Raw genomic sequence first — 144,179 nt, 5'->3', positions numbered from 1 at the left:
TTCCATCTTCTTGGAATACCTTTTACACTAATATGATGGAATGACTGATTTCTGGGATCAGCTTCAGGGAGACACATCACCTTTATTTGAGGTGAACAAAGTTTATCTAGTTCTTGGGGGGTGGGTGAGGGGTTCCCAGGGTACTATATACTATTGGTCGGGGCTTAAGATGCCAGAATGCTTTACATTCCAGAAATTCCAGATAATTGTCTGGCAGGTTCTAATCAGGAGGAAGTTGAACTGCATTTTGGCCCTGGGCTATGTGACCTCCTTCAGGGGTGGTGGTCATGCTTAGAGACACTCTATAGATGAATTCAGACAGAGAGAAAGAGGTCCACTGTGAAGAAATGGAGTCCTCAAAAGTGCATGTAGCTTATGAGAGCAGTCCAGTCATAGCGGACTGCAGCCTCACACATCAGGGTCTTTCAGCATGGTTCTGGCTATTTGGTTCAGTGAATGCCTCTGCACATTCATAGGCTTTTCTTTCCTTCAGTTTGGGAAATTTTCTTGTACGGTTTTGTTGAAAACATTTCTTGTCTTTTACCTGACTTTCTTCTTCTCCTGTAACTATTAGTCGTAGGCTTAGTCTTTTTATAGTGTGCCATAGTTCCTGAATGTTCTGTTCTTAACTTTGTTTTTGTTTTTATTTAATCTTTTTGGCTAAGTTGTCCATTTGTTCTACTTTGTTTTTAAGATCCACTATTCTGTCTTTCAATTGATCCAATCTGTTGGTGAGGCTTTCCTCTGAGTTTTTGTTTTTTGTTTTTGTTTTTTGTTTTGTTTTCTTTTTCTTTTTTCTGTCTTAGACACTGTTCTATTGCCATGAAGAGACACCACAACCAAGCTGACTGTTACATAGAAAAGCATTTATTGGGGACTTGAATACAGCTCCAGAGCTTTAATCTATGATTATTACCGGGGTAGGGGTGGGAAGCATTGTGGTAAGGAACATGGCTATAGCAGGCGTGGTGCTGGAGAAGAAGCCAGAGCTACATCCTGACCCATAGGTTCAGAGAGGGACTGGGAGTTTTGAAGCTTGAGTTTTGAATGTTCAAACCCTACCCCCAATGACACACTTACTCCTACATGACCACACCTCCTAATCTTTCTAATCTTATCAATGAGTTCCACTCCCTGGTGACTAAGCATTCAAATGTGAATTTATAGGCTGTATTCTTACTCAAACCACCACAAATACTTCAGCGTTTTGTTGTGAATTTTATTTCAGTTTTGTTTCCTTCAGAGATTCTATCTCCTCGTTAAATTTAAGCATCATATCTTTAATTATTTTTATTTAATTGACCTGTTTGTGGTTTTGTAGTCTTCAATCAGGTATTTATTCTTATTATCTTTGAGTTCCTTGAAGATATTTATAGTTCCTATTTTGAAGTCATTGTCTTGTGAAATAATTAGTGGAGTCAATTTTTACAGGGAGCATTATAAGGAAGGTGCTAATTTTTTGAAGAGACATATTTTCTCATTCATTAAAGTCAATTGTGTTTTTGCAATGTGATCTAGGTATCCGGAGTTAGGTCTTGGAGGATGTTTCTTGAAATGGATATCTGCTCCCAGCTTTGTTGAATGGGTGCTTGAATCTTTGCTGTTACTCCAACTTGTAAGGTTGTGGACAAGTTGAATGACTCTTAGTTTTCAATCTTAGAACTGCTCTGTCTTGATGTGCAAATGAGGTGTCAGAAGTGATGTCAGTCAAGCTACAGATAAATTCAACTTCTAGGTGTAGAGTTTATTTGGTTTTCATGTGGTCCTGAAGTGGTGCAGTGGGTATTGTGATTATAAGCCAGTGGTGAGAAGTCTGCCTTTGAGGGTATCTATCTGGGTTCTGGGTTAGCCTCCATATGGTCCCAGGACAGAGGTGGAGTCCCATACCAGACTCCATACTGTCCTGGATCCGTTCTGTGGATGGCTTGGTTGATAGGTAAGCTGGTGGGGTGATTGGTCAGTTTTGCGCAAAGTGAAGCTCATGACAACACTGGTGCCAAGATTCTTATTGGAGGTGCTCATGCAAGTTCCTCTTCCTGGTGCATACTCAAGATTTGGATTCCTAGAAAGAAGCACGTACTTATCATTAGTCCTATTTGTTATTGTTTGTTTGTTTGTTTGTTTTAACACATTAGTAGAGTGGATTATTCTTCTCGGGCAATGGCAGCAACCCACCTGAATCAAAGCCAAGTCCAGCCTCACACACAGGCTCTTCTGAGCCAGGCATCCTCACTTCTGTTAATCAAACTCCTTCTTACACTGACACACAACAGGCATACTCACATTTAATTAAATGCATAGAGGCAACCACATGGCCAGAGCAGATACCAATTGTGTAAGAAGGCATATTCCTCCTGCTCGGTAATGGTTTGTAGGTTTAGACTGTAGTACCCTCCAGTACCAATTGTTACCTATCAATTCTTTAAACAAAACATAAAAATGAGAAGAAATCTGTGCCTTCTACACTTGTACACATATATTCATCACATATCTTCATAGTCTAGACTCACATTTTTACTATTTGCTTATGTGTGTGTGTGTCTGTGTATATGAGTGTGGACATGTGTGTACCATGGCAAACATACAGAAGTAAGAGACAACTTTCTGACTAGATCCAAGCAGAAATGTAGGGCATGTTCTCTGCAGGACATGGTGAAGGTGAAACTGTTTTCAAGCAAAAAGACTAAGTCCATGCTATTAAATGTGCTTATTTGTGACAGAGTGATTACTTTTATAATGTTGCATAAGCAAGGTGGAATGAAAAGTATAGCTTTAGCAAAGTTTTCAGAGGGAAACTCCCAGAACTTCCAAATGGATACACATTTATGTGGGGATGTTGTCTATGTGTGATATATCTGGGGTAGGAAAAAGGTTATTTTTATTTTTTTTATTTTTTTTGTATAATGGCTATGGATTTTGTTTAGGCTCCAGTGAATAAAAGTAAAAATGAAAGTTAAAAGAAAAAAAGAGAGAGAGAACAACTTTCCTGAGTCAGTTTCTTGAGGTGGAGTCTCTCTTGCTTCTGCTGCAGTGCTGCACACTCCAGGAAAGCTGTAGCTCACATTATCTAAATTGATCTGTGTATTTACACATAGTCATGAAGTAGAGGATATGTATTAGAGACACTAGATGCTGATTAAAAATATTATTTTCCTACTTTATATATTTTTCTTGTTGCTTGCTTTTGCAGATCAAATTGGCCTCTGATTCCTTCTTGGAGAAGGAATTTTATTTTGTTTTTGACTTTCCCTAAAGCAGTGTTGTGTTTCCTGAAATCTGCTCCAGCCTGTGATTAGACCCCCAAAGAGCTTTCACGGCCTTTGCTGTGTTTTCTTATCGCTTCACCTTCTAAGCTTTCAACTGTATTTCCAGTTCTGCCTGTGTAAGCCTCTTGTCCATGCGCACAGCGACTCGCCCCACTGCTTTCCTTGACTCTCTTAGACATTTTGGATGCTTCTTTTGACAATCTTTTCTTGGCTCTTTGACTTTTTTTTTTTTTTCATTAGCTCAAACCATATAGAGTATCGGTTTTTGTGTTTTTGATTTTGTTTGTTTGTTTTCTTTGGTTAAAGGCTAAATCAGATAAAATAGGAAAGGTAGATAATGTTTTGACACAAATATTTACTTTTGATTTTTTTAATATTTCCTAGCTATTATTGTTTTTTTTTTAATTTGTGGTTCTTTCTACTTAACAAAAAAGCCCTCAAATTTATCTAACTAAAAGTAGAAATTAGAAAATTTGAAGGATAGTTCTTTTTAACCTTTACCGTCTCCATCAAATGTTATAATTGCAATGTCTCTCCCTTCTTCTCTTTCAAATCCTCTCACATACCCCCCTTGCTCTCTTTTAAACAATGGCCTCATTTTTCATTAATTGCTACTGCATGCATATATGTATATGTATATGTTTATACATATATATTCCTAAATATAATCTGCTCAGTCTGTATGTTACTTGTATGAGTACTGAGAATGGGAGCAGTCTTCAGGGAGAAGCACACTAATTGGCTATCCAATACCAAAAGGATTGCATTTGGAATATAGGTGTAAAAGATCTCCATCTTTGAACAGAGGGTTTTCATATGCATCTATTCTTTATTGCTAGATAGAAGAATGCTTTGTTGCTATTTATAAAAGTTATCATCAAAATAATACAATATTGGTCCTCCCAGAGTGTGATTTGGAAAATTAATTACATTTAAATGGCTGCAGAATTTCAATAATCTCCCAAAAAGACAAGTCAGGATCACCATCTAAATGATTTGGTGGAGTAAGGGGTACTTTAGAACTTTTGAGATCTGCTCTACATCTACCTATTTAAAATTCTGAGTTTGTCTTAGCTCCTTTCTTCTCCTTTTTTTCTGCAATCTCTGCAGATGACCACAGCTCATGGTTCACAGAAAAATAAAAACTAAGCAGCGAGCTCTCTTCCCCTCTCCTGTCATGACCATACACTGTATATACTGCTTTTACACTTCCAAACTCCCCAATGTCTGTTTCTTCAGTCTCAGTGGATGGAGGATAATCCCCTGATCTCTCAGAAGCTGATTGGCAGGCTTCCTTCCCTATCTCTTCCTTACTACTGCTCTATCTTCTCTCTTCTCTCTCTTCTCTCTTCTCTCTTCTCCCTTCTTTCTCTCTCTCTCTCTCTCCCCTTCGTACACTTCTTGTTGCTTCCCTCTCTTCCTTTCCCTTTGTCTCTTTCAGTCTTTAGATCTATTTTCAATTTTCATTCTTTATTTTTAATTAGTTTTTTCAGTTAGAATACAAAATAATAAGCATCACGATCACATAAAGTATTGTAATGCTTTGTTTTCATTACTTCCCCTCCCCTATTACCTTTCTCAGTGCTCCCTGACACCTCTGGCTGGTCTCCTTCCTCTCCTCTGCTGTTTTTATGTTTCTCGTGTGTGTGTGTGTGTGTGTGTGTGTGTGTGTTTCTTCAGTTTAAACAATGGCAACACCACCCAGACACAGCCAGTTTCTGCTTTCCTCCCTTGTAATGAAAAGGCTGTTATATATTACACAAGCCTTTGCACCCATGGAAGAGGAGGCACCGCCTTGCAGGTGGCATCTGATTTCAACCTCAGTGCACTTTCTAGGAAAGTTCCATTATTATTCTCATTCTTCATTTCATCCAATGTTTATCGTATGTCTTTTGAATTGTGTTTCTGTTGTTTTGTAGGTAAACACTGCAGCAAGTGCTTAAAAGGCAAAAAAGATGCCTCTATATGACATTGCCAATGAGACAATCAGATAGCATGCACTGGGAACATTGATGTTCCGACACTGAGCTGAATGCTCATGTGGCTTACCCCATTTCATCCTCCTAACAGCCTCATGACACAGGACAATTATTCCCATTCAAAACACTAGATTTGGGAGCAGCAATCACTGAGTTACTTTCTTGGGCGCACACAAGAAGCAGGAGGCATTTTGATAGCTTTCTTGCTAGGATTCCAGCATTATCTATCTTTGGAAACAGTGCCATATGTATCCAGGGGGCCAGCCTTCAGATTATGAGAGTGTCTGCTTTCTGCAAAGCTCCTGAAGCTGCCGAGATACCTCATCTGCCCTGTTGTCATCTGCAGATCCTCTTGTCATAATGGGTTTTCATGTAGGCTTCTCATGAGGGTCATGCCCGGCCTCCATCCTGAGCTATGCCTCGGGGTGAGTGTGGGCATCTGTGCTTTGGATACTCACCCCTGTTATCTGATGCCAAGAGGCTTGCAGTTAACTTTTCTGCTGAGTACCCTGCTTTTGTTCTGCTGTGTTCTCCTCGAGTGGAAGAGATATCACACTCTAAATAATGAAAGAGTTGATAATTCAGCTTGTCTATAGACAATGGAACTGGGAATAGTTCTTAAGGCTCTGTTTGATTCTTTCATGAAAGTCAAGTACAAGTACTCACTCTTGACTGAAAGAATCCTTGTGGAATTGTGAGCTGATGTTAAGAGCTACATGAATTTCCCCGAATATTAGGAAAAATGAGTCATCTTTCCTAAACCTATTTTGGTCAAAAGTACACTGGAATCTTTCAAACATTTGATGAACAAATGTTGCCTTTTAGTTTCTCTAGTAATAATTGCCATTGTGTGCAATGGATTATAGTGAATGAGGAGTTTTATGGAAAAATATTGAATTTACATGGTAGTATTAACATATTACTTATGATTTTAATTCAGTTTGGTTTGTTTAGAAGTATTTGAAATCACTATGGAATATAAACTATGGCAGGGGGACAACTGGTTTTGAGTAATGTCTCTGACATCAATTTAACTCCTCTGTTCTGAGAAATAAAATGCCAAACAAGTATTGAAAGAAAGAAAATGTTGCTTTTCAAAAAGCATCTCTCATTTTGATAATGATGATGATGATGACAATGATAATAATAATAATAGTAGTAGTAGTAGTAGTAATGCATTTCCTCTGGAATATCATTTATTTTCTCTGTCCAGGTAGGAAAGCTGTCATTAGGAATCACTGAATATCAGGCTTCATACTCAGGAGAAATGTAGTGTTTCTAGGATTTATGACACTAATGAGAGTCTTCTGGTAACAACCCATTTCTCTGGTAAGCAGATGCAATGCTAACCTTTTATTAAACAATCCTTTGCTTTTTATCAAAGACTGAAAAAACAGAAACATATAATTATCATAGAAACGAGAGATGTGAAAGACGGAATGTTTAAAATCCTTTAATAATCATATATAAAAGAATTAGGTCTGATCAATCTTTAAGAAAAGATTGAGACAAACACTGGCCATTTAGAGGCTATTTAATTTTTATCAAAGGGCATCAGAATACAAATATCAATGGGATTTTTAAAGAGCTGCTTCCCTTTTGTCAGATAAAATTTCTCACCTGAAAAATAGCCCTACGTATAGATCTAGCCTTAGGCAAGATTGATTCTTACCTTTGAAAATAGGTCTGAAATACAAGTCTTTCAAAATTAAAGATTGTGAGACTCAGATAAAATTGAATTCCAATGCCAGCTTCCCTAATAAAAAGATGTGTGAACTTGGGCCAATTATCTCATCTTTCCAGACCTCCATTTCTTTGTTAGGTTAGATAACCAGAAAAGGCTTCAACTCAATCATTTTATGGCATTAGGTTTTTCAATAGTAAAAACCAATGAATTAGAATTGCAATAAAGGAGGCCATATTTCCACAAGGAAAGGAAACTCCATCACAGATGTGTGCTAACCACTGCACAATGCCATGCAAAACTCATGTGGTCTGAGCAAGGCTTCAGACCTTTCATCTCCTCATTTGTAAATGAGAAATGACACAATAATTTAGCAGCACTTGTGGCAGTTACAAAAGAAATAGAATATGTATCACTTTACTTGAGCTATCATATCTAAATACCACATATAGAATAAGGAAAATTTGGCTAGTTCTGTAGTTCTGTGTCTCAGACAAAGATCTGTCACAGCCCATTTCTGGTGAGGCCTCTCTTCCTGGCTTGCACATAGGAGCCTTCTCTCTGTGTTTTCACAATAAAACATGGAGAGAGAGCATGTCTATCTTCTTCTATTAGATTTCAATAACCTTATTGAAAATATAGCCCCTATTGTTAAACATAATAGTAATTGCATATATTACCTCTGCTAACTCGACTAACATTGACATGATAAACATAGGTGGGGACACAAGTATTATCCATAAACATGATGTATAAAAGCTAAAGATAAGATATACTGGGACTCTGTGGTTTATTGTTTTTGCTCTTTTTTATGAAGCCCACCATCCATCCTTATTAGATTAGGTTCTACACTTATGATCTCACATAACCTACATGATGTCCCCACAAAGCTTTCTGTACATAGTCACATTCGGCTTAGAGTTTCAACATATGAAGTTTTGGGAGACACAGTCCAGTCCACAATACCACATATGACAAATTTTCATTAACATCTAATTTTCTATTAGCATGTAGATAACAACAGCGAAAGCACACCAGACTATTAAGTAGATGTAGTCAATGTTAGTGGAACTACACAAAGCTATAGTGCATGTGGACTGCTTACCCATAGCCAGCAAAATGTGTTCTAATACCACTTTGAGGCAACATTTGCTCTTGAAAATTGTATACTCCTGGGATTGGAGAGTTATCTCAGTGGTTAAGACTCCTGGTTGCTCTTGCAGAGGGTAAGTATTGGATTCCCAACACACATGTGTAGCAGTAATCACCTGTAAGTTCAAATCTTGGGGTCAGATGAGTTCTTTTAGACTTCATGGGGACCTGTACTTACTCACATGTACATAGTCCTACCCCATACATATAAATAACAATATGTCTTTTAAAAGGAAAACAAAATTTGTATCACTGAAACACTTTAAACTTGTACAATTTTCAGGAGGACAACAAAAAAGTAGTTTAATGATTATATACCAAATATTTTATAGGATATAAATTTATCTACAAAATATTATATACTCAATTAAAATGTCAAGGATCTATACACACTGACAGAGAAAGGTGTTCTAGACTAGCTGAAAGACAAAGTACAAGTTACAAAATAGTTTTTATCATATGATTACACTGTTTTGCAAATACTAAGCTTTGGAGAAAATTTTCATTAACTTGTCTGTGAACCCCTTCTCTGAAAAGTGGAATATAAGAGGATTTAACTTATGTTACACCTCTATCTAATTTTAATTTTATTTAAAATGTATAGTGGTTTTAAGAAAGCAAATGATTAAGAGCCTGCAAACTATTATGAAGTGAAGATTTGCTTATTCTTGAGTTTACATTAGAAATACTTAAAAACTATTAGTAGAGGAAGACATGCATATGTTCTAAACACTTGTAAACATATAAAAAGCAGAAGGTCATGGATTATGTTGCTTCTCTCTAAGGACTCTTGGGACTTTTCCCTCCATCCTTTCATTAATTTCTAGATTTTCCTAAGTACTGGGAAACAACATGTTGTTGCTTCTTGAGTCTTTCATTTTAGGTAGTCTCCCCTCATTTCACTTGAGATGCATACAATATTCACCCCTTCTTTGCTTCCCCATTCACCACCAAATAATCTGTATTAGTTACTTTTATGTTGTGATAAGAAACCATGACTAGGTTCCCCAACTCTCTGTCCATAGGCTGACTTGGTGATTATCTCTGACTTCCATTCCAGACTCTTTCCCTTACCCATCAGGTGCAGGCCAGCCCAACATCAGTGTCTTGGCATAGTCTGGCCATACTTGCTTGCACCACAGACTACCTCTAGGTCTCTTCCAAAGCCAATGCCACATCTACTCCCACAGGTCCCTTCTGCAATGCAGCCATCCCCTCTACCCAGGAATATTTCCCACCTCCCTTCAGATTCACTGAAATCCCAATAAAAAGGCCTACTTCAACTTTCCAGAAATAGAAAAAAAATTACCCTAAAATTCATATGGAACCACAAAAGAGCCCACCAAATCAAAATAATTCTGAAAAAAAATTCGAGGACTTACCATTCCATTCCATATGTATGATGTGTTACATATATATATATGCATATATATTTCCATATCATAATATATCTTAAGATATATTAGACATTAATAAAAACATTATAGTACTGGCACAATAATTGCCTGAACTATAGAGGCAGGAATAGTAGAATATAAATGACAAAAGAATTATACTAATAAGTATTTGTCTTTAAGAAACCTATCATATGTAATACTGTATATAAATATATTTTTATGTGGTTTAAATGAAATTTTCTCTTCTGGGATGGCAATGTTCCTTCCAAGGAGCCAAAGGTCACCTAACAAAAATACTAATACCAGAGATAAGAATCCTTCTTTTGAGTCATTCTTGAGGCCTGTCCAAGATATTTCTATGACACATCATGTATTGATATTGCCCTTGATTGCCCCTCCCCCAGAAGGGAAAGTCAGGTCCCAATTGATGAAGACATCATGCATTTCAGAAATAGTGCCCAGAGGTCACTGAGATAGAAGTAACCTGAGTGTATCCTCCTTGAGGTGCAGCTGTTGTGGTACCAGAAGGCACTCTGCATGCTTCTAAGGATGGAAGCAACCAGCAGTTCTACACACCTATAATGCCTATGAACCACAGCAATGATTAATGTGGCCTGATCACCCTAAGGGTGAAGTAGTGGTTTGCAGTCCTTGGTGGTAACCAACAGTTCTATAATTGGACTTAGGATCTGCTCAACAAGAAGGGAGTCATGTCTGATTCCAGGAGTCTAGTCAAATGTGCAGGGCTAGTAAAGTCATTTATCTTGATGGAGAACCTACAACCACCAGTTTATTAAATAAGCATAATCCCTAACTCCATTCTAAATATTTGTTCTTATACTCATAGATAAGGATAGCTCTCACTCTTCATTAAAAAAAATCTTCTCTTTGCAAGAGAAGGAGACCATTAATGAAAAGTATAGTCAATGGACACATCTATAGTACTCCTGAACCTAAGGCTTAGGAAACATTGCAGAAGAGGAAGGAGAAAGGTTGTAAGAACCAGAGTCTTGGGGAGGTTTCTATGAGATTGTGTCTCCTAGAAATCTCAGAAGCTACACCCATAAAGTCTCATCAACATGACTGCCTAGACATGAGCTGACGTAAGTAACAAGGACAACAATATCAAAACGGACAAGGGAAAGCCTGTGAGGCCTCAAAAACAACAGGCAACCAAGGAATGCAGAGAATGGCAGAAATAGTCTTCTCTAGGGAGAAGCACACCAACTGGCTATCCCATTCCAAAGGTCACTTTCAAAACATACATACAAGTAACATATAGACTGAGCAGGTTATATTTAGGAACATACATGTATATACCTAAATGAATGTAACAACCAGCTATGTAAAAAGAGGGCATATATGTGAAAAGCAGCAAGAGAGGTATATAGAAGGGAGTAGTGGGATGAAAGGTAAGGGGGAAATGATGTAATTATATGATAATCTCAAAAAAGATAGACTCCATAGTGGTGGGCAAGGCATGGCAGCGGGGACAGGAATGAGAGGTCACATTTCATCTGAACACAGAAAGGAGGTAGAGACAAGGAAGCCTGCTCCCAGTGACGGACTTCTTCCAGCCATGCTCTCCCTTCCAAGACTTCATAGCCTTGCTAAACAGTGCCAATGGCTGGCGACAAGGTATTCAAATACACGCGCCTATGGGAGACATTCTCTTTCAAACCACAACAAATCACTATCTATCCCTAACTCTATAACTTCATGTATGTCAGCACTTTGATTTAATTAGCAGTTATACTTGGTGTTTCCATTGGCAATACCATGTAAACATTATTCGTAACTGAGCTGAACAGAATATTATGTGTCCTACTTCATATAATTTTAAACGTCCGTAGTTGCAAACTTTCTTATGTCCTGTTTGCTTTGTTTTCTATATACATTTATGTAGTTCTTTACTTCTCAAGCCTTTTCTTCAAGGCTATGAGATTAATTTTACTATGGCCAAACACATAAACCCATCTGGTTGATGTCATTTCTCTTGGATCAATGTTCAGAAAAATGGTAAGTAATAAAGTGAGGAAGGAACTTCTGAAACATCAACAAATTCTCTCTTGCCCATTCCTTTAATTTTTGTTTCATCTTTTTGGCTGAGCACCTAGATCCTTGTGTTCTAATTTCTTCAGGGGATAAAACACACACACACACACACACACACACACACACACACACACACACACACACACACACACATGAGAGCAGAAATCGAACGGAGAGTCAAGGAGGGAATCTTTTTTCTAATTTTGAGTTTCAGAGCTTATTCACTGAGGGAAATGAAGAGACTTATGATAAATTAAAATGCTTTAAATAAAACCCTTAGAAAAATAGATCAATGTCCTCTAATCTACCCTTCCTGCTATATTACATGTCAAGGGATAAATTAATAAAAAGACAAGTGTATGAGATGGATGGGGCTGAGGCTGTAGCAAGGTCAGCATTGACTAATGACCAATTGTCTGTTCCTGTGAGCATTTGAGACCCTCACACCTCAGGAACATGCTAGCAATAGTCTCTTCACATCTTGCTAAATATACAACCCTCAAACGCAGCTGTGCACCATCAGTAGACCACTCCAGATAAGAGATACATTGTGTCAACATGTCCCCATCTATGACACAGGATACTCGAGGACCTCAGAGCAGGTTGGAATACTAAACTATCAGCACTCACTTGCATTGGATAAACCCGTCTTGACCTCTATGACACAGTACATCACAATTCAGAAGGCTGCTCATTAATATGGGATCAATGAATTCAAGAATAAGGGTGATGAAGGATTCACCTAATGGTCCAGAAGAAGGAACAAAAAGCTTAAATTCAAGAAGTCAGTGTACTTAACTTGTCATTTGTACAACAAGGCATCAATAATTTTTTACTCTTCTATACTCCTAGTGGCTGCTTGGTCATATGATGATAATGATGATGATGATGATGATGATGATGATGTGTGCGTGTATAATTGGTGATATATATATATATATATATATATATATCACATATATGTGTATATATATATATATACACATATATATATGACACACACACACACACATATATATATACATAATCAAGAGAGTGTTAATAAGACAAGAGTATGAGATGAATGGGACTGAGGTTGTAGTAAAGTCAGCATTGACTAATGTCCAATTGCTTGTTCCTGGAAACACTTCAGAACCTCACACCTCAGGAACAAGCTAAAAATGGTCTCATGTGTGTGTGTGTGTGTGTGTGTGTGTGTGTGTGTGTGTGTTGTCACACAACAGTAAGTATCATTTTACATGAAGATTAAATATTTGACCTATTTGTTTGATTCTCAATTCAACATACATAAATATAGTATACATACTAAATCTAAACAAAAGATCAAAATCTGTATTTTTCACAAGCAAGCCTATTATTAGACTTGTTGAATGAAGGCAATTATAGCTCTACCCTCTCCTAGTAACTACTCCTGAGAAAGGTCACTGAAATGTTATATATTTATTCTAGATACTACTCTGCTATCCATTTTTCGTTTCATGTTCAGTGACAATGTGCTATCTATCACCCATAAACACTGATTAAGTCACTGTGATGCCACAGAATACTTGTCACCCACCAAGCAAGCCAAGAGATTTTGCTTTACCCTCTGAGAGCATTCAATCTGACAATGACTGAGTGTTGATGTAAGGACCAAAGATTTTCCATGAATCTAAACTTGAATAATATCTGGATGACTCATGAAAAAGTAGACGAGAAATTTTTAGGTGAACAATTCCCACTGTGACTTCTTTCCTTGACAGTAAACAAGAAAAGAAGAGAAGGGAGAAAGCTCCTAAGAATTCCAATTAGTGAATACTGATGGGACGAGGAGAATAGGAAACCATCACTGGAAATTTATAATTGTTGCAGTCAAGATCTACAAATTGGTGATAAAATTAGAGGGTAGACATTTGTGGTAAAATCTAATTGTGTAATTTCAAATAGAAAATTAGGGTGGTTGGGGATGTGCAGGTCTTTTGTGCAAATTGAAATAATTTCAAATTTAAAAAAATCTAGTTATGAAAACATTTTCAAGTTAGATTTCCTTATCTGAAATTACTTTCTTTGGTTTTTCTAGATTCTATTTTCAAATGCGTGTTCTACCCATACCAATATCCATGTTAACCATCAATAGTATCTAACTGTACACAAATACATTCATGCTTGCCCACCAGTCCTTCCCAATTGTCTTGTAGAGCTAGGAGTTGACTGTGTCATTCAAGAACTTTATTCAGATTACCTACTATATAAGCATAAGTGTTATTGCAGTCCATGGCCCATAGTCACCCCTAAGGAGGTAAGGATGCTGGGGATATAACAAGTATGTCCATGGAAGAAATAAAATAGCACTATGTAGATTCATGTGATGTCACACTTTATTGTTAGTATATTAGCTTCAAGAAACAATACGGAAAATTTAAACATAAGTAACTAAAAGTGCTTAAGTAAAATACATAGCTTGAGTGGCTAATGGTGCAGGGAGACACTACATCAAGGGAACTGCAGAGACTCAAGTATACATGAAATGCAGAGTGGAGATGAATAGGAAGAATGAACATTTGCATCAAATCATAGATAGCTGGGTTAAGGATCACAAGTTTAGTTCAAGTAGAAACATGGCACAATTTAAAGTCTTTATGAGAGTAAATTATTTTTCTGGTACCAATATAGAAACATATGAATAGTCTTGAGCCAACACTGGACCCATTTTTAACAATCTGACAATGAACTTCGAGATACCTTTTTCAAATGCAAATTAGTGTGTCATTTCATTCTTGGTCTAATCTAACCTACTCAGACCCAACCACCCAGGAGCTTTCCTTTTTCTCACAGGATAAAGGCCACAGTGCTTCACAAGGCTTATGCTCCCCAAATAGGACCAGCCTCTTCCACCGCCCTCTGCCATTCCATCAAGACTCTCTGTTTCCTCTTCTCTTGTAGAGATTTGCTATGCATTTTCCTCTGACAGAAAACATCTCTCCATAATTGTTTGCTAGTTAATTCAGTGATATCTTCTGCTCGCTATAGTGTCCTCTGAGCAGCACTTCCTGTGAAGAAGCCTTTCTCACTTTCCACATTACTTATTGAGCTAGGGTCTCTTCCTGATTCCAGAACTCATCAGTTCTGCTTATTTAAGCACCTTAGCTTGCCCTGGGGATTCCCTGGCTCTGCCTTCCCAGTGCCAAGATTACCATCTGGACTCAGGCTTGCAGTGAAAGTCAGCTCCTTAGCGCTGCTCACCTCAGAATGGATTTACTCATTGCCCAAACTAGTAAAACTTTCCATATTTGCTTATTTATAAGGGAAGCTGTTTGAGTTAATTATGCAGGTATAGGATTATGCCTGATTACACTGTAGATTTCTAAGAACAGCGACTATATTTGAATTTCCCACCATATATTCCATCTCTAGCATGAACCTGTATAGTTTTTTTTACACTATGGAATACTACTCAGCTATAAAAAACAAGGAAATCCCGAAATTTGTGGACAAATGGATGGAACTAGAAATGATCATACTAAGTGAGTTAATCCAGACACAGAAAGACTCACATGGTATATACTCACTTATAATTGCACCTGTAAAATTAGTTAAGCAAATAAATAATAAAAGAAATACCAAAACCACAATAATTTTCTTTCATTTCCTAAACTATCCAATCTCAGTAACATAAACTTTGGATTAGGAGAAAAATGCCCTTTGTTTGCATGGCCCTGATACATAACTTTTACATGTTGGCTCTAACTTTATTATTTAGTTTTTAAAATAAAAACATTTACTATTTTACAGATGAATCAATACATTTCATCCTTCTGAATTTTGTTACAAGCCAGCATGGTGCCTAGACCATAATTGATGGACTCTAATTAGGATGTGAGGTGATAAGACTGGGCGGGCTCTGAGCCAGGCATGGTGGCACACTCCTTTAACCACAGCATTCAGGGAAACAGAGACAGGTGGAGAGTTTGAGGCCAGGCTGGTCTATAAAGTGAGTCCAGGACATCCAAGGCTACACAGAGGAACCCTGTTTAGAAAAACCAAAAGGAAATAAAAACAAACAAAAGGCAAAACAAAGGAAAAAAGGGTGTGCTGCATTCTGAAAAATAAGAAAGTGATTGCAATTAACAGAATTAGCAGAGTTTAAATGGAACATGCTGATTAACATATTAATATGCATATACAGGGCACTGTTGTTTTTTTCATTGACTTGTACTCTACTTGAGTATCTAAATGTACCCATGTTTGTTATATGGTAGAAAGGTGTGTTCTAAGTGAACTGAAGAGGAGAGATGCATTTGTAACTAAAGGAATCTGGCAAGGCTATGGAGAAAGTAACATTTGAGCCAAGAAAGAAAGGTGTACTTTTGACTGCTGGGTTTAGGCAAGACAAAATTTCCAGGAAGACAAAAATAAGTAAAATTACAAAGTACAAAAAGGAAAGAGAGCACTGTAGTAGAGAAGAAATAGTCCCCAGCCAACTAGAGCAAAGCATGGGTCAGTTGCGAGTTCGTGTATTAGGGCATAATTTAGGAAAGCTGGGTTGCACTAATAACATGCTTTCCTGTTTGTATTTATCTGGCAAATATGCAGTAGTTACAAAATACACAGACAAGGCAGCACTCAAATCAAGGCTGTGGGTTCTAGTGGAATATGAGGAGAGACTGGGAGAGCAATCAGAAAACTCTACAAGACCCCAAGAAATCAAGGAAGACGTAGCTGGGTTATTGACAGTGAAGCAAGGAGCGGAGGGATGAGGAAAGCATCTAGAAAGCAGAAAACACACAGTTTAACAAATGTTTTTGGGGTTTTTTTTATGGCAACTGAAGAAGAAAATCCTGAGAAGTCTTGATACTGTAATAATGGCAGAGTAATTAGCCATTGACTGATAATATCTGACTAAGAAATTAATGTTTTGTTTTTTGTTTTTTGTTTTAGAAACTAATGTTTAAACTGGCACTGTATACACAAATTCAGGCGCAGTGAGTCACTCATGACATAGCATATGGAAAAGTTCCTCAGCAGGGAAAAAGTTGGCTGTTTTTTAAGGATTAAAATAACAACAGCAGCAGCAGCAGCAGCAGCAGCAGCAACAACAACAACAACAACAAAACTTTGAATTAGCGATAGATGGGAGAGGATTTAGATGAGATTAGAAAATGCATGGGAACCAGATCACAGACTTTCGAAGCATAGCATAATTTGGATGTCAACTTTAGGAGAAACGACATGATTGTATAAGCAGGAATAGTGATATACTGTTTACATTTAAGAAGTACAGATCTGTTTCTGACATGAAACATAAATTTAAAAGTGAAAAATACTTTGTGAGTTACTAAATCTGGGTTTAAATTAAAGTCTTTGTGACTATAAAGTCAACGCTTTTAGTATGTAGCCCCATGACATTGTCCCTCATTCTGTGGCTCTGCAGCCAGGAGCCATTTGTTGTCTTACCAGACATCAGTGGTCCATATCCTTTCTTGTCCTTCTCTCTGTGACTCCCACTTCTCCTTTTGTTAGACTATATCATTGTCACAGAGTCCAAAATTTTCAGAAAATGTTATGGGCATTAATGTCATTTTATTTCTTTCCTCTTCCTTCTCTTCTTTCTTGTACATAACTTTCCATCCCTGCTACATTGGCTCATAGTACATAAGTGGTTAGTTTTCACTGTACATGAGGTTTCTAGTAAAAGGATATTTGTGCATAAGGCAAGTACAATACAGATCCCCACCCCCAGAGATTTTTTTTATTTCATTTTATCTGAGTAAGGATGTGAACGAGCACACAAGTTGTTCCTGAAGCAGGCGATACAATGAGTACACTTTAATATATCTATTCTGTTAAGATTTTCAGCATTTGAAACCATCTATTGTAGCAACCCTACAGTTTAATAGCCTGTATATTTTTGGGAGACTTTTCTTCTCAATGCAATATAACATGACACACAGATAATCAATTTGGTGTCTTTCTTCAGGAAAGAGACAAAAAAATTTATATAAACAATTTCCTTAGTAGTCAGTTCCAATGTGAGGTAAACATTTCATCCAGATTAATAGCAGAAGTATTTTTCCAACTAGGTAGAATATAATATTGCCTTTCCAATATTAATACAGGGTTACATATAAGACTCAAATAATTATTACCCAATAACTCTCTGGGAGATGGTTTTATAATACAGAAAACACTTACAAAGAAGTAAATAATAAATGAAAGTTAATCAAACTTCCTTGCTACTAAACTTATACAGAATAATTACTAGTCTATGCAAGTGGTTATTCAAAGGGCAGTTTCAATAGTCAGTAGGATAAGTTGTGTTTATAAATCATTATAAAAATAAACACCCTAATTATATTTTGGGATCATATCCTAAAGAACATTTTTCAGTGTAGAAGCTATCATCCACCTAGCTTCTTGTAGCTGTGTCTTCTGTAAAGGTGATTAATGTCACGAATGCCTTTCTTGCTGTACAAATGCACTTTTAAGACTGATATCACGCATAGTCAGGCCATTTAAAACATATTGGATTTTTATTTTTTACACTTGTCTTAATTAGTTTGCATTTTTTGTCCTACAAAATTAAAGCTTCTTACATCCACTGAATGAACTATATAAAGAATTAAGACATATATTTCTATGTTCAGAACCAACTCTGAAATTGAGTCAGCTCTAGGTGGCCACTTGAGAGATGGAGTTTTATCCTCAACTATTGAAAATCTCAGCTACAGTAAGTGCGTAATGACCTAAAGATACCCCAGGAATGCCTTCTAGAGGCAGAGTTTTATTAATCAACTTGGTTGAGTGGTTTAGGAATTATTCTTTTATTTCATGAAGAAAACATCTAGTAAGTGTGACAGTACAAGAAAAAATTTAAGGGGAGAAAAAATCTGAACTTAGATCTTAGCATGTAAGGAGTGAGGCATAAAATGTACAGAAACCCAAATACATCAGATAAATAAATTCAATGTAGAGAAATTGAGATGCGTAAGGCAATGGGGGTGATAAAGATCTCAGAGATGGCATCTCCAAAGACAACAGCATGCACAAATACATGTGCATGAAGATATGATTCTGGATAATAAGAGAAGTGCTAAGTATTAAAATGCCAAAAGTAATTTTGTTTTCTATTGAAAGGTGGGGCATAACCTCCCATCCCTTCATTCTAATATGGCTGCGGTGTCTTCTTTCTCTAGTACATGCAGAAGTGATATTCTTGAATAAGAACAGGTCAGAGAAAGCCATGTAGCTTCTGCCCAGATTCCTTGAAACCTGCTAGTTGCCATGTAAGAAACATGTCTTCTCCAGAACCATGTTACTATGGAATTCAAGAAAACACTTAAGAGGGCTCTATGTGTTGAGAAATACACTGCTTATGAAGAGCCATCTCTTCCATTCCTTCTATTCTAGCTGACAAACCTATGTGAGGAAGACATCTTAAATAATACTTCCATATCAGATGTCACTGGAGGAAGAAAAACAGCAAATCAGGCCCTGGTAGAGTTGGTCCAGCCACATCTGGCCATTCACATGATCTAACATGAGTGAGAGAGTCACTGGGAGCATTGATGACTTCTCTTCACATGCTCTTGAGCCACAAAGTCATAAGCATAATCTATTTGCTACTGAGTTATTTGTTATTTGCAAGTGGACCATTGAAAAAAGGAATATATCTGCCTGATATATATCCTAAACAGTCTATTTTAGCTGCTAGGTCTCATCTGGACTTCTGAGGGAACTAAGGTGTAGCCAGGAAAATCCAACTAATAGTCTAAGCAAGGGGTTACAGTAACTGGATTAAAACAGTGACACATGAATAAGGAAGAAATAGAATTTGAGATATGTTTTAAAGAGAAGTTGACAATATTTGCTCAAAATAATAGATAATACCTTTAGTTCAATTTTAATTGTGAAAATATGTTATATCATACACTACAGTTATCCAGGATCCTGTAAACAACTTACATAAATGAAAGCATATTGCATCAGTATTTGATCTTGAATCTTAATTTCTGCTTGGTAAGTTGTTATGAAGTTAGAAAAGAATTACATAATTTTTACTGACTCATGTAGCTTGCTTAGAAATTTTAATGTACCCTATATCTTTTTACAAACTTATTTGTTGATATTTAACTTTTCAACAAATATTTATGAAGAATCATTTGTGCATATATTGCTTTATTATACAACTTTGAGAAAAAGCGGATGTAGTCTCTTTTGGTGGAAAGTAGACTTTTATGTTTTGATAGTAGACAGGTCAAGAGAATTACACAAGTAACTATAACAAATATAATCATAACCACCTTTGACTCAGTAAAGTTGAAAGAGATCATTCTTAAGAAACTGAAGAATGAGTGGAGGACTGAGACAAGCTAGTGACTATTGTGAATCAAAATGCACACACTAGATAGATGTTTTAAGTTGATAATGATAAAATGTGATGGAGAATGGTTTACATTCAGAATTTTAGACACACCAAGATAGGAAAAATGTTTTCATCAAGGCTGTCAAATACAAATGCTCAAACAGTAAGAATGTAACACTTATTTTTTTTTAAGGCAAAGAGAAGTTTATTTTGTATCCCTGTTCATAAAATGATTGATGTTGCAATATTCTATTTTCAGTATTAAGTTAAGGCCATTCTCTTTCCCCTTCATCATATATTATGGACAAAATTATTTGGTAGATTTTCCTTTTCTTTTGGAGAAATGAAGCATTTTAAAATAACTCCTGACTTTTACCAACACCCCAGGCATTCCTAGTAAGTATCAGTGGCAATTAATTCCTGGTTGTATCATGGTTCTTCTTGCTATAGCTAGTTTATTGTATATGTGTGTAATAATATAAGTGTATATGTAAAAAATAAAAAAATAATAAAAAACAACAAAATGCACATGTACACTATGCAGATAGAAAATCAAGTATAAATTCTCTGTAGAGTCATGAGCAAGACATACTAGCGCAACTCAAGGTTGACATCTCCCATCAGGCAATCTGTATTCTTTCCAAAGAGAAGCAAGAATAATCTTCTTGAGGTCTAAATTATTCTTGAGGTCTAAATTATATATCTGTCTCCTGTTTCTAAAATATCACAGGGTGGCCACTCCTTTGAAAGCATAACACAGATGGTGATTCCATCACTGTTTTTAGATAGATTAGAGTAGGCTTAGTTTTGAGAAGTAGAAAAGAAAAACCCAGAATTTTAACTAATTTCAGTTCACTGCACTTTTAAGATATATATATATATCAAGAAATTAGTTGCATACATTGGGAACCACCTCTCCTTAGAAATAAATAGGTGATTTGTCTTTAGTAGATATATCAAAGTTGTGGCATGTACGACAGTACCCAAAGAGAGATTATTTATTAAAGATGAATAAGAGGGCATGGAAATTCATTTATAGGAGAAACTGAGAAGGATTATCCAGAGAAGTAAAAGAAAATCCTGGAAAATATTCTGTCACAGATACCAAAAGAAGTGAGGCAAGTAAAATGGTCCAAGAGGAATTATGAACCATTATGTGTCAACTGGCAACAGCATTGCTTCTGATAACTGCTCTTGGGTGAGTTCTGGAATTTACTGTGATAAATACTGATTCTTTAAAAAAGAAAGATCTCAAATTGATATTAAGATCTCAAGAGAATAAGATCTCAAGAGAAAAAAGAAAAAAATCACATCAGGTTATTATACTCATATATTGCTGTCTTGTCCAATCATCATCAGAGAGGCTTCTTCCAGCTACAGATGGGAGCAAGTGCAGAGACCCACAGCCAGACATTATGTGGAGAGAGTCTAAATTGGAGGTCTTCATCTCATCCAATCTCTTGAATATCAGAGAACCCCATGGAAGAGGGGGAGGAAAGTTGTAAGAGTGAGAGGGAATAAAGAATTCCAGGAGAACATGGTCCACTGAATCAGCTAAACAAAACGTATATGGGCCCACCGAGACTGAAGTGGCAAGCATGGGACATTCATGGGTCTGCACCAGGTCCCCTACATATATGTTATGGCTGTCAGTTTCATGTTTTTGTGGGACTCCTAACAGTGGGAGCGGGTGTTTCTCTGACTCCTTTTCCCTGTTCTTGTGACTCTTTTCCTTCTATTGGGTTGCCTTGTCCAGCCTTGATTTGAGTGTTTCTCCTTGTCTTATTGTATCATGTTTTGTTGTGTTTGGTTGTTGTCTCTTGAAGGCCTTCTTCTTTCTGAAGGGAAACAGAGGGGGAGAGAATTAGGGGAGAGGGGAGGCAGATGTGGCAGGTTGAGAGGAGTGAAAACTGGTCAGAATGGATTATATGAAGGAAGAATCTATTAAAAGACAAACAAGCAAACAAACCAAACAGTAGGAAGGATGTATTAAAATTTCTAGAAGTCCTCCTTAACTCCAAGGCATTTCATTCAATATGAAGAAAAATAGACTGGTTAACTCCTGGCAGTACTCAGCCTACCTCAAAGAGGATGATGAGCATAAAAGAACCTCCTTAGGGAGATGGCTTCAAATGGGGCAAATAAGCCACTGGGCAAAAATTTCCTCATTTCTAACACAGACAGAATTCTGCCTAAAAAAGGGCAAGCTTGGGCGCATGCAGAGTTGACGGCCAAACTCTGCCAAGACAGGGTAAGCAAGTCCTCAATAATTCCTGCTTCACAAATATGTCTGTCAGATATACTGGGCCAGAAGGCTGAAGATGATGCTCCAACACTATAGAGAGTTTTGAGTGACTATTCAGGTAGAAAACTTTCTCTGTCATCTCTCATTTGGAAAGCCACTAACCCACACTTCCGTTATACTCAGGTAATCAATTTTATTCTTTCTCAAGTCTTAGATGGAATTGAAGACCAGGTAGCTTAGTTTTACAAGTAATCTTACTTGTTTAGAGGTTAAGAATTTTTAGGTCTAGATAAATGTTTTAAGTTCATAATGATGAGATATGATAGATATAAATTTTAATTCCAAATTTTAGATGAACCAAGATAGGAAAGATGTTTTCTTCAAGGTGAGAGAGAGAATTTTTAATTAGCTCTCTAACTCATAAGCCCAAATAGTTGAGTTGCAGGTCAGCAGGTTTGCTAGCCCAAGGCCCCAGATGGTAAGTCACAAAGAATGCAGAGCTAGGAAAGAAAGACCTATTGAGTGTTCCAGGGACCTGCTGGCCATAAAAGATAGGGAGGATACACAAGGACAAATTCCTGAGAGAAACAGGTACCGGACACGATCGAGTGAGTAATGAGCCAAGACCCCTCATCCAATCTTATGGTGTTTGCTTAATCCCCCTTGAGGCCCGCACACAATGTTCTAGGTTTGAGTTTAACCAGATATGTTGTTAGTTCAGATAAACATCTACCCTCGGGTTCTGAGGAAAACAGGAACCAAGGACTGTTCCCATGTGATTAAGTTTGACCTTACCCCAGATCTGCCTACGCAATTTGCTGATGTTCTAATGTTTTCTACTCAGTGCTGAGACCCCACCTGGCTTGAACCTGTTCAGGCCCTGTGCATGATATCACAGTTTCTGTGAATTCATATATGCATCAATTTTGTTGTGTCTGAAGACAATGTTTCCTTGGAGTTTTCCATTACCTCTGGCTTTTTATAACCTTTCACTCCCTCTTCCAAATAGATCCCTGAGTTTTCAGGGGAGGGCTTTGATGAATAAATTCCATTTAAGACTTGTAGGAGAATGTTAATTCAGAACATGGATGTTCTGGCAAGAGATCACATCCAAAGATATTCTAGGTCTGTGTGATCTGGCTGGAATACAAACATGCTTCTAATCCAGGAGACAGAGGCAAACAGATCTGAGTTCAATGCCAGGCTGGTATAGATCAAGTATCAGGTAAAGAAAAGCTTAGATCCAGGCTGGGTAATGCATATCTTTAATGTCAAACAAAGGTAAAGTTGGTTTATAGAAGGAAACACCCATGTTTGAAAGTGATGTCTAATTGAGTGGCAAAAAAATGTGATGAATTAGAAAATATTTGACAGAATTGGATACACCTAACTCTCACAAGAGGAGAGTGGAAAAGGAAGCTACTTAAGAGGCAGTTTTTCAGAGAGAGGAGGCAGTTTTACCAGGACAATGATAGAGAGATGTGTTGCAGAGAAAGAACTCAGGTAAAGATGGAACAGGCCAGAAAGCGAGAAGAAGCCAGAAGATTAGAGCAGATTGCTGAGTTAGAGACCAAGCAGAATGATTCTGGACCAAAAGAAGCCAGATTAAATAAGTCAGCTGAGAGAAGAAGCTGAGCCAGAACAGCTGAGTTGAATCAGCCAGCCCAGAGCTCAGAAAGAACAAGAAAGGGTGAGCTTATTAAGCACTAAGTCTCAGAAGCTGAAAACATTCTAGGCCTCGGTTATGGAGGGTAGAAGCTTCCAGGACTAGGCCCAGGTTAGCAGGAAGAGGCAGTAAGCTCCCAGGAGAATAAAAGTTACTTTTACAAGGACTCAGTGCTCTATAGTCTTTTCAAAAATATGAGAACTGATAATGTTTAGCTAGCTTCACAAAGAGAGAAGACAGAAAGGAATTTGGAAAGGGGTACGACATCCAATACAAGATGAAAATGTTGGTTTTTTTTTTCCTATGTTTCTGGCCTATCTAGATCTAAGTTCTTGGCCACCTGACCGGTGTTGGATATGGGTTCCATTTCATGGGGTGGGCCTTAAATCAAACCAGATACTGGTTGGTTACTCTCACAAACTTTGTGCCACTATCATACTAGTTCACCTTGCATGCAGGTCACCATTGTAGATCAGAAGGTTTATAGCTGTTTCCCTTTCTCTTCTGGTAGCATGCAACATGCGTTCTGGTACCAAATACTACTGGTCTGCTAAACATGAGTGGTTCTCAGCCTGTGGGTGGTGACCTCATAGGGGTCACATATGAAACATCCTGCATATCAGATATTTATATGATTCATAACAGTAGCTAAATTACAGTTATGAAGTAGTAACAAAAATTTTCTTATGGTGTGTGGTCACCACAACATAAAGAACTATGTTAAAGGGTTGCAGCATTAGGACGGTTTAGAACCACTGTCCTAAAGGAAAGTAGCAACAAAATGACTCTTAACAACATTCTGCTATACTCAAAGATCAGAGTCTTGCTCAACCATCATCAGAGAAGACCTATGAATCCTCATCACTAAATGGGATCTTTCCTTTTCTCACAGCTGAGGGAACCTGTGGAAGAGGAAACATAGAGACTGCAAGAGCCAGAGGTTACATACCCTAAGGAAACAAGGCCTTCTGAACACAATAGGGCTGATGAACAATGAACTCAGAGACTGTAATAGCATACACAGGCCAGCAGAGGCCTAGGCATGATGGGGTCTTAGTGTTGACGTAGGAAGCGGGCACAAGCGCCCATCTCTAACCCAGAAACCATCTCCATTTAATAACCACTCACAAATGAAAAATTATTTTTTTCTAATGGAATCTCATTGAATATACAAACCACTCACAAGGCCAGCTCTATGCCTAGCAGTAGATGGCCAACACAAAGTGAACTCAATAGTAATTTGGAGAAATTTTTTGGTCTCATAATGTTTGGGCATTTTTTGTTTGTTTGTTTGCTTGCTTGTTTTTCATTCTACAATGTTTGCTTATATAGTATGCTTTCTGATTTTGTGTTCTGGAGATTTCTGTGTGTGCCAATGTATTTGTCTCTACAATATGTGTTTCTTGTTCTTTTTCTTTTGCTCTTTGTTTTTCTGTTCTTTTTTTTTTTTTTATTCTGTTTAGGTTTCTTTGTTTTATTTTTATTTGTTTTATTTTATTATTATTTTTTAGATGATGTTATTTACCCAGAAGGTTGAGATCAGATGTGGTTAATAGTCTGGTGGTTTTCTTGATATCAGTGTGTACTACACGACATTGAATCTTTTCCAAGACTCCTCTTTCGAGTTTGTTTTTCTCAATCAATCTATAAAGTCCATCTTTATGGAGGGTGTCATATGTACTTTACAAAGCACATATGGTCTTTATTTACTTACTCTGTTCCTCAAGGAGATTTATGTGTGCTTTATTGTGCACACAGCATTGAATAAATTATCACCAGGAAAGCTTTTACCCAAGTGTGCTGTTTTCTAAGGAGAGTGAGAGCAAGAAAGAGTGTGGATTTGGGTAGGTGGGTAAGTGAGAAGGATTTGGGAGGAGTTGGGGGAGGGGAAACATAATCACAATATGTTGTATGAAAAACTATTTTCAATTAAAAAGACTATGAAAAATACAAATATTTAAAAGAGGTGAAAAACACCAATGAATTGGATAAGATTTGGATATATTCCTAGACATACGCAACCTAGTAAGAATGTTTCTGGAAGGAAGAGGGAATCTTAACAGATAGTAAGTAATATGTGAAAAGATTTGGTGAGTAATCAAAATTCCTTATTTTCACTTTATTTTGGTGCTGTAACAAAATATGAGCCAAGTCATTTATCAACAATAAGTATTTACATCTCATAGTTCTTGAGGCTGAAAATTTAAGATCAGGTCATTGAAAGTTTTGAAATCTGGTGAGCACTAATATTTGCATAGATGTCAATCTTTCCCCTTTGTGTTTGCATTGTACAAAGAATTATCTAGCTCTCTGTGGTCTCTTTTATGAGGAGATAATTTTCTTTGAGAATTCTCTGACCTTATAAATTAATAATTTTAGATGTGAATAACCTATTCCCATTATCTTAGGGATTATGATTTTAATGTATTAATTTTGGGGTCAGTGAAGGTACACACATATTCAGACCATAGTATTTACTATTTAAATTTTGTATATGTAAATTGACTCATGGGTAAATTCTACCAATTTAAAAAATTTTTGATGCCAATATTTCTTGAACTCATTTTTATAAAATATAGAAAAAATTCAAATGTATTTTACAATGCCATCAATGTACTCATACAAAAACCCAACAAGATGCTACTAAAGAAGAAATTATCACACTACTATTCCTGAGAAACAATATATGTAGTAACTTTTATAAAAATACTCGCAAACTGATTCAAGAATACATGAAAATGTCCCTCACCATCACCAAGATTTATTCTCTGGGATATAGTTATAGTTCAATGCAGGAAAATCAGTTAATATGACTTAACCACCTTAAAAGAATAAAGGATAAATTTACGATCATTTCAGCTGAAGCAGAAAAAGAATTTTACAATGTTCAATATTTTTTCATACCTAAAATTAGATATAGGAGGAAAAAATCTCTTATTATTAGGGCAATTGTGTATAGTTATCACCCTCAATTGTGAGGAGAGGAAAGTTTTTCATTATAATGAGGGATGTGGAAAGGATACTCACTCTTAATGCAGAAAGAGTAGTCTTGCCTTAGTACAGACATATCTAACCACAAGAATTATAAAAGAGAAGAATTTAAAAGGCACTCAACCTCGACAGAAAGTGCTTGACTCTGCTGGCACAGAACAGGCTCTCATATGGAGAAAATGCCAAAGGCGCCACCAAAAATCGTAGAACTGACTAATAAATTCAATAATGTTGTAGGATAATAGTCAACATGCAGAAATGGTTGAGGAGAGAAACAGATGTTTGAGACAGGAATGCCAGTAAGGAATGTGGTTGTGGTGCAAAGCAGAACATGCTTTACCATCATGACTTTGTACCTATGACCAGGAGACTACCTGGTATACAGTAGACAATAAATATTTGATAAACACAAGCCTTAACTGATGAATGATTAAACAATCATATACTGAGATTCACAAAGGTATATTTGGTTCCAGTGCTGAGGTAGAATGACCTGCACTGAAGGCAAGAGACATGAAGGCTGTAAACAGGAACAGCCAAGCTTGTCATGTATTGGAAAAGATTCTTCTTACGTGATTCTATTCTTGCAATATTTTTGTCCTTTTATGTTCTTTTCTGTCATTTGTATCCTTACAGTGTTAAATAGCGGATCCTTTAGAAAGAGGTTAGACAGGAAGATGGGATCCCCAGGAGGCAGAGGGAATTTGTCTCTATGGGTATCCAAGGACACAGCTAAAAGTTGCCTTGTCTGAGGAAGAGGGTCTTCCTCAAACATCTATTCTGCCCAGGGCCTTCTTATTGAACTTCTCAGCCTCTGGCAGCATCATCCTGGCAACGACATGTTCTTCTTCCTGTCTGCTCGACACACATTCTGTCTGGAACATCCAGATTTGTAGTGTTTTACCTCCTGTGCTTTATCTTCAAAGTCTCTCATCTGTTGCTCAGAAATTCACCATTTTCTCAGAGCAGACGCAAAAGTCCTGAAGCCCATAGTATGCGGCTTAAGTTTCTAAATTGTTTGACACTTTTTTGGATATATATGGAAGATTTGTCAACCTTATTGTCATAATTTCTTACCTTTCCGAAACTTAACTTCTACGCAAGCTACCACTTGTGATTTCTTCTCCACAAATCCTCTGCCTAACTACACTTGTAGGTTTAGTGATTGAGTTAATTACTTTAACTAACGATGTGGGATAATTATCCTAGCAGTTGAGGGAGCCTGGTTAAATAAGCCTAACCGACTTCTTGACAGGCTTTACCTTCTCACTGAGCTGGCCTAGGCCTAAGTTTCTGTTTCTCAGAAATAGAGACTTAAGTTACAGTAAAAAACAAAACAAAACAAATCAAAAAACAAAAAAACAAAACAAAACAAACAAACAAACAAAAAAACCCACAGCAAATGGGCAACCAATCAGAACTGGCCAAGACATCTGGCGAGGAGAGATAAGGTTATTCAAATGCTGGGATAAGAGGTCATGGGGTAAGTCATGGGGTAAGTCATGACTAACTCATGACTTGGCCCAAACCGTCTCCAATGCACTCATGCCTTATAGTGCTTCTAGTTTACCCCAACGGAAATAAAGATGACCTAACTGTATCTAGAATTCCCCTAACTGGCACTTAAAAGAGCCTTGGCGCTCACCTCACAGACACCATTCTGGCTGTGTGGTGATCCCTTCATGCCGGACCTCTGCAGAAATAAACTCTCTGTACTGCATGCATACTTTCTGAGTCTGGGGTCTTTCCTTCAGCAAGTTTTGGACCCTGACACAGTGAGACAGCACAGGCTCCCTCAGAGAAGGTGTTGGAAAAGATTTACAGAATTGAAGTAGATGATTCATTTCATCTAAGAGGAGGGCCCTTCATCCAAGCTAGGTCTGTAGGCTGGTGTTACAACAGCCATTGGTTTCTATAAAGTATCTGGAATGGGAAACTCCAGGAACAAAAGCATCTTCTTCCATAAGAAAACTTTGAAGAAATGGAGACAGGGAAGCTATAGGCACCAGCAGGCGAGGACAGGGGGGGCGCTGACTTATGTTGTAGCTTAAACATGTCTGTGTTCAGACATGCTTATGTTTGTGCTCTCTTCTCCCCTTGATGTCAATGCCTGGGGTGGTTTGAATGAAAATGGCTGCAAGAGGCTCATAGAGTTGGTATTTGAAAGGATTAGTAGGCGTGGCCTTGTTGGGTGGGTGTGGCCTTGTTGGAGTAGGCGTGGCCTTGTTGCGTGGGTGTGGCCTTGTTGGAGTAGGCGTGGCCTTGTTGAGGGAAGTATGTCACTGGGGATGGGCTCTGAGGTCTCAAAAACAAAACAAAAACAAAAACAAAACCTATTCCAAACCTACCTGCCTTTTTCTTCCTGCTTTCTGAAGTTCCAGATGTAGAACTCTCAGCTACTTCTTCAGCACTGTGCCTTCCTACCTGTCACCACGCTTCCCCACCCATGATGACAATGGGACAATGGGCTAACTCTCTGAAACTGTAAACAATCCTAATTAAATGCTTTCCTTTTATAAGAATTGTCCTAGTCATGGTGTCTCCTCACAGCCATAGAACACTGACTAAGACAATTTCCCCAAGGCATTGTTCAAAAGCAGCAAGATCTCACTGTGAAATGCCAAGGCAGCTAGCAACAAAATCAACCTTTAACTGACCCCACCAGGCTTCCTTATGTGTATCAGAAGTTTCTATTTTCTATACCGAACATCAATTTGTACATTCATTGTACTCTAATTCTTTCTCAGAAATACTTTAGTAATTGTTATTGCTTCCTGGTATCATGGCATTTAGTTAAACTTAATTTTCATGTTATTGAACTCTGTTATGCCAGTCTACTTAAAAAAGGCACTAAGCACTTTTAGGGTAGGTATAAGTATATAAGGTTTTTGATCTAGATGTTAGTGCTTAACATCTTCTTGATTCACTTTATGTACAACAGGCTCAATCTTAATATTTTAAATGAATGAACAAGATAAAGAATGGATAATATGAGTAGAGATAAAAGCTCATTTCAGTTTTCCTTTCTAGAAAATTGAAGAGAATAAAAATCAATTCTTCTTTAAACCAAATAAAATATTGTTTTCCTTTCATATGCCAACTCAAAGGATTGAGCTGTAAGTAAAGTTGATGGAGTTGATGTAAATATTTGAGAGACGAAAAGGCTTGTTGGAGTATCTAAGACACTAGTAATTCAAGCTTCCAGCCAGATGTGGTGTCCTAGTCAATAAAAAATTGAAGTTGTTTTCCTTTCAAGTTTTATGGCTTTTTTACTTCCCAAATGAAACTTATTCATCATTTACATATTATTGTTGAGTACACAACTAAGTCTTCAAACTTCTCTCTTCTCAATTGATAAAATATTTACTATTTATTACATTTTGCAAATTTAAATTTTATTAACTCATAGATGAATAAATTCAACATTTCATTTTGATCCACACCAACCTATTTGTATTCCTAACAAACACTGAGCACTGAAAGAAATAAATGCCAGAAGCTGAGCATTTAGAACAGGGAAAATATGTCAACATTTTAGAGAATCAAGGCTTGAGAATACCTACAAAAATTAAAAGTATAAAGGGCAATATCAATAGGCATGCTTTTATCTATCAATGAATCTATAACTATTCTATCTATTGATTCATCTACCAGTTTGCCTATCTACTTACACACACACACACACACACACACACACACACACACACACACACACTTCCTTTATCATTTATGTGTGAAGAGATTGTGAGTGATGGCAAGACTGAAATCCCAAGACTGAGCTGTATATCCTTTGAACTGATGTTCATGGCTGTGCAATCTTGCATCCAGTTGCTAAAAACTCAAATAGTCTGAAAACAAGATTAATTTTTCTTTAGGAAGCACTTGTATTTGCTTTTAAAGTCTCTAAGTGATTAGATGACAGATACTCAAAGTACAGAATATAATATTTTTCACTTAAAAATGACATTACAGCTGAGAATCATATCTGGTAAACATCTTTAGTATGACATCTAGACTGTTTGACCAAGAAGATTATCATAGTCTAGCTAAACTGATGCAAAAATGGACCACTGTAATGTACTGTCAACTATATATTCATTACTCAATCTTCCATTGAGACTTTTCCAACATTAGCATCCTATAAAACTTAATTACATACATCAACATTTGGGTGATATATTAGAGCTCACACTATCATACTGTTGTGTAGATAAGAACAAACCTTTGGGCTTTGAATGATTGACTTGAAATTACTAGAAATTATAATTCAGCTTGTTAACAATGAACACAACCTAAAGATAAAGAAGAAACCAATTTTTCCTTCACAATCCAGGGTATTAAGGTGAGCCATTTCCATGAAATCTTGGTATGCATGGCTATTTATTATCTGTTGGGAAAGCTCACTTTATTCACTCACAGAACATAAACACAGGTCATCCATAGGGCTTTTATAATAAACACGGATTATGACAGGTTCTTTTCACATTAATGTCTTCTTCATTTTGCATTGTGTAAGTGTAAGGCCCCATCTCCAGTCCATTTATTCTTGCTTCATTTTTTTGCTTTAATATATATATATAATAAACTACATACAGCCAGAAAAACACAAAACAATCAGGAATTATTAAATGTTGCACTCACAGTGTATTTGGCTACCTAGGAGAAAACATCTTTCCTATCTTGGTGAGTCTACAACTCTGAATGTCAATCAATATCTATCATATCTCATCTCTATCAACCTAAAAACTTCTATCTAGACCTAAAAACATCTTATTCCCTAAACAACTAAGCATAGTTGTGAAACTAAACTATCTAATTTCCAATCCAATCAGAGACTTGAGAAGGAATAAAATTAATTATCTTAGTAAACAGGAAATGCAAGTTAGCAGCTTCAAACTTAGAAAAATAACAGTTTGCTGCCTGAGCACTCACCCAAAATGTTCTGCAATGTTGGAGCATCATCTTCAGTCTTCTATCCCAGTATATCTGACAGACATATTTGTGAATCAGGAACTATTGAGGGCTTGCTTACTCTGTCTTGGCAAAATTTGGCTGTTGACTCTGCATGCATCCAAGCTTGCCCATTTTTAGGCAGGATTGCATTTCTCTTTTTTCCTTTGTCTTTCTTTCTTAGGTATGAAGATAGGGGGTTGAGAAGAAAGAAGGTGGACTATAAAAATACATAGGAGTTACAGGACAAAAAGTAGATTATTGAACCTACTCCTCAATTTAAGGCCTTAACTGTTACAAGCAATATTATTTTTAACTCATTAGTATAGAATTTGTATATTGATGCAAAATAAGTTCAATTTTGATACACTGGTATGGAATTCAAATTCAAGATTATTCTTCATACACATTAAATCTATTTCTACTCTTATAGGAGGTAGTGTTCCCATACAAATCAATTATAATACAAGGTTTACTTCCAATACTTTGAGAGTGCTATTGCACGCTCTTTAGGATAATTAATACAAGTTAATTGCTGGTTGATCAACTCATGGTCCTTGGTTCTTATCTGCAGTTTTGCTGCCTTTAACTTACTACCCTTACAAATCCAGTTATTAAAAAGAACCACAGAGAAAGAAACAGCACTGTAAAAACAGTGGCTTTAATTCTCAGCTTATACCTTCATGTGTTCAACACTATTTTTAAGATCCACACCTGATGTCTAATGCTATCATTAGATCCCCTCCCTCAGTTTTGAATGTGTCATTCATTAATGCTTTCTCTGAGCTTGAATTTTGTATTGGCTACTTAATAGCTCAGTGACTTTCTGAGATTCAAGTTTTATCTTGTGTTAAACTATAGGCAAAATGATTTGTATGTGTTATGCTCTATAAACATCTCCGTATCTGTTCGGGCCCTGCTTGGTGTTTAATACATTCTAACTACTGCTACCCACTTTGTTTGCTCTGAATCTCCTTGTGTGACTCTTAATCTGCCCACATCCTCTCTTTCCTGATCAAATTGAAAACCTCCATTCTCTACAACCATTAAGATCAAGGTAATAGAGGGTAAAAGGAAGGTGTCAGAACATCTTTTCACTCTATTGTGAAAACCTCCAAGCTAACCCTGAATGATAATGACAGCTTTTGAATGGAGCCTTCATCAACTTCTGTCACTGGAGGTGCACCAGCAGGCTGCTCTAGGGAGGTAGAGAGGGTTGGCCTGAAATGAAAAAGAAATAATGAGGAATGTGAAAATGAACTCTGAGTCAGAAAATGAAACTGAGTCAGAGTGGAATCAAGCTTGCTTGTGGGTAATTGATTGTCCTTTTAAAACTGCTAGAGATGTCTTCAGGTTAATATTTAGTACAATGTTCTTATAGGTAAAACTTAAAATGAGGATTAGTCTATTTTTTTTCTCCACCAGCTTTTCAGGATTTTTTTTTGAAGTACCACCTTGTTTAGAGTACAAGACATTTGCCATCATGAAGCTGGAGTACTGGTGTTCCAGTCATCTCATTTGCTAGGAGCTGTCAAAGCCACAGCACCAACAAGTGGCATTAGTTATTCAAAAGCCATGTGAGTGCTTATTGCAAACTACAGCAACAAACTGGCTGGTGTACTTAAATATGCCTACAAGCCTTCATATTGTAAGTTTAGAAATGCTCCTTATAGTATAACATTTCAGATGATATTTATTTTGAAACAGAATGAACTGGGAATGGTGGTGCGGGTCTATGTTGATACAAACATAGCTTCTGCTCAATGGAATAATGGTTTATTTCCAAACCTAGTATGAGTGATTATGTCCTAAGAAACAGTCACAGGTGGACCAGAGTAACATTTTGCACAGTAGAGGAGGTTATATGAACTTTTGCAATCACAAGTCAATGCATTTACTAAATATATTGGTAGGGACCTCAGGTTTATAACAGAAGATTATAGCGAAGTGGATAAATTTCTGCTAAGAGCTTTAAATGCTATCTGATGACATTCTTTGTTTTTTGGATGGTGAACATCAATGTTTCTAAAATGTAACCTAATAATCACAAAAAACGTGAAGTCAGACACAGAGGTTGGTGACAAATGGTTATTAAGGTGATTAAAGACAGCCCAGAATAATCTTCACTCTCAGTCTGTTGCCTTCCATCTCTCCAATGCCATGAAGTTTTCCTTACTTAGTCAGTCTGCAGAATCTTCAGTATAATTGTAAATTTTTCAGTAAACTTCATAATAGAGACCTATTAGTGACAACTCCTGTCACAAGTGAATAAATACGTTCCTACTCCCACATTCTGTCAGTGTTATTCCCCCTTCCCAACTGTTCTTTGCTGTTCTTCCTGTTGATCAGGCATTACATTTTGGGTACACAAAAACCAAATGTTTTATGTCACATGGTGCCTAGAATTCTCATCCTTAGGATCTATTTAAGGTAAGACTGAGAAAGCAGGAAAGACATTTTCAGGAGAAAGAAATAGTTATCAAAGCCGTTAATGGAAAAACTCCTGGATCATACTAATGCCTGTAGATGCCACAATCAGAGTCTGAATTGTTCTACTTTTCTGCCCTCTGCATCTGAAAAGCATTTACAGGTGAAATATATGAGACTTTATACTTACAGTCAGAATAATCAAGAACAGTAGCATTTAGAATTCCTTCTCAGAACTACTGTCTTTTCTTATTTACTAAATATTATTAACAACCTGGGGTGAGACAAGAATGCTAGACTTCTAAGAAAGTAGAGTCATATAGACTTGGGGAATATATTCTAGTACAGTTCTTCACAACTGGGAAGGCAAATGAGGCCTCAACAGTGATTATTTCCCAATGTAGCCCATGTGCTTTCCACCAGCAACATGTGAATATTGGTTAGCATGTTTCCAATACCAAATGTCTATATTATGATATATGCTTAATACTCAGTTAACTGGGGAACATGGACACAGTCTCTTGGGTTATAAGTTTCTTTTATTTTTATGACCAAGATTTTATATCTTTTTTTTTTACTGACAATTAACCCCTCAACCTTTTTACTAAGAAGGGTTAGCCATTTTCCCTCACCTACTTCAGATATGATATATAGTAACACTGATGATGATCCTTTCTGTATGCAGTCTCATTCTTTCTTTTGAATTTTTGAATAACCATGTCTAGTTTACTATTATTTTGTCAATTCTTGTACTACACAGGTTCCTTTTGAAAGAGTTCCCCACCTGTTTTCCTCTCTCTGAATGAACATTCCATTTATGCCACCATTTTTTTTAATAATGTGAACCGTCTCCCCAGGAATGTCTTTCTTCATAAAGCTCAAGTTTTAAAATTCCTAGCCAGTATCAATATCTCCAATAAGGTCTCTGTTGCACTAGCCTTTTGTCAATTTTCATGAACTTAAATTCAATAATATTGCCACTAAAATTAATTGTCTTCATACAGTCTGGATAAAAGGAACCAACCTCAAATTACTGGGTATCCTACATGAACGTCAATAGGATAGAAGTGGTTTCTTAGGAAACAGACACTGATTATACTATAGAATTCCCAAAGCCTTCCAGGCCTAGTGTTATCATTAACATCATCTGGATTTGACTCTATTAAGTCCCTCCTATAAAGTGGAGCTCATGTGAATGATAGGGATGGTTATATCCCATACTTCAGGATATCTATCCACATTTACAGGTCAAAAGGTCATTAGTTTAGGTTAGTCTGTGGCTGGAAACCAGCAGTACATTAGTTTGACCATTACATCTAGGAATTTGTTTTCTCTTCTTGTTTCTAGTACCAATAGCCACATAGTAGGCCAAATGGTTGAACCAACTGGGCCTTCTTCTCATACCTTTATTAGGACGTTGTTGTTTTAATGTAAGTGTTTTGGGTCATAGACGTACTGCAGAAAGTATTTCCTTTTGGGCCGAGCTAAATGAGACTTCTCCAAAGTTGAGCTAGTGCTTACATAGAGCCTTCACCCTTATGTTCTAACATCTTAGTACAGGAAGGCACTCTGTGCACTTCAAAAGGAGAAACATAAACACCAACCAGCCACAAAACTTTTGGTATAGGATATGTTAGTGGTACAAAGTTTTTTGGGAGTAACCAACCAATATTAGATTTTACCAAGTGTCATGTCTATAAGATGGAACCCATATCAAATACTGCTTGGGTTACCAAGAACCAGATAGTTCAGGGACCTAGGGTGAATCAAATACTATTGGTATAAGACAGAGAGAGAGAGAGAGAGAGAGAGAGAGAGAGAGAGAGAGAGAGAGAGAGGGAGAGAGGGAGAGAGAGAGAGAGAAATCACTTCTAATGACATTCTGCTATATTCATAGGTCACTGCCTTGCTCAGCCATCATCACAGAAGCTTCCTTCTGCAGCAGGTGGAAACAAATAGAGACCCACAGCCATATATTAAGAAAATAGCGAGAGACCTTGGAACACTCAGACCTAAATTGGACGTCTCCATCAAATCTTTCCTCTGAGGGCTCAGGAAAAACCTGTGGGAAGAGGTGGTGGAAAGAGTGTAAGAGCCAGAGGGAGTGAGGGGCATCAAGAAAAGAAGACCCTCTGAATCAGCATGAGCACAGCTGCTATCAATTCACAGAGACTGACCAGCATGCACAGGGCCTGTATGATTCTGCACCAGGTCCTTGGAGTATATATTATGGCTTCTGGTTAAGTGTTTTTATGGAACTCCTAAGTGTATGAACAAGGGGGCTTCTGATTCTTGTGCCTTCTCTTGAGCTCTTTCCCTTCTGTTGATATGTCTTGTCCAACTCTGATGTGATAGTGTTTGTTTTATCTTATTATATTTTATTTCATCATACTCTCTGAGAAATCTGTTCTTTTCTAATGAAAGAGAGAAAGGAATCTGGATAGGAGGGGAAGTAGGGAGGGACTTTGAGGGACAGAGGGAGGGGAAATTGTAATCAGGATATATTTTTGTAAAAAGAGAACCCACTTTCAATGAAAGGGGGAAAGTCAAATTACTCTAAATTATCAAATAATTTTTTGAAAAGCACAGTGAATTTTTTAAAAAATTCTTTAAAACCTGAACTCCTAAAAGGCATAGATGCACACACAGTGATAGTGAAAACACGACTGATGAGAAGACAGTGTCAGCATCCTCAGTTATCATTTCACAAAAACCATCCAGATCAAAATTATTCCTTTTTACAATAAACATACATCTCTATCAAAGTGACATAAAATGAGTTTGTTTTTTGACACAGTCATACATGTATATAATACATTCTTGATACATTAATTCTTCTGCCTTCTCTCAGTCTCTTCTTACCAATCTCCTACCCCTTTCTTCCAATATGTCCCACCTTAATTTTACATCTTTTTTATTTATTTTGTTATTACAAATAAAATAACTAACAGCAGATGCTGGTGAAGATGTGAGAAGAAGGTATCCATGTTTACCACTAGTGGAAATGTTAATGTAGACATCCTAGAAATTAGTATGGTGATTTCTGGAAAAACAAAATAAAACTACCAAATGATGAAGCTGTACTACTCTTGGAAATAAAACTCACAATCCAGATTTGCATAGGACAGAGACATCTGATAATCTGCTTCTTGTGCTACAATTCATGATAACCAAATTATGAAATCAGCCAGGTGTGGTAGTCTCATGGGCACATCTATCTGGACACTTGATACTCAGATGATAGCACTGTTTGGGAAAGTTTTGAAGCCTTTAGGAGTTGTGAGCCTTGCTGGGTATGGGAGTTAGTTAAGGTTTTATAGCCTAGCTTCTCTTCCTGTTTTCTCTTTGTTTCTTGAATGGAAATTGAATATGAGTATCCAGGCTGCTGCCCTTTCCTCCACGTTTTCGCTGTCATCATCCCTGCCGTGATGGGCTGGAGTCCCCCGTGACTATAATTCAAAATCAACCCCTTCTCCTTCCCTTAAGTTGCTTCCATCAGAGTGTTTTATTGCATCAGTTAAAGAGTAACTGTGATGCCTGATATCTGTCAACAGATGAATGAATAAAGGCAATGTAATGAATATCTATATCACACACACACACACACACACACACACACACACACACACACACACACTGAAGAAGTTTCAATCAGCAACGAAGAAGGAAATTGCATCATTTACACGAAAATAAGTAAAATTGAACATAACCCTATTAAACAAAAGAAGCCAGACACAGAAAGGCAAGCAGACATGTTTTCTCTTAAAAGTGGAACCTAAAATGTATATAATATACATGTGCACAGATATATGTGTTAGTACATATACACATACACATACACATTACAAAATCAGAAGAATAAGGCAACTACTAAGGTCAAAGTATGTGATATAATTGGAAAAAATACCATTATGAAGTCTACTACTTTGGACAATGAATATACACTTATTAAAATTAAAGTAAAGAATATATATGCAAATCCAAATTTCTTAGATTTTTAAAAAAAAATATGTGAATCTAAAAGCATTTAAGAAATGCTATAAAAGAGTTAGACATGGCAGATGGATTGAGTTCAGTTACTTGGGTTCTCAGTTGTCAGTCTAGTCAAAGATGTGCTTCACCCAGGTTTTGGTTGATTTTTGGCCTGTAAATGTGTCTCCATAATGAGTTAGTATACATTTGGAGTGAAAAATATGAATCCAGGGGTTAACTTCCTGACATTTAATGGAGGAGGTAACCCGAAGTGTCTGGTGGGATCCTTTGTTTCCTTTGGGGCTGAATGAATTCTTTGATGTGATGTCTTTTCTAAAAGGAAGTCACTGACTTTCAGCTCACTCATTGTGGATAGACATGTCAGAAATTCAGAAATTGTATCATTTCCAAAAGTTCTTTTAACAGAGATGGCTCGTGTAGCCCTTCATTCAGTCTTGCGAGACACTCAGTTGTAATATGAGGAGATATTCATGATTTTCAGAAGGAATATACCTTAGATTTAGAAGAAATAATGGAATTGCCATTGGCTAAGGGAGGCTAGAAACTTCCGTACATCTTGATATTGATTTTTTGATAGCACTATTTATTTGTTCAACTGATCTGGAGAACCGAGGACCATAGACACAGCAAGAACATTGTATAGCAGACCAACCTTTACCAATAGATTTAAACACTTGTCCAGTAAAATTACTTCCTGGATCACTACACAATTCAGCAGGAAAGCTCTAAGTAGGAATAATTTGTTCCAGCAGATTTTTTTTTTGTACTACTAATACAGAGGTTTTTCAAATAACTAAGGCTTCAACCCAAAGGGAAAACATAAAAACTCACACTAAGACACATTTATATCTCTGAGTCAGAGGCATTCATGTAAAATAGAAGTGCAAGGTATTAAAAGCTTCATTCAGTAGAGGAAAATAATATATGGTCAGGATTACAAGTGAAACTGAAGGAATCATATATGGCCTGGATATTTAACCTCTCCATGACAGAGTTGCATTTTTAGATGTGTTATGACCATTTTTGGCTTGCTATGAGAATGGTGTCTCTGTGGCATCATCATATAAAGGAGAACATAAGAGTGGGACATCTGCCTATTTACTTGGAGATTCATGGAGGGAATTTTTAAGAGTGTAGGTTGGGTTTTAGGATTTGAGAAAATATGTGGGACTTTTAGTATATCCCTGTGGCATCACAGTGCAAGCATACTGCTGCTGCTCACATGAAAACCAAATAAATATCGACTCTCTGATTCTACTGGGATGCTAAGAGAGGTACTTCAGAATCTTTTATTGAAGAACAGACTGTATTAAGGGGATAGTAAATTATATAGAAATGTATGGAATTCGGCACTGCTGGGTAGCAAGGAATGCGCTATCTTATGGCTCAGAGGCCATGCTCATATCCTCATCTTTGTCCATTTGACTTGCTTATGCCATATTAGGCATTGCATGAGCTAGTGAAAAGGGCTACAGAAGTCATTTTCTAGGTATTTTGTATGACGGATTTGATTTCTTTTTTAATTTGTTTATTTTATGTGTTTGAGACCACACACAGAGAGGTCAAAAGACGATTTGTGGGAGTCAGTTCTTTATTTGTACTGTGAGGCTTTCAGGGATTAAACTCTGGTTGCCAGGACTGGCAGCAGGCACCATTTTTTTTCTCATCAAACCATCTCACTAAGCTGAGCAGTTTGAGTTGTATCAGGTGTCTTGCATCAAAGGCTTGTTCTCTTGCCTTCCATCACAAGTAGAGGGGCTCGTTTCATTTGTCTTTCATTCATTTAGAATTTACCTATATTTCTACTCCTTGTAAGCATAGTTAGGATGGTAATAATCTCTCCTTTGTTTTTAAATTTTTTTAATTTATTATAATTTATTCAGATTACATCCTGATTGTTATAACCTCGCTGGTATCTTCCTGTTCCCATTCTTCCTCCCTCTTCCACTCTCTTCCCCTCCCCTAGACCTCTGACAGAAGGGGACCTCCTCCCCCACCATATGATCACAGCTTATCGGGTCTCATCCAGATAGCCTGCTTATCCATCCTGTGAGTACCCGCCAGGTCCCTCACCAAGGGGAAGTGATTAAATCAGGGGCATTAGAGTTCATTTCAGGGGCAGTCCCAGAAAGATATGCATGGTATATACTCACTTATAAGTGGATATTAGCCCAACGTAGATGTGCTCGAAGAGACTCCGCCCAGCAGGACAGTTGCTGGGACTCACTGCTGGACTCCGGGTGGAGCACTGAGAGTGGTATGGAAGAATGGGGGAATGGAAGGACCCAGAGGGCTCAGGAGCCCCACAAGGAAGCCATGAGGGCCAGTGGATCTGGACTCAGGGGGCCCTACACAAACTGTTGCACAACCAAGGACAATGCATACAATAAACCTAGGCCCCCTGTTCAGACCTAGCCAGTGGACAGCTCACTTTCTCCTATGTTTCTGATAATCTTTCTTTAAGTGCTAAAGAGATGACATTCTGCTCCACAATGTTACAACCCCCCAAAATGAGCAGGGCTATTGGGGACCATTAGAAAGGTAAAATTTCATGAAGCTTTTTTTTTTATTAGAATTTAATGGTGTTTGTATTAACAAGTTATACATAGATTAGAAATTTCTGACATTTGAATTTTATCTTTATTTTAAAAGTATTTAAATGTGGTATGATTGAAAATAGAGCATATAGTTCATGTATCTATTAAGTCCTTAGTTTCCTCTTGGTTATCAATTATCTGTATTTCTCTTTAAATATTTGTAAGTAGATAAAGCAGAACTTTGAGGATTTCTTCAGGACAGAATTTTCTGAAAAGCCTTTTATCTCTTTTGTGTGCTTATTCTAATCACCTGAAAATAGCTAAAATTTTTCTACAATAGTGACAAATGACCTCATTTCCTGGAAGGTAGAAGACTTTGTTGAGCATTTAGATCTTTTATTGTTACGAACTTTTTAAACTCATAATTTGGGTAGCAATATCATTTTTTTTAGATTTATTTACTTTATGTATGAGTGTTGTGTCTGCATGTACACCTATATGTCAGAGAAGAACATCAGATCATATTATAGATGGTTGTGAGCTACCATGTAGTTGCTAGGCATTGAACTCAGGACCTCTGCAAGAGCAGCCAGTGCTCCTCTTAACATCTGAGCCATCTCTCAAGCCCCATAATATCTTTTTCTTAATGATTCTTAAAAATTGGTCCTCCAAGGTTATGGGGACCCATTGCAAATGAAGCCCACATTGTTTTACTTCATTTTACCAAAAACCAGTCAGTTTCCCTTCTGAAACATATATGAATGTGGAATTTAATGAGACATCTCTTCTGTAATCTACAATGTTCTCACAGGGAACTCTTCAGTATTGCTTAAATATTTCTTTTTCAAATCTGATGTAGATGTTGGGGTTAGCTTCTTTTGGTCTTCTATTGTACTTCTGTATTTTAGCCCAGTGACAGAGATGTTCTTGGAATCACAGAAGAGGCAGTTTACTGATTCTCATCAGGCAGTCTTGGCACTGGCATCTATTTTGTTAAAGTCCTCAAAAGATGTTTTATCAGCCTGCCAAATGGAACAATCTCTTTGCCTTTTTCCCTGAAGCCAATAATTAATTAATTGACATAAGCTAGAAGAAAATGTAGTTTGTAAGTCACTATGGTGATGGGAAACTCCTTAACAAGTTCCAGAGGATCGCAATGTGGATTGGGAAGCTCCAAAACTTTTTAGCCCAGTTTCCAGGGAGTGCATAGACAGTGTCAGAGTGCCTGATCCTTCAGCCTATTTTAAGAGTTGCTATGACAATCTTTTCTTTTAATGTAGACTTTCACTCCTTCTGGATATCCTTACCAAAGAATTATAAAGACAGGTAGCAAAGGAGGAAGCTCACCTTGGTCCTCCAGGAGGGTAGAGACTCACAGCTGAGAGCAAGGAGTCGAACAGAGTTAGATTCCTTAGAACTCATCCTTGGTTCTGATGCTGCCTGTAAAAATTTATTATTAATTTCTTGTCCTCTAGAATAATTTTCTATAATTCTGATACAGTTTTCAAAATTCTCTTACTAAACCTATAAATTGACAATTTTTAAGTATCTCTTTTTACGTGATCTAAGTTGCAGTTCAGGTAAACTCCATATTCATCTTTTGTTTTATTGCCTAGTATTTTATTTTAGGATATATCAAACTTTCCTTATGTATCTAAATATTTATAGGTTGAATTAGCATAATTATCAAACATAAAACCAAGTGGGGTGCCAAATGTTTCATTTTTCCCTTCGAAACAGATTTTTTTCTCTTTAAATTCTGTTTCCAATGCTAATGGAGGTAGTTTTTTTTTTCCTAAAAACTGGAACCTTTTATGTTAACTGGTAAATTTGTATTGGGATCAGAATTATGGTTTGCTTGTGGGAACAACTTCCTGAAGTCTCACTCTGAAGTTGGTTCCTTCCACTACTGATTTTTAACCTGCACATTTTTAGGATTGCAAGAGAGTTTAAGGAACTGGGTGATCACCCCTCTGTGTGGGTTCAGCTAAACCAATAATCTTTTTCCAGGCCCAAGAATTGCATATGCTGTTTGGGCACTTCACTTTAAGGTCACTGCATACCCTGGGAGCTTCCCCAGTCATTTTCACGCTGTTGAGTTGAGGGGAGCAGGTGCTTCTTATCTTTGATAATATTTTCATTGATTATTAATTTCTAAACCAAATGGGGTGAGATTTTAATGTACAGAAGAAGGAGACAGAAAAACAAAAAAATCAGATTATATACCAGAGGGGTGACAAAAGAGAGTGGCTAAATGTGAGCAAAGCGAGGGTGGTGGCACATGCTCTCCTAATGCTCATCTACAGTAGAGGAGAGCCATCCAACAGCTACCTCGGACTCAACCTCTAGTGGGCTTTCAACCAAACAAGGGGCAGTCAGCTCTAGAAAGGATTCACCAGGATCCAGGTAAGGAGGCACACAGATGGTGACTGCATGTATTGGTGTCTGATGCCAATAATAATGTGGATCCAGTAAAAGTGGATCACCCACTGGGTCTCACATTCAGTCACCAATACTGCCCCTTTAATAAATACACAGCTCTTGCTCCAAAAGAACACAGATTCAAAATGGAAGAGATCTCATGAACTTTCATTCTTACAGAACTACAGCAAAAGGCATGAGTCAGTGCATTTACCAAATATAAGATCAATTCCATGGTGACACATATGAGGGAATCTCTGCTATATGTCCCAGGTGCTATCTGATGATACTTTTAGCTTTTGGGTTGGTGAAGACTTCTGTCCTGCCTGTTAATACATTCCAAAAGTTCTACCTAGTTGTATCAAAGACATTGAGTCAAATTCCAAGGTTGGTGACAAATGCTGTTGAAGGGACTGAAGTTAGTGCTGGCCCTCAGTCTTCAGTACATAATCTTCCAATCGCTGCGTTCCAATCAGTTCATCATTCTGTAGGGCCTTCAATGTAAATGTACATTGCCAGAGATCTTCAGTTCACAAGTGAAGAAATATCATGTATTTGAGGCCTGCCTAGTCTACATATTGTATCTTTAAAAACAAAACAAAAACCTAAGTATAGACCTGAGTGGAAATAATAAAAATCCATACCTGTGATAGCCAGGTATCTATAACACATTCTATCTTTCTTATAGCACATTCTTTATTCATAAGAAATTAATTTCTTTTCTGCTTATTTCACTATACTATAATCCCTCTGATGGTAGACTCTATTCATTCATGTTATTTTGATGCCTGGAATACGGTGAACACCCATTGTACGTTTGATGGATTGAACTTTTAAAAAATACTAAAAAACGAAACAAAACAAAAACCACTCTACTGTCTGACTTTAGCACTTTCTCTGTCCAAGGCACTATTACGACATCTGTTTTCCTAAGGTTTTTGAAATAGACTCTCTCCCAGTGTTTCTTGGAGGAGTCAGTTTGGAGAATCTGAGTGCTTTCATTTTCTAGTGGTTTGGCTGTTTTCCACTGGGCACAATTCTGAAGGTGGACTCATTGATTTTTGAGTAGAGTAAAGTTTACTCTATCCAAATCACAAAGCCAGCTATAGTATCCAGATTGTGTCCAAAACACATATCAGCTGGAGGAGAGTCTCATGATAATTTGGTTTCTAGGCAAACTTTTATAGACCAAATGTCCACTCTACAAAAGAATAAAGCCAACCAATTTGATATTCCAGGGAGGAAGCAAGGAAGATATCAATAAATTATGCACCAGTTTTATACTTCGATTTTGCAAGAAGTGATTGATATATAAAGTTCAGAGCTATACTGTGCCCTAATATATGAAATCACATTTCTCAAATGTTAATAGAGTAAAATATACTACAGAGAACTCCAAAATAATTTTGGCCATCTTTGCTCTTCTTTAAAAAAAAAAAGTAACAAGCAAGTCAGTTAAATGACAGATTGCTAGGATTTTAAAAGGACATATGCTTTAGTTTTATATGGCTTTTGAAATCTCAGGCATCAAAAATGATTTCCAAATACCATGAACTATAAAAAAGTAATTGAGTTTTCTGAATTACTAGTGTCAAGCTGCAAGTAAAGTTAACATGTGCATGAAATGTGGTCACTGTACAGCAAATATTCATCTTCAGCAACATTTTCAGTTGTGCCATTCAAAGGTCATCTTTTGTGTTCTCAAGACAAAGACATGAGAATAATTATAAGGATCTCCCAGAAGTAGTTTTTTATCATACAGATTTTAATAATATCATATATATGTATATAAGAAGAGACATATATAAAAGTTTAGACAGTATATTTACCTCTTAATGATGCATCCTCATTTTTGAGTTGTAAACTCACAACAGGTGCAACAAAATGGTTAACACAAACCACAAGCTACTGGTATATCAGTTCTCAGGAAAAAACAAAACAAAACACAAAGCATTTTAAGGTATTTTTCTTGGAATTTGAGGGTAAAAAATGAAAATGAGTACAGCTAATGAAGCACAGTGGTCAGGCTAAGAGTGAATAAGGAAACGGGCCTACAGACGTGGCTCATCTTAGGCCCTTGGTGTTGAAACCTGTGGTTGTTTAAACAAATCTCGAGGAGCACGCTTACCTGATTTTCCTCCCTCCAAGTCTAGTCTATCAGCTCTTGAAGGGCAGTTGTTTAAACATGAGGTTGTCCTCTGACCTCTGTACATGTGCACACAAATGTCCATGCACTGCACACAAAAGAACATGCATGCAACATACACATAACAACAAAACTATCAAACTCCTAGAAGTGTCATCCTGACACTGAGTTCACAACACTTTCTTCCTCATACCCTCCAAAATATAAGCAATAAAATGAATATTTAATTGGATTTAATAAATTTAAAAATTGTTTATTAGAAGTCATACTTAGCAGTGAGAGAAAATATTTTCAAATCATGTATCTGAAGAGGATTTAATATTTATAATATTTGAAAAAATACAACAGAGCAACAATGCAGCAGCACAATTAATAATGATGTCAGTTCAAATGCTTCCATAGGAAACACACAGAATACCACACCACTAAGCATCTGTAAAGACGTTCAACTTCTCGGGCCGGGCGTGGTGGCGCACGCCTTTAATCCCAGCACTTGGGAGGCAGAGGCAGGCAGATCGCTGTGAGTTCGAGGCCAGCCTGGTCTACAAAGTGAGTCCAGGACAGCCAAGGCTACACAGAGAGACTCTGTCTCGAAAAACCAAAAAAAAAAAAAAAAAAAAAAAAAAAAATGTTCAACTTCTCTAACCAGTAAGAAAATGCAAATTAAAACTATATGAGATATTATGTTCTACTCATTAGGACGGAAGTTATTAAAACATACTCACCGAAAATATAGCAAATAGTGGTGGCAATCTGAGGAAACTGGAATTCTGGCGCAGTTTGCCACAGCTTTCCTGAACTGTGTAAAGGAAGTTCCTTTAAACATTTACAAGCTCTGGTATCCCACTTGTGTCTCTCACATACCCAAATAACCAAAGCAATAATTTGACCAGATGTTTGTATCCTCATGTTAATAATAATAATAATAATAGTATTATTATTATTATTTACATTATCTAATACATATAAATAATTTAATATTAGGAAACTCATAGGTAACAGAGATGTTGTAGATGCATAACAATGAAACAGTTTTCAACCCCCTCCCCCCAAAGGAATGCAGTTCTCACAGATGCTATCCAAAGCCAGAAAGAGGATCAGAAATTTTGGTTCAGTTTACATGAAGTAGGTAGAGTAGTCAAATCATGGAGTAGAATGTAAAATGGCGAGACTGATAAAAAGCTATTTCTCCGTGAGATGGGAATGTCAGTTTGGGAAGATGGGAAATAAAGCTGCGAACAGGTGGCATGACGATTGTGTGGAAGGCGGACGTACTTAGTGACAAGTAAGTACGCAATTAAAATGGTTAAAAGGATGATTAAAAAAAAATGTTTTGTAGATTGTACCTCAACAAACAACCAAACGCTTAATAAAGGAAATACGGATGCTGAATAAAATGTTTCCACAATAGGCGATCAAGAGGGAAATCATTTTTATCCCCCACTTTTACCACAGGAGAAATTATGGCAATAATGACTGATGATTTCACAGGCTTGGTTAGAGATACCAGAATGGTCGATATGCACACAAGGTCTGCGTTCTGTGTATACTCACGCGGGAGCGGGGTGTGCGTATGATGTTTCTCTGTTCTAACTCCATGTAATTTTACTCCAGGGAAGGCTTTCGAAGCTAAGGCTGCTTATCTTCAGTCTTCTAGCACATTCAAGAAAACAAGCAAAGCCAAGCCAAGCCTGCACTTCGTGAGGAAGAAGAAAGGACAGATTTCTTATTCTAGAAAATTTGTTTTGAGGGAAGAAGTCTGGTTCCTATTTAAGGTTAAAGTGTGTATACAAGTCAGAACGCAGCTGGCGATCTCAGCACCGCCAAGTGCCTGCCGCTGTCTGGTAGGTTTCCATAGCCAGGTTTACTAACCCGTGAACTCTGGGCGACTCTCTTAAGCAGAATGGAGTGTTTGAGTAGTGTGTGCTGCCATATTATGTCTTAATAAAGCTTTCTGATGGTTCTACTTCTGCAAAGGTGTAAATGCAGCTATAGAAAGGTCAGGCTATTAGCACAAATAGCTTCCCTTAGCTGCTCAGCGTTGAACTAGAAGGCAAAACCGGCTTTGCCTGAAAAGCAGGCAGAGACAGCTGTTTGCCAGGGTTTGGCCTCCTTTTCCTGAGACTTCAGTTCTTAAGGGCAGTCCTAAAATCAGGGCCCCTTCGCAAAGGCACTGTTCCTAATCTGGGGGAGAATCGATCATTGCAAAGGCAGGCAATCTTTTTCCCCTAGCACTGGTTTTTATTTTAATTAAACGTAAAATTTTATGTGTGTGTGCATGTGTTTTGCTCATTATGCCAAGATTCCTTAATTAAATTATATGACGAGTAGGAAAGAGACCAAAACATCTCTCCCTTCAAAGTGTGTGTGTTTATTCTTTGCGTTGATCATGGGATATTATGGGAGAGGGTAGAATAATATAGATCCTTTAGTAGTTTTATTGGTTTGCTAGTTTTGAGGAGGAACTTCTTTTGTGAGTATGCCCTAAAAACAAAATTTGAGGGACACAAAGCTACTATTTTAAGACCATTCTTTTCTTTAAAAGGAAGAAAAGGAAAAAGAAACCCAGAACAGAAATCCTTGATTTTTAATAGTGCCTCTCAATTTTCCCAATCATGACAGAATCACCTAGGAAACTTGAAGAATACATGTGTTTGCCCATCCCCCCTTAAATTTAACCAGCCCTTAGCATACAGTTGCAATAATCTCACTAGTGAGGCTGACCTCCTCTACAAGGTTAGATGATCTTTTTTATTTAACCCTTTAATAAGCACATCACCACTTCTCTACTCTGAAGTTGTGTGGAATTATCAGACGCCCATTTGTTTGCACATTCTGTCACCTGTTTTAATGAAGATAACAACCAGTATAACTTTTAAACTAACTAAGGAGTCAAGAGCACAATGAAGAGCACTGGCTGCTCTTTCTGAGGACCAGACCTTCATTCCCAGCACCCACGTTGGACCTCAAAACTTCCCACAACTCCAGTTCCAGAGGACCTGACTGACACCCTCTTCCGGGCTCCAAGGTTAGGTTGCATGTATGGGATGCACAGACACAGATGCAAGTAAAACTCACACAGTCAAATAATTTTAGAAATTTTAAATGAAACTTTCTTTTTTAAAAAGATATTTTATTAATTTATTCATATTACATCTCAATTGTTATCCCATCCCTTGTATCCTCCCGTTCCTCCCTCCCTCCCATTTTCCCCTTACTCCTCTCCCCTATGAATGTGACTGAGGGAGACTTCCTTCCCCTGTATATGCTCATAGGGTATCAAGTCTCTTCTTAGTAGCCTGCTATCTTTCCTCTGAGTGCCACCAGGCCTCCCCATCCAGGGGATGTGGTCAAATATGGGGTACCAGAGTTCGTGTGAAAGTCAGTCCCCACTCTCCACTCAACTGTGGAGAATGTCCTGTCCATTGGCTGGATCAGAGTAGGGGTTTGAAGCTTACTGCACATATTGTCCTTGGCTGGTACCATAGTTTGAGAAGGACCCCTGGGCCCAGATCTGCCCATCGTAATGCTCTACTTGTAGGTTTCTAGGACACTCTGGATCCTTCTATTTCCCCATTCTCCCTTGCTTCTCTCACCTAGAGTCCCAATAGGAAGTCTTCCCCTCTGTCCCACTTTCTTGGTAAGTGAAGACTTTCATGGGACATGCCCCTTGGGCTAGTGTCCTTCATTGCTGGTGGGGATGCAAACAAGTACAACCACTTTGGAAATCTATCTGGAGCTATCTCAGAAAACTGGGAATAAGGCTTCCTCAAGACCCAGCTATTCCACTCCTTGGAATATACCCAGAAGATGCTCCAGCACACAACAAGAACATTTGCTCAACCATGTTCATAGCAGCCTTATTCATAATAGCCAGAACCTGGAAACAGTCTAAGTGTCCCTCAGTAGAAAAATTGATAAACTGTGGTACATTTACACTATGGAATACTATTCAGCTATTAAAAACAAGGAATTCCCGAAATTTATGGACAAATGGATTGAACTAGAAATGATCATAATGAGTGAGTTAACCCAGAAGCAGAAAGAGTCAAATGGTATATACTAAATAAAACTTCCTAAAGACATGGCAAAGCCATCTTGAACTTTGAGCCAGATCCTGACCTTCTTCATAGTGAGAGGAAGAAACATCTGCCTATTTTCCTGGTGTGATAGGAGAGTGTTCAGTGTGCTTCTTGATAAATGAAACCCTCTTCATGTGGCTTCCTAATGGAGACAGATGCTAAGTGCCTCCAAGAGAAGCAAAGGGCAGGGTGGGGCATCGTATTTATTAGTATGTCCCTGACATGTTGAAAACTTCTAGAAACCTTTAACTACCAATTTTCTTGAGACAAAATAGGACATTTTTGTTTACTGAGAAGCAGACAAGATTGCGTAGAAGGTTGATATCTGCCCAGCTCTAGTGCTTGAAGGGTTATTATAAATATAACAAGTTTCTATGTCTTTTCTTTGGAAAATAGCTGGTTTATGAATAACTGCTGCCATAATAATAATCTCTTGTGTTAATTAATATATTCAGAATAATTACTTTCTTTGCCCTCTACCCTTAAGAAAAGTGGAAAAACAAATTTATTTCCCATTTTCCATACAAAGCCCAGGGCTGATTCCTAGGGTACACGTGCACACACACACACACACACACACACACACACACACACACACACACACACAAGAAAGTCAGAAAAATATTTGTTTTAGCTCTCTGACTATTAAGAACTCATTAGATCAAACCGATTACATTCCATAGTGTATGCTTCTCTGGTCATGGAATATTTGCAAAACACTAAATTTGAGTTCTTTTGTAGAGATTTTTTTTTAAAGTACGTGGGTGTCTCAGTCATTGTTCTATTGCTGTGAAGACACACCATGACCAGGGAACTCTTATAAAAGAACACATTCCACTGGAAGCTTGCTTACAGTCTCAGAGGTTTAGCCCCTTATCATTACGGCGGGCAGCATGGCAGCACACGGGCAGGCTCTGTAGCAGTAGCTGAGAACTATATCCTGATCCATAGGCAGAGAGAGATACACTGGGATTGGCATGGGCCTTTGAATCTTCTAAGCCCACCTTGTGACACACTTCATCCAACAAGGCCACACCTCCAATCCTTTTAATCCTTTCAAATAGTGCCATTCCCTGGTGACTAAGCTTTCCCACATATGAGCCCATAGGGACCATTTTTTCTGTTTTGTTTTGTTGGTTTTATTTTTAGGAAAACGTCTCTCTGTGTAGCCTGGGCTGTCCTGGGCTCACTTTGTAGATCAGGCTGGCCTGGAACTCACAGTGATCAGCCTTCCTCTGTGCTGGGATTAAAGGCGTGCGCCACCACACCCAGCTTGGGGACCATTCTTATCAAACCACCACAAAGGACTAACTTCAGCAGTCACAGCTATCTTGAGACAGCAACCTTTCACCATTGCAGCAAATTATCTGGAGCCTCTGGAAACTGCCTCCTTGTTAATCCTTCCTTTCTTGTTTTAGCTAGCCTTTGGATTCTGTCTTTAGCTAATCCAAGTCTGACTGCAGCAGCATCTCATGCCTTGATAACCCCACACAACTGAGCTGATTAGAACTGTCCACCTTGGGAATACACTGCTTGTGAACATCCTTTGGCTCAACAGTGGCTTTGTTGCCATTACAGATGAGCACACATTCTGATTCTGTTATGCTGGGAGATACGACATGTGTCACTCTGGTTTACCACTTTTATTAAAGCCTTCTTTTTCATATTTGAATTAGTCTTCAGTTTAGGAAAAAAATTCACAAGTTTGATCAAGAAGATGGAAAGCATGCCTCCTGCCATCACACGTTTATATATTGTAAATCAAGCAAGCCAGGAAGTGGAAGCAGGTGATCCAGGCCGCTGCTGATATGGCCAGCCTATCAGATTAAACCTATGTTGTGTTAACGTGGGATTTAACTGCTTTTCTACCAGACACTAAGCATCTAAATTCATAATGTTATAAAAACTCAGCATCTCACTGTTATACATATATGAAGGATAGCCTCCTCGTTGGTCTGTTTCCTTAATGATTTTGTTCCTATATTCATTTATTCATTACTTATTTCCTGCCTCTGTTTTGAAGACTTCACCAGTGTGTGTATGTGTACATTTGACTCTGATTTCCTAGATTATTGACTGGCGGTTGTTTATTCCAATTGAAATTTACTACGAGGGTAAATGTTTTATATAGCATTAGAAATTCTCAAAGAATACAATACAAATAATTTTAATTTTTATCTATCATTAATCTCAAGCCCACATATGTAGAGTTATTTCACTGTGTCTATGGTAGGCACATGACTATTCATTGATTAGACTAGGAATAAAAAGCTTAAGGAAAGCCTCATAGATGACAGTGATGTTTCCAAATTGAAAAAGAAGAAGAAGAAGAAGAAGAAGAAGAAGAAGAAGAAGAAGAAGAAGAAGAAGAAGAAGCAGCTAAGTAGCATTTGGAAATAAAGACTAAGCGATCCATACCAAGCCAGGCGTGGTGGCACATGCCTGTAATCTCAGCACTCGGGAAGCAGAGGAAGGCAAATCACTGTGAGTTTGAGACCAACCTGGTCTACAAAATGAGTTCAGTTCAGCCAATGCTACATAGAGAAACCCTGTTTCAAAAAAAAAAAAACAAACAAACAACAACAACAAAAACAACAAAATAATACTAACATTAGAACACCAGCTGATAACTCACAAGTTCATACATGTATATACTGACTTCTACCCATTTTCACTCTGTTATGTTCTTCCATTTTCCCTCTCTCTGAAATCCTTCTTCCTAAAAATTTCTCTCCTCTCCATCCTATTACTTTGATTTCTCTCCTATGCCTGCCTCCCAGGCCTGTTTCTCCATTGACCCTCAGTGAAGGATAGGGCCTCAGGAGACTCATGCAGGATGGCATAGCGACATGACCAATCTTATGCAGGTCTTGTGCAAGTAACCACAGGCCCCCTGATTTCAAGAGTGCAAAGACAATGTCCTGTTGCAAAATCTTGTCCAACCTGTCGCTCTTAAGTTATTTCTGCCACCACTTTCTGGTGTCCTCCTGGTCTTCATTATTTTTTATTAGCTTACAAAAGACATATGTCTTATTATGTAATTTTTCAGAAATAAATGTTTTTAGTTATTTCTGCTCCTTATCTTCCCTCCCTGATCCCCTCTATCATCCTATAACGCAGCTTGCTTTCTTTGTTAATACCTCTCGTTTCCCTGTCATTGCTTCTTTTCTAGCTTCACCATCTATACCCATCCTAGTAAGTCTTTATTTAAATACAGATAGACATTAAAAGTTAGACGTGTGTGAAAATATGTGATTTTTGTCTCTCTGAGACTGGGTTGTTTCACTTAATGTAATACTTTCTGGCTTCACTAATTTTTTTATAAACTGCATATTGTCCTTTCTCTTATTAGTTGAGTAAAACTCCATTGTGTGTGTATGTCATGACAGATTTAGAAACTTGGCAAGTGTGTCTTGAGGCAGCTCAGCAGAGCCGAACCATGGTAAGGCTCAGGTCTTCCCTGTCTGGACCAGGGTTTTAAAATCACGCTCTGTGCCTTGGGTCATGTAGCAGGACATGTACATTGGAGGAACAAAGCTGTAATTAAGAAGTTTTCATCCTTGGTGTAAGCTTATTAGGAAATATTATACATTTTCCTCAATGTGACTTGGTGAAACAAAAATGGCAATATCAGAATAAAGGGTGGAATAAACTTGTGCTCTGAGAAGCAAACTCCGCAGCTCTCCTGCTCCTGTGTTCCTGGGGCAGAGCTGCCCCTTCCTCCTCTGGAGTTTACCTTCACTGCCTAAATTTGGGGTGGCTTTAGAAAGAGAACTTGGAAACACTGCCACCCAAAGTTGGATTGTTGTTTCTTGGACGTCTTCCTTGAATACATAAATGGCTCACTGAAAATCAACTGAATCGTCATCCTTTGTCTGTACAGAAAAAAAATAAGCCCTGGTTCTTAGGTTGTGCTCAATAAATTAGGATTTGAACAAACAAGACTAAAAAAAAATCTTACATGAGCTGATTTTATAAAGAGAGGAGAAAGAATGAGAAAACTAAACAATCTGAATTCTATTAATGGAGGAATTATACCTCTCCAACCATAGAAAAGTATTCAGATACTGAAATATATAGACTAGATCCATATAGATTAAACTCTGATAAATGCCACTAACTTGCTTCTTGGTTCAAAATCAAATAGTAAGGGGATAGAGAGACAGATTAGTTGTTAAGAATACTTGCTATTCTTTCAGAGGACTGGGGTTCAGTTCCTGGCACCAGCAGAGTGGCTTAAAACTTCCTGTGTTTCCAGTTCCAAGAGATAGTCTTCTGGCCTTCTCACTAGGCGTGCACATGATATGCACACAGACTTACAGGCAATTACTCATACACATAAAATGGAAATATATTTTAAATAAAATAAATTCATATAAATTAGTTCCACTAGTTACTGCTCATACTTCTGTTCTATGGATCCCATCACTTCCCTTGTTCTATATTTCCATTGGTCCTATAATCTCTAGTCGAGTATTTATTTTACTTAGTTTAAAAAAACATGATACATAACACCTTATGAAGTGCACACTCATGAGGTTCACAAATGTGAATATTTGTTTATAGTTATATACGTAATGAACAAAACAAGCTATCTGTCTCAGAATGTGAGCTCCAGGAAGGTGGCGTTTCACCTTTGCTTACTGTCAAGTCTGGAAGAAGACCTGGTAAAGGGTGTCTATTCTAAAATAACTTGTTAGGTTAGTACAGGACCTACTCATGCTGTTGATCTTAGAAGTGGCTGGCGATGGAGACTAGCCCTGAGTACAGTGTACTTCATATATTTAGTTCTGTTTGTATTGTGTGAGATGTGCCTTTACTTTTCATCTATCTATCTATCTATCATCTATCTATCTATCTATTTTGTTTTTCAAGACAGACTTTCTTTGTGTAGCCTTGGCTGTCCTGGACTTACTTTGTAGACCAGGCTGGCCTCGAACTCACAGCGATCTGCCTGCCTCTTCCTCCTAAGTGCTGGGATTAAAAACATGTGCCACCACACCCGGCATCTCTCCATTTACTCTTTAAATACAAGGAACAATATAGAAACTTATTTATGAGGCAATGAAGCTGGTATACTCTTTGATTCTATCTGATGCTCAATAAATGATTGCAACTTTTCTAAAATCCTCCTTGCCTCCCAATTTTGCAATAGATATGCCCTGTAGTATTACTCAAAAAAACATTTTATTGTAGCTTTTAAAAATTTAGTAATAATTTATAATGTGCTTTCAACTTTCTGAAGGGTGTTTGTGCTTAGCTGTTTGACACATTTACTTCCTCTTTTAAAGAGTGTAGAAAACAAGGACAAAACAGGTTTCTGGAGAAAGCTGAAAAGAAATTTGTTTTGCAGGGTAGCAAAATGATGCAAAAGGAAAATTAAGAAATGAGGGTGGGGAGGGAGAGGAAGATAAAGGAAATAGAAGTAAAGGTGGCACAGGCCATGAAGAAAAATCAGAATCATGGAAAGAAGTCAGATATGGACAGGCCCAAGTGGACGGGAGAGGCTAGAGCCTAAACCAGTGGGAAAGACAGGGTCAGAAACTCAAGATGGCTTATTACCAGGATGAGGGAAGTTGAAGATAATAAAGTAGGGCAAAATTTAAGCTCCTGATATCTTCTTGAGACTATTGCTTGTCCCAGAATGGTGCTCTGCTCTCAGCATACAAACAAAGAAATTGAGGCCTCCAATTTTCAACCTTCTAGATCTTACATACACATTTCAATATTTCATAAATAAGCACTCAGAGATACACATTTTAACTACCAGATAGTGTCTTAATTTTCTTTATGTTGCTATGATCACACACTCTGACCAAAAGCAACTTGGATAGGAAAAAGTTTATTTTAGCTTGTATTTTATTATTGAGGGAAATTAGGGCAGAACTCAAGAAGAAACACTGCCTAAGAGCTTGCCCTCTGTGTTGAGCCCTGTTAGTTTTCTTATACAGATCAGGGCACTTGCCTAGGGATAGTGCTGCCCACAGTGGGCCAGACCCTCCTAAATCAATCATCAGTTGACACAGGTCCTTACAGACAGGGCCACATGACAGTCTTAAGGAGGCAATTCTTCCATTGTGCTTCTCTCTTCCAAGGTGACTGTAGGTTGGGTCAAGTTGGCAGTAAAATTAGCTTAACTAGCATGAGTACATTTAGGGAAGTATAACTGTTACCTTTTTTTCCAAAGAACCAAAGACAGCAAGTATATCAGGTAAGACACAGTTCAAGAAGTGCATGGGCTGCTGAAGAACTAGAAATTCCATGGGGAGAGTATTTGAATAATTCTGAGTCTTTCATTGCAAGGCTGCTGCTATGTGAATTAATGTTTTGTTTTGTTTTGTTTTCTAATAAAACAACTAAACATGGTTTCAGAGCTATAAGGTGCTATTAGTCTGAATTAAATGATCCCATAGAATTTTCATAAAGTAAATCAGAAGCAAAGATTTTTATACTTGAATCTTGTGTCAACCAGTGTGGAGCCAGTCTTATCACGGCACAGAAAGAGGTCCACAGGTCTCCATCCCTGTTCACATTTGAGAGAATTGGCAACTGCATCCCACCAGCACCTTGTCATTTCTTACCAACACGAAGGGTTGGAGCTTGTGTGTTTTATTTCAACCTTATTGTGCTTCTTTGTAAACCACACAAATGTCAAACTGGAGAGATCAGGTAGCTTAGCAATTAAGTTCTTTAAAGCTTTACCACCAGGCTGCGCAGGAAATGAATGTCAAGATCTGCTGTCTGGGTAATAAATTTGATTAGGAGAAAATGTTCATGGGTGAGAATATTGGGAGAGGAAGTGGCAATCTACTGTGGCCAGTGAAGCAAAGCTGAACGTGTGTGCTTAATTACAAAGCAGGAGGCCCTTATCCGCTGGCAGTGATCCCAACCCCCACGTGCCTTTGTTTGTTTTATAATGAATTATTACAGCAGACAGAGGGAGGGTGTGCTCAGAAAAAAAAACAGGGTGCGCTTGGAGACTGTCTCCTGCTGAGGTTCTGGGGTGCAATAGCTTCACCTTCATCTTTGCAGGCTGACCTGCTTGAAGGAGTTTCTATTCAGTAGTTGGCATCTTCAGGCTTCTGTCTGCATTTGAGAGCAGCTTCTGAAACCACCACAGAGACAACAAGCAGACGGTGCCATTTGGTGGGTTGATCATGGTTCAGAGACCTCCTGATCCCCCTGTGGAACAGTCTGTAGACTTCTCAGCCCTCTGGGATGCTTTCTCCTTCACCTAGGCCATATCTGACTGGTGATGTGATGGCACTTCCATCAATCATTTGGTTTTTTTTTTTTCCTTTTATTCAAGAATCTCTCCCAATAAGATTGTTGCACCTTTACAAATTGGGATCAACTTCTTAGAGAACCTAAGGCAACATATCCTATTTTCCTCATTTACAAAATAGAAAATATCCCTTCATGCCTTCATTGCAGATGTGTCATAAAAGATTACGTGAGGAGATGTAGGAGAAAGGTTGACAGTGATGCCTGGCAAATGGCAAGTAATTCTATCAACAGCAGCTGTTGGCCAGGTTTGCTTTATTGTACCCCATGCAGGCTGAACTACAGCCTTGATATTAACAGGACCTGCTGTTTCAAGCAGACATAAGAGTTGACATGTGAGTTGAAGGCTCACTCAGTTGCCTAGGGCATGGGCTGTGGATTACCCAAAGCGCAATATAAATCCAAACATCTGAGAAGCTCAAGAGTTTTTCAGGATGATACAGAAATAGTCAAGAATGGTTAAAATCAGAGGTTTCTTTTCTTTTTCTTTCTTTCTTTCTTTCTTTTATGAAGCATGGAAGAGAATTAATTCTCTGACCTTTTGAACTTTTAGATTCTAGTAATCACATCTACTCTCCCAGTAATCCTTTCATTGAGTACTGTGTTCACCTTTAAAAGAATCTGAGCAATTGGAGACCTTGGAGGAGGGGCTTCCCTGTGCATAGGCAGAGCCCATAGCTGAGTGGCCCACCTCTGAAGTGTTTGTTCTAACAAGAAATGAGGAACTTACTCACACACAGCCTAACACAAATGGTAATAATCTTTTTTTTGTTTTGTTTTTAAATTTTTATTAGATTTGTTCCAGACATTTGGGAGCCATATAAATTCCTATTTAATTAAGGAAATATGATATAACACAAAGGTCTAAGCTAGCTGTAAAGAATAATTATGCAATGGACACATATCAAAGATTATATGTTTACAGACAAACAAGCATTTTCATAAGGTTAACTGGCAAGAACTGAAATCAGATGACGGTGAGCTGATGATGATGTTGGGTGTAGCAGGAACATGTCAGTCATCTCTCTCGGCAACTCTGAAGGAAGGGTTCATAAGCAAAATTCCAGCTAAGTTCTGAATAGTTACACTTAGAAGATTCAGCATAGACGATATAGTCTGTACCCCAGACTATCTCTGTCTCTATCTCTGAGTGAAGGTGAAAAATCACACCTTAAATCTTTCAGATTATGTTTGCTCATCTTGTACCAGGTGGTTCTGTTTGTTGCTTAGTGGTTTCTCTTTCTGCATTTAAGTCCTTACATTTTAGAATCTTATGTTAGTCTTCAAGTATGCTTAGGCCTGTCAGCCTAAAGTAAAAGGTTTCTTCATTGAAATCAAACTCCACATGTCTTCTTCCTCAAACCACTTAGCTTTTCTTTACAGCAAATCTGCTTTGTACAAGCAGTTTTCAGCAGAAACAAGTTTTATTCTGTTGTTCCATTGAGCTTTTCAAATCTTCTTGCCTTTTGACCTTGGACCAGTCATACTCTCTTTTTCTGCATGTGTCAGCTCAGCAAGACTTTAATATAAATGCTTTGGCTCCTGGGTGGAGATCAGCCTTTTGCATAACTCTCCTAGAACCATCTGGTAGGGTGACTTAGCACTCAGTCTGAACGTGTCAAATTGCTAAACCCTGTTGTGCATCTTTTAAGAAAAGACTCACAGATGCTAGTGCTTAATATTCATTTTTATTGTAATTTGGTAGTCCCAAATAGAAGAGAAATACATTTTCTCTTGAAGGCAAGAGCTCAGGGCTATTGGCATACGATGCAGAGGACTTAAAGGAGTCCTGGAGGAGAATTTGGTCTAGGCTCATCTCTTTGCAAAGAAAGCAGCTAAAATACAGGAAAGACAGCCATGTTGGTACTCAGAGCTGGTTGATACCTCGGTGTGCATGCAACTTCAAGGTACACTTTCCTTTCAGAAAGTATGTGTAATGCAGTTTGTTCTTTCACAACATATAATCAGAGACTTTTAGAACTGCCAGGAAGCTGAAGTCTTTTGACCAACCCATTTTTGATGTTAGTGATTTCCCTAGGATCTGATATGTACATGTAAAAGTGTTCTTGAAATATACCATAAGCTCATAAATGTGAAGCAAAGACTAAATTCTAGGGCTTAACGATTCTTGGTCAGCGATGTCTTTAATACTGAGTTTGGTAATACTATTTTATCAATTTATATTCAATCAATACCTAAGTTTTAATTTTATGCATAACATTTAATTTTGTGTGCCAAGAATACTTGTATTATTTTCTTCTCTGTCTTTCTCATAACAAAAACATAGCAAGCTTGCAAGCTAGAAAGGAGCCAAATCCTATCATGAGGATGACGGCAGTATTGCAAATGGTCACTGGGAAAATGGTGTCCCTTGTCACATTTCATCATAAGAATCTTTTTGTCTTCTTTTGAGTGATAATGTTCTTTGCTGTACAGAAATCTTTAGTTTTATGAGACCTCATTCACTGTTAGTCTTAATGCCTGTACTATGGGGTGGTCCTATTCAGAAAGTCTTTTCCTGGGCCATTAAGTTCAAGCGTATTATATATTTTCTCTTCTATCAGACTCAGGGTATCAAGTCTTATGTTTTGGTCTTTGATCCATTTAGAGTTGAGTTTTGTGTTGGGTGAGAGATAAGGATCAATTTTCATTCTTTTACCTGTAGCAATACAGTTTGACCAGTACCATTTACTGAAGATGAGGTCTTTTTTACAGTGTGTATTTTTGGCTTCTTTGTTAAAAATCAACTGGCTGTAGGAGCGTGGGTTTATAAATGGTTCCTCAATTCCATTACATTGATCAATGAGTCTATTTTATTGTAAATATCATGTTGTTTATACTATGATGGCTCTGTACCATAACTTGAAATCTGAAATGGTGATGCCCCAGATTTTTGTTATTGATTACTGTTTTGGCTATTCTAGGTCTTTTGTATTTCCAGATCAAATTTAAAATTTTTTTCAATTTCTATGAAAAGCTGCCTTAGCATTTTAATGAGGATTCCATTGAACTTGTAGATTATTTTTGGTAGGATGTTTATTTTCATAATATTAGTCTTACCAATTTATGAGCACAGGAGTTACTCTCATATTCTGATCATATTCAAATTTTTCTTCAATATTTTGAAGTTTTGGTTATAGAAGTCTTCCAAAATTTTGAAGCAGTTTTGAATGATATTGCGTCCTTGATTTTTTTCTTAGTATGTTTGTCATTTGTATATAAAAAGTTACTAATTTTGTGTTTTATTTTCGATTCTTGGCACTTTGCTGAATGTATTTTTCAGCTGCAGAAATTTTCTAATGGAGTCTATAGTGTCTTTTACGTATAGAATCATATAATTTGCAAATAAGGATACTTAGGGTTTTTTCTTTTTGTGCCTCTTATTTATTTTACTTGTCTTCACTGCTCTAGCTAGGACTTGAAGTTCCATGTTGAACAGACTAGAAAAAGTGGACATCCTTGTCTTGTTCTCAAATAATGGAGTGCTTTAGAATGTTTAGAATTATGGTGGCTGTATTATTTTTTTCTTTTCTTTTTGTTTATTTATTTATTTTTATTTTATTAATTTATTCAAATTACAACTCAATTGTTATCCCCTCACTTGTGTCCTCCTGTTCCTCCCTCCCTCTCACTTTCATGCTATTCCCCTCCCCTAGGTCTATGACCAAGGGGGACCTCCTCCCCCACCTGTAAGATTCTTGTATATCATTTTTTTTATATTGAGATATGTATCTTGTATCCCTGTTCTTTTCAGGACATTTTATCATAAATGGATGTTGGCTTTTGTCACAGGCCCTTTCTTAATCTAATGAGATGGTCATGTGTTCTCTGTCCCTGGACTTATTGATGTTTATTGATTTACTATGCTGGGTCACTCCTGGTGCAAGGGAGAAGAGTGGGGATGTGCAGAGAGGGTGGGGAAGGAGAATTCAGAGAACATCCTGAACCATCCTTCCTGTTCCCACACAGAGGCGTTCCTTAATGAATTAGTTTGGTTTTATGTGGCTTGGAAAAATTATTACGTATGTGTTGTATTCTACAGTGTAGGACAACAGGCCTTTGAAACCACCATCCTTAAAAGATAACAGGGGAGTTAAACATTTGTAGTCAATGCATTAGAGTTCAAACAGTTGCCTTGAGAGCAAAGCCAACCCCAAATTTGTGATATCATCTTCAGGTCTCTCACCATTCTTTGCAGTCCTGTGAGTCAAAGGTCATGTGGAAATTTACAACTGTGAGTGATTTTCTTTCTTATATATTGTATCCTGGAAAACAAATGAAAAAGTGACTTAAATTTTGAACTCTGCTTTTAAAGTCAAATATAAAAAAGAAAACAATATTGCTAATATTTTGAACATTCTTTCAATGAATATCTAGTATTTCATAAAGCTCTGAGAGAAATATCGGCTTTTGTAATCATGTGTTCTGTCATTCAAGTGATTAAGATTAACACTTAAAAAATCAGTTTTGGCTTTGAAATTTCCCCTATACTACTTGATGTGATGGGCTGGATTTGCAGAATTAGCATAACTTTACTATTTGTATTGTGATTTATTTGACCATGGTTTTGAAAGTAGAAAATGTAGCAAATTATTTTTGTTATTTTACAAAGATTTAATGATAAATGTATGTGTTAATATGTTCAGTGTTTTAGCTAACCTTTTTTCACTCCCCTATGTAGAGGTACTGAGTTAGTTACACTGTCTATTTTACGTTGGGAAATAGATGTTACTTTATAGGTAAAGAATATGAGGTTATTAAGAGGTAAATAATAGAGCAGAGTTTTAAATTCACATCATAATCAACCTGAATGCTGTATTCTTCTCTTTGTAAGAGAGATGTAACTTGCCTTACATTCAGACATGGGATTCTCAAGAAAATTCCTAAGTTCACAGTCATAGGGGAGAGGAGTAAGGGGAAAATGGGAAGGAGGGAAGAATGGGAGGATACAAGGGATGGGATAACCATTGAGAATGTAACAAGAATAAATTAATAAAATAAAAATAAATAAAAATAAAAATAAAAAAATATATAATCCCTGTCCCCAAATGAGCACCCATACTCCATTGCTATTTTGGCTTGACCATAGCAAATGTAAAAGGGAAAGATGGCAATTTAGTTCTTGCCAAGATCCAGTTGTTTCGCTTTTTTATTTCTCAGAATCAGAGGAAATCTATTTTGAAAGAATTAATGTACCAAAATGTCTTAGGGTTTTGATTGCTGCGACAAAATACCAGACCAAGAAGCAAATTGGGAAGGAGAGTTTATTCGGCTTACACTTCCATATTACTGTTTCTCACCAAAGGAAGCCATGACAGGAACTTAAGCAGAACAGAAACCTGGAGGCAGGAGATGACCCAAAGGTCATAGAGGGGTGCTGCTTACTGACTGGCTTTCCCCGACTTGTTCAGCCTGCTTTCTTATAGAACTCAGGATCACCAGGCCAAGGATAGCACCACCAAGAATAGGTTGGCCCCTTCCTTTTGGAACACTATTTGAGAAAATTCCTTATAGCTGGATCTCATGGAGGCCTTTTCTCAGCTGAGGCTCCTTCCTCATGATGACTCCAGCTGTGTCAATTTGACAGAAAACAGCCAGTACACAACTATTTAAACATCCAACACACATCGTTCTCAACCTTTCTTTTAAAAGATGCTGAAGCATAAATACTTCTCATTTTATTTTACAAGACAACCATTACCTTCATATCCAAAGTATATGAAATTAAGAGAGGGAAAATAGTCTTGAAAAATTCAACATTTCCTCATGATTTAAAAATGCTTTCATGTGAGAGTCAGTCCCCGCTCTCCAGACAACTGTGGAGAATGCGCTGTCCGTTGGCTAGATCTAAATAGGGGGTCTAGGTTTACTGCGTGCATTGTCCTATGTCAACTTGACACAAGCTAGAGTCATTGGGGAAAAGGAATCCTCAATTAAAATATTTCCCCGCTCCAACCTGGCCTGTGGGTGGTGCCATCCATGGGCTGGGGGTCCTCAGTGCTATTAGATGGAAGGCTAAGAAATACACAAGGAGCAAGCCAGAAAACTGCACTCCCCATGGCTGTTGCATCAGCTCCTGTCTCCAGGGTATTTGCTTGAGTTCTGACCTTGATTTTTCTTCATCAGGGAGTGTGCTCAGGACCTAGAGGCTGAGGTAAACATTTCCCATCCCAATCCACTTTTAGTCATGGTATTCTATCACAGCAACAAAGACAACTAAGAAAGCCTAGTTAATTGTGTGTGTGTGTGTGTGTGTGTGTGTGTGTGTGTGTGTGTGTGTGTGTGTGTTTGTGATGAATAATATATAGAGTAACCTTTGAGGCACAATATAGGACAGGGACATGGACATGTAATCCTTTGTCATCTAGTATTAAGTGAGTGATATTAAAATTGCTTCAGAAGAGTCTGTTTTACACATTTTGTATATTTTCACATAGGATTAAGTTTAAATTTTATATTTATGGTCCAGTTGTCTTTTTTAATCATACTAAATGACTTAATGTAAATAAAATGACATAAAATGTCTATTACTCTCACTAAGATGTTTGTGAAATGAGATCCTATGTTACTGTGTGATGCCAGGATGCCTCCTCATGTAACTTCTATGAACATCCAACTGCGGCTGCTTACAGCTGAACAGGAGCCAGGCAGTGTGAGCCACGCCATGTCACAGCCAAGAGACACTAGACTTTGTTTAACCTGCTTCTCACTTTATAGATGAAGAAGTTTTGATCTCACCTACAAAGGTCAAGTAATATCCTCAAAATCACAAGCTTAATTGCTCATCAGTTCAGTACTAACATGTATTTGATTACATAAAGAAACAAACAATGTGTTATTTTATGTCTTTCTTTTAATCAAGTTTATGATCATAAAACAATAATAATAATAAGCAATAAAACTATGCAACCTAAGTTATTTCCTTTTGGAATAATTGAATGTAATATATTTTCTTCATTCTCGGGGAGTGTTGGTAGGACATTTTCTTTCTTTTTTTCTTAAATATTGTTTTAGTTTTTACATATACATTTATATCATTGCACACAATGAACTACCTACAGCAAGAAGAACCATGAAACAATCAGGATTATATAAATGTTACATTTTTACTGTTTTGGCTGTTTGTATTTGGCAGCTTTGAAGAGAACATCTTTCTTATCTTGGTGAGTCTAAAATTCTGAATGTAAATTAATATCTATCATATCTCATCATTATCAACTTAAAACATCTATCTAGACCTAAAAACATCTTAACCCCCAAACAACTAAGCTTAATTGTAAAACTAAATTATCTGGTCTTCAATTCCATCAGAGACTTGAGAAGAAATAAAATTAATTAATTGGGTATACAGGGGGTGCAGGTTAGCAGCTTCCCAGGTGAGAAAATGACAGGGACAGTTTGCTACCTATTCACCCAAAATTTTCTATAACATGGGAGCATCATCTTCAGTCTTCTGGCCCAGTATATCTGACAGACATATTTGTGAGGCAGGCACTATTGAGGACTTGCTTGCCCTGTCTTGGTAGAGTTTGACTATTGACTCTGCCTGGATCCAAGCTTGCCCTTTTTAAGGCAGAATTCAAATGTTAATTTCTTGGGAATATGTAAACAAATAAAATAATTATGTGTGACTTTCAGATTTTTTTTACTTATTTGTTTAGAGCGCAAGATACTGTGAAGGCAAGTGGTGCACTTACCAGCATCTCTATGGGTCTGATACTAGGTCAAACTCATTTAATATTACATTAATTTTGAGGAGAGAAGTGGTTTGTAGCTCACAGTTTATGATGGAAGGTTAAATTTTGTGTCCCAAATGCCAGGATAGGAAAACAAGCTAAAACTCTCTCATAATAATCACTCCCCAACATTACTTCTTCAGAGAGCTTAAATTGTTCCCTTGTCACACTCAATTTCCTTCCATAATGATCACTTTTATTTCCATCTTTACTCTCCATTTTTAAAATTAAAATGTTAAGTTCCAATGCAGGTTTGTTTTTTAAAACACCATATTAAGTACTAGGAGCTATCTGCTAACCAATTTGTGAAATGGTCTTAAATGGAAATTGTTTTAATGTTCATAGCCACGTTTAATTTTAAGAGGCAGAAAACTGTAGTTACTGTGAGAGCCTTTGTTTAGTTTTGGTTAGTTCTAAAGCTGGATAGAATAGGAAATGAAAAGTCAAATCCTAAAGCTATAAACTGTACTTATTTTGTACTGAAATAGAAAAACACAATAGCTTAGCTTCTAATAACCTGGAATAAACAAGTTTAAAACCATACCCACAACACTATGACAACCTTGTTAAAAAATAAAATGATGTCAATGCCTGAAATCTACTATTATGCAGGCTTTATTTGTGTTTGTCTTCCCCCATTGGCTGCGTGTCTGTTCTGGGGCTCTTGGACCACTTCTGAGAGCTGCAGAGGAAAGCTTTAGGAACAGACCTTTTTCCTAGATTCCAGGTGTTAGAGTTTACCAAGTGTGCGAAGTTGTATTCTGAGTTAAATTTTTTGTTCTGTTATCAAGGAGAATATCCCTGATGACCAAGGGAGTCACAGTCTTTAGTGAAACTATTCTTTACAGCTGAGTCTGAAAGACCCCCGAAGGGAGACCCTCACTCAAGCCTCAGGCTGGCGCGCACCCAAAGACACACAAACGACCGTCTTCCTGTAAACACATGAGGCAGTTTATTGGCGGAGCTCCGCGTTGACACGTATCTCATGCAGGAGACAGAGGTGTCGACCCAGAAGCCCAGGGGTTAGGGGTTTATATGGGCAAGGGTCAGGGGAGTGGGAAGTTTTGGCGCGGCCACACACGATTGGTTGTTTCAAACATTTGAACATCAGCAAATTGTGTAGGCAGATCTGGGGTAAGCTCAGACTTAATCACATGGGAACAGTCCTTGGTTCCTGTTTTTCTTGGAACCCGAGGGTAGATGTTTATCTGAGCTAAGGACACATCTGGTTAAACTCAAACCTGGAACATTGTGTGTGGGCCTCAAGGGGGGATTAAGCAGACACCATAAGATTGGATGAGGGGTCTTGGCTCATTACTCACTCGACCATGTCCGGTACCTGCTTCTCTCAGGAATTTGTCCTTGTGTATCCTCCCTATCTTTTATGGCCAACCGGTCCCTGGAACACTCAATAGGCCTTTGTCTCCTATCTCCGCATTCTTTGTGACTTATCATCTGGGACCTTGGGCTAGCATACCTGTCGACCTGCACTTATGAGTTAGAGAGCTCTGCTGTTCTGGTTGCTTTAATGCTGATTAAAAATTTTCCCTTTCAAGTCTATGTTTTGGATTCCATGAACTGAAGATCCAAAGCCAGGACTGTGAAAGCACAGAAGTGCCCCAAATACCCATTGTTAGGAGGAAGGAGGAAACTTCTCTTCAGTTATATGCTGCTTTGAAGACTATAAATGACTGGCTTAATGAAAGTCTAAAGGTATATTTTGCCATGATTTAACATAAAATAGATGTCCCATTTTGTGATAGAATAGGTCATAAAAACTAATTTATATATATATATGTCTTATACATTGAGAATATGAGAGTCATGTATTTTTTAAATCCATTAGACTCTGTTACTTTTATCAGTTTTTTTTTTTAAACATCAGAATACAAAATGGTCTTAATGTATCTAGGATATGGTTTTCTAAATTTATACTACACTAATAAATTCAAGTTTAAAGCACATAATGTTCTCTAGTGATGGAACAATGTACAATATCTCCATTCCTTAGATTAGTACTAAAGATTTCAAAATATTAGAATGAGATAAAGAAAGACTAAAATAGAAAATCAGAAACTTGAGTTAAGCCTTTCGCAGTGACGAACATCCATGAACAAACATTCATGCTAGGCCACCATAACAACGTCTCCATTATATCTGGACTTTAAATAATATGATAAAACTAGAATTGCCAACAGATACTATTTCAAAGCTTCAACTTGAAAGTACTTACCATACTATATTAAAAATCATGATGCATAGATATATTATTTAATTTTAGGTAATTATATATGGCTGAGTACCTGTGTAGTTCATGAAATATTTTATGCAAGTGCATACTTTATAATCCAGTATCATTTTTTAATTATAAAGTTTCTTAACCAGGTGTAGTGACACATACCTATGACTGGTGTTCAAAGGCACAAGGATATAGATAAACAAATTGTCTCAAACAAATACACTATAAAGATTCTATTTTTGGTCTATCTTCATATTGAATTGTTATTTTCTGATTTTTACTGATTTTGACCCTCAGAAGATATTGAGTAGTATCAGGTTATAGAAATGAATTAAAAATAAAGACCACTGGGAAAAGCAGAGACAATATGGTAAAGACCAAGTAGAAAGGCCTTAACTCTCCACAAGGACCTACAAGTAACTAAGACATACTGAGAGGAGTAGAAATAGTCTTCCTCTGGGAAGAACATAACCATTAGCTGTCTAATACAAAACAGTCAGCCCTGAAGACATGTATACAAGTAATATTATACAGACTGGGCTGGTTGTACATATATATTTAGGAATACGCAACATTTAACAAAAATAAAGGGCATAAATTTGAAAGACAACAAAAAGAATTATTTGGAGGGAGAAAAGGGAAGGGGGAAATACTGTAGTTATAATAGATAAAAGAAAAAGAAAGAAAGAAAGAAAGAAAGAAAGAAAGAAAGAAAGAAAGAAAGAAAATCAGATTTTAAAAAGTCTTTCAAGAGGCAGACATGGTGGTAACCCCAGCAATTTGGGGGACAGAGGCAGGCGGATCTCTGTGAGTTGGAGGTCAACCTGGTCTATAGAGTGAGCTTAGGACAGCCAAGGCTACACCGAGAAATGATGTCTTGAAAAAACAAAAACAAAAATTCTTTCAAGAAATACAAGATGAATAGATAGTTGAATATTCAACAGAAGAGTGGTACACAGTTTTTTAAATAAGATTTCACAAATATCCCTATAGTATATTGTATGTATGTAGAATTTGGACTAAAAACAGAAAGAGGACCAATATTAACAATGAAAGAGACTTAGGGGAAGAAAAGTAAAACTGTTTCCCTTAAATTTGTGAGAGAACCAGAATTTCAGGATCGGAACTCTGTGGGGGCCTCGGTGCTGGGTGTGTAGGTCATCTCTTTCATTGCTGTGACCAAAGACCTCACAGAAACTACCCAAGGAGGAGACACGGATTTTTGGCTCTTGGTTTGAGGCAACTTTAGTCTATTATTATGGGAAAGGCAAGGCTGCAAGAAGAGTTGTTTACATCTTAGCTGGCCAGGAAGCAGAGAGCAAGACAGGAAGCCCATGCTCCCAGTGGCTTACTTCTGCCCCCTGGATTCCACCACCTAAATATTCCAGAGCCTCCCCCAAACAGTGGCATCAACCTAGTGCATGCCCATGAGCTTGTCGGGACGCCTTTCCCATCCTACCCAAACACTAGGTAATCTATGCTTTGCAGATGTAAGAGCCACTTGTTAGTATTGTACTGCAATTATTATATCCCATAAATTTGCATAGCTAATTAATGATGTAGGGGTTTTTTTAAACAAGTGTCTCTGAGTCTAAATTCAGTGTACTACAAACGTGTGTTTGTGTGCATTTCATATCCTACGCATATCATTTAATATTTTAATTAAATTAAAAAACTGTAAAGATGTCAATATTAGCAATAAATAAATTACTATGAAAACTCATTGCTAAAAAGAGCAATAGTATTATCTAGTGTAAAATTTAAAAATTAGTATGACTTTGACATAATGAAAATCATGTCAAGCGCTAATATTATCCCAAGTTGTTCAGCTATTTACATGATGTATCTAGTTAATGCTAAGTAAAACATGTCTGAATGTCTAATACAAAATAAATAATACTGGTGAAGAAATAAAAATGAAACAGCTTTTACTAGGTGTGAATTTCTTAATGCTAAATATATTCAGAGAAATTTACATTCTGGTTCTAGGAAGTAGCTGAGAATACCTTTGAACCATCAATTTATTAGCGTTATAACATTATTAAGTTATGTCCTTTGCCAGGCAGTTTTTTTCTTATGTTAATATCGTTATTTTTATCATGAATGCAATTATTTGAAGCTAGTTTTTGCTTATGACTAATTTCTTGCTCTGCTGACTCATATGTCTCACCACTAAAAAAGGAAACCTGTAACATTATATCTTCAAAGATAGCTAATGTAGAGATTTAAATTGCTAACTCAGAGTTGTATTCTTGTTTATTGGGATCTGTGAAATTAGATATTGTAGCCACAGTGTATTGGCTTCTTGGTCATTGTTTAAAAGGGAAAACAGCATCTCCAGATGGTGCCAAGAGCCACTGTATTCTGTTTCAGTTTTACTGACTTGAAGCTGTGTTTCTCTTGTTAAATTATCAACATCATGACTTTGAGTTACAGATTGACCTTAAAATCAGTCCTACGCTTTGTAACTCTATCATAACTGGGCCTCATAGGCTGGTTCTTTCTTGCCCAAAGAAGTGCAAATAAAAAAGATACTGTCATGGAAACCCACTCACTTGTGGGAGTTTCTCATAAATCTGTTACAATGCAAGGTATCAATTTCTCATAACTTCATAAAAGCCAATTTTATTTGCTTTTAACCCAAACATAAGAGGGGAGATGAAGAAAGATCATTAAGAGAGGGAGGGAGGAACAGGAGGATTCATGGGATGGGATAGAAAATGAGATGTAATATGAATTATTTTATTTTTCAATAAAAATGTGTTATTAAAAAAAAGAAATAACAACAACAACAAAAAAGAAAGATCATTAAGGTATCTCTACTATCAATGGTATCCTGTCATCTAGTGGCAATTTCAAAATCCAGGGAGAGGGCATGTGGACCTCTCTGGAGTCCACAAAATCAGACTTAATGTCACCAAGGGCAGCAAAGTTCTGTCAGATATGTTGCACCAATAGGGAAACCAGGACTTTAATAGAAAAGCCATAAAACGTAAGAAATGAAGGTAGGGTAAGCAAGTCCTTAGTAGTTCCTGTCTCACAAATATGTCTGTCAGAAATATTGGAACAGAAGGCTGAAGATGATGCTTCAACATTATAGAAAGTTTTGGGTGACTATTTAGGCAACAAACTGTCTCTCATTTTTTTTTTCAGTTTGGAAAGCTGCTAACCTGAACTTCTTTTTTACTCAGGTAATTAATTTTATTCCTTCTCAAGTCTCTGATGAGACTTGATAGTTTGATAGTGAGACTTGATGAAGACCAGATAGTTCGGTTTTACAATTATGCTCAGTTGTTTAGAGGTTAAGATATTTGTAGGTCTAGATATATGTTTTAAATTTATAATGATGAGATATGATAGAGATTGATTTACATTCATAATTTTAGATGCACCAAGATAGGAAAGATGTTTTCTTCAAGGATGCCAAATACAAATAGCCAAAACACTAAGAATATAACATTTATATAACTCCTGATGGTTTCATGGTTCTTCTTGCTGTAGGTAGTTTATTGCATATATGTGTAATAATATAAATGTATATGTAAAAAATAAAAAAACATTTAAGAAATAACAGAAAAAAAGAAATGACTAGAATATCTTACCTATGTTGAAAACACATATGCACCATAAAATGATGTTTTTATTAGTGATGGGCTACACGTATTATGGTAACCTGTAAGATTATTATAGTAGAACTGAATTCCTATCACCTAGAGACAGTACAGCTACCCCGTATACAAATATCTACCATTAGTTATAATAACTTTTGTCAGTCAATGCGATGACATGCTGTGTAGTTTTCGGTCTCAGATCTATGTGTTCCACTATAAAGCCTGGGTCTATAGTAGGCTATGTTCTTTAAGTTGTTGTAAGAATACTCTGTGATGTCTGAACAGTGATTGTGTCAGTTAGCCAAAGTCTGTAGCATGTTCAAAATTCTATTGAATAGAATCAATCTTGGTAAAATCTTATTTCTACCACTAGCCTGATGTTTGTCCTATAAGTGACACAACTGTTCTTCTGACCTGATTGACTTGTTTCACCAGATTCTGGCATAAACGTCACAAAAAAGCAAGTGTTCAATAAATGTTGCCTTGTATTTTAGCACGGAGGCTGGATTTCTTCCGAAAAGCAAGCCACTTTTATGCTTTATTTTGCTTTAAAATTCATAAGGAATTTGTGATTAGGACAGGGGATGAGATTATAATAAAGAATGTTGAGGGTGTCTCCAATGGCTGTGAGTCATTTGATGACATCAGAGCATTCATACTGGGAAGTAGTTTTAGTAAAGTGTTTGGGGCAACTAGAAAGGCAGGCTGGAAGATTGAGGCTCACCCTGAGTTTACAAGGCCATCAGTTCAGTGAATCTCTGCTACAGACGTCACACTATGTCTTATTTAAGGTCCACACTAAAGGACTCCAGGCTATCAGCCCTTTACCTGTTTTTAAAGTTATTCAATAAACTAAATGGCTAAAAAGTCATAGCCCTCAAATGTCTAACCTCTTCAAAGAAGAGGAAATGCTACTGTAGAATATTTGTACCGGTGATTTTCAACTCCTATACCACTTTCACTTTCTTTGCCCTCACCCCTGCATTGTTCAGGAATTCCCTCTCTGCTGCCACGGCTCACTACCCATCCCTCTTGTTGTACGCACTCCCTCTTCACCCAGCTCTCTTCCAATTTCGGCTTCCCTTCCATCTACTCCTTGTTCTCCAGGTCTGAGTCAATGTCCCCCCCCCTTTTCTCACCTTATTATTTGTGTGTCGATATGTTAAATACTGATTGGAAACAACATTGAGGTAGGCAAGGAGATACTGGAAAGACAGAAGGGGAAACCTCTCCAATACATCATCTTCTTTGAAAAATACCCAACAAGGATCACAGGAGTGAGTCTTCAATTCTGTATGATTGTCAGATCCCCTTCCATCTCCTCTGTCCTCCTCCAGGACATGGTCCACCTCCACTCCACATGGACCTTCTTTCTCAGATCTCACTGTGGTTCGCCTCCCATTGATGCGGCTCATCTCAACATGAAAGGAAGGACCCACTTGTTTCGAATGTATTGCTCTGTGAAACAGGCTAGTTCTGCTGAGAGGACCAGAACAAACATGGCATGAGAAATGAAGAGAATCCATCTCTCCCCAGGATATATTCACCCAAATACCTGCAATGAGAAAATTTAAATGATTACTTTCATGTAGATATATAGAGCATTTTTTACATCATCTTGAAAAGTAATAGTATCTTAAATGTGTAAAGGCATCGCTGTCTTTGCGTATTTTCTGCAGAGCTTAAATCTTGACTGAACCTAGTAGCATCTGATGTATGTTGCAGCAAAAAAAGTGTACCTGTAGACTGACGTCATGTGAAACATGATCTACTTGGAAAATCCATCTTGAGCTTCAATCAGTCAGCTTTCAATTTTGCTAAATGTTAAAAAGTCAACTACCTCTTCTGGTCTCCTTGGTCACCAGACATGCATGCATATGGTGGACATACATACATGTAACCAAACACTCGTGCACATTAAATTAAATAAATAAATAATTTTAAACATAAAAATTATTTGATTTTTCCAGAAATCATATATAACCTAGTTTTTAAAATCTTGATTTAAAAATGTTTATCATAATAAGAGTAATTTATTTCAGACCAATTTGTAAGAAATCCTATATTTTAATTCTATAAAAGTATTTCATATTTATTGCACAAGAATATGACATGCCTTTACTGTATATTGCTTTTATTCAAAAGTCTTTTCATTCATAAGTAGGGCTCTAGAGTTCAATTAAAAATTAATTTCAGTTAAATTTGTTTTAAAAAACTATTTTCCGATATAACTGGAAATGCTTTATGTTACTGCAAACTCAAGGTTAGACGTGAGCAGCTTATGCAAATAAAAAAGGAGAAACAGGCTTTTTTTCCCCCCTAAATTAACCTAAGTGACATTGGATCAACTTTCAGTTTTTGTGTCCTCAAATAGTGTACAAGGTCTATGGAACATGTTTTTGTTGTTCTTTGCTGTTGTTTGTTTGTTTTGTTCCAAATGTACGAGGCGATTTGGGGAAACCAAGGGGAGGTGGTGAAACATGGCACAAAATATTTTTACCTTCTCTTCCTGCCTATGAAAAATGCCTGAAGGTATTTTAGATGCCAATAACTAGCACATGAATTCTCAGCCATGACTTTATAAGTCATAAAAATGTGCAGTCATATACAGTCAGAAGCTGATGGAAGAAGTTATTACGTCTTAAGGCTTTAGCTCTAGTTTACCATCGATAATTGTCCGAGTGGAGCAATAAAGACTCGTCTATAATCCACATGTCCGGTTGCTAAAGAAGGAGGGTTGTAAGTTCAAGGGCTCAGCCTGGATATAGGAGAAACCTGTCTCAGGAAACATCGTTCGATGCACAGACTTGAGTTAATAATTGTTTTGAGTCCAGTTTCTCTCTGATCATAGTAGAGACAGCTTGATGATGCAAAAGAAGTGTGTCTGCATTCTGACTGGAGTGCTAATGGGGACCCATATCTAATAAACTGCACATGAATGATTACAACTGCTTGTCAGAGAGTAGACAATTGTTTTCTGTAGTTTCAAGTTTCCTTGCATGTATAGCCTGAAATTCGACTAGCCTCTTCTTTATATGGTTCTGTGGTCCGTGATGACTAATAAGCACACTTAAAGCACATTTATGTCATTAAAACATGGCCTTTAATGGTTTTCTCAAAATAGGTCACCATATAAAATATTTAAAACTTACTTGGAATGTTATTCCGTGTGTGTGTGTACATGTACCCACAATAGTAATATATGGCACATTTGTGTGTTCAGACCTCAAACAAAATGAGGATCCTGAAAGCTCTCTGAGTTTTCTAAGAAAACGGAGACAAATTATTGTGCTAAAATTGTCTAATAAAAGTATGTATAAAATAGAAGAACTCTTGAGAGAGTGGTCGGTGACCGACACCTTAGGGAAGCCTCACAGAAGAGAAATGTAAGTGATGGTGAAACATTGCTAAGTCAAAGTTAAGCCCAGGGGGAATACAGCACGAGGTATTGTACCCAGATGAAGGCAGTGTCTGTCCTCTGTGGGTCAGGTTAGGTGAATGCACAAGATAGGAATCTTACCAAGTTGTTACAGTATATAAGCACCAGAATTATCTTTTGAAAATGTGTTTTTAGTTAGCATATGGAGTAACGGGTCTCATTATGGCATTTTTATACATACTTTGTTTTTGCTGACTACCCTCCCATAATCCCCTGTCAGGAATACCATTCTCTGTTAGAAGTCACTTGGCATTGGTTCCCCTAGTTCTCATCAATTGTCAGGATTACAGAATTCTTAGTAAAATGTAATGTATGTAGTGTGCACAGTTGTGATGTACACAGTTTCCTGTGCTCAGAAAATTTCCACTCAGATAGGGAATGATGTTTAATATGCTACTTAATCAACCTGGGCAGAGGGATGAACAGGATGAGGGTCTCAGGCAGGAAGCTAACAATGAAGGTCTACCTGTCAGGAGCAATGCAGCATAGAAAAATACAGCCGAACATAGCTTGTGACCCTATGGATCTCACTGCTCAATATGCTGTACACGGTGCCATTTTGCATTCACCAGGCTTCTCTGAGTCATCCAGAAATATTACATCATAGAATTTTATAATCAAACTAGAACTCAGAGGTTGTTCTGTCCCTAAATCACAACCTCAAACTAAGGTCCACTTCTTCTTTTCTGCTGAAAGTGAATTGAAACAGTACTTGTGAGGCGGCTCTCGTTTTATATAGCTCCAAAGGTGTAAAAAATCTCCATATGTTGCAGAAAAGTCTGCCTGGAGGAGTTTCTGAGGAGATGGGATAAAAAAAAAATATTCTCTTCTTTTCATGTTGTGGGATTCTATCTGACATGAGGAAGGGGTAGAAAAATGTATCTACAGACAGTTTTAGCCTTGAAAATCTCAGCTATATAAAGAGAGTTCCCAGCAGATACCATACCATTAGTTTTATTCCAGATTTTAGGGTTGCCTGTGGTCATGCCAGCATCCATAGTGATGGCATTCTGATACATTTGCAGATGCACTCAAATGATGATATCGTCTCTCCTTGAAGATACAAAGCAAGTGTCCTTAAATGACACACAGACAGTTTTAAGTAGGTCCTAAGGTTCATCTTTTATAATTTGATATATAAACAAAAAATATGGCCAAACTTTTCTAAGGATAAGTAAGAAAGCCATCCACATGCATTTTCCTTCTGTGACAGGGGAAAGAATAAAGTGTCTCTTAAGTTCCATTGATAATGAAAGAACTGGTATAAATTGAACCACTTCCTACATTTTTCTAAGTCTACCTAACTTGAAGAACCTCTTATTTTCATACATGCACATCATAGAGCCTCCAAGTTTAGGAAGTGTTGGCACTCCACTCTTGAAAAATTGGCTCTGTCTTTCTTACAATTCTTTTCCCTTCCTCTCCTCTCCACTCTTCTCTCTTTCCTATCCACTCCTGGTCTCTCTTCTCTTGTCCCCTTCAGTCCCCTTTATCTTGTTTTGTCCCTTAGGCTCCCCTCAAACTTGTGCTTCTCCTGCCTCATCCTCCTGAGTAGCTAGAATTAATAAAATATGCCCAGCTCTTGTAGATCTCTCCTTTATGCTAATCAGAAGTGCACCTGCTTCTCCTGCTCAAACAATCAGCTACTTTCAGGACCAGGACAGTTCCTCCTTGAACTAATATGTAAGTTTACATAGTATGTCACACATACGTTACAAGAGTAAACAAGAAAGCAATAAAGTTGAAATCTTTGCCCTCATATTACTGGTCAAACAGTGTAGACTTATACATAAGTAGTTTTGAGAGAGTGTGGTCTGTGTTGGGGCACGATGCATGATGCTATAAGGATCTATCCAAAGAAGACTTGATCTGGAAGGCTGGGACTGAGGGTGGGCAGGAATCACCTGCATACAGGGTTGCATGCAGACAGAATAGCGCACACAGCATGCTTTAGAAGAGACAAAAATGAGAGAGCAAGCTGTGTTCAAAGACTGAAAGACATTGCTCATGGTTGGAATGTGAAGTGGGGGTGTCAAGAAGTGGGGGTGTCGAGAAATGGGAGTTGAAGCAGCATAGATAAGCAGGAAAAAGTCAGAGCCCTTAGAGTCACATTAAAGAGTCTGGGCTTTGAGCTAACAGCAGTGTGGTCTTATTAAAAGGCTTTATGCAGGTGATGGCATGGGATATGATATAACACTGAAGTCTATGAGATAATATTTTAAGTATCAGACTGGTAGCTGAAAAACTAGTAAAGAGTGCTGGGTTGGTCCTGAGAGAGACAGTGATCGTGGTAGGGAGAGAGAGACATGGGTGTGTTGGAAACAGATTTAAGCAATAGTCAGAGAACACTATGCTTGGCTTAAAGCTGAAGATAGGACAGAAAAGGGAATTGAAAGTAACCAGCAGGCTTCTGACTTGAGAATCTGAATGGATGGAGGAAGTGATGTGGGAAAGATAAAAGAAAGGACAGTTGAGATTAGCTCAGTTTACAGCTATGTAAATGTGAAACAACTTGGATGTCCAAGAAAATACACAGCCAGAAGCTTGGCATGTAGCTGCTTAAGTTTATGGAAAGCTAAGATTTTAAGTTTTGTGGTAAAGATCTCATAGCTTTAGTTGTAACTGACATGGGGGGGATTACTTCAGACCACTAGAGATACTGTGCAGCGAAGAGATCTGGGTGTGACACAGGTACAGTTAAACGGTAGCAAGGGGGCTCTGTGTAAGAGCTGGAGCTATGTTAGCATAGATGGAAGGAAAAAATAACAAAGAAGTGATGTCACAGAGGACAAATACTTCAAAAAAGAATTTTCTACAAAGTCTGTACTTGCAAGAGGAGACAAATCCAGAAATATAAAAGCAGAAATGAAGCTATTATAAATATAATAAAACTAAAAATGAGGTTTCATGAACCGGAGAGGTTAAATCCAGATTAAAAGGGAGAGAAATCTAATGCCAGGGAGGGAGTTGAAAGGAGAGAGAATGTCGAAGGATAGTGTTGGGTGTTTTATGTTGCTTTAGAAGAGAATTTCAGACCAAACAATTTATAATGCAATTTACTTGTGACAGCTCTGGAGACCAAGAAATTCAAAGGCCCATGGTCTGCTCTGGCCTCACTTTCACTTCCAAAAGGGCAGATTGGATGGCATGTGCCCTGGAGAATAGAAACATTATTTTTTAAATTGTATCAACTCAGAAGAACAGAAAAAAATCATTAAAAAACTGTTAAAAGGACCTCATCACCTCTGAAAGTAAACTCCTCATGGACAAATGGCTGAAGATCTGAAGTTCTCAATGCCTTAATGTTTTTATAATTACAAAAATTCAATGTGAGGTTTGAAGAGCACAAACATACAAACCACATCAGACGGGATTTTAAATTTTACATGAAATATGTTTTGGAGTATTTAAATTTCTTACTGCTGAATATTCATTGCACATAGAGTAAGTGTTCGAATGGAAGGCATCTTTCAAGTATAACATGTACTTTGAATCCACTCACTCTGCTGCTGTTTCTCCACTTAGAACCACTGCCTGGCCATTCTTGTAGTCTCCTCCTTTTCCCTGGTCTCACTTCTTCTTTCACCATTATGTATATAATGTATCTACAAGGAATTCCAGGGCCCGAAAATGAGAGCAAACATATGATATTTGTCTTTATGCATTTTATCTATTTCCCTTAATTAATGATCACTACAACATCCATTTTGTAGAAAACATTTTTTGAGTATTCTTATATGCTGCAGGACACAACCAGGAAAGGAAGACACCACAGATACAGTGGAGGAAATCCACACACTACAAATAGCCATGACAAGAAAAAAAGGGACAGAGCAGAAAACTTGGTGGTGGGCTGGAAACTGGATAGTTTCATCCATGCTAAACATTAAAACCAATCTGTTGGCTAATACTTCAAGGCACTGATCTTTCATGCCTTGTGAGTACTACAAAAACAACCATTCCTATTACACCTTATTATGCAGAAAATTGACCATATAGATAGTTATCTAAGACAAACTACTGACTGTGATACATTGTAGATCCATATGATGAGCATTTCTGGCTCTACCTTCTTCATTTGCAGAATAGCATTAGCATCTTCAGCTAGCAACAAATAAGATATTTAACAATGCAGGGTTTAATTAAACAGAAATAATTCTCATCAAGTCAATATACACTTTTAAGTGAGCATTAATTTTAAAAGACAAAATAGCCACCTCCAAATAACTCTAGGCTTTAAGAAAGTACAGCAAGCATAAAACCATAGTTCTTGAAATAAAGACAAAAAGACTGATCATTAAAGCCTAATGCTTTAATGACTGAAGCTGCTGCACATGTCTGAAACACACACATATATAAACACACACACACATACACACATTCACACACACACACTAGTTATAGAGATATAATACTAGTGGATATTTATTTCATCTTTGTGCCAAATTTTAACTACTAAAGACATGTTAATTAATTTAATCCTTGAAATAACCTGGAAGGAAGTAGGGAATAATGATTTTGTTAATTTGTATATATTATGTTCATATGACAAAAGAAAAATAACAAATAAATGATGGATGGAGGCTGAATCCATATTGTAGCTGAAATGACCAACCATGAACTCACCCTATCACACTGTGCAGATGCCACTCTGTGCAGAGATTGTAAATGGTCCCCAAATAATAAAGTCTTTACAATGTTTCCATGGGCTTTGAGCAAGATACATGACTATCTGCCTAGAGACTATGTCTTTTAAGCTCCCTTTCAGCTAAGTGTCTGTATATAATGTTTCTGGTATCCCTAGGGTCAGGGATACCATGCTTGATGTGTTAGGTAAAAGCCATAGTAGTCTCAAGTAGTCAGTAAATTACTAGCCCGTGCCTTAACTGTCACAGGTAGTTAGTAGTCACATTTTAATCACTTATTGGTTGCCATTTTTTTTTCCAAGAGAGAAAGAATTAACAGACTAAGAGTTGTTATCCTTTTAACAGCTATTTAATAATCATTAATTAACTAATGAATGATTATTTAATGGTAAGTTTATTCACCATAAATTAATCTTACAAATATAATTGTTCCAAGTTCAGATAATTATGCAGTTGGTGTCAGTCAGTCTCTGGACACTTGGTAACTCAAGAGGCAGATGTGATGCAATGAAGTGAGAAATTTAGTTTTCCATTCTGCAAGCCTGAGAGCTAGACTGGAACACAGTGAAGGAAACAAAAAATAAAAGATGAAAACATCATTTGATCTTTTCAGAGACAAGCATCTTACCTTTCTTTGACAGGCCAGCCCAACTTCCTCAAAGAGTGCATGCCAACAAACAGTCAGCCATAATGGGAACTGCTACAGTTTATTTCATTTTTCACATACAAAAGAAACAGAAATAAATACTGATACATTTTCTTGTGTTTTTTTAAGAAACTCCCTATAATGCTGCACACATGTAATTCCAGGCTGAGTTGAGAGGATCACTTGAGTACACGAGTTCAAAACAAGCCTCAGCAACATAGTGAGATACCATCACAAACACAAAGGAAACAAATGTTAGTGGGAATAAAGCCCCATTTCAATTTTACTTAACAATAAATTATTAATTATTTTATATTACTTAGCTCAATTCTGTGACCTGTCGTATTGACTTGTTCCTCCTTAGAAATTTGTTAGGCTGCACTGGAAAGGAAGAAGTTATTTGTGTCAATTATTTTGTTATAATAAGATAATGTGCTTTATTTGCCAATAAAATCTGAACAGCAGCTGGCAGTGTAAATTCATTTTGAAATAGTCTTGGCAAACAATCGAGTCTAACCTCCAAAACAACTTGAGCAGACTTCAGATGGCTGCACTGGGGCCACTGAAAAATTAGATGTTCCAAAATTCCCTTTTCAGGATTTGTATGTTGTGAGGACTTCGCCTTGTTTTACAGTGAAATAATATAGAAAAGTCCTTTTGGATTATGATGGCATTAACTATGAAAGGGAACAACCATGGCAATCTAAAGTCACTTCTTACTTAACAACAAGACTTTGGCTGAAATTTGGTACTAGAGAGCTCATTGATCTCTGTTCAGATGTTTAAGTATTAGAACAGGAAGCACTGTCCTGTGCCCTAAGTCATTTCACCATCTGGCTCAATGAATCGCATTTGGGTTTTTCTGTTTGTTTGTTTTGTTTTGTTTTGCTATTATTATTTTTTAGATGCCATAGAGTCTTCTATGACATGGCACTCCCCACAGAGGATTCTATCTGCCTCTCAACTAAACTGTATTTGGTCATTTTCATCACCCTGGAAAAGGATCTGGCAAAGGACGCTGCATTGCTAATTTTCCCAAAACAAAGGAGCAGTTTATAATACGTAGCAATGCTCCTAGCAGTTCGGTTAGTAAGGCTGAGCTCTGCTCATTTGAGAAAAGCAACAGTTCATTCAGACAAAGCAAACCTCAGTCACTCTACAGAGAATCGCCCTGCTGTTCTGCTCAAAGAGTCCTGGAAGCCGAACACAGCTGCTAGGGAAGCATGCAGTTCTAAATCCAGCAGAACAGACGTCCGCAGCCTAGACTTGACACGCACTGCTTATATTACAGCAGAAGACAATGATTTCCATAAGACACATCAGTATTCTGCACTAATGTTAAACAACGGCTGACATACTGAACCCAAAGGAGAGTAAGCTAATTACTAAAACTGCTTTTATAATTTTACTTTCAAAACAGTTGTGACAGAACTAGAGGCTCATAACTGCGATCCCAGCACTCGGCCGAGACAGAGGAATACCAAGGTCACCCTGGGCAACACTATGAAGCCACGATGAAGTGAGCCTCGGAGGAGCCTAGATTCATAGAAAGACCTCGTTTCACACACCCACCCTCCAAATCATTAGCATTGGTCTCAAGCACATATTTTTCTGTAAAATTAAGACCCCTCCCAAGAAGTTTCAGAGGATCCACTGTGATTTTACAATATCATTTCTTTACAAGGAAGCTACTGAAATTTGTTAAAATAAAGACATACCCTAAAAGGCTTCTGGGAATAACAGCTTTTCCAGATTACTGGGAGAGTGCAAGTCACTTATGTGAGCCAGGCAAAAGATCAGACTACAAGGAATTGATATATTTCCCAACAACAACATCAAAAAAAGAATGCCTATTATAGCAGTGAACCAAAATCACTCCAGCCAGCAAGTCCAGACAGTCAGTACACCATGGGGTATGCTAAAAGCATGATTTTTTTTAAAAAGAAAAACATACAGAAAAAAAAACTCAACAGACATGACATCTGTATTTAAGTAAATTATTCAAACTCATCCCATGAGTTGTACCAATGATTTTTGAAGCTAAAGCTCCACTGGATGGAGAGGTGGAAGAGAATTTCAGATGAATAGAAACTTATAATGTCCCTCAGAGTTAAGAAAATGAGGACAGTTACATGAAAAAGAAAGGTGAAGTGTGACTGCCCATCAAAATTCAGACCGTTTTAGAAGAGCAGCCTTCTGCCAAAAAACCAGAAGGTTCACAGACTTCAACAGAAGCAAGACTGAACGTCATGCCCATAACATTCCAGGCAGTGTGCTGTATAAACACTTTTATAATTGTTACATTTAATCCTCAGAACTATCCTATGAGGCAGAAATTATTATTGGCCCTTTCCCTGAATATGCCACAAAGTGAAAGTCGGTACATATTGGCTAGACATAAAAATGGCTTCATATATTTTGTCTTAAAAAGTTAATACAGCAGAACTCAGTTACCCGTTTTAACAAGCTCGAAGCAAAACACAACTAATCATTGAATTTGCAACTCCACTCACTGAGTTTAGTTTGGTCTCTAGTTTCATCTGGCTTCTACTTGATTTTTTTACCCACAAACCAGGCCACAGGGCACCAGCTCAAGCTCAAATGCACCCCTTATGGTTTACATGTACTCATCTACTAAACCAGTGAATTATTGTCTTCCATGGCATCATGAGCCCATAAAGTTACTGTCTAGGTTGTCCTAGTACAATCACAAGGGTCCTTATAAGAGCTGAAAGAAAAAAAGAAAAAAGAAGAGAAGAGAAATTTAATTTCCCCCACTACCCATTAATGGAACATACCTAACTCATTAGCCTCTGATGTTCTGACCTGCATAACTGTAAATTTTACATTTGTGTGATTTAAGCACAATTTGCTATGAAACCCTTGGTGAAGAATTCAGTAGGCACTTGTACCACAGCACCTTTCCTAATCTAGGCTCTGATTCTGTTCTGTGCTCTACATCATAAACCAGTCTTTCCTTGAGTCTGTCTTCTGTGCCATCTCAAGTCCCAGTCTTTCCAGAAGCTTATTTTGTTTGTTTTGTTTTGATTTAATTCCTTTTGAGACAAAGTCTTACTGTGTCTCAAACCTATGTAAACCAGGTTGGTCTTGAACTTACAGAGATCTGCCTGCCTCTCTCCATCCTGAGTGCTGGGATTAAAGTTGTGTGCCACCAAGTACTGCTGGCCACTTATCTTGTGGAGATTAGTTAATAAGTAGGAACAATTATACAGAACAGACTCGATGGCATCTTGGAGCTTCTTTATCTCATATTCTTTTTGTCAGACATTATTTTTTCTATTAATCTTTCAGGTCCTTTACATATATACTATGGCTTCCAGTTTTATCCTTTTCTAGGATTCCTGTGTGTGCAAACATGCATGTCTATATGTGTTTCTTGGGCTTTTTCTTCTGTATGTTTTGTCCTATTTCAATTGGCTTGTTTTATCATATCTATTTTATTATATTATTATTCTTTGGATGCCTGTCTGTTTCCAAATGAGAGACAGAGAGTATATGGAATCGAATGAACGGGGAGGTGCAGAGGACCTTGGAGGAGTTGTGGGGAGGGGAACCATAATCAGAATATATTATATTAAAAAACTATTTTCAGGGGCTGGAGAGATGGCTCAGAGGTTGAGAGCACTGGCTGCTCTTCCAAAGGTCCTGAGTTCAATTCCCAGCAATCACATGGTGGCTCACAACCATCTATAGTGAGATCTGATGCCCTCTTCTGGTCTGCAGATGTACATGCAGGCAGAACACTATACATAATAAATAAATCTTTTAAAAAAACTATTTTCAATAAAAGAAAAGAGAAAAATAAGTACAATCTGAAGGGCATGCTTAGCATGCAAACGCAACTTCCAGTGAACACGTCAAAGAGTGAAAGTCAACCACTATCATTGTTGAAAACAGCCTTGCCATCTGGAAGAAAATGAGGTTTGATTCCTAAAACCTATAAGGTTTTGGCTTATTACTACTAATTAAACAAAGGCTGGAGTGTGAATAACCACACGTGTGAAATTAGTGCTATAAACTCAGGTCTGTTTAGCATCCCTAGCCCTTTAGAACAGCACATTTTACAAGCATCTTTCCACTGACAAAGGTCTGGACTCGTTTTTTCCCCCAGAAACCTTTTCTATATCAGTTACTTGACTATAAATTACTTATGTTTACCTATGGTGTTTTGCATTTTGAGCCCATTTCTTTAACAAATGTCAGGTATTTTACCAGATGGCATGAGCTTAGCTTAGCTATACCTTCCTGCTTAGAAACAATCTGTATTCCTCTGTTTACTACTTCACACCTCTTTCAACCTTGCATTAATGTTCTCTTGTCCTGGAGAACAGCAAGCACACACTTTCCTTTACTGGTCTAAGTTACAGTCTTGTTTGGTGTTTAAATGAAGAGAGACTGTATGGAACTCTCTATATTTTTTCTAGAGCATGATTGATGTCTTCCTTGTATAGTTTTTGAGATAGAATAAATATTTGCCTTGATGACTGATTTGTCTGTAGTCAAGTATATTATAATTTTGGCTTTTGACCTAGCTACATGTACAGTGTCAGATGCCCTCAGAGGTCTATTTCACTGTAGGGAAAAAAAGATTCTAAGCCCAAAAGTGTATCATAAATTAGCTATTCTGTAAATATTAATTAATACTGGAGCCAGGCATAGTGGCACACATCTTTAATCACAGCACTTGGGAGGCAGGGGTGAGTGGATCTCTGTGAGTTCAAGGCCAGCCTGGTCTATAAAGCGAGTGCAGGACACCCAAGGTTACACAGAGAAACCTTGTCTCAAACAAACAAACAAACAAAACAAAACAAAACAAAACAAAACAAAATACTGGAAATTCATATGGCAGCAGTTTCCTTTAAGCAGCTAGTTACCCAATGATTAATACAGAGAGAGACTATGATTTATTATTAAGCTGTAGGCACTATGCTGGGCAGTTTCTAAACTATTCTAATCCTACTGTGCACATAAAGGCCAATGTGATGACTCCCAGGCAGCTTCTGCTCCATCAGTCTGCCCTTATAGCATACTTCCCTTGACCTTGTGCCCCTCGTCCATCCCATCCAACTGACAAGTTCTGTCCTCCTTCTCTTTCATTCTCTGTCCTCTTTCCTCCTACATATTCTGCTCCCTCTTTCCTCAAGGTCTTCTAACCCCAAGGCCAGGAATCTAAACTATGCCTACCTCTCTTCTGCCTTCACAGACTTCAGCATCTTTATTAACCAATCGGGGATAATTGGGGAGCAATCTTATATCACATGGGTACAGAAGATGGTCTAATATACAACACAATATCTGTGACAGGGCAGTAGTCAGATCTCAGGACACTGAAATTAGCATCTGAAAACATAGTGCACAAGACCCTTCTCCTACACAAAAGGAAATGGAATTTGTATGCTTACTTACCTGTAACATCCTGGGACTTTAATTTTGATGGAATCCCAGTGCACTGATAGTCTACTTTCTCCTTGCTTCTAGTTCCTTCTACAGTGTGCTAGCCTTAGCATCTGTCCTGCAGTTGAGCATCCTTTGGACACTATGGTTCCTGACAGTCTGTGATTCATAAGTCATCCTACTTCTAATGTCCCATTTCTGTTCATTGCAGTCTAAGGAGCATCTCTCTATTATGTCAAAGAATCCTGACTGATTCTACTGGTCTACATGCTCTTCTTCTACCAGTTTCTGGTCCTATGACAATGGCTACCCTGGTTATGGGGCCTTTATGAGAAATGTCCAACCTCTGGCTAAGATGGATTTGCAAAGTACTAAAACCAGTATGTGTGGCAATGGGTTTAGGATGAAGACATGTCCTAGAGCCCCAAACAGTACTTGACTAATAGCCATATGCAATAAATATCTGAAGAACTAAATTAAATTGAATTCAGCAACATTTTCACCTTTGATATATATGAAAATCATTTAATGTAATGCAATAACCAAATTATTCATTTGGAAGAAACTGACATCTTGGCTCCACTTCAGTTTTCTCATTTATAGACTGGACTAACAGTAATATCTGTTCCTTCTGGTGTTTTCTCTCGAGACATTGATCTCAGTAGACATTTAACATAGTTTGTGCTACATAGTAAGCACTCAAAGTCATGGAAGCCACTATTTTGTCTCCTTTTGTACATGTAGATATAAATAGAAAGGTATCTCTATGTATACTCACAGAAACTTTTATCTCTATGTGTATAATAAAATTGTATGTAGATACACAGGCATATTTCTGTGAGAAAATATATTTTTATTTGTAACCATTCAGAAGTCATATTTACTTTGTACTGTCAAAACATCTGCACTCTAATAGATAATGGTACATAATTCTGAATGTACATTTGTGCTCTCTCTCTCTCTCTCTCTCTCTCTCTCTCTCTCTCTCTCTCTCTCTCTCTGTCTCTCTCTCTGTCTCTCTCTCTCTCTGTCTCTCTCTCTGTCTCTCTCTCTCTCTCTCTCTCTCTCTCTCTCTCTCTCTCTCTCTCTCTCTCTCTCTCTCTCTCTCTCCTCTCTACCTAATTAACTTGTAAGTTATTCTCAGGAAACATTTGTCAGATAGTTAAAAGCCATGATAAAAAACTTCAAGAAAACTAGATTTTTGGAAAAAAAAAACTCTAAAAATGGTCCTAACCTTTCAATGTTATCTTAAGTTTAACATCCTTTTATTTCTGTGACTATTCAGCAACTTGAATTCAGTGAACTTATTTGCATGACAAAGAACATCAATCTATGGAAAAACTCCAAAATTGATGAAATGAGCTATTTGTATGGCTTTTCTAATACTGTCTTGAAAGAACATCAAACCTCCTGTAACTAATCTAGATAGATACCTAATAGAGCCTTTGTTCGCCTACCCTTAGAGATTATCTCTTTTTACCTGAATGTCCTGTTTACCTACGTTCTAAGGCTATAGAAGGCTAGACCTTATAAATTAGAGTAAAACTAATATTCTTCCTATTGGCAGAAATGTATTAACTATGGATGGAATATGATTTATTAAGTAGGACATCCATAAGTTCTCAATCCACAATAAGAAATTGCATTCCCATTACCCTGTCTTGATGCCCCTGACCAAGGAAGAAATACAAATATCATAGGTTCTTTCTTATATGAAGAATATAGATTTACCTATGTGTAAGTCCATGCACATGTGACATAAAACAAAAATGGGACATCAGAATTTGAGGGAAAGTAGACAAGATAGTAGATAAAAGGAGGAGAGAGAGTGTTGTAAGAGAATACGGATATAATATAGTATAAAAATATCAGAAGGAAGTATAATATTTTATATGCTAATCAAACTTTATTGTAAAAAGTAGAAGGAATACACTAGAAAATATTTAAAATGCCTTAAACATAGAAGATAGTATTGATTATAAAGCATGATACATCGCATCGTGTGAACTTTTATACAACCAGCACTATGTTTGCTTATGCCATCCTCAGCACAACATGAGGACTGTGTGTGTGCTGTGATGGTTTAAGCAGTGGTATGTTTTCAGCTCAGTTATAATGTTATGAGGCCAGAGTCATATGTCCACTGACAAACTGTCATTATGCTGCACATGAATAAATATATGTATATATTACAGTTTATATGTTAAACAGTTAAAGTCATTTTACACACACACACACACACACACACACACACACACACACACACACGTATATTCTTGTTCCCTTTTAACTAAATTACTGAAAGCTACAACTCTGATGTAAAAAAATTCTGTTATTTTATTTATTAAGTATTTGAAAATTGTTTCCATAGCAATAAAATCTAATGTCCTAGATTGATACCTTCATTTCTCTTGGGGAAAAAGTTGCAGCTATTTTCTATGTTTTTAATTTTTTTTATTTTTTAAATTTGTTCACTTTACATCTCAATGGTAGCCCTGTCTCACCTCCGGATCCCACCCTCCCTACCTCATACCTTCTCCCTCCCCCCTCTAGTCCTAAGAAAGGAGAGCACCCCTCCCCTAACATCTGACCACAGTCTATCAAGTCTCATCTCTACTATCTGTATTCTTTTCCTCTGTGGCCTGGCAAGGCGGCCCTGCCAGGGGGAGGTGATCAACACAGGAGGGGGTGTGTGCAGAGTCCATATCAGAAGCAGTCCCTACTCCCCATATCATGGAACCCACAAGGAGACTGTGCTGCCTATTTACTACATCTGAGCAGAGGGTCTAAGTCCACATCATATATGGTCCTTGGTTGGTGCATCAGTCTCTGTATTGTAATGTGGTTATCCTGTATTATGTGGCTAATATCTGCTTATGCATGAGTATAAACCATGTGTGTCTTTCTGGATCTGGGTTTCTCATTCAGGATGATCTTTTCTAGTTCCATCCATTTGCCTGCAAATTTCAATATCTCCTTGTTTTTAATAGCTGAGTAGAATTCCAATTGTGTAAATGTACCCAAGACTCTTTATCCATTCTTTGGTTGAGGGACATCTAGGTTGTTTACAGATTCTAGCTATTATGAATAAAGCTGCTGTGAACATAGTTGAGCGAATGTCCTTGTTGTGTGGTGGAGCATCGCTCAGGAGTGGTATGTCTAGGTCTTGAGGTAGAATTATTCCCAGTTTCCTGAGGAAGTGTCAGATTTATTTCTAAAGTGGTTGTACAAGTTTGCACTCCTACCAGCAATGGAGATGTGTTCCCCTTTCTCCACATCCTTGCCAGCATGTGCTGTCACTTTAATTTTTGATCTTAGCCATTCAGATAGGTGTAAGATGGTATCTCAGAAATATTCTGAGTTGCATTTCCCTGATAACTAGTAATGTTGATCATTTCTTTAAGTGTTTCTCAGCCATTCGATATTCCCCTGTTGAGAATTCTTTGTTCCTGACACAAAACAGCCAAGTTAGATGTTTCGTACATTTGAGATTCTTTTGTACTGTAATGCATTGCTTACATTGATCCCCTTCATATTATTCTATGTTATAAGATGGAATCTGAGTCGTTTTGATTTGCATTCTCCTGATACTAGGGACATTGAATGTTTCTTTAAATGTTTCTTGGCCATTCAATATTCCTCTTAGCTTTACTCCCACTCCTTTCTCAATGAGAAAGTTTAATGAAATATGTTGGGCTTTTAAATTTTATTCTTCATATCTATAAGTCTATCATCTTGACATTTCTTTTAGTAAGTCTGTGTGGGTTATTTTGTTAATGTGTCACTCATTCTTAATTTCATTTCTTGAATTCTTAAAGTGTTTTTGTTTCTGCTTTTATGAGAGGTTCAATGTAGAACAAGAAGAGACTGTTTTTGATTTATTCATATATATCATTATTTCCTTTGTTCTCTATAGAAAATAACACTATTAGTTTTGACTGTACCCCTAATAAACACATAAGCATGAGCAATGGATACACACACACACACACACACACACACACACACACACACACACACACAGAGAGAGAGAGAGAGAGAGAGAGAGAGAGAGAGAGAGAGATGCACACAGCAAGCATATACACATATAATCTGATAAATGTTTTCTACTCTGAAAGTCATCATTATCAGAAACTTATTTATGTTTTCTTAAGCTGGGCTGACTCCTCTCTCCTTCGTATGTCTTTCTCCTTTCTATCCCTTCTAGCTTGTACAGTACATTGCTTCAGTCTTTATGAGCTCAATAATGAGTAAGATTTATAGCATTTCATATATATAGAGAGATTATAAGAAATTACTTCTGATAATAGAAGGCAGTGTATTCACAGTGAGAAACTCAACAGTAAAATTTTATTTATAGCACTTTACATTGATGTGACTGTTTAAAATAGTATCTAATTCGGTGGCCAAAATAAATTATAGACGCTTTATGAAACCGACCTCTACTTCAGGTGCATCATGGGAGATACTCCTAGGACATGCCTCTATTATGTTTATCAAGATAAAGCCCAGCTAGGCTGACTCAAATGAGAAAGAGAGAGAAGTGAAATGTAAAAGAAACAGCAATGGAAGGTGTCTGGTCACTACCTTCCACTGACCTGGTATTTCCTTCCCCTTTTTTAAACCTTACATATATTTTCTGATTAATTTATATATGTTGTTGCAAATTCACCTCTCTTCTGTTGACTAGTATCATTGTTTTGGTGCTTACCTAATAATTAGGGCAAAGGTCATATTACTATGAATGCTTTTATAGGGCACTTCCAGAAGACATTTTGATTCACATATATAAGGACAGGACATCACAGAAACAGGATTTCAGAAACATTTTCTGTCTTCAGATTGCTCAAATATATTCTAATAAACTATTCTCATGCTAAATGTAGCATTTCCTTGTTAATAGTAATGAATTGTCTGTCAGCCTCTCTTCCTTTGGTATGAAACAAACTAAATCAAACCAAACTCAGGCTGAAATCTGTTGAAGTGAAAAGCATCTGTGTGTGAGTGCGTGAGTGTGCACGGGCATGTGTGTGTATATGCATGTGCATGCATGTGTGCATGCTGAGCAGCCAGGATATTTTTAAATAAACTATTGTCACTCTAGTTTAGAAATGTTGACCTAGAAGTGGTCCTAGATCTCTCTGAGACTACTTATTCCATGCACATAGAAAGAAGTCCATTATAACTTAAAATAAAGGCAAATGTAATATCACCTGAGGAAGAATACATGCCTTCATTGTTTTGAGCCCCAGGTTTTATTGTTCAAATTCTCATGAACACAGAGAACAGAAGGATGGCTGCTTCCCGACAACAGGTTGAAGGTACATAGTTGGAGACATGGGCTTGAGTAAAGAAGCGTTCACTGGCCATCCATCTGTCTACATGAAACACTTGTCTATCTTTCTAATCAGACCTTAGTAACCTTAAATGTTACTTGAAAAATTACCTGATCTCTTAGGCACCAACGATCTGGTTCAGTAAGTCTAACTAGATGAGAAGATGAAATTTGTCTTTTCATAGCTAGCCACACAAACTAAGGTACTGATATAATTCCAGATTAGTATTGATCAAGGTGCAGCATACCAACTCCTTATCTCAAAGCCAATAAAGGACTTAAGTGGTAAATATTTTCATTATAAGATTGAATGTTACCAACCTTCTTCTTTAATAATTCATTTAATATTAAATTTCCTGAAGTAAAACCACATTTTGCAGTGCTGATAATAAAAAGCACAGACTCAATTACCTGGTACATTAAAAAAGAAACCAAAAAGCAGTGGGTAAGATTTGCAATAAATGTATGAATTCTATTCATTTCCTCTGAATATTTGCCCATCAGCTTCTTGGATATTTGATATTCTTTCTTTGGGGTTCCTTTTTATTTTCACCAACTACTATATTTTTCTTTTATGGCTTAGTTTAATGAAATCTCAGAAACAGTAGTTAACTTTCTAATGCAGCCCAGAGGAAACTGGCAGCATAACTATTACCACCTCAAATTCTTTCTGGCTTTAACTTTCCTTATCTTTTTAATTTGGTACTTTCAAATGAAATTTTAATTATGAATAAAACTAATGAAAGGCAAGTTATATTACCATTGTGTGTCAACTAGTTATCTATTGATAAATAGAAGACTGACTCCTTGGTGGAATTTTATTTTTTATAACAAGAAAAATAATTAACTGGCTGTATCATCATTATCAAGAAGAATTACTGAAGTATTATCTCCAAGCCTGAAATCCTTTGAACCAACTATTTGAAAATGAAAAGTAGAAAATGTTTACGGAAAATGTCTGTAAACAGTTAACTGCACATAGGTGTACAATTTTAAATATCACTCTCAAATTATTGTACAAGAAGAGAAACACACACACACAATTGCTGCCTGCCAGAAAGCTATGTCAGCATACTAGCATGTCTTTACATATGTAAAAGGGCGACACTTATTTGGCTAAATCGGGTAAGAGGAAAAAATTCCAAGTTTCTAGACTGTGTTCCCAGCAATATAATTTTGTGGGCTGTAATATCACCATAACTATAGAAGAACCAGGGTTTATATTTTATTCCACTCCAAAAGGTAATTTTTAAATTTCTTATTATGATTTTTCTATCTCAAGAGAATACTTGAAAAATCCAATTTCATTTTTAAAACAGTTTTCCATATGTGTAAGCATATGGACTGTCTATTCTATTTTGGAAAAAGATAGTTTGAGAAAACCAATAGGAAATCAGAATTTCACTAGTGGTTTTATATGTTGGTGTTTAGTTCAGAGTGTCATTTCACTCACTCACTCACTCACTCACTCACTCATTCACTCACTCATTCACTCATTCATTCATTCACTCACTCACTCACTCATTCACTCATTCACTCACTCACTCACTCACTCATTCATTCACTCATTCACTCACTCACTCACTCACTCACTCACTCACTCATTCATTCACTCACTCATTCACTCACTCACTCATTCACTCACTCATTCACTCACTCACTCATTCACTCACTCACTCACTCATTCACTCACTCATTCACTCACTCACTCATTCACTCACTCATTCACTCACTCACTCACTCATTCACTCACTCACTCACTCATTCACTAACTCATTCATTCACTCACTCACTCATTCACTCACTCACTCACTCATTCATTCACTCACTCACTCACTCATTCACTCATTCACTCACTCACTCACTCATTCATTCATTCACTCACTCATTCACTCACTCACTCACTCATTCACTCATTCACTCACTCACTCACTCATTCACTCATTCACTCACTCACTCATTCACTCACTTACTCACTCACTCACTCATTCATTCACTCACTCACTCATTCACTCACTTACTCACTCATTCACTCACTCATTCACTCATTCACTCATTCATTCACTCATTCACTCACTCATTCACTCACTCACTCACTCATTCACTCATTCACTCACTCACTCACTTACTCACTCACTCACTCATTCATTCACTCACTCACTCATTTACTCACTTACTCACTCATTCACTCACTCATTCACTCATTCACTCATTCATTCACTCATTCACTCACTCATTCACTCACTCACTCACTCACTCACTCATTCATTCACTCACTCACTCACTCACTCATTCACTCACTCACTCACTCAGTCACTCATTCATTCACTCATTCACTCACTTACTCATTCACTCACTCATTCACTCACTCACTCATTCACTCACTCATTTACTCACTCATTCACTCATTCACTCATTCACTCACTCATTCACTCATTTATTCAGTCACTTACTCATTCACTTACCCACTCACTCAGTCATTTCATTTATTCATTCACTCACTCATTCACTCACTCACTCACTCAGTCATTTCATTTATTCATTCACTCATTCATTCACTCACTCACTCATTCACTCACTCACTCATTCACTCACTCACTCATTCACTCACTCACTCACTCACTCACTCATTCACTCATTCACTCACTCACTCATTCACTCACTCACTCATTCATTCACTCACTCACTCACTCACTCACTCATTCACTCACTCACTCACTCACTCACTCATTCACTCATTCACTCATTCATTCACTCATTCACTCACTCATTCACTCACTCACTCACTCACTCACTCATTCATTCACTCACTCATTCACTCACTCACTCACTCATTTCGTCACTCACTCATGTATTAAGTGTATTGATGACTTCATAATTAACTGCTGTACCTAGAAAACATAGATTTTTAAGGCATTATTTGACTTGAGTGAACCTGGTATCTCAGAATTTGTACTTGAGTGTGAACAGAGCATAAAACAACCATAGGCATCTGTGACAGCTTCAAACTTGAAAACACAGCTGACATTTATTTTTCAGCTGGAGAGAGTGGCATAGAGTTCAGAAGACTGCCTTATTATGGTTTTGGGTTGTGTTAAAGAGGGGACAGCTCAAGGAAAATCTACCCACCACATTTCTAGAAGGGCAAAGATAGATATATTCAAGGAAAAAAAAAAGAAATATTTTCTAACTGATGAGAAAGAACATGCTGGACTCTGGCATCCTAAGTCGGCTGTTCTGGCTGCCTCTGCAGGCGTCCTTCACTGTGTGTGCTCGCATTCCCTGGCTGGATTTTTCTGGATCATTTGGCAAGAAGAATCTCTAGGCTTTGGAGTGGTCTGTTCCCCACTGCTGAGGACGTAGACTGAAAACTGCCAGGTGTAATCTGGTATTCCCTGGGCCGTCTCCAGTGTACTCACAGTGGCCTGCTCCATTTCCACACACAGTGGAGACAGTGGAGACAGTGTGTGGAGTCAGGCCACTCCTCCTCAGACGGTTTTTAGCTTTTTTTTACTTTTATGAAAATACCTGTAGGTTAGGAAGAAAATGCGTTACCCTTCTTGCATAGTTTCACAGTAATTTCCAAATCTCTCTATTCCTGGCAAAAGAACATAAGGTACACACAGCGTTGTAACTGAGTAACAGCTTGATTTAATTTGTTTTCCTATTTTTTGATTTGTTTCATTTTTCTGGCAAAGCTAAAAAAGATTAACCAATTCCGTTTCCCTGAGACAATGTCATGTAGCAGGGGAAGTTGGGTTTAGATATCTGCAATTAGTTTCTGCAGATCATACAGTGACAGGTGATCAAGAAATTCAGAGAAATGAGTAGGAAAACACACATACACACACACACACATACACACACACACTGCACACCACATACACATACATACACTGCAACGCAACACACACACACACACACACACACACACACACACACACACACACACACACCAGGGTTGGCTAGGCACAGTAAAACAATCAAAAGAGCAACTCAAAGTAAGAAGTCCAAGGGCAGAGAAACCATAGACATTGTGGTCCAGTTCAGCTTTGTCCTTGTAGGCTGGCATGAAGTGGAATAAAGATTTTAGAAGAGGATGAAACTGAGACACTTGGACATAGGAACCTTTCAGTTTGCAAGTTTACACTATCATTTTACGTCTAACTAATCTAAAATATTTTCTTGAACGTTTTCTATGCATGTAATATATTCACATTTCCATCCTTCCCCCACTCCCTTCTAATTTCTCCTGTGCTCTCCCACTTTCTCTCAAATTCATGACTTCTTTAATTGTTATTATTGTTACATATAAACATATGTATGTATACACACACGCACAGACAGACACAAACACATAACCTACTGAGTCTATTTTGTGTTGCATATATAAACATGTATATATAAATGTTTGCGTATATGGCTGACCACTTAGGGTGTCGCTAATAGTTTATCACGTAGCTCATCCTTGGAAAGATGCATTCTCCCTCCTTTAGCAAGCATTAATTATCTATAAGTTTTAGTCTGCAGGTAGAGACCTGGGAAATTTCCTCCTTCTGCCCTGGCATGCCAACTGGCCACATTGTTATGCAGGTCTTTTTTAGGTGACCATATTTTTGAAGTTTAGTGGGTGCATCTTCCTTCTCATATAAATAAAAGACATTATTTTATCAGACAACCAAAAACATATAGTCGCAAAAGTAAGGAAAATGAGCATTAACTATGAAAAACAAAATGTATAAACTACATACCGTGTGTTGAGATATTAGCTAGCCAATTTCTCTGCCTACATTTTTTTGTGTGTGTGAACCCTCAACCCATGTGTTAAAAGTACTCAGAAATCCCAGCCTACAAAGTTTGGAGTCTGGTGCTTTGTCTGAGTGTTCTTTTGCTCTGGTTGATTTGTGATTTCATTATCTCACATATTTTACATTTACTGATTGAAGGTGACCAAAGTGCCAGCTATTTTTAGCTTGTTACACAAAGGACTTGTTAATGAAGAGTCACAGCAGGCTTAAATTTGCTTAATGTGTATTCTTACTGGCCCTCCCATGGTATTTCTCTTTATTCTTTTATCATATCTTAAAATAACACAAAATTGTGTTTCTCTGACTTAGAAACATACTTCCAATGAACTGAAAGTTTTATTATATAGGATAAAAAGAAGATGAAGGAATCATGCATGAAGACAGAAAGGAACGTTTGTTTCGTGAGTCGGAAACAAATTGAGATAAACAACATGGAGGAAAACGTCAGCATTTTTCACCGTGTATAAGATCTGCACATATTTCTGTCACTTTGAAAAATGGCTTTTAAATTTTGCTAATAGTGTTTCCAAATTGTTAAATTGATTATAACTTAGTAGGTGAATAATAATGTTTTTCTCATTTGCAATGTTGACTTGAAGCAAGAAAAGGAAGAAAAGCTTGCAGACAAGGTTCTACAACATAAATGAATGACCAAGTAAAAACAATGTGTCTACTTTTAACCACACTGCCCAGGAACGAACTGGGTTATAATTCCTTTGAATGAAAATTAAAAGCATGTATCTACTTATTCATACAAAATACTAAATGAATTTTTATGTGTAGCTACGACATACATAATTTGTAGAGAAGAGAATATACTCTGTGGCTGAATAAAATAAGAACAGAATCCTACCACATTTCATTAGCTCTAACTTATAAATTGTCTGCATTGTATATGACTGAAGTCAATTTAATGCCAAGTCTGTCTGAAAAAAACCTGATTTGATATGGAATTACTTTCATAGCTGGAATACTAAGAAACTAGGACATGAAGCTCGTTATCTCAGTCAAGATAGCTAGCTCTTCCCTTCAAAATATATCACTACAACTGATCAGGGGAAGAAAGGCAATGCAAGTTTTATTTTCTGTGTGTGTATTTTCCCAGTGAAAGTGCTGGTGATCTCAACACTCCCTGCTGTGGAACTGTTTGCCCTGTTCTCTTGCCTGCCCCAGGATCCTCATAGACAAGACACCACCTTCAAGACCCACGTTGGTTGCTTACATAAGCACTCATTGGTGGCCATTCAAAACATGGGCAACTGGCTACCTTCAACCTTTGCCCCCATTTGTCAACACTTTCGGTGACTATAAGGATGAACTTCACTACAAGTTTGTCAATGACTTTGGCTCTACTTACCCCAAACCATTTGACAGACATTATTCTTTAATTTTCCTTTTGCCTTTGAAGTCTTAAGTACTTGTATTCTTCTGTCTGTAACCCAGTATCTTTATGTTTCTTTCATGTTCTTATGAATGCAACACCAATTCTCTCTACTCATTGGCACTCCGTGTCTTTTCAAAACTTTCTTTATAACAGTTCATTGTTTTTTCAGCACATTCATTTCTTTTTCAAAACTTATTGGGGCTGGAGAGATGGCTCAGTGGTTAAGAGCGCCGCCTGCTCTTCCAGACGTCCTGAGTTCAATTCCCAGCCACCACATGGTGGCTCACAGCCATCTATAATGTGATCTGATGTCCTCTTCTGGCCTGCAGGTGTACATGTAGGTAGAGCACTGTATACATAATAATGAATAAATAAATCTTTTTAAGAAAACTTATTGTTATTTTTTATGTGCTAGGCATTATTGTCGGCACGGATGCCTAGTTAAGGTGCAGGATTCCTTGGAACTGGAGTTACTTATGGCCATGCGGGTGCTGGGAATTAAACATGGGTCTTCTGGAAGAAGAGCCAGTGCTCTTAAATTCTGAGCCATCTCTCAAGCCTCACACTTTCACCTCTTCATGTAAAATAAAGTCAAGATTTCACTATGCGTGACTTCAGTATTTGACATGATAGCACATTCAAATCTAACATTTTCTGGCATCTCATCCAGTTATATTACAACTTTATAACTAAGGTTGTATTATATATTAAATGTTATAATGTTATAGCTTATATTATATATGTGGTTATATATTATATAATATATACTATAATTACTAATATAGTATAATTATATAATATAACCTCATATATAATATTCAGCCTTCTACCTTTATACCTTAACAGAACAGCCCTATAAAAAAAGTTGTCTGAGGAGGTGGCTTATAAGAAAAATTTATGGTAATGAGTTTCTGGCTGGTGCATAGTCTATTAAACTATGCTTTGTGCCTGATTAAGCTTAGGAGAGTTGTGCTAAACTTTTTGCTTTCTCCTCACAGTTTTATGCTAAATCTTCTTTTAATTTGGTTAAGTGGGGATTTAATACTATCTATTATTTGCAAAATCACATACAAAATATTATTCACCAGGAATCCACTAACAAATATAGTTATTCTCTCATTTCTCTGGGTTCAATACCAGGGATATAAAGAGTCAACCATACTCAGGCCTGTAATGGTCCATCAATACTAATCATATGCAGACATTTCTTTTTGCTGTCATTCCCTGAACAATAACAGTTTAAATGCTATTGCACATTTGCATTATATTAGTAATATGAGTAACATGATGACTTTAAGTATACAAGAAGATATGTGGAAATATTAAGCCGCTATGTACAGAGGCCTTGAGCATCTGTATATTTTTGGCATCAAAAGGGATTTCTGGAACTGGTAACCCATGGATACCAAGGGCCAACTGCATAAGGCTACCTTCTGCGTTATAGGTGTAGACATTGATCTAACTGGTACATGGCTCTTCTGTAGTTTTCCTTATTAAAAAAATAAAACATACACTCTACTTTTCTAATTGACCATTTTACTATCTTCTTGTATTAAAGTTTCCCTTGCTGTGACTGCGACAAGTCATCATGGCCATAAACAACTTAGGAAAGATAGGTCTCAGCTTACAACTCTAGGATCATATTCTACTGCTGAGAGAGGCCAGGGCAGCAACTCAAGCAGGCAGGAACCTGGAGGCAGGAGCTGATGCAGTGGCCATGGAGGGGTGCTGTATACTGGCTTGCTCCTCATGACTATTCAGCCTGATTTCTTTTTTTTTATTAATTTATTCATATTACATCTCAACTGTTAGCCCATCCCTTGTATCCTCCCATTCCTCCCTTCCTCCCACTTCCCCCCTACTCCCCTCCCCTATGTCTATGTCTGAGGGGGACCTCCTCCCCCTGTATATGCTCATAGGGTATCAAGTCTCTCCTTGGTGACCTATTATCCTTCCTCTGAGTGTCACCAGGTGTCTCCGTCCCTCAGTAGAAGAATGGAAAGCCTGATTTCTTATAATACTCAGGACCAGCAGCCTACAGTGGCATCACCCACAATGGGCTGGGCTCTCCCACATAAATCGCTAATTAAGAAAATGCTCTGCAGGCTTGCCTACACCCAGATCTTATGGAGACATTTTCTCAATTGAGACTCTCTCCTCTAAGAGGACTCTAGCATGTGTCAAGTTGATATAAAACTGGCCAGCAAACTTCTCTAAATAGTTGAGTTGTTAATTAATAGACTGGGTTAAGAAAGTCTTGCCTCTTAGCTTTTGCCTTGAAGCACAAGAGACCCTAATCTTATCCAGTCTCTCAGTTCTTTCTGTCATTAATGTCAATGCTCCTGAATTTACAGTGACTCCAACTCAGCCTCAAATTCGATCACATATTGTCCTGTGCTATTTTCAGTAATGTTTTTATTGGCAGTGAAATGAAATGGTAGCCATTCAGAGTCAACACACAGTAAGTTTATAGACACTGTAGTTATACTTTCACTAGAGCCTTGGATTAATATATTACTCACTTATACTAAACATTTAACATGTGCCACATGCAGCAGATGTCCTCCTCACTGAACGTGAGAACTATTCCTTGCATTTGTTTTCTTACTGATACTACTGAATAATTTGATAATGAAATATTTTTGAGGGTACGGTACCAGAAGAATGTAACCTGCAGAGAAGCACGTAAGCAGAAAATAGTTTCAATTTGCCTGAGTTGAGACAGACACAGGAAGGACATTTAAAAAGTTTAATTTTACTTTTCATTGAAGTTGGGGTACAACCTATTCTATATTCCATGGAATTTGCCAATATTCCTTGTTTCTTTTAATTGTGACAGCATTGTCTTATTTCGTATATTGCTTCAAAATATTCTGTTATTCACAAGGATCCATTTGTGATTTTCTTGTTGCACTGATTTTTTTTTCATTTTTTTCTTTTGGTATTGCTTTTATCCTTAACAATTACTCTTAGCCCTTTTGCCTACACTGACTCATTCCCTAAAGCATGAAAGGAACTTTTCCAAGAATTAAGACTGAAAAATGGGACTTAGAGATAAGGTCAGAGGCAAAGAATTTGTCAGTAGCATCTTGCCTGCCTGGAGCAAGTGGCATTCCTAACTCTCAATGTTAATAGCACATTGTTCTTTATCTGAATGACATAGACTTTCATAGATTTTCAACTGCATAATATTTACTTCATAAACTTTTTCCTTAGCTACATTCTCCTTCAGTATTACTCATTTGGAGTAAACCAAGGTATTAATGAAGTCAAATTTTAAAGCCATCAATTGTAATTCATTATAAGATCATAATTATTGTCATTAAATTATCAGTATGGCCTAATAATGTTTATTGTTAGCCCTATAATTATTATTATGGTGGTATTTTCTAATCCACTAGCAATCAATGAAACACAGTCACCTGTTGTATTTTAAAATAGCCATAGCTAACCTGGGGCAAAGCATATATTAATCCCCTAAACTACCTCCCATATTGGGGCAGGTATACCATATTGTTCTCCAATCCCATGCCATCTGCTTCTAATAATTTCTGTCTAGCTACCTTCTATCCATAATCCCAAATATTTGCTAATTATCATCATCTGTGCCAACTCTCCATCCACGCTGGCTATGTGCATCTTCCTGCACCTAACCCATGTCACCAGCCTCCCTCCTTCCTGCTTTTCTCTTCCAGTCTCTTTCCCCAAAGCCTCTGAACATTAGACACACCTATCCCATTTGCCCTGCCCAGGTGTGTTGGCTTTTTATTGGCCAAATAGGAATAAGGTTCTAGGCTAGGTTACACAGCAATCTTGGGACACAGAGACAGCAAGCAGTAACTAGCAACAAAATACACTGGACCAACCTCTAACACATAATTCTCCAAATAAAATGATTTATTACCTTATTGGTAATACAGTCTTACTGATTTATTCTAAATGATTGTACATGAGTAGTAGCCATGTGTTTATCATAATAACTTCTAAATTGTATTGAAATAAAGGCTTGTTCAGTTACATTTATAATTATATCTAATATAGGGCCTATTCTAAATTCTGAACTCATAATTTGGCTCTTAGGTAATTGGCTAAGGGCCAATTTCTTTTATGCTGTAGGCAGAAATTGGTCCATGACTTCCAGTTGCACGAAAAGGCCTAAGCAAGTAAATAAGATGAAGAGCACAACACAGCCATGGCAAATTAAGTGCCAGATCAAAGAGGTGGTTATAATAGGACTAGAATTTCAAAATTCCTGTATACAAGGATGAGCAGACTGTGTAAACCTCCTCTACATACACACAGCTGCAAGAAGGACCAGCCCAACAGTTCACAATTTCTTTGTAAAACACGTCTGTGCTTCCCCAAGACCGAGTCATGTTCATTCACTGGCCTATGTATCTACATTTCCTCTAGATCAGTGGTTCTCAGCCTTCCTAGTGCTGTGACCCTTTCATACAATTCCTCATGTTGCTGTAACCCCTCAACCATAAAATTATTTTTGTTGCTACTCTATAACTGTAATTTTGCTACTGTTACAAATCACAATGTAAACACCTGTGTGTTCTGATGGTCTTAGGTGACTCCTGTGAAAGGGTCATTTGATAGAACCCTAAGGAGTCATAACCCACAGCATGAAAACCACTGCTCTGAATCATAAGTTCTCTCTAAGTAATTACTAAGTTTTCACATGTACATATCTTATGGACTAAGTCCTAAAATCTGTCCCCCATCCCTTTTTACTTGTATGACCTTTGGTTGGGTAAATTTTTGGTATGCTTAAGCATTTATATGGCAGCTGGCATTGTTCTTATTGCCATGATTATGAGAGTGTGAACTTGTGCGTGAATGAGCGTATACAATCAACTGAAAATCGCTAGTAAACTTCCCAAGTGCAGACTTTTCTCTAACACCATTATGACCTACCGGCCACCGATTCTATTCGTTGTACTTCCTCTTCTTATAATCTTTGTCCTCATATCCATTGTTGGCCATAACCACACTATCAGACTCCCCTAATACCATTTGCCATCTCTTAGTTTCACTTTCTTGACTAAACCACAAACTTGGTTAAGTTCATCTCATCACCTTCTCCATTTCTCTAACTGTGTTCAAAACAGAGCATATAATTGGACAAATCAATTTACTTTTAGATTTATATTCATCTTATTCAACGAGACCCTTCACATCATCAGGTACCTAAACTCTTCTAGCTCCTGGCACTTATCTTTTCTATTTGGTTAGAAAGGAATTGCTGAGATAATTATTTCACTATTTCCCCACTCTCTTAAAATTCTTAAAAGTACGCCTGATCCTTATTGTCATCTGAAGGCCACATTAACAGCCAGAGGAAATTGAAGCATTTAGGAACGAATTTCTACAATCTCCCACTCGTGCAACATCTGTAACCATTTATCCCTCCTCTTATTACTATGGATGAGCTGCTCATTCTCCTTGATACAGCCTGAATTTTGTGCATTCTTATAGCATTTATTCAAGAAAGATGTTTTGCTAATCTTCCATTCTCTTCTTTGGCAAGGATCATTTTTATCAGCATGAGAATAAACTTACTTTTTTCTTTCATTTTAAAAAGAACCTTTCTCATATCTCTGCTCCATTTCATAAAAGAAATAAAGGAAGGAAAGAAGGAAGAACGGAAGGAAGGAAAGAAGGAAAAATAGATGATAAATAGATCCTTGGAGTATTAATGCAAACCTGATGCCTACCGTTAACTCTTTTCTACTGGTTCAAAGCACACCAATCATGTTTTTTTGTGTCTAACACCTCACTGAAAATGAATTTGTCAAGATCACAGTTGATCTCCACAATGGTGAATCAAAACTGAGTTCTCCACTGCCCAGTTTAAAAACCTGTCAGGAGCATTTGCTTGAAACAAAGTGTCCATGTGGCTTCCAAGGCCTCACTCTTTCTTGGGTTTCTCCTCTGATTTTATCTCTAGCTCTTCCTTTTATGTCTCTTTCCAGGTTCCTCTTTATCCCTAATTGTGAACATTACTTATACTCTTGGTGATTGCATTCTATTCCATGGCTTTAAATACCATTTGTATGCAGTTGATACCTGGATTTCATCTCTAACTTCTGCCTCTGCTCCAAACACCATGCTTTTTATGCCAATGAACATTTTAGTTTGCCTGATAAACATCGCAAAAATAATACATCAAAATATAAATTTTGATCGTCCCTCCAACTATGCTAAAACCACAGTCTTTGTCGTCTCACTCATTAAAGACACATTTTCATTGCACAGGCACAAAAACATCAAATTTATCCAATGCTACTAACTTGTCAGCAAACCATGCCCACTATATCTTCAGAACCCATTTCAAATGTGTCCACTTAATGCTTCCTCCTTTCCCATCAGTCTTATTCCTAGGATGGACCCCACAGATTACTAAAGCAGCCTCCCACCTGGTCTTTCTTCTCTGACTCTTTTTTTTCAAGCAATTTTCAATACCTCAAATAACATCATCCTTTTAGTATGACAAACTATTGTCTCTTTAAAGGCTCCCAATGGCTTTCTATACCTCAGAGCACAAGCTGAAACCTTTACACTGCCTTACAAGGCTCTGCACAGAGGCCCCAGTTCTGACCCACCACTACACTCTGTTCTACCTGCTACCTTTCTCATGCCTACGTTCTGCCAATGACCACTTTGCTTTGCCTGCATATAGCAGACCTGAGTCTCATAAACTTTACTTGCCACCAGTATTCACCTCTATATAGCTCTGTATGGCTTTTTCCTTCATTTCCCCCAGCTAATTTCATTAATGTCCAGTGTGATTCTTCATATGAATTGCGCTTTCCATACTTCCTCTAGGTCTTGCTTATATACTTCTTCTCTTATGAAAGACTCACCTTTTTTGGTCTATTTTCTCCTAGAGTGTGGGTGCACAATAAATTGTACCAAGAAAACAATTGAAAAGTATGATAAACAATACCAATAATATTGAGGAATATCTATTTAAACATTCAAAACAAAGAGAAATAAAGGTAAAGGAAAATCCTGTGGCAGAGAGTTGACCAGAGTTGGAAGATGCTCCTTTTGTTTGAGAAATACCCATTTCATACCCTGTTTTGTCCCTCCATGGACAAGCATCTGCAAGAGGAGTTAATTAAAAGACTAGTTCCGGTGCCAGGAAGATATCATCACCTCTTCTCCACTCTTCATAACTAACTTGATGAGTGCACTGTGGGTCATATGTGGCCAATTTTTAATTTAAAAAATTAACAAATAAAATATAAACACCAAGATACAGTAGATGACTTCTTCCCTATAATGTGCCTTCCTTTAATTTATATTCAAAGTTCAATGTGTATAAAGGTAAGATAAAGGAATACCCTGGGGATCAGCAGGACCCATCCCAACAGCCACCACCTATAGGTCTCTACTGTGCTGCACCCAACCTCTACTTAGGGAGAGGCAATGTTCATCCTCCTTAAGCTCTTTCTCCTTATGTTACTTAAGCTATTTCTTTGCATCTTTTTTAAAAAATATTTTTAACTCTTTGATGGCATTTATGATTTTTTTCTGTGCTTGGGGGTTCACATGACTTCATTTCACCCAATTCATTTCCAACCTCAAGGCCTAACTCATTGGCCCATCTTCTCTTCTACCTCAACCTTCTCCGTCCATATCAGATTTAGAGCTAATATGAGAAGTCAACATGCACAAATCTCATAGCAAAAATGCCAACAGTATGAAAGATAAAGCTAGTGTCTTCTTTCCAAAGCCTGTAGAAATGTTTACCAATGAAATTACTTTGATGAACCCTTGAACACAGAGTTTAAGAAAAAATAAAACGTGAATGGTGCCCCTCATGCAAAAGACAGAAGCATAAGGCTGACAGAAGTGACAAAGTCAATCTAGGACTTGAGAAAATAATTTAGCAAGGAGGTAGAAACACTGAAGAACACTCAAGTTAAAAGTGAAGATGGAACTGAGAAACCCACGTCCCCATCGAGAAACTCAATGGAAAGCTTGAGTAGAATGAGTGAAGCAGGAGGTAAAATATCAAGAATTAAAGATAAAATGGAGGATGTAGACCAAATTGACAAGTGATATGAAAAATTAAACAAATACCTACAGAACCAAACACAAACACAGAGATGTGAAGGGTGTGCACAGGAAATATGGGTATCATAAAAATACCTTTGAATTATAAGCACAGATGGTGGGGAAGAATCTCAAGTCAGTGGCATAGACCAGAACTTTAATAAGTTCATCCAAGTAAACTTCCCCCAACTAAAGAAAGAGATCATAAAGTTACATGAAGCACTCAGAACACCAAATTCGTAAGACTGCGAAAGAAAATACCACAACAAGTAACCCAAATTTCTAAAGTGGTAACTATACATTACAAGAGTATATTTAAAATTACAAGAGAAAAAGAAACATGGTTCATATATTTTTAAAAATCAGGATAAGAGCTTATTTCTCCATGGAAACACTGAAAGCCAGAAGAGCCTGGAACAATGAATCTAAGTCCAAAGCCTATGAAAGAAAGCCTAGACTAATATACTCAGCAAAACTATCTGTCATAATTGAAGGAGAAAGAAAACTTTTTCAAGGCATAAAAAGCATAAAAACTTTATTTCAAATGCAATAAGCCTAAATAAATTACAGGAAACAATAATCCAGGATGAAAAGTAAAGAGGAGTATGAGAGAAATGATGTGATCATATTATAAGATCAAGAAATAATATAAAAGAAATAATATAAAAGAAATATATAATAAAAGAAATAATTTTTTAAAAAATGATCTATTGATGGGAATATTCTAACTTTAACAATCTTGCAGCTTCTGCATTAAAAACAACATATAAAACATGTTGGGGATTTGGGCCAATGAGCAGTATGAACTTAAATGTATGTTTACATTTTATCTACAATATTGATGATATATAAATTTAAACTAAGAACTCTTGAGGCTTCCCCAAGGCATGAGAGCAAAAAACCTGGCCCTGACCCTATCTGGATACAGCACCTAGCACACTAGAGCTGCCCCAGTGTGTTGGGAGAATCGATCTCTCCCCCCTCCAGCTGCAGCTCCTGAACCAGACCAATGACTCACTGCAGTGAACATTTGCAAAGAAAGCTGTTTAGGCACAAGAGTATACTGTGTGACACACTGTACACACCACAGCTTCCACAATCAGATGTTTTTCCTTATTTTTATTTTATTGTTATTATTTCTTCTAGTTGTTTTTTTCCTTGTGGGGGTGGTTGCAAGGGTGGAGACCAGATATTGAGGTACAGGCAAATGGGCGGTATTTGAGTGCATGATGTGAAATTCACAAAGAATCAGTTTAAAAAATTTAAAAATTCAAAATTCAAAAAGAACGCAGGATAATGGGTTTTAATTTTAATTAAATCCTACATTATACCTTTTCTCCAATTGTCAATGTGTTTTAGCATCAATATAATTCACTCCAATTTAGCAAGGAAGAACAGAGTAGTCTTAGCAACAAAAAAATCAGTCCCACCAAAAAACTGCACTTCAATGTTATATAACTCATTTATTTATAGCCACTGAATAACAATTATATGCTAAATACTACCAGAATGCAGAGTATAGCATCCAATGTTTTGAAATGTACAGTCTCTCTTTATTCATGCCTACACGCATGAAAGAACATGAGAATTTCGCTCAGATCCTGATGGCAGAAATTCACTCCAGCCCTAAAGAAACTATAAAACTGGAATTAAAACACGAGACAACTGTTTTCAGGCATTGAATACAGACAGCTTGTGAATGTAATTATTGAGAAAACAGCACAGGATGCCTTCCATCGTTGGATAGCTTCCTGTTTGGAGACATTTACCGGACCACAGCTCAGTGGACCAGAGCCAGAGTAGAGTTCAGTGGTTTCACTTAGCAAAGAAGAAAGATGGCAAAATGTGAAACTACGAGAACAGCTAGAATTCCTGGGATGGGAGATGAAGGAGGCTGGGTAGAAAGTGGAAATCCTTGACTACAGCAGAAACCCTGTTAAATCTAACTGGGGTGGGTGCTGTGTGTCTCAGAGGTGTGGTATAACACAAGTACCGAAGCTCCGAGTGCACTGGAACATGCTTGAATATTGTTTTAATCCCCCTGTGCAGCTTCATCATTTGGTAGGACTCCAGATACACTGGTTATAAAGAACAAGAATTAATTACGGGATGTGCTGTAGGAATAAGGAAAGGAATAGATGATCACTAACAATGAAACAAGGCCTGCAAGAAAGTAAAGGACTTGCCAATAATTTAACTAGTGTCCAACCAAAACTTAAATTCCAAAGAAAGTAGAAAAATAAACTTAAATAAGCCTCCCAACATTCAGCATAAAATAAAGGAGTTATATCTGAAATAGCAAATAATAAACAAGATTAAAAATCAAGGAAAATGAAACCAATAAAAATATAAACTAGGGATTGGATTTTTCAGGTAAGAACCTTAAAGAGTTGTAATAATACTCAAAGGCACAAGAGATAGATATAAAAATAAATAGATGGGGTATATCAGTAGCAAAATGGAAATTAATGAATTCAAAAATTTTTAAATTTATAATCATATGTTAAATAAAAATACATAATTGACTTAATCACATATTGGAGATTATCAATACTATCAGCACAGTATGCTTGAAGACAAAGCAATGGAAATCATGCAGTCTGAAAAATATAGAGAAAATTAGTTCAAAGAATGGGGACAGAGTTTGGAGACTTGTAGGAATAGCAACAAGACATTTGAAAGATGTGTAACTGGCATTCTGAGAGGAAAAGAAGAAGTTTGTAGAGAAGAGGAAAAGGTGATAAATGACTGTAAGTTCCAAAATGTGATGTAAATATTTATTTACAGGTCCAAAAGACTTAGGAACCTAGGTCAAAACAAAGGTGAGGCTGACATCATACAGCATATTCACAAAGAAATTGATAACAAAGCATAGAAAACAGATATGTGAAATAGGCATAGAAGAGTCACAGGTTATACACAAATAAATAACTGCCACCAAATATAGCAAGAAAGCATATATATATATATATATATATATATATATATATATATATATATATATATATATATATATATATATATGTCTCAGTATAAAAAGTTCTAACTGGGAAAATAAAAAGAATGAATGAAAAAGAAAACAGTGAAGACAAAAGACACTTACAGGGAAATGTACTGACAGCAAACTTCAGCACGCTGGGGAATGCTAAGCTGAACGAAAGTCACCCGTGTGGAAGGACAAGCTTAGACGCAATGGAGACTTGGCAAGAAGGAAAGAAGATACCCCAGACTGGCCATAGTGAGGGGAAGTGATTATCTGCCTTCCTTTAAAAAAAATGTTTAAATGTGTACTAGATGCTGAAATAAAAGTAAAACTTAGCTTTATAATGTATAAATAGTAAGGAATAGGGTCAAAATTGCTTTAGAGACTTGGAGTGAGGGAAGTTGTTAACTGGTAGGATTCTCACATATTTTGAAGGGGGACAGTAGCATGAGATGTTAATAAATTAAGAATATGTGGTCTCGGGGCTGGAGATATGGCTCAGAGGTTAAGAGCACTTGCTGTTCTTCCAAAGGTCCTGAGTTCAACTCCCAGAAACTACATGGTGGCTCACAGCCATCTATAACGAGTCTGGTGTCCTCTTCTGGACTGTAGTTGTTACATGCAGGAGAACACTGTATATGTTTTTAAAAAAACAAAAACAATAACAACAACAAGACTATGTAGTCTGTAGTGAGTGACTGAAAAGCAATAGTACAAAGAGATTCACTAAGAGTCACATCCTGAAAGTCACCTCCAGATGAACAAGGTAGATGGCCTCAGTGAAGTGTCAAATGCTTTAAGGGGCTTAAAACGGGTGCTTTTGGGCAGAATTTTTTTATAATCTGGTCACTGGATTCTTATCATAAAATTTGTAAGGCATGCAATCACATACATACATACATACATACGTACATACACACATATACATACACGTATACATACATCCATGTTTTATTTATTTTATGTTGTATGGATGTTTTGCCTGCTTGTGTATCTGTGCATCATGCCTGTGCAGTACCCATCCCGGCCAGAAGAGGGCAACAGATTCCGTTGGCCCAGGAGTTACAGATGATTGTGGTGTGGCCATTTCAACGCCTAGAATCTATGCCTGGTTCTCCAGAAGAGCAGTAGAGCTCTTAACGCTACTGAGCAGAGCCATCTTTCCAGAAAAAAATTCATTTCAGCCAAGAAATCACTTTCTTAATGATTTCTACAAACTTCTCATCTTAATTCCTGAGAATTAAAAAAAAGAGAGAGAGAATAAAATAAGCGTACCATGGACTTTTTCTTTGGATGAAAAGTATATAGACTCTAGTCTTCATATTATGTTCTGAGGGCAGATAGTTGCTAATAGACTGCAGTAGACTAAATTATGCACTATAGGTTACTAAAGTTTCTAGATAATTATCATCATTTCTTTTTTGATGGTATTTTCTCAATTCTTTAGTTACCCAACATTATTTATATTCCTGAATAGATTTTATAATGTTCACTTTATAAAATGCTGCATTTATTGACATAATTCAATTCAAGCCTGGGAACTTGTAACACATTAAAGGAAGTTCTGATCCATCAATTTCATCTAATCATCTAGCCACATTTCTTTGCATTTTCATTTCTCGCTCTTTAATTTTTCCGTGGAGAATAAGAAAGATGTGTTGTAGGGACAAGCCTGATTGCTACTCAAATAAGTAGACAGCATCTATTTTTGAGAACTGTATGGTCTTTTGTGTTGAGGTAAATAAGATACCTGTTGAGCCATGAAATCTCATTTTCTCTGAGCCACTTCACTTGTTTTTCTCTTCCCCTCTGCACATGAAGTACAAACTGGCTCAGTCAACAATCCATCCCTTGGAAGAACTTCTGGATCCCAATAGATCCTTTAATATGTTTGTCACTGAGTTGAATAGCAGAAATTCCTCCAAGTAGTATTTTTCCAGGGGCTTTCCAACAGACAAATTGAAAACTTTGGTTCATTGTAAGAGCAAATGAAGTTGAGAATACAACCATTCCCCTCAAAAAGAATACAGAAAAGCACATCTGCCAGACCAAGGGATTTGAGACTGCTACAATTTGCAGATCTTCAACAAATGCAGAGGAATTCAAATACTCTTGTTAATCTAACATGTATACACTGCATGGTGCATATACTCTCACCTTGTACATGGATTCTCACATTGCATGTAATCTCACCACCAATAAAGAAAAAGCATGCACACAGGAACAGATACTTTCAACCCAATATGAAAAGTCAATTGTCATATAAATCCCCATGTATTGAAGAATTTGACTTAATCTAAGGGAAGAGAAATTTCCCTGGCTCTGGGCTTCTGTCTAACTTCCAAACTCCTATTAAGACAGCTAAGAGTCTTTGGCAAGTGAAATTGCACTCAGAGGAAGGACAGCAGGTTACCGAGAAGAGACTTGATATCCTATGAGCATATACAGGGGGAGGTAATCCCCCTCAGGAACAGTCATAGGGGAAGGGAATAAAGGGAATACAGGAGGGAGGGAAGAATGGGAGGGTACAAGGGATGGGATAACCATTGAGATGTAACAAGAATAAATTTTAAAAAAAAAGACAGCTAAGAGTATCAATTTGCCCCCTGGCCTTGCCTAAGCCAGATAAATAAGAACGTGGTTTAGAGAGGTGGCTTTGGGCCCCACAGCATGTACTTCCTTCCCAGGAATTTCTGCAGATCCGATGTGTATAGTCCTGGAAGCCTACATGATGGCGCCTCAGCAGGAAGTCTGGACACCAGGGCTCTGGTAAGATCCCTGCTCAAAACAGAATGCCCAGCATCAGGTATCCATGCTGGAAAGGAAAACTGTCTCTGACCCAGGGACAAATAAAGCTTCAAGGCTGTTCTTTTCCTGGATGTTACCTTAAGTTCTTCTTCCTTGCATGCTTTTAATCTCCATTATCTTTACCCCATCGCAAATCATAACCACCACAGTAATGTATCCCTGCAACTGCTTTTAGTGAATTATTAAAACTGAAACTCCCTGAGTTTCCCCATTGATCTTAGATGTGAGGATGGTTTGGGGGATGTGCTCCCTCTAAACACTGCATCCTCTGAATATCACCAGTGCTTTCTCAGAGTTTCACCTGGCGCATACTTAGCCCCGCCATTCTCTTAGGAGTGTTTCTTTCTTGAGTGCCCCTGTCAAATGAAGGAGATCTTTCTTTCACATTCCTAAGGCCTCTGGACTGTAAGTAAGATAATTGTTTTTGCTCACTGTCGTTCTGGATCATTCTCCTAGCAGCTCTGAGTGCCTCTTCAGGGTCTGAGAGATGGCTCAGGAGGTAATAGCTAACACCCGTCTGCCAGGGCACCTGAGTTTGATTTCCAGTGCCTATGTTGTTGTGAAGTTTGCAGCCATATATAATTCCAGCTACGGGGGATCTAACACTCTTCTGGGCTCCTCAGGCACCTGAATGTCCCCAACACACACACACACACACACACACACACACACACACACACACACACACACACACATAATTTAAGAACACATTTTTTAAAAAGGATGATATTCAATATTACCTGACTTACATTTTCGCACTGCTAGAGTAGAATCCCGGGCCCCATGTCACTTTCCGCTACCCAGTGTCATTGATCATTGGAATCACCTATCTGCCTAAGCATCTGAGCACCTTCCCACTCAAAGTTACTATCTGGCCTGACAACCAGTTTCGTTACCAGCCTAGTGAATGTTATTAGAAATAACATCTGAACAAAGTCTAGGACTCAGTCTGTACCTGCAATCTACTCTCCCATCAACCCCAGGCTTGCCTCACCCTGGATCACTTTCCATGGGTCTGAGGACGATTTGATCTACTGTGAGGTTCTTTGGCTCTTTTCAAGTCATTTGATGCCACAATTCACTAACCTTTTGTGTTTATATGATCTTACTAGGTTTTTTTTTTCACTTCTTGGTTCTTATTAGACTTATCAAGGATCAAATGTCTGCTTTGGGAAAACTTCTGATTTCATTTTTGGAAGGTAATATATTTCAAACAGTAATTAAGCCCTTGTTCTGTACCCAGGAATATACTTTTTGCTTATAATTCAAACTAAATGTCACCGTCTCTATCTTCTATAAGATCAGTCTCCATCAGGGAATGGGGCAAAACTTAAACATCCAGTGAGCCTTCTGAATCTGCAGGTTCCACATCTGAGGACTCAAGCAACTGTGGCTTGAACATACTTGATAAAATACCCTATAATAAACATGTTCAGACTGTTTTCCATAAGCAATACAGTAGAACAGTCATATAAATAGTATTTTGATCATGCTAGATATTTATATGTTACCTAGAGATGGTTTTAAGCCATTGCTATCTATGCTATCTATGGAGATGCCAAATTCTCAGTAGGAGAATTCCTGTGGGAAGGCTATATAATACCAGAGTAGCAGACATGCTAGACTAAAACTCTGAGGCATGAGAAAGAAGCACTGCTACAGCATTTGGCAGTAGGGCCAACAAAACCTTGCATGGAATCACTAAAGGGAATCAAAGAAGGGTGCTGGTAAGACCTTCTGCTTAAAGACGAAGCTGGTCCGCCGGTTGGAACATAGCATACCCATATCTGAAAGATATGGGTAATGAAATGCAATCATGTCAGCAAAGAAAGTGAAACCAAAAAACTGGAGAATGGAATTATTCTGCTATTCAGGAAGATATATTTGATTCTTAGTAGCTCCAGACATCAAAATTCAAAAACCTATCAAACCACCAGAGTTTCAATCATCAGAGCAAAGTTTCGATTTAAAATTGAATATCCTGAAATCACATTGGCTATTTCCAGAGGTAATAAGTCTTTCATCACCTGAGAGGCAAGAAGACGGTTTAAGCACATCATTCTGAGGGTGGTACAGCGAGCATCAAGTGATGACTTGGAGTTGGACATTGCAGTTTACAAATTCCGTCCTCTTTCTCTGCTTATACACTTTTAAAAAATGTTTCCTGACATTTTTATACATGCATAGATGCAATCTGATTTTTATACATGTGATCAATGCAATCCCACAACCTTCCCTTGTTTGTTTTGCTCCCACCACTATTAACCTCCTTTCTTCCTTAAGAGTCACTTTTTCTATACTCACGTGTTTTTTTTTTGTTTTTTTGTTTGTTTGTTTGTTTGTTTAAAGATTCAAAGAGATCAACCAGAGCCATCTGTGTGACCAGAAACTACTCAGCTGATGACAGTAACTGCCCTCCTCCCTAATTTCCAGAATCTACCAGTAGTCATCAGTGCAACAGGGAGGGGGCTCTTGAACTCCTTTCATCCTCTGTAGTTGGCTGTTCACAGGGCCATTCCTGCGCAGGCTCAGTGTAGGCAAGCGTAATTGCATTGAATCCATGATTGGAGTGGCCGTCCCACATTCAGAAGATTGTACTGTTCTCTCTATCTTTTGGTCCTTACATTCTTTCTGCCCCCTTCTCCCACAATGTTCTCTGAGCCTATAATACCCCCTCAATTGTATCTTCCCACTCTCACTCTCCCTCCCTCTTCCACCCTATTCCCCTATAAGATCCATATAAGATAAAATCACATTTTGGGATTCTGGGTGGACATAAATTTGGGGGATATTTTATCCAATCCAATCCCCTTGTCAAACTGAAACATGGTTCCATGGTTTTGTCCAGAGGTCAGCAAATCTCTTTGTCAAACACATCTGATGGTTTCAGGGTTCCTGGTGCCACACAACAGCCTTAAATGTTCCTCTGAGATGAGTATCTATTATGTTACTGTTATCTTATCCTCTCTCCTTGCTCATCTATTCAAACCCAAAGAGTTCCAAAGTAGATTCAAAATACCAAAGGCAAAATTTATCATCAGTTCTTCATGTGCCTGTTGTGGTTTGAACTGCACCATGGGAGTGTTTCTGTATGTTCTCAAACTAAAATAAAGCAACAGCTATTAGCCTCTGAAGAGCGGAGATGTAGGGGTTGATGGAGAACAGCTGTCCCTAGACATCTCCAGCAGTTCTCCCCAGGTTTCCATGTTCACAATCCACTGCTCTGTTTTAGATGCCGACTAAATAACTTCTCTGTAGTCCTCTAGCTTCCCTTTTCAGGCCTCGATTTTCCCAGCTTCTGTTATAATTGCATAGGCTATTTATTATTCCTTTAGTATGTCGCTTAGGACATTATACTTACTAGGGTTCTGTTTATCAATTAAACCTTGACTGATACATATAGAAAGACAACAGTTCCCACTAGAACATAAATTGTATAAAGAATATTATATAATATTAATAATAATGTAATATCTTTTAACATACTACTATGATCCTAGGATAGTTGTCAGGGACATACAGCATATGCTAGGTGACAAATACATATAACTTAAGTAAATAAGTAATATAAAGCTGATTTGAGATGTGATGCAGTTTTGTCACAGAGATTATCAAATTTCAGCATGAGTTTGAGAGAGAGAGAGAGCAATGCATGTATAAGCAAAAGCTGTGTGGTGTACACACCAAAGAGAGAGAGAGAGACAGACAGACAGACAGACAGACAGAGACAGAGACACAGAGATAGTCAGAAACAGAGAGGGAGAAAGACAGACAGAGAGAGAGAGAGAGAGAGAGAGAGAGAGAGAGAGAGAGAGAGAGAGAGAGAGATGGACAGACAGACAGACAGACAGAGACCTAGAGACAGAGAGTCAGAGACAGACAGGGAGAGACTACAGACAAGTTTCTGGAATACAAAAGTCAAAGTGAGGAAGCATCTGCTTCATGAATGACTTTATTTTTTGTAAAATTAGATAAAAGATTTTAACTACTAAAATAATGTCTGAATCAAGTAGCATACTTTAAGAGTGGCATGATCCGAGATTTGAACTAGCAGTTGAAGGGAAGAGCCATGGGAACCCATTTAGAATGGAGAATGTGAGTGGCAAATTGGTCAGTGGGTGGGATTTTCTGGCTAATTGTAGAAAATAGACAGAACGTAATCTGGCTAAGTGCACACAAAGAAGTATAGCTGAAATCTAGAATCTGAGTGTAGTAAGAAGAGAGCACTGAATTTAAAGTGCCCATTTCTGCATCAGCTTCCCATGGAGCATGTATGGTAGGAGAGCAAAGGAGTCATTTGAAAAACCAATGCTTATGTGCAAAGACATCAACTTCTTTTCTAATTAGTAAGAAATTTCTTGTGCCATTCCCTATGCTCCCTTTTCTCCCAGGTGACACCAAGCTCCTGAGGGGTTTCCTACCCAAAGGCAATCCATCTGGAGGCTCTTCTGGATGCGGCCGTTTGTCTACAGTGTGGGTGCTAGAACATATTCATACCTGCTTTAACAACCCACCTTCCTGCTGCTTCCGACAACCTTTTCCAGGTACAGAGCTCATCGGTGAAACTGCGTACCCATAGTAAAGACAAGTCCAACTGTTTATGAGTTTTCTTTCGCTTCTGTGTTCTCAGAATTCTAGAAGAAAGCATTGCACATACTAGTGCTAGCCTTGGGACCCATACCTTCTTCTCCTTTGTCCCAGCTTTGTCATGTTCCAAAGACATGTTTTCATACCTGCTTAACTATTTCTTTTCAAACTATCTTGTCTCTGTGAACTGAAGTCCTGGGGATGGGGGGAACCAGGACGTTAGTTTCACATCTCCCAAAAGCATGGAGTCAATCTGCTGTATTCATGGGTCATGAAAGACAAAGAAAGGGAAGGAAGCAGCTTTCTCACATGGCATCTTAGGGCATGCTTAGTTTGTATGCTATACTGCACCAGAGCAGAGATATATGGGATGCAAGAGAACAAACGCTTTGAATTAGTAGAAAAAAACAGCATCATTTGTATTGAAACAACAACGACGCCGATGACGACAACAACAACAACAAAATCACGTCTCCCTGTGGCAGGTAGGGAAGCAGCTGCCAGTACCAGTGCCTTTTTATCTAGCTTCTGCATTCTAAGGTGGGAAATGCATGAAACTGCAGCTGCTTTGTTCTGTATTGGGAAAATGTCCACATGGCAACAGATGCTAACTGAATCTTTTAAATGATCTTGGACTTCAAATCTTTTTTTCTTCAATTTTGTAGAGATTATCTATTTATAAAATTTTACTAGCATTTGATACTTACAGGTAATTGCACCACAGTGGTGTTGCTTATCCAAAGATTTCTTCAACAATGTCATTTCTTCACGAATAAATCCATTTCTATAAAATATTCCTCATGTGTATTTTCTCTCCTGTTGTCACCCTTACAAGGTATTCCCAGTGATATTCGAAGTCTTAAACCTTCCCAAAGAAAAAGAGCAAACGTTTATGCATTGCTCAAATCCAGAAAGGGTTGGCATTATATGTAGTGGGAATGACCTCCAATTACTGTTTCCTCTGATCCATTCCCTAGGGACACAAGCTCTCAGCTCACCTACAACCAAATGCCCCTTCTCCCTGAAACACACTGCCACCACCTGCACTCTCTAACAAGACCCAGTAATACGCTGTCAGTTCCCTAGCCACTCAGTCCAGAGCCTTGAGTAGCCTATCAAGACATAAAATCTAGACTTAGTTCAAGAACTTGTCCCCTGAAGTACAGCTGAATAGTCTTTCCTATTCAGTCTCACTGTGGAAATCTCCCCCTGGTGGATTTTAAGAGTATGGGTTTTCACAAGTAGAGTTAGGCCTCTCCAAGAAAGTAAAAGCTGAAGTATAACAGATGTGAAAATTGATTCTATTTGACTCTAAGACATTGTAGTTATTTTAAAACTGGCCTTTAAAAAAATAATTGTAGAAAGAAAATAAGGCAATTTGACTTTACATTATTTTTATAATCAAGTGAGAATACAGAATTTCTAATAGTTTCTACTTAAGTTACTATTCTTTAGTGTATTTGAGCATTTTAATGAACTAAACATGCCAATTTCTCAATTAGTGGTCAGAGCGTAATGTTTTAATCAGGGAAAAGCATATTACTTCTCCAATGACTCTGCCATCTGTCTGTCATCATCATGGCCATAGCTATCAGTCACACCAATGAAAGTTCAAAGGCATTGCCCTTAGGCCACCTACGATGTGCATATGCTTGCTCTAGGGCAGAGGCTCTCAGTATTTCACAGGGGTCACTAAGACCATCAGAAAACACAGAAATTTATGTTATTATTTATAACTGTGTCAAAATCACAGCTATAAAATATCCGAAAGTAATTTTATGATTGGGAGCCAACATAACATGACGAAGTGAATTAAAGGGCGGCAGCGTTAGGAAGGTTGAAAACTACTGCTCTAGGAGAATTCATTGTGTTGGCTGATTCTGTTTCAGGAGTGATACTTTATTATTATTATTATTATTATTATTATTATTATTATTATTATTATTATTATTACTATTACTATTACTATTATTATTATATTACTACTACTACTACTACTACTACTACTACTGGGAATACATCTTGGCTATGATTTGGTGGAGTGCAGATAAGACATTTCAATTCAGTTCTTGGTATTTTAGCTTCTCTCTGGTGTCTCAGCTAACTCATAACAAAATACACATTTGCTGGAGAAAGGGCAAAGATAAGACAAGAAATGAGAGCAAGAATTGGCTTTTTAAAAAAAAGCTATACGAGGTTCTCTTTCAAGAGCAAACAGGCAGCAAAGTCAGATACCTGAACCTAGGTGGTATGACGCTTTCTCTAGCAGTGAGCACCACAAATGCAGACATGAGAAATAGGTCAGTAGATAACGAATTTGCTTTGGAAGATACATTCTAATAGTCCATCAGTCTTACAATTCTTTAAAAAAGTCTGATAAGATTAATTTTTAGATTTATTCAATCTTCTAATTACAGGATTGTCTGTTACTGTTTGTGATTAGGGCAAACAAAGACAACTGTTGGAGTCTTTTGGAAATGCAGGAAACATGAGAGCTACTGAATTGTGCTGCTTATGTGATTTTTTGGCATAAGAAGACCTATCCTTTGATGGTGAGTTTCCTGAGAGATCAGACTTCAGCCGTGTGGCATTGTCATTCTTATTAGATGCTCTGCAGTAGACAGCTAAAGTCAAATCCAGGCTCTATGACCTTTCACCACATAACTTTGACCAGTTACTTAGCCTTTCTGGGTTGCCATCTACAAATTGGAGGCAGCCCATCAAAACATACACACAGTCTAGTAATAAGGGTTAGACTTTCCATTGCTGTGATAAAACACCATGACCAAAATAACTCGAGGGAGGAAAGGAAAGGGTCAATTTCTTTCTTTCTTTTTTTAAACATTTTTATTTTTTACATATATATTTATATTATTACACATATATACAATAAACTACCTATAGCAAGAAGAACATGACACAATCAGGAATTATATAAATGTTACCTTCTTAGTGTTTTGGCTATTTGTATTTGACATCCTTGAAGAAAAAAAGGTCTTTCCTATCTTGGTGCATCTAAAATACTGAATGCAAATCAATCTCCATCATATCTTGTCATTATCAACTTAAACCATCTATCTAGATCTAAAAACATCTTAATCTCTTAACAACTAAGCTTCATTGTAAAACTAAACTACCTGGTCTTCAACCCCATCAGAGACTTGAGAAGGAATAAAATTGATTACCTCAGTATGCCAGGAGTGCTAGTTAGTAGCTTTCCAAATGAGAAGATGACACAGACAGTTTGCTAATTGAACAATCACTCTATAGTGTTGAAGCATCATCTTCAGCCTTCTGGCCCAATATAACTGACAGACATATTTGTAAGGCAGGAACTATTGAGGACTTGCTTACTCTGTCTTGGCAGAGTTGGCTTTCATCTTATAACACTCAAGTCACAATCTTTCGCCAGAGGAACCCAGGGAAAGAACTAAACACAGGAATCTGGAGGTAAGAACTGAAGTAGAAGCCATTGAGGTACTTACTGACTTGCTCTCCGAGGGTTCTCAGCCTGATTTCTTTCTTTTCTTTTCTTTCTTTCTTTCTTTCTTTCTTTCTTTCTTTCTTTCTTCTTTCTTTCTTCTTAAAAATTTTCCTTTTTATTAGTTTTTTGTTAGATTTCATTATTCAGATTACATCCTGATTCTTAACTTCTCCCTTGTATCTTCCTGTTTCCCCCTCCCTCCCTCCCTCTTTTACCCTATTTCCCTCCCCTAGACCTGTGATAGAAGAGGACCTCCTCTCCCACCATATAATCATAGGCTGAGAAGCTTCTGTAAGACAGAAGACACTGTCAACAGGACAAAGCAACAGCCTACAGACTGGGAAAAGATCTTCACCAACCCTATATCTGACAAAGGTCTAATATCAAAAATATATAAAGAGCTCAAGAAATTAAACTCCACCAAACCATATAACCCAATTAAGAAATGGGACTCAGAATTAAACAGAGAATTCTCAACAGAGGAACATCGAATGGCTGAGAAACACCTAAAGAAATGCTCAACATCCTTAGTCATTAGAGAAATGCAAATCAAAACAACTCTGAGATTCCATTTTACACCCATCAAAATGGCTACGTTCAAAAACTCAAATGACAGTACATGCTGGCAAGGATGTGGAGAAAGGGGAACACTCCTTCATTGCTGGTGGGAATGCAAACTAGTATAGCCACTTTGGAAATCTATCTGGCACTTTCTTAGAAAACTGGGATTAGGGCTACCTCAAGATCCAGTTGTTTCACTCCTTGGAATATACCCAGAAGATGCTCCACCACACAACAAGGACATATGCTCAACCATGTTCATAGTGGCCTTATTCATAATAGCCAGAACCTGGAAGCAACCTAAATGTCCCTCAGTCGAAGGATGGATAAAAAAAAAAAAAACTGTAGTACATTTACACTATGGAATACTACTCAGCTATTAAAAACAAGGAAATCCTGAAATTTACAGACAAATGGGTAGAACTAGAAATGATCATCCTGAGTGAGTTAACCCAGACCTAATAAAACTCACATGGTATATACTCACTTATAATTAGACACTAGACCAAAAGGGATGTCCCCATGAAAGTCTTCACTTACCAGGAGATTGTGATAGATGCAGGGACTTCCTATTGGGAATCTAGATGAGGGAAATATGAGAGAATGGGGAAATAGAAGTATCCAGAGGGTCCTAAAAACCCACAAGAAGATCATCATGACAGGCAGATCTGGACCTGGGGGGTCTGCTCAACCTACTGCACCAACCAAGGACAGTACATGCAGTAAACATTGAACCCATATTCAGATCTAGCCAATGGTCAGGAAATCTTGAAATTTTCAGGCAAATGCACGGAACTAGAAATGATCATCCTGAGTGAGTTAACCCAGACCCAGAAAGATACATGTAGTATATACTCACTTATAATTCAATACTAGCCCAACATGGATGTCCTTTGAGAGTTTTCACTCAGCCAGGGATTGAAACAAATGCTAGGACTTGCTATTGGGACTCTAGCCTGCTTTCTTATACCATCTAGGACCTAGGGGATAGCACTGCATGCAGTGGGCTAGGCTCTCTCACATCAGTCACTAATCAAGGAGGCTTTCGCTGACATGGACTCTGTTACCTGCTTTTTGATCACTATCCCCTGTCAGGGCTGCCTCCCCAGGCAACAGGGGAAGAGGATGCACTTAGTCCTGATGTGACTTGATGTGCTGGGGTGGTCTGGTAGGAGGGGGCTCCCCTTTTCTGAGGAGTAGGGGAGAGGGCTAGGGGAAAAATGGAGGAAGGGTCAGACTGGGAGGAGAGAGGGGGCTATGATTGTGATGTAAAGTGAATTAGTTAATTAATTTTAAAAAAAGAAAATGCCCTATAGACTTACCTACAGACAATCGAGTGGAGGCATTATTTCATTTGTGGCACCTCTTCCCAAATAACTCTAACTTGTGTCAAGTTGGCAAACAACTAGCAGGGATAGATGCTGAAACTGTTCACAAAAGCCAAAGTTTGTTGGTGTTCACTTTCCTATGCTGACAGTATCAGTTTCAGACATTATTTTAAAATTCCTTACTAAATTGAACTGATTTCTCATTCAACTGAAACTCTTTGTCTCTGTCCAGTAGGAAAGAAGGCAGAGGTTAATTCTTCATTTCTTTGTCCTGTTTTTTTCCCTTTAATTGCATCTTCTCTATGTTAACTGTCTTCAGCTCTTGCAGAGGAATGAAAAGAACGTTGGTGGATGGCACAATTCTTCTCTGAGCCAAGGAGCTATTATCCTGTCTGTGCTGGCATCCTCTGGCTTTGATATACTCTCCTCTATTCCTCTGTGAGTCAGGAAACAGTCTCCTCTCCATCCCTTTTCCAATGTCCCCTTCTGCCTGCCTATATACCTATTCAACTCATGTGGTGATACACAAACTCCCCACCTTTTCAGGTCATGCTAGGAGCTGCCACTTGTCTTCCTGGAATGCTGGAGTTTCATCTAAGGTGAGGGAGGGGACCATGGCCTCTGTCTGCTCTCTCTGGGATCATCACCATTCTACCAATGAGTCTCTGGCTCGCTTTGTCTAGGTGAGAGCAAAACATCACGTTCTGGGTCTTCTCCCACCTTAGGAGGCACTGTCATGCTCTGGGGCTGATTTTTGGAAAGCCCCCTCACAACTCAATGGGAATAAAAGCAATGACTTCCATCTTCCTTCCTAGGAGAAAACCACAGTGCTTTCAAACTCTCTGTGACAAATAAATAGTTTGTCTTTCAGTCTTCCTTCCTGCTTTTATAGGTGGCATAGAGATGGAGAATGGGTGGGGAGATGTGGAATAACACCTGTGGAAGGCAAATGTTTTTCCAGCTATACAGATCAACCTAAAGGCATCACTGAAAATTAAGGCAGTGTTAGCCTGCCTGCTCTCAGGGACATAGCAGCTGCTTATGTCATGTCTCACTGCCACCAGGTAAACCAGGTGTGTGCTGCTTATGAAAGGAGCACCTGCCACCCCAGATGTCTGCCTTCTCTTTCTGCACAGGCCACCCCCTTTTTGCCCCCTCTCTCTGCCATCATGGCTCTGCTCCTCATCTGTCTGACTGTCTACATGTCCACTTGTCCAACTCTCTTCTCCAGGGCCTCACTCCCCCTTGCTCCCCGAATAAATCTCTTTTACACCACATCTGTTGGGTGGCATAATTTCTCAGAAGCACACCTTGACTCCAGCTTGCCAAGGATACTCCCCAGCTGCATTTTATCTCATGATAGTCAGGCTGTGTGTTTGTAACATTGACACAATTAGGTTGAATTGGTGAGCCTAGTGGTTAAGATGCTTTTAGAACAAGATAGATGTTTTAAGTTAGAAGAGATGAGATATGATAGCTATTGATCTTCATTCAGCAATTTTGACCCAACAAGACAGGAAAGCTGTTCACTTCAAGTTTGCCAAATACAAATGGCCATATCACTATGAATGTAACATTTATAATAATTCCTAATTGTCTTGTGGTTCTTCCTGCTGTATGTAGTTTTTATTCATGTGTAACAATATAAATGTATACATTAAAAAAGAAACATAATAAAAATATTTTTGATCCAGAGAAAAACTTGATTTTCTAAATTACTTTGGGTAGCTCAATAATTATGTTCCTGCTGTCTATACTTTATAGACATTAGTTTGTAATAGTTACATACTTTTATGATGCCTGGTACATGTCAATGTTCTAAACATATGTTATGTTTATTCTTTTCAAGTTCTCTAGCAAGAAGTTGCACAACTATCTTCAAGTTATGAGTGAAGACAGAGGGACCAACTGCACCTGATAAACAGATGGGAGCATGTAGCCTGACATTGCACCACAATACTTAAACACTTCCAGGTAATTTGCATTTCCTGTAGCTCTCTTGTGAGGTGGATGCTACAGACTCAAGGGGCCAGTTGGCTAGAGAGCTGAGTGAGCCCTTTAGTCTTCACTTCTGTTCCATCTACCACTTTCTGAATTTTGTTATTCAATTTGCATCATGATATGTTAATTTCTAGAATAAATTTGTTAGAGTTATTTTTACTGACAGTCAAAATAATTAAAGAGGAAATAAATCAGCAAATGCTTTGTTAAACAGGGCAGGCACTTATGTCCTCCAGTTTGGTTTGGTTTTTTTTTTTTAACATTTCTTTTTAAATCTTTCATCATGCTTACCTTATTTAAAAAGCAATGCATAATCATATCTGAGCAAATAGAAAAGCTCTATGAAAGGGAAGCTAAAGCACTCATGATCCAACTACCTAATGAAAAGCATTAATGGTATCTTTGTAACTGTCTTTCTGGGCCTGTACATATCTGGGAGGGGTGGGGCTGCTCGCATCTGTTGTTATGTGTCTGTTGCTTCCTATCTGAAGGAAGAGCAATAGCAGGGTTTAGAATGAGCCCTGCCAAGCTGATTGTCAGGAAAAGGCAGGCTGGTGTGGCTTCATTTCTCCAGCTCCTCACTGGCCTGTGTAGGTGCTGATGATTAAAGTTCTTCTGTTTATTTTGCCTGTTTCATTACCCTTCAGGTTATAAAATCAAGTGTACAAACTGTTAAATAAAACATACATGCCATTCTATATTCATTATGACCTAGGAGGACAAAGTCTAAAGTAGCCTCTTTAAGGGACTTGGTACACCTGCACCCATGTGATGTCAGTTTCCACCCTGGGCTCTGCCCTCTCCAGTAGGCACCCCCAAGTACCTTAGGGTAGACTTCCTAGCCTCCTGGTCACACTGAAGCCTCATCTGCATCAACATTTCCTGAGTTTCCACCACTTTATCTTGATTTGGACATAGTAGTTCTGGACCTACCATGGAGTCAGCTCACTCTGACCTTGGAAAAGAATATGAACTCTACAGGCGAGGGACCCTTGGATCAATATGAGTGCCATCTTAAATATAGTTTAGATGGGGAGGCTTCCAGGTTCAGATTGGAAGACTGCAGTCTTTCTGTAGTGCCTGGGAACTTCTTCTGCCTTTATGAGCAGATAAGTTATGAATCTTCTGTAGGAGATAGTAATTGAAACGAACCAACCATTACTATTTGTACCCAGAAGTATTTTTTAAATATGTATTATTATTTTATTGTATGAGTGTTTCCTTCACGTATGTCTGTGCACCATGTTGCTGGTGCCCGTGGAAGCCAGAAGAGGGCAGAGCCCCTGGGGTTACAGATGACTATAAGCACAAGGTGGGTGCTGAAAATTAAGCCCTAGTCCTTTACAAGAGCAACAAGTACTCTTAACTGCTAAAGCATCTCTCCAACTTGCCAGAGGTGTCTTTTAACTTATGACTACAGTGAAACAAATAAAGACAGGTGCAAGAGTGGAGACAGGGCCTCACTTCAATGTCAGCTACCTTTCTCATTCATCCCAGGGCCACCTGCCTAGAGATGCAATGGTTCAGTGCGAAGTGGGCCTTTCCAAATCAATTAGCAATCAAGAAAATACCGCCCCCCCCCAGACATGCCCACAGGTCAATATGATGGTGGCAAGTCCTCAGCTGAGGGTCATTCTTTCCAGGTGTGCCAAGTTAGCAAAAACTGGGTACTACTACGCTATGCCCGCAAGTGTCTGCACAGTAACCATGCAAAGGCAATACTGGCTAGAGCTGCCTCTCTCCCCTCTAGCATGTGTGGTCCTTTACTTTCAAATATTTTGGGCGCAGTAAAGCGTCACCTTCCTTCTTTTCTTTTTGGCCTAACCCTGTCAAATACGCCCACATTTACATCGTTCTACAGCACTCATATCTTTTTCCGTAGACATATTGTTAAATGCAACTACAATACTGTGTATCTACTTGTTTGCTTTTCCTTCTTCATAACCTTTTTGTCACTGTATTTCTAGTAACTCACATAGTGCCTGACACCTAGTGGGCATTCGATGACTTTTTTTTAAATATCAATGAATCAATTATTAAGTTATATTTACAAATATATTATTCATACTTAATGGAATTTAGGAATTAATTTTTAGTTACTTCTAACATAGAAATGGGGACAAAAATATGAACGCAACCAGTGAAACTATGAAATTAAGTCTGTTCTGCACTAGTCTGAATTTTGTGTCCATAAAAACATCAAAATATAAAAAATAATTTAGTACAAGAAGCCAGGTCCTAGACCAAGGGGCACAAGCTATCAAAACTTGGCTGACCTAGGCAGTAAACAAAAAGCTGTTTTTCTCATTTAGCCAGGTGACTGCCCTGGGCTTTCCTGTCTTCTGGCCTAGCTCTGGATGAGGAGGGAGTAAGATTGTCCTGGGAGCTGCTTAGTCTTATCATGCTATGCTGTGTGGGAAAGCAGAGCACAGGCGGGGCCTTGACATGGCTGACAGAAGCTGGCCCACACTCCTGTTGTAACATATTGAAGACAGGAACCAGAAGAGTGCTTCCAATGCAAGTTTCCTTCCGCAAAACTGGGTTTTCCTCCAAACCCAGCCCTTCGCCAAGCATTGTGCTCTTTCATGTAACTGGGGAATATGATTGACACATGTGGCCTGCTCCAAGCAAACCGCCATTTCTTAAAGAACAGGTGAGTGGCTGTAAGTATTTAAGTGCTCTGAGAAAGAATCAAACAGCATTCGCAGTATCAAAAGAAATAAGAATGTGGCTTTGTTACTTTGAAAGCATTTTTCTTTTGTGATTGCCACCAAGGGAGAAAAATGACAAATAATAAAAAAGGAAAGGTTTGAATAAAATTGTTTGAAACTAATGCTGCCCATTGTAAAATCCTTAAATAACAAAAGCTTTATTACATGAAAAAAAATGTATTGCTTGTAAGGGCTATTCAAAGTAATGCAGGTGGCATGTGGCTATTTCTATTCCATTATTTATCCATTAATAATAATGAATACTTCCCTGTATGTGCTGAGGTGTGTTCTTAGAAACATTATTTGGCAACACAGAGTCCACAGGGAAGAATGTGAACTGTTACACCTTCTGTGTCTTTTCTGAAAGCACAAAAGAGACTCTCTCTCTCTCTGCCATCCTGATTCACAGAAGAGGCAATAGAAAACTCAGCAGGCTGAGTGAGTTTGCTAAGACTGGTGGTGAACTGCACCTCAGGCTGCCCTGGCTTCTGGGAAGTGACTGTGCATCCCTGGGAGATGAAGTCTGGGGATGCTACTTACCAGATAGCCAGCTTGTACCCTAGTAGCTTTCTTATTAGACTGGCATCTCATTAACTGCTTCATGGCAGATGGTCCCCTGAATGCTACATACTCTGCTTTAGGCCATATTGCTGAGTGGTGCTCACCCCTTACACTCAGCTTGCTCCCATCTGCCCAGACAGGTGTTTGCAAACATGACTGAGTATTTGAGTATGAACTGTGCTTCAGGAAGTACCTTTGCCCCTGGAATGGTGTAGAACCATGATTTCAACTGAAAATACCACATTAGCTATTTTTCTTTGGACAGATGCAGAGTTTGAGCTTCTGATAATTACTATTTCACCAAACCAACTGAGACTCAGGACTGCAATTAAAAAGAAATGATCTTCCATGTATAATGGCTTTCACACTGCATGATACTATTAAATAACCATCATTAACCACTAAAGCATGTACTGCTCCTTTCCCAGATCCTTTTCTCTGCCAAAAAATTTAAGACCAAGAATGATCAACGAATGAATCATCAGCATTATAATTGTTGATGTAAGACATGCAAATCGAAGATTTTCAGAATGATTTAGATGTATGAGGAATTGTTAATGGTGGTGATATTACCCAGACATTGACATCCTTCTTCTAAAGACCCACACTAACTTATCTCTAATTGATGAGCCAGTACAGAAAAAGGAAGTATCTTAAAGATAAAGAACAAGGAGGTTTGGGGTAATTTCCTGAGTATTGTGCTAGGTTCTGGGAACAGAAAGTTTAATAAAACACCTTCTTTTCTCAAAAAGCTTCTATAACAAGGCACAGACAAATAGACACCCCCCCACAGTATGATGTGATAGATTTAATAATTAAATGTGTACCAGTTACAAGACCCCACATGGGAGCTTAGCTTGCAGGGGAAAGTTATAATAACAGAAGAAAAAGAGTCTACTTGAGAACCTACAACTTCCTGCTTGGGCCTCTTCATTTTTATCTTCCTAAAAAAAAAAATCATCCTTTTCTTCCCATTGTTGATGTTTGTAACATGAAAGAGGCACAGGAAAAAATGGTCACCAAAGACAGCAGAGCTTGAGGATGAGCCACTGTTCGAGGATTTAGGCATATCAGTTACAATATGAGACAAAAAGGCTCTAAGGTCCTGACTTCACATCACATTGCTCAGTCCAGAAGTATGACTTGTTGTATCTGCTTGTGGGATAGAGGGAGTCACAGATACATAAGACACACATGACCAAGGGGATTTGATAAAATAGCATGACTTACATCCAGCTCAAACACTCTTTCTATTGAAGTACAATTCATATAGAATTCTCAATGTTGACATTTAAGTGTGTCACACAAGGGGGTGTGATATAGTCACACTGTTGTAAAGCTACCACTATTGTTAAATTCTAAAACACTTTTCTTGTCCCAAAAGAAACTTTATGCCCACCAAGTAGTCCACTTCCCATTTTTTTTTCCTCCTCCAGCCACTGACAGCCATTAATCTACTTTCTGTCTCTATATGTTTGCCTCTTCTAGACTAGTCATATAAAATGGACCAACTAATCATTGCCTTTTGAGCCTGGCTTCTTTTATTTTTTAAAATGTCTTCAAAGTTCATCAGTATCGTAGCATATTGTCAGCACTTTATTCCTTTTAAAGAACCAGTAATAGGGGCTGGAGAGATAGCTCAGCTGTTAAAGGCTAGGCTCACAACCAAAAATATAGGAACCAGTAATAGTCTTCTGATTAATGTACCATATTTTTGTCTACACATTCATCAATTCGTAGATATTTGGGTTCTTTCTCTTTTTATATTTACCCTCACCCCCACACATACTTGGTTTCAATTTCAAGTTGTAAATAACAGAGCTAGAAATATGGGTCATAATGTTTTTTAATTTCATCAAACTTGTAAGATACATGTCATGATTTTATTTCTAAGAGTATGTATGAAGGACCAAATTTTCCACCTCCTTGTTCACATTAATTTTTTTCTTTAAAAATTATTATTGTCTATCCTATTGTCAAACTCTTTTATTAATAAATAGCACATCATCAAAACTTCCTCAAAATCAGAGATATACTTGTCTGCTTTTCTTCATTTGTGAGGTCATGACTGAATGCAGTTTTTCTTCCAAGATAACTTGCAAAGTGAATATAATGAAATTCTGACAACAAAGCTGCCTTTTATAAACTCCTACCCCTGCCCTAGCCACCATGATCAAAGCCAATGCCTCTAAATGATGACCTTTGAAAAACCATCCCAGAAATACTGCCAGGTGCCTTCCTTAGTCAGTGGTTGGCAAAGACACTGAAGCTACAGCCAGGGTTGGCAAGGAAAACACTCCTCTTAGACAAATCTTAGCTTTGTTTTTAAAACCCAATGACCATTCCCTACCCCCTCCTATATGTGCTGTTTGTTTGTTTGTTTATTTATAGAAACATAGCTACACTTCCCTTCTCATTCCACTTCAGGTAAGGCGGTTTGTTTAGGTAAAGCAATGTATCAAACAGCCCCAGTCCTATCAAATTTAGAATTCCACTCTAACATTTTTTTTTCTCATGAATAATTCAGCATCTGTTGCACACTCCTGGGGAGTCTGTAGCCATTGATTTTAATCTGACTGCCGACAGGGACACTACACTGAGTCTCTCCCTTCTCACAGCACTTAGTTTTGGAAACCGAAGCACCCATGTGTAAGCAATTGCTGAGAACCAGCAGCAAGCCGCTAAGTATCCATGCTTTACTTTTAATGTGCTGTCCAGTTTTGCATTCTAGACTGTCTGGTAGAACAGGCTCTGTGAGTTTAGTTCTAAATTTGCTCTCTCTTGGTGGACATGTGAGAGGGAGCTTAGAAAGATAAGCAAGGCTCCAGAGTGAACACTGGACTACAGTGGGCCAGTCTTCCTGGGACTTGGCATGCTTCAGGCAAAGACTTGGCAAAGATTTCCTGGAAATAAGGAGCATCCATGAAAAGTAATAAAGGGCTTGAATCTTTGGACTCAGACCGACTACAAGGCCAAATAGACCCTAGGTTCCGAATCCTGGGAAATCCCAGGGTCACTTAAAAATCTACATCCATTTTTTTTTTCAAGTAGAAGCCTGCAGTTTCGACATGAAGTTGGTGAGCTTTGGGCATGCCTTCCAGCTTTCGTACTCATGCCTTAATGATTTTAGGGCTTGGACCAGAAAGGGCTCACACCTCAAGTCCCTAGTATCCCTTAGTATTCCACAGGGCAAAGCCTGAATGCCTTGCCACTGATCCCAGGCTTGATGACAGTCTCATCATTTGCGCAGCCAGCACACGTGGATTTAGAACTGGCATGCTTCCTGTCCAGACCTTGGCGCTCTCCAACTCCATCCTCCGCCCCGCCAACTCTCCAGGGTACAAAGTACAGCAGGACGCGCGCGGGAGCAGCTGTTCCTAGCCCTGCAGCCTAATCTTTCCCTAGTGAACACCTACATGGATTTCCAATACCGCGCCTGGCAGGTTTTGCAGGGAGTGCCAGCCTCCTCCTGAGCTCCCTGCCCTGCGCCCTGGTTTCTGCAGTCGATATTCCTGAGGGAGGTGGAGGGAGCTCCGGCCACTTACAAGCTTTGCTAGAGAGTTGTAATGGTTCACTCAGTTTCCCTGAACACTCCCTGACGCAGAGGGGAGGGCGACGGACGGATGTTGTAACTCAGCGTCACTCACCTAATACACCACTGTGGTCCTCGGTGCTAATACTGCCGTTGTCTTAAGTCTGGTTTCCACCACTCAGTGTTTGCATGGGCACTTGTGCAGCGCCCAGCCCCAAAGGGAGTTGGATCTCGCAAAAACAAACGTCAGAGCGCCGCCAGACCTCACAAGCACTTTGCAAGGGCCATCTGGAAACCTCCACTTTGGGATCAGAAGGCCTGAAATCTCTCGCTGCAGGTTTGAAGGAAAAAGGAGGTGGGTGTTTAGGGTCCTGGGGAGCGGCTGGGGATAGGTGGGGCTGCCACCATCACCAGAACAGAGTAGCCAGAGAAGGAAATGAAGGTGAACTACAGACACACATGTCTGGGCTTTGCTTATTATGCCTACTTAGAGTAAGAGTGGGTTGGAATAAGACAAAATCTGCGTTCTTGGCTGGCACCTACCTTTTAGGAAGGTAGAGAAACTTCTAAGGTCCGTCCTAGGAATGCCTGAAGATGTGAAAGAAATCCGAAGCAGTCATTGAGTTGAGTCTAGAGGGGACTGGAAATGGGGGGGGGGGAGAGAAACGGTGTGGGGGGGACGATAAACCACCTATGTGCCTCCCGCCCCCCTTTTTTTCGTAGCTGCTGACGCGATGGTGCTGCTTATTAATCATTCACCAGTCCAGAGCTGCTCCACTTAATGGCTGTGCCGCGCTGGGCTCTAGACTCTAGGATACTCCTCCCCACGTTCCAGTGTGCCCAAGACCCCCAGAGCAGCAAGAGGCAGCGCTCAAGCAGCCGCTGAGTGATGCGCCGAGCAGCCTCCGTAGGTGCCTGCCGCGCTCGCCGCAGCTGCTGCGCTCAGCCAGGAGGCGCCAGGCGGCGGTGAGCAGTGAGCTTGGAGCCTTGAGCTTAGGGAGGGCGCAGACAACAAGGGCGCAAGGTGAGCGCCCCAGCCAGCATCCTCACAGGCACCCTTCAGCTGGGATGTTCCCCAATGGCACCGCCTCCTCCCCCTCCTCTTCTCCTAGCCCCAGCCCAGGCAGCTGCGGGGAAGGTGCCTGCAGCAGGGGTCCGGGGGCTGGAGCTACGGACGGCATGGAGGAGCCCGGACGAAACGCTTCCCAGAACGGGACCCTAAGCGAGGGCCAGGGTAGCGCCATTCTCATCTCTTTCATCTACTCTGTGGTATGCTTGGTGGGACTGTGTGGGAACTCCATGGTCATCTATGTGATCCTGCGCTACGCCAAGATGAAGACCGCAACTAACATCTATATTCTAAATCTGGCCATTGCTGACGAGCTGCTCATGCTCAGCGTGCCCTTTCTGGTCACTTCCACGTTGTTGCACCACTGGCCCTTCGGTGCGCTACTTTGCCGCCTGGTACTCAGTGTGGACGCGGTCAACATGTTCACTAGCATCTACTGTCTGACTGTGCTTAGTGTGGACCGTTATGTGGCTGTGGTGCACCCGATCAAGGCAGCGCGCTACCGTCGGCCCACTGTGGCCAAGGTAGTGAACCTGGGCGTGTGGGTGCTGTCGCTACTGGTTATCTTGCCCATAGTGGTCTTCTCACGCACCGCAGCCAACAGCGACGGCACAGTGGCCTGCAACATGCTCATGCCTGAGCCCGCCCAGCGCTGGTTGGTGGGCTTCGTCTTATATACATTTCTCATGGGCTTCCTGCTGCCTGTTGGGGCCATCTGCCTGTGTTACGTGCTCATCATTGCTAAGATGCGCATGGTGGCCCTCAAGGCCGGCTGGCAGCAGCGCAAGCGCTCAGAGCGCAAGATCACTCTAATGGTGATGATGGTGGTGATGGTGTTTGTCATCTGCTGGATGCCTTTCTATGTCGTACAGCTGGTCAACGTGTTCGCTGAGCAAGACGACGCCACCGTGAGCCAGTTGTCTGTCATCCTCGGCTATGCCAACAGCTGTGCCAACCCCATCCTCTACGGCTTCCTATCAGACAACTTCAAGCGCTCTTTCCAGCGCATCCTGTGCCTCAGTTGGATGGACAACGCTGCGGAGGAGCCAGTCGACTACTACGCCACTGCCCTGAAGAGTAGAGCCTACAGCGTGGAGGACTTACAGCCTGAGAATCTGGAGTCTGGAGGCGTTTTCCGTAATGGCACCTGCGCTTCCAGGATCAGCACGCTCTGAGGCCCAGCATTGCCCGGAGAGAAAAGGAGTGGTCAGAAACCGGGAGGGAGGAAGCAGGTGTGAGCGAATGGTAGTGGGGCACCAGGTGCGCTGGTAGTAGTTCGTGGCAGCGATGCAGCGCGCCTGGTTGACTGGACCCAGGAACGCTCTGTGATTAAGGTAAAAGGGAGAGATTTGCCCGTCAACTGAGGAGGCTTTGGGGCCATCTCCTCAGCCTTTCCTTTTTCCCCCACACAACGCTTGCTATTCTGAACAACTCTGTTCTCTTAATCCCGCAACTTCGATCTCCCTCCCAGTTCTGCTAGTACAAACTACAACTTAAACGTTGCCAACTCAGTCTGACCCTTCCCTTCTCAAGCCGGTATTTCTGTTTCTTTAAGCTGAGCCACGGTTACCGCCACGTGTTTCATTGGGCTGAGTCCCCACCTTGTGCTCAACCCTGGCCAGACTCTTCTCAAGAGTGGCTGTCAGATTGTCCCCAATCACCACTCTCCTTTTACACAGCCTTACTTTCAAGAAAGCCTAGCTTGAGGAGGACCAGGCAACTGGTCTTTTCTACTCTCAAGGAAGGCACATCTTTCCCTGGGGCCTTCCTCCGCTCCACCCTATCCAGAGCAGAGCTAGGTGCTTAAGAAAAGGTCCTGCGCCCACCCACCCCGACCCCTCGCACCCTCGACTTGGTATAGCCCCGCCCACATCCTCCTTTGGAGCAAAAAAAAAAAAAAAAGGAGCTGAGAGCTAACAGAAGGACAAGTTTGTAAGATTCCTGGGTTGCGGATGTGGGTGCCATAGAAGCCACTTTCCCATAGAGCTCAGGACTTGAGCACTGGGTTCCGAGAGTCGCAGCGAGAGGCGCTCCTGGCTGGTGAATGAGTTAGGCACCCTGGCGGGTGGACCCGAATTGCAGCTGCAGTTCTTCTTGGTTTCCTCCTTATAATAACAAAAGATTCCATTTCCTCCTGCGCTAGTGTGAATTGCAGGTCCAGCTCAGGCTGCTGGGACAAACTGCCAAGCCTTTGCCAAAGGCTTTGCCCCTTGCTGCAGCCTGTCTGGTCCCTGAAGTTTTCTGCCTTTCAAGCGGTGCCTAATAAGTTATTTCTTGTTTAACATATTTATTTATTTATTTGTGGTGTTGAAAAAAAAAAGGTGAGTTTCTGCTCTCTTCTTCTCTAGTTGTCTAACAGGGCTCTTGCGAGTCCTGGGGGTTTGGGGGTGTGGAACGGACCTGAATGGAGAAAAGTTCCCTCCTCACCCTGAGGCCCCCTCAAAATTTCCCTCTCTAGGATTCTATAAGCCTTTCTTCAACCCTTTTTGTTTTTGCTCGTGTCCAGTGAAGTTTGGAGATTTTTTAAAATAAAATTTTATTGTAGTGTTTTGTCTTATTAAAATAAATGACAATTTGGGTTAACTTTTGTCAGTGCAGAAGGAAAGTCCTGAATTCCTGGCATCCTAGGAAACACAGGGGGAAATCACACTGTCTATGGTGTGTGTGTGGGTGTGTGTTGCTATGCACAAATCACACACATACACATATATATGTATATACACACATGTATATATGTGTGTGTATATGTGTATGTGTGTATATATATATACACACATACATACAGAGAGGCAGAGAGAGAGAGAGAGAGAGAGAGAGAGAGAGAGAGAGAGAGAGAGAGAGATTTGTTAATTTTGACCAACTGTCACAAGTCCATGAAACAATTACAAAGGCAGCCACAAAATGACTGGTGTGACTCGAGCTGGGACATTTTCAGTTTCAGGTACAAGTAGCATTCAAACATGGATCTGAGAAATGTCATTCAGAGACGTGAATATTGCTGAGGTGATCTTACATATACCCAGCAAACATAGTCACTTCTGTTGAGGAATGGAAGTGAAATAATTGTGTCTGCATTTACTAACTACAGTGGAAATCATTTCATTCGTTTATGTTTCCTGTATTGTTTGGTATGCTGGCTTGTTCACATGAGAGGCACTGAAAGGATATCTTGGTGGGTTGTGTAAGTAAGCCAGTGACTATGGGTGGTCCTGGAGTCATGACAGACAATGGTTCGATGCACTATTGAAAAAGATGCTTTGTGCACGTTTGCTTCAAGAACATTATGCTTTTCTAAAAGCAGGAACCAAGAGGAGTTAAATTGTCTCGTATGTTTTGTTTGAACAAATGAACAAATATGCTTTCAATCATAAGCCAGAAAGTTTAGATCTTTTGCTAAGAATAGTAAATAAATATAATTACTCTTCTGTTAAATAGATTTTTTCCAATCATTAAAATCAGTGAACTTTACAAATAGAAGTCTCCATCAATATCATCTCAACAGGATACAAATGTAGTGCTCTTAATCTGTAATAGTAATTTGAATAAACAGATGTATTATGCTGTTGCAACTTGTCTGGCCTCTATTTGAATCTTACCATCTCAAGGGGTTATTTGAACACACAGATATGATTGACACACTTAGCTTTTATGAAAAGCTCAAATTAACTTTGAAAAATTTAAAGATTGTATTTATCCTTTTAATTATTTTCTTTAAAATGGGAGTCCATGTATGTGTGTGTTTGCGTGCGCACGCGCAAGTGCTCACCTGCACTAGACAGGGAGGAAAGGAGTATATGGAGGAGGCTGGGGAGGAGAAGGAACAAAAGACAGAAGCAATAACAACTGTTGACTGAGTTTTAACAGGAAGCAATGGCCTGGGTTACACTCTGTTGTGACCACACTAACCAGACAATGCCTCTGTTTTTCACAGATTAGATTACTGCCTGACCTCACTTATGACCTCAGATTTTGTTGTGGAGCTAAGTAACTGCTAATTCACATCAAACAGATGATAACCAGAGGGAGGAATATCCCTTAAAGTGTTGAAAGGGTAGTGTGGAAAAGAAATAGAAACAGCAGGTTTTGAGGGAAGGAGGGCACATTTTCTGCCTTGCTCAGTTTGGGCATTTTCATTCTGGAGGCTGTTACAAGGTTGGTGGGGATACTTTTTTTTTTTTTAAGCAGGCTGCATGTTTTTATAGCAACTGTATTTTCACAGAAAAATGAATGAAAGTGATATCCCTCGGGCAATTTGAAATCAGTATTTCTACTAGGATAGTGATTGAAGACTTCAAATGTTCTATAACCCCAGCTTCTTACAGTTATAGACATTATCTCCAAATAACTAAGGATAACAGTACTTTTATATTTTCACTGTTTCTCAAAGTCATAGCAAGGTAGCAAATGTGAAGTTAAGTTTACGACTTAGATCTGTGATGTTGTTTGTTTAGTGCTGGGCCTTGTGTCCAGGTACAGTACATGTAGCTCAGGTATTTTTGTTTGTTTTTGTTTGTTTGTTTGAGCTACTCTATACATTGTTCCAAAAACCCTTCCAACTGGTCAACTGGGAGAAAAGAGACCAGTGAGCCTTTCTCCTTTGCTCCTGTGGATGCTTGCTACCTGCCTGCAGTTAGGTGACGTCTGCCACTCTAGAGCTTGGCATCCTACATCTCATCTGGACCAGCCTCTCAGATTCCAGTGGGCTGAAGATCCTGGGGTTGCCATGGCTCTCACACTGATGGTGCAGCCTGTGCAGAGTCCGACACCCTGCCACTGCAGCCCCTGGGTCAGCAGTTTAGGGGGGAGCTAGGGCAGCTGGTACTACACATCCTCCATGATCACCTTGGTCTGGTCCTGTGTCCCTCTGCCCATCACTGCCTCAGATCTTTTGTATTCCTGGTTGCTTCTGTCAACCTCACTTGCTAAGACAGTTCATACTTGTTGAGTTTTAGACTACACCAAGGTGGACCTTGCCTCCCATCTTCTCCCAGCATCCCTTGGTCCCTATCTGCTGCAGGGCGTGACTGGCATCCCCTGCCCTCTACCCTATACTTTCCAGCCCAGGGATAGGGGCTTCTTTTTTCCCTTCACTATATAATCCAGACATTTTGGTTCCCTCCTTCTCTCACTCTCCCTTTTTTTTTTCTGTGTCTCTCCTTTTTCTTTTCTTGCCCCACCCCCTCCATCCTTCCCTCCCTCCCTCCCTCCCCTTGCATGACAGGCAGCTGCTTCCAATAAACCTGCATTCATATACTATAACTTTGGCATTTCAGTCAATACTCTCTGTCTGCTTTATCCTAGAAGGAAAACATAGACGGTGAGACATGTGTCTTGGCGCTGGGTCAGATGCAGCAGGAACGTGTTAAGCCAATTCCCAGTCCGACCTCAGTCATACTCATGTCCGACTCCCAAGAACCTTTTATTTCCTGACTGTGAACCCCTCACCTGTCCTCAGGTGATGATCCTCTCCTCAAAGAGAGATACTGAAAAATCCTCAGGTGATGGGACTCTGCCCTCAGAGAGAGAGAGAGACACTCAAATGATTGCTGATCAACAGCGGAAGCTAAAACATGAGTTTAATGTCTGTAGCTGATTATCTCACTTTCAAGTGACCTACGAACCCCGAGTGGTATTTCCCGGGCTATCCTTCTCACACACCAGCCATGAAATATGATCACATTAAAAAGCTTTGATGCCCAATTCATTTTTTATCACAATCATTGTACCAAATGTTAAATGTGTAGTTTATATAAGAGAGAAAAATAGATCTCTTAGCAGGGATATGCATTATTTTAAATTACAAATATATTTCTAACCTACTATTTTAAGTACATAATAAATACACTAATGTAACCTTCCAAGAAAAACTTGGTGGCATCTTACATTTCATAAATTAGTTCAGTCCCTTTCTTTGTTCCAAGGTAGTTCACAGAAGTGAGGAACGCCAATGAGGCTGTACGTAGACAGATGCTTAGCTTTTGGTATTCCAGTGGTGAGTGTTCCTGGCACATGTCATTGCTAAGCTGATGTTGCTCTCTCAGACACTGGGTATTGGAGCTAATGACACCCTCCCACACACACACACACACACATACACACACACACACAAATGCTTTACTTTTCATCCAATAGATTTCAATTTGCTGACGCCAAAAGGTTCAACACTGTGACATGGTTTCCCTAAAGGAAGACAGGTGCAGAGATGACGTCATGAGTGATAGTGTACCTTATGACCTACCTGGAGACTGCATACAGTGGTGAGCACCTGAGAAAGGACAGTGTTATGGGTGGTTGTATACACTCAGGCTTCTGATTACAGCTATAAAGAAAAATAGGTATAGCTCTACAATGTTGACAAGGTAGATGAGCCCTGGGGACTGAGGCCAATGATAGCTCAAACTCACATGGCAAACCGTCTGCTTATCAAACCGCTACTAGGGAGAGGGAAAAATCATCTAAAAAGAAGATATGATTTTAGGTCAAAATCCTCTGTTAAATGTTCACTTTGATAATAAAGTGAATTATTGTCAAAGGATATCTAAAACTCAGACTTAGCCTGAAGCTGGAAATTTTATATCCATGTGAAAGTGAAACCTCAGGATGGTACCAATATTCTTGCTGAATAATGATAAATGTATCACTTTAAAAATAAATCTCTTTAACCCAGATCAATCCAAATCAATTCTGAGTAGACACAGTATAAACAGAAATGACAAGTTGGAAACACTATCCACCTACCACATTACCTCTTTAGAAATGTGATTACATGACAGAAACTCTTACAGAGGAAGGCCCAGGTCCTCCCATGGTTAGGATTTAAGAAAAACTATGCATTAGATTCCACTCAGAGGCCACAGGTTTTGCAGAAACGGAAGCTGCAGAATAATAAATATAATTTGGTCTGACTTTTGCAAAAAACCACGTATATTTCTGAAGGCAATTGCTAATTCATTTAGTTGAGGGGAGGGAGGCAATCTAGGACACTAATGGTAAACAGAATCTTCTTGGCTCACAAGAGGATTCTGGTGTTCAGGGAAAGGATGAACAATAATTTAAACTGCATTCTTCATGTTTCTATAACACTTGAACAATCTACTAGCTAGCTAATAACGTGTCTATCCAATGTCAATAATTAAATCAAACATTCTCCTTTATGTCTAATGAGCCACTGTTACTGTCAAACCAGTATGTATGTCTTTTTTTTCAAGAGATTCTCAATTTGCCTTGCATATGAGCTATTGTACATGAAGCTTAAATTAAATTATGCGCTCATGCATGCTTGGGTGCACACAGACACAGGCGTACACTGGCGCACACACAGGTTAATTAGAAGGGTAACATCATAAGGAATTATGGGTAAAGATCTATGTCCAAGTTTGTATTCTCTCTTCTCGCTTTACAGTTATTCCATTTCTACATCTTCTCCGTTAGCTCAGGGCACCTCTAACCTGCCCCAGTCTGCTGAAGAAACTCCTTTCAGAAAGCTCTTTCAGAAAGCTTTGCAGTTTACACAACTGACTTCTTGCAACAAGACTTTTCAACACACACATTATATCAAAAGGTTAGGCCGCAGTCTCCCTGAAACCTTACAACTAAGTCTTAACAAGCAACTCATAATCCTCACTGTAGAAGGATCACTCGAGACCTTTTATAAAGATATTCTGAACGCACCATCATGGAAACGTTGGTTCATTAGACCCAGGGTGAATCTGGTTGTTCTCTAAAAGCCCACTAGAGTGAGCACAAGTGGCTGGGATTCTGAGAGCGTGGAGCTTGTCATCAGCATGGGACAGCATGCCCATGTTGTGCAATAGGAACAAGCTAATCTGCATGATGCTTATTACCCTCATCTATAAGGGCAGAATAATGATGTCCTCTTCTTCAAGCCGTTGTGCTGAGACAGTATATGTCAAATGCCAAGCCTGTCAAAGGTCTTTGAGCTGTTAATGAGTGAAAACTCAATTAGCACGCAAGAGTAAACATTCTTGAGAAGATCTGGCCTCAGGGTGATTTGATTCCCAATTTGCTGAAATTTTTCTCAGTCTCCTCTTTAATCTCTGACTTCTGATATATTGATTCATTTTTCAGCTCCAGCATTCCTTTGTCCTTATATGTATGTAGCGTATTTCCCTCCCACATTCAAATGTAATTCTCTCTAGCTGTACTGAATGATTTCATTTTCCATCCGACCCGGCTCTTACCCTCTATTCATTTTACTGAATATGCTAAGAATATGAAGTTCTGGCTAACTGCTGTGATTTTCCAGCATTATTTTTCAAGGTTGTTTTTGTAGCAAGCAATCCCAGTTATTTCTCCTTCAAGGACAAAGAGAAACCTTGACCACTCCTTGTCATAAAGGAGTGATGTCCTCAAAGTCAGTGTGACTCAGATGTAATACAAACCCACTGGAACACAGCAGCTATGCAGGCTCAGGCCATCATCTATGTGACATGTGATGACAAAGACTATCCATTTAGTTTGCTTTCCAGCTACATTATTGTATCATTAGAGGTAAATTCCTTATATCTCTGACCTGGGAATCCCGAGTCTTCCACTCTCTGAGAAACAGCAGTTGGAAGGTAGGATAAATCAAATTGCAGACTCTCAGAGAATCTAATCACTGAGCCAGCCGAATAACTGGACTTGCTACTTAGTCCACCTGCGTGTCTGAGAGTGTCAATTCCGTCAGAAGTGGGAAAGGAGCAGGATCAGTCCCCAAAGGACAAGTGAGATACATTTATCAAAAGCTCAATGAATAATATATCATGTGATAAAATTAAAATAGTTAAAGTGGCTGTTGTTGTCAATAATAATTATTTTATAAGAGGAAGCACAGAGTTGGGATGATTCAGGTTCTAAACTGGATTTCCAGTCATATAATCAATTTTGGACACTTCAAACATACAAAAATGTACTTTTCATTACATGAAGCTTATCTGAATACTGAAAATATATTTATGTAATATATTTTGCACAGTAAAGAATTCTAGGATCTTAATTATTTCAGAAGTTTCTAATATATCACAAATGGGCTGGTGAGATGGACCAGGAGCTAAGACTCTTGCTATAAAATCCTAATGAACTGACTTTTATTCCTGGAACTCATTTAAGGTTAAAGGAGAGGACCAACTCCAGAAAGTTGTTTGAGCATCTCCATATACATGATTTGGCATAATAGTTACACATACACATCATGCACATATACACACCCTCAATGATAAGAAATGTAGTTTAAAAAGTGTGTCACACTACTAAGAGGTTAAAAGGATTTTGATCCAGAGATTGAAAATTCCATGTGAAGTTAAGAAAATCAATCACTCTACAGATGAGTGTCTATGTGTTAAAAGTGGAATAATTAAACATCCATCTAGATTAGTAGCAATTCACTGCATTCTTATAAGAGTTATGTCATCACTTAAGCACATTTAAAATAAGATGATAAAGGCATTTTAATGTTACATAGTGTGGTACAAACTACAAAGCATATTGAAGAGGACATTGAGAACAAAAACACATCCAAGAAAAGCACGCAGTAATGTGCAAAGCTTTGGTCAGGTGTGAAGTCACACTTTATCGCAAGCAGTTAAGGGGAAAGTTTGCTTTAAGTGTATTCTAAATAATAGTAACAACATAGCCTATTACACTAGAGATCAGTATATACACTATATTCAAATAATAAGGCTGGTTATCTTTTGCTGGTGCTTTTTCACTAGTATATGTACATACATACATGATTATCTGTGTTATATGTTTGAAGCTTGTGGCAGCATTGTGTAGATTTTATGGTAGTAAAATTATGGTGGCCATTTGGAAAATGCAAAACTCCAGAGCTAAAATACCTTGATCTTACATGAGCACAGTACAACCAATTCTATAAGTTAGAGCGATTTTAGAATATGAGTAACAAACGGGAACTTTTTCTTCCTGTAGTTAACTAGTAAGTTGTTCAGCCCTAACAATAGCATAGAGTAACTGAAAAGCATTAAACTCTGTCATTTTTATCTGTCACTCTTCCCAATTAAGAGGTTGTACCATTTATCAGATGCCAATTAAATAGTGCCCATTGAATTATTCAAGCAAATAGAGTCTGCTGAGGGAAAGAGAAGAATCTCAAGATACTCCAAGTTTGAAAACTGATATTGCAGATTATAAGAAACCATCACTTCTTGTAAATTCTTCTTGCAAATTATAGTATTGAATATGCAAGCAGAAGGAGGAGAATGTAAAATGAGAGCAAATTTCAAACAGCTGTGGATACTTTAAAGTCGTCGGCTTGGCAAACGCTTCACTTTAATGAGTGTCATCTCACCTGCAGCTGCATCGCTCATCTAGCTTGCAATACGAGGATGTAGCTATGAGAACGAAATTGATGACTGCATTGATTCCTCTGAAAGTTTTCATCTTTCTCCTACACTACGATGTTCCTCAAATGAAAGTGTCTAAAATCATCACAACCAAAATTCTGCTCTGTTCCATTCTAAATGAAATTAAACTGAATTCGTCTCCAAATTGAACACTTACCCGAGCTTCCCTTTCCTTTTTACCTCAGAAAAACTATAGAAGACAAGGCAAACCAAGGGCTAGGCTTTGCCAAGATGGGTAGCTTCAGGGAGGATGAAGGGTCAACCAAGGGGAAGACCCAGTTTTTTATCTGAAGCACAGATTCAGGATTCTGATTTCCCAATTGCTTTCCAATCTGTAAAATTTCCGGGGACCATTGCCTCGGTGTCTAGGCCATCTGCTAATGCCTCTGAAGGCACAATATTCAAGATCAGGAACTGTAAAGCTATCTGACCCTATTTTAACACCATCACTTCACATTTTTCATCTTCAAACAAGGAAAATAACTACACTTACCTGATAGAGCTGCTCTGATTTAACACAAACTAATAGAGTAATATTTGGAACACAGTAAGTGTTCTAACTCTTCATCCAGATGAACATACATGAAAAGTTTTGATTTATTACTATAGACAAGGCCTTGTAGTCACTGATGTTAGTCTTGGGACTTCTGAAGTGTCCCCATGTCAGATTTTGGCCCTCTGAAATTTCCCCCCACAATAAGCACTTTATATTTTTATGTTGATATTTTAAAAGCAGAAGCTATCAAGTTATTATTGACTTAAGTTATTGATTTGATAATCCTTGGTGAGTTAATTTTTTTTACTATTTCTTTTTTTTTTTGCATATGTATGTTTGCACATGCACAAGTGTGTGTAAGTGTCCAAAGAGACAAGAAGGGGGCATCAAAACTCATGGAGCTGGAGTTACAAGCGGTTGTAAGCTGCTGGGCATAGGTACTGGGAACTGAACACAGGTCTGCTAGAGAATCAAGTGCTCTTAAGTACTGAGCCACTAGGCCAGTGGGTTGACTTTTGAATGTAAGATAACGTGAATTTACACCACACTTCCTTGAGTAGTCTTTTAAAAACATGGATTCTTTTTAAAAAATTTTTTTATTTAATTAATTTATTCAGATTACAACTCAATTGTTATCCCATCACTTATATCCTCTCATTCCTTCCTCCCCTCCCCCACATTCACCCTATTCCCCTCCCCTACTATATGGTCATAGGCTATCAAGTCTCATCGTGGTAGCCTGCTTATTCTTTCTTTGAATGCCCTTAGGCCTCCCCACGAAGGGGAGGTGGTGAATTATGGGGCACCAGAGATCACGTCCAAGTCAGTCCCCACTCTCCACACAACTGTGGAGAATGTCCTGTCCATTGACTGGATCAGAGTAGGGGTTCAATATTTACCACCTGTATTGTCCTTGGTTAGAAAAACATAGATTCTTAACACACACTTCAAAGACTTTTGAAAATGAGGCTCAAGCATCTATATTTTAAAAGATCGAGCCGGGCGTGGTGGCACATGCCTTTAATCCCAGCATTCGGGAGGCAGAGGCAGGCGGATCGCTGTGAGTTCAAGGCCAGTCTGGTCTACAGAGCGAGTCCAGGACAGCAAGGGCTACACAGAGAAACCCTGTCTCAAAAAAACAAAAAACAAAAAAACAAAAAACAAACAACAAACAACAACAACAAAAAAGGTCTTCATAAGATTCCGAGTTGCATTTCATCTCCTGGGTGTTACTGAACTTTGATTATGGCTGATTTAGGCTTATAGAAGAAAGTTTCCATGTTTTATAAAGAAATTTGGCTGCCTGTTTTTTGTGTTTTAATTGGGTCTTATAGTGGTGATGTTTGCTTTCTTTAAAAACACAGACATATTGTGTGAATATATTTTTGTTTTAATCCCAGATGTGGGATATGGGGCTGCCTCACGTTGTCCATAGCAGCTGACTATGATTTGCCTTGTGCTTTGGCAGGGGCATGATTTTGCCAGCTACAGATCGTCTCTGCAAGGGTGGGCATGATGCTTGGAATTCTGGGGATACATGAGAGGGTGTATAAATGTGCGAGCCTGAGAGGGGCTGCGGCAGATGCTGCTCCTCCTGTTTGCTTCTGTGGCTGCTTCTGTTGCTCCTCCTTCAGCTGTAGCTACAGCTGTTGTTGGTTGCTGGTTGCTGTTCCTGGTCTAACAATAACAACACTTCCCTTCCCCTCTTTCTTACTCTCCTACCTAGTGTTGGGGAGGTTGGAAGGGTGGAAAGAACCCAATAAATGGCCAAAATTCAGGCCAAAAAGCCTAGCTGAAAGGTCTTCTTTGGCTCTTAAATTTTTATAAACAGTCATTACTTGCAATTGTTTTTAGGATAGGAATATTGATTTTTACCTCTTTGGTAGTACAGTTTTCAAATGTGGCATTGATTCTGAGATACTTCCTCTTTTACATTCTTCCAGCAGATACCGCTCTTCAAGGGAATCAGGGAGATGGATAAAACCTTGCAGCTTTCTTTCAGCATGCGCCCCACTTTATGTTGAAGCATACACACAATCAGTTACTCACAACGAATATATAATGTTCTTATCCTTAATGTATCTTTTTGGATTTTCTTCTAGTGATCTCATATGATTATTAGCAGCAATCTAAAAGTTAAATTTGCAAAGCTCTGTTTCATGGCCATATTATTCCATAATTGTGTTGAGACCTGAATAATGTATGGATGTGACCAGTGGGATTTGCGTGGTGGTGATGACCAGGACTGTTATCACCCCATCATCCTGATTATGACCTCTTGGCTGCACATCAGTACTTGAAGCAGCTTCAAAGGAGTGGCTCATCAGCATCCAGATGAAAAATGATAGTGTCTCTCTGGATGTTTAAGACTAAGATAAAAAGAATGAATTGGAGGACTAATGACTTGGAAAAAGAATAAAATAACAGATATGCCCATAAAGGGAGAATATAGGTCCTGTGTTTAATCTATCAGGACAATATTTAGCCTTAGGTATAAAAGTATATAAGCACAATAGGAAAGATTAGCTCAAATAACTGTAATGTTTCATTTATATCCCAAAAGATTCATAAAACTAAAAAAATAAACATGCAAAAATAATGTGAAACACCAGAGAGTCTGCAAAGAATTCTTTAGGAGCAAGAACACTCCTTTTTATGGAATGTGCTATGTCACTCTCACTTCCTCCTCTTTTTCTTCCTCCTCATTATTTTACACATAATTTTTACTGCTATTTGCTATCATTTTTGTCACAATTGATCATTACTTCAAGTTTTACATTATCCCAGAACTACATCCAGTAGGTTAAAAACTCAAAATAATATTATTTTTTAATTAAATATATATTTTTATTGTTTTACTTATACATTTATATTATTACACATATATACAATAAACTACCTACAGCAAGAACCATGAAACAATCAGGAATTATATAAATGTTAAATTTATAGTGTTTGATGGGGTTGAAGACCAGATAGCTTAGTTAAGTTTTACAATTAAGCTTAGTTGTGTAGGGGTTAGGATATCGTTAGGTCTAGATAGGTATTTTAATTGATAATGATGAGATATGACAGATATTGATTTACATTCAGAATTTTAGATGCACTAAGATAGGAAAGATGTTTTCTTCAAGGCTGTCAAAATAATATTTTTAAAATCAAGGCTCATCTTGGTTCTGGACAGATGTTTTACCTACTTCTCCCCAATACTACTTAATTTTTCAAACCTCTTACTTTTTAGGTAACTAGTTGCAACTGTATATTACTTATAGTTTCATTTTGAAAAAAACTATGTATATGCTCTTTTATCACGAGATGAGTTACATTTGTGCATTAGCTTTAGACAAGAACTAGTGGACTAAGAAGGTTTTCACACCAAAATGTTGACATTAAAATCTTCTTAAAAATGTGATTCTCTTAGACATTAAGACTTGTCCTTTAGGGAACCTAGCATGAGTCATCATGTGAACTAGTCAGGAAATGTCACCCTCTTTCATGGTCGTTCATCATGGGTTAGAATTTTAGTTATAAATCCTATTTGTTTAGTTATATAAATAACCTCATAGTAAATTTTGTCATGAAATTGAGATGACATTAAGGAATATAATTTATTTCACATGTGGAAAGATATTTGGTAGCTCTGAGCACTGTTATAATTCTTAAACACACTACTTGTGGTATCTAATTTTTAAAATGTTTTTGTTTTATTCTTGTTGTTTTACCTTTGTTAGCATATATTCAGTGTATAT

At 38.2% G+C, this 144,179-nt stretch overlaps 2 protein-coding genes across 2 annotated transcripts; one reads left to right on the top strand and one right to left on the bottom strand.

Annotated features, from left to right (window-relative positions):
• Positions 1 to 58,294: 58,294 nt before the first annotated feature.
• Positions 58,295 to 129,122, bottom strand: LOC311602961 (uncharacterized protein). Its single transcript, XM_084791643.1, has 5 exons — positions 129,045 to 129,122; positions 128,617 to 128,899; positions 115,031 to 115,188; positions 71,342 to 71,757; positions 58,295 to 60,881 (listed from the first exon to the last, which is right to left on the bottom strand). Exons 3-5 carry the CDS (start codon positions 115,083 to 115,085, stop codon positions 60,843 to 60,845), a joined length of 510 nt encoding a protein of 169 aa, XP_084647769.1. The 5' UTR covers positions 115,086 to 115,188; positions 128,617 to 128,899; positions 129,045 to 129,122; the 3' UTR covers positions 58,295 to 60,842.
• An 85-nt stretch (positions 129,123 to 129,207) lies between these two features.
• On the top strand, positions 129,208 to 133,135 carry SSTR1 (somatostatin receptor 1). Its single transcript, XM_084791642.1, has one exon. It carries the CDS (start codon positions 129,570 to 129,572, stop codon positions 130,743 to 130,745), a length of 1,176 nt encoding a protein of 391 aa, XP_084647768.1. The 5' UTR covers positions 129,208 to 129,569; the 3' UTR covers positions 130,746 to 133,135.
• The last annotated feature ends 11,044 nt before the right edge of the window (positions 133,136 to 144,179 follow it).

Source organism: Acomys minous, assembly GCF_964271855.1.
Source record: "Acomys minous genome assembly, chromosome: 8".
NCBI classification, from domain to species: domain Eukaryota; kingdom Metazoa; phylum Chordata; class Mammalia; order Rodentia; family Muridae; genus Acomys; species Acomys minous.
Note: the sequence above shows the minus strand (reverse complement) of the source record. Positions and strands in the feature narration are given on the sequence as shown.

Coding starts and splice junctions, on each gene's coding strand:
- LOC311602961 (XM_084791643.1), bottom strand. CDS start 115,085: ATGACATTGTTGAAGAAATCTTTGGATAAGCAACACCACTGTGGTGCA. Junction 71,758..115,030: donor CCACTGTGGTGCAATTACCT/GTAAGTATCAAA, acceptor TTCTCATTGCAG/GTATTTGGGTGAATATATCC. Junction 60,882..71,341: donor ATCGACACACAAATAATAAG/GTGAGAAAAGGG, acceptor TTTGTTTTCCAG/GATACAATATATAAGAAAGA.
- SSTR1 (XM_084791642.1), top strand. CDS start 129,570: ATGTTCCCCAATGGCACCGCCTCCTCCCCCTCCTCTTCTCCTAGCCCC.